This window comes from Hippoglossus stenolepis, chromosome 7 (genome assembly GCF_022539355.2).
Source record: "Hippoglossus stenolepis isolate QCI-W04-F060 chromosome 7, HSTE1.2, whole genome shotgun sequence".
NCBI classification, from domain to species: domain Eukaryota; kingdom Metazoa; phylum Chordata; class Actinopteri; order Pleuronectiformes; family Pleuronectidae; genus Hippoglossus; species Hippoglossus stenolepis.
Genome location: NC_061489.1, coordinates 11,445,629 through 11,585,507, shown reverse-complemented (window position 1 = coordinate 11,585,507; position 139,879 = coordinate 11,445,629). Strand labels below are relative to the sequence as shown.

The following is a 139,879-nucleotide window of genomic DNA, read 5'->3' as shown; positions in this document are numbered from 1 at the left end:
TACTTATAAGTCACAAAGTTGGAAAAACACTGTGGAGGTTAAATACAAGTACTCTAAACAACCCACAATTTAAGATCCAAATGAGAAAGGAAATAAAAACGTATCTTGAAGAAAATGATAACAGGGAGGTTGATTCAGCTATATAGTATGGGATGCCTTAAAAGCAGTCATCAGGGGGAGAATTCTATCTTACTGTGCCCATGAAAAGAAAGAAAAACAATTAAGACTAATAAACCTTAATAAAGAATTAAAAGATCTTGAGACACAGCATAAGAGAGAACAAAAAACGAATGTGCTGATAAAAAATAAAGAAAGTAAGAAACGAAATAAATATATTACACTCACAGGAAATTGAAAAGAAAATGATATTTACAAAACAGAAATATTATGAGTCAGGCCCAAAATCAGCAAAACTTCTGGCGAGAAAACTGCAAAAACAGCAAGCGGACAGAACTATATACAAAATAAGGGACCCGGTTTCTATATCTATAAACTAGAAACAAGATGAAATACAAAGAGCGTTTAAAAAGTACTATAAATCTCTGTATACGCAACCACATCTAGAGAGCGAGCAACAAATTGGCAAATTCCTCAATTCACTCAATCTGCCTGTTCTATCAGAAGAACAAAATCAGATATTGACAGCAGCGGTAACTGAGAAAGAATTGAATAGTGCTATCTCTAAGCTTAAAGCGAATAAATCACCCGGTCCGGATGGCCTTCCTTCAGAGTGGTATAAGACATTTCGGTTTGAGTTAGTGCCAAGCCTTCTTAGGGCCTGCAACACAACCTTAACAGACGCCAAAATGCCTCCATCTTGGAGCGAGGCAGTGATCTCCGTTATCCACAAAGAAGGAAAGGACAAACTGGAATGTGGATCTTATAGACCAATCTCGGTGCTGAACGTTGACTACAAATTATACACAACCATACTTGCTAAAAGACTGGAAAACATCCTTCCTCAACTTGTACATAATGACCAAACTGGATTTATCTCACAAAGACAAACCCACGATAACATCAGGCGATCGTTGCACATATTAAATCATATCCAACAGAACAATCTTGAAGCCTACCTAATCAGTTTGGATGCTGAGAAGGCCTTTGACTCAGTTAGCTGGCCTTTCTTATATAAAGTCCTTGAAAGATTTGGCATGCATAACAGTTTTATCAAGGGCATTCGTACGCTATATGCTAAACCATCGGCCTGGATAAAAATAAACGGGTATCTCTCAGATACCATTATATTGGAGCGCGGATCAAGACAGGGGTGCCCAATTTCCCCATTACTTTTCGCACTTTATATAGAACCTCTCGCACAGTGGATAAGACAGACGGAAAGTATTAAAGGCATCTGCATAAATGGAGAACACCACAAGGTAGCATTGTACGCCGATGATATCCTGATCTATTTAAGTACCCCCTCATTAATTCTGAAACTCTTTTTCAGAATTAATGAACCTGCTAGAAACATTTGGTAGATATGCAGGATATAAACTAAATCTGCAAAAAACACAAATTTTGACATTTAACTCTACGCCTCCAAAAAATATTAGAGACAAATTTCATTTTAACTGGGACCAGAGTTCATTGAAATATTTAGGAATACACTTACCGAAAAATATCTCAACACTGGCAGTGATAAATTATGCCCCCCTCCTAGCAAAAATTAAAGATGACATACACAGATGGAACTCTATTTCTTTCCTCAGTCTTAGCCATAGAATTGACTCTGTAAAAATGAACATTCTCCCACGATATCTCTTCCTATTTCAAGCACTTCCAGGGTTAAATTAAAAACTCTACAACTCCCAAAGGAGCAAGGAGGAATGGGTCTACCTAATTTTAAGGATTATTTCTACGCTTCCCAGACTAAACCCTTAATTAACATATGTACCCCACACATTGAACTCTCCATCATGGAGGATCCCCCAATTCATGCAGTATTGGCACATAAAAATTTGGGAAAACTCATAGACAATGTGCAAAATCCATGGATCAAATTCCAATTAAGAATCTGGAATACAATTAAAGGAGAATATAAGCTAGATCATAAACTACAAATACTTCAGTGGTGTGCTTATGATCCTGGGTTCAAGCCAAATGAAATTGACTATAGATTTAAATTTTAGATTCGAAAAGGTATAACGACATTCTATTCCCTTACAGAAAAGGGGCAATTAAAGGACTTTGAACACCTGAGGAAAAAATATTGTCTTGAAAAATCTGATTTTTATAGGTACCTCCAGATACGCAGTTATTTTGAGCATAACATTAGAAACAGAACAGACCTTGCTGACCCAATATTGAGAATATTTCTTGGTGCCCACCAAAATGATTCAAATAAAGGAGTTATTTCTAGATTCTACAAAGGCCTCATGACAAAAAAATCCCACACTGCTGAATATGTTAGAGAAAAATGGGAAAGAGAAGGTGGCCTCTCAATATCAAATGAGGACTGGTTGGATGTATGTAAATTCCAGTGGGAATGCACCAACTCTAACGTGTGGCGGGAATTTGGGTGGAAGTGTGTTATTCGTTTCTTTATTACACCGAAGCAGAAAGCACGTTTTGCTGGAGGGGAGCCCACATGTTGGAGACAATGTGGGTCTCGGGAAGCAAATCACTGGCATATATTCTGGGATTGTCCAGTGATAAAACCTTTCTGGGCAGAGTTTCATAAAGCATTAAAAAGCATTCTTAATACTGACCTGCCCCTGCAATTTACAACATTATTTTTAGGAAATGTTGATTCCCAAACAAGGCGCCCAGATAAATATATGATTGGCATACTAATAACCGCTTGTAAAAAAGCGCTCACAAGGCGCTGGCTGCTTCCTGGGCCCCCCACGATACAGGAGTGGATAGATATAGTAAATGACATTTATGTTATGGAAAGGATTACTTTTTCCCTTCGTCTTCGGAAAACTGTGTTCATTCAATTATGGAACAAATGGGTGAGATATGTAAAACCCTTAAGGCCAGATTTTGTGGAGGTATTGAATGAATGACCCTGTAATGTTGCCTTAATTTAGCAAGCCTCATCGACCTCTATCCCATTCTCTCTCAAGTCACCCCCTAGCACTGTTATTCTTTCCAGAGCTGAACCCAGTGATTATCTCCTCTGAGTTCCAGCCCAGACTCACACAATAAAGCTCAGCCTCTGTGGATGTAATTCAATGTGTCCAGATGAGTTATTCCATCACTTTATTCAGTTTGTTCCCTGTGGAGTGATGCTTCGTGTTTCCCACCAGCTAAAGCACAGTACTCTACTGCCCTCTCCCTTCACTCTGACTCAAACACTGAGTCTATGATGTTCATCTGAGGGGGTGCATCTGCCAGGCACGCCACCTGCTGGACAAAGGAAATGCAAGAGAGACACTTGACATTTTGCAATGCCATTTTAATTTGACTCTCTATCTTACTAATAAAAAGACGACCTTACTTTACTTTTCTTTACTTTACTTTACTTTTCCTTACTGGGTGGATTGCAAGTCAGGGGATTCATTTCAGAACACTAAGAATAAAGTCATCCAGGAGCATTGCAGTAGTGTTTATTTAATCCCCGACTCAAGTTAAAGTGTTCAGCGTCCACTGGCCTGTTTTCATCACACTGACACTATGTGCCCAACCTGCTAATGTGTGATAAATGACAAAGAGCCAGGAGCGAAGAATGCCCTTGCACCAACTTAGTGGTGCTGTGGGGGCGAGCTTGTGAAATATCAGCCGAAAGGGAAACGAGGGGGGGGGGGATTTCTGACGTTTGCTGACTGAATCAGTCTGACTGCTCGCAGGCCTGTCACCTCATCACCAAACACCAGCCTTGTTAAAGCTCCATGCAGACTGCACCAGTCCTGCACCACACTCTGCAGAACGCTTCAGTGTGGGTGCTGCTCTGTGGGAAACTGGAGGCTCACAGCAGCACAGAGGGAAACAAACAGAAATCAGCTGCTGACATTGGTTTGTGAGGCAGAGATGGTTCATTGTGGCTGTGGGCATCTGTCACTTCTCCTCTCGGCCTCCATACCGTGCGGTCTGTGGGCACGAGCTGACTGTCTGCTGCCATCATGTGAGAGCGGAGACCCTCTGCAGAAGTGGGTGAGGCTGTCTCACAGGCTGTCATCTCAGCAGACTTGTGTTGTTATGGTGACTGGATTGATTCTATTCACTTTAATGTCTTCTCTCAGGCTGAGAGTTAAAATAAGGACAAATCAATTGAAGAGCGAAATATTCTTCTCTTTCTAGTCCATATCAAATATTTGCCACATTATGGACAGTGGCCTTCGAGAGAGGATGAGTGGAGTCGTCGATTTTCGCTTGTCAGTGCAGTTCAATCTCCCTCTGAGATAAAAGCTGCAACAAGTCCAATGTTTCCAATAAGCTCTGAACCGTATTTGACTGAAGAAACCTACAAGGTGACATTGATCCAAGTGTCTAAATAAATAAATGTGCATGTTGTTCACACATGGATCTCCCATGGTTTGGCGAATACAGCAGATGGTGAGGGAAGTCTTGTCCCCTTGTGTGATACAAGTTGTTTATGACACACACAAACCTCATTTGAAAATTTATATTGAGGGATTTCTTGTTTTCAACCTAGATTTCATCATTGGACCTTTGTGAATATGAAAATGCTGATTGTAGTATATTTAAATGTGATGAGCCCATGACATTTGACTTCATACAACTAGAAAGGCACAGTCTGCTGAGGTCCAACTACAATTTAAAAGTAATTGTCTGTTTCAGATCATTGTTGTTTTTATCTACAGTAACAAACATGAGAGTAACTTTGACCAGTTGAAAAAATCTCAAAATAATTTGCATTTTGCTTTAATGAAACACCAACAGGAGGAAGCTTTTGAAAATATGTTAAACAAAAATATTACAATTATTTTTTCACATTTATTTAAGTGATATTCTCATCCCAATCACACTGACTTCTTTGACATCTAGACCCTCAAACATCTTCAATACAAAACATTCATTTAAATAGTCTGATCTTGCAATAAATTCCCAATTCAAAGTTCCAAAAATATCATTTCACTACAGTACAAACATTAAAAGAGAAAACAACAAACACTTTTATGAGGACAGATGAATCAGATTATTTTAAGGACAAGACATCATGAAGAGTTTGTTCCAAAATACAGCATGAAATTTAAGCTCAATGGGATTACGTTGAAGTTAAGAGTCGTCTTTAAATGGATGCAGATCAGAACTGAAATTCGAGGACAGACTGATTTATTCAGTAGCACAAATTCTCACAGAATGGATGTTCTGGAGTTTTGTGGAATCAAATCCCTCATACATACACATTACAAGTACATAATGAGTGTATGTGTACGTGTGTGTGTGTGTGTGTACATGTAAGATCAGAAGCCCAAGATGTTCTCCAACATGACCAACTCTTTACAGCACGTATCCAAATGGCAGCTTATAAGAAAACCTCTTTTAAAAATATGGGCTGTCCTCTGTCAACAAAAGTAACGTTTCATTGAACAAAAAGCAGAACTAACGAGGCTGCTGGGAAGAAAATAAACACATAACCAACAGCCTCCACTTCCTTGCGCCTGGGAATACACAGTAGATTGGTGCTTTAACCTCAGGTTAAAGCCTGAGCTCAAACCTGAGCCCCGACTGTCAGGCTGGTGGATGTTGTCATGTTTGGTGCTGGAGCCCAGAGTGCAGGAGGGGAGAGGGAGGACGGGGGGCTGTGAATTTCCACGTCTATCCGTCTCCTCCGGTCTTACTAGCTCATGAGGACATGCCTTTAATCGTGTTTGCCCTTCCCTTTAGGTGTGCCTTCATTCCAGGCCACATAAACAAACAAAGCCAACACCACATGCACAGCGAGCACAGCAACAATGGCTGCGTAGAAGTAGCTGTCAGAGCTTGACATCTTAAATGAACCTGGGAAAGGAGGGAAAGAGGAGGCAACAGTGACTGTCAACAGCTGCATTCTCGTATGCAAAGTCATCTGTCCAAATCAGTTTTCATGGGGCATGCTTTACAGTGACATATTTAAAACTTTTGTTTTGAAAATGTAGTCCTCATCACATAAGAGGCAACTGTGTCATAAAAGCTGCTGTTGAAAAGGGGCTGCAATTAATTTTCTCATCAATGATTAATCTGCTGATTATTTTCTCAATTAGGTGATTAGTTGTTTTAAAAATATATTGCAAAAATAATTCATGATAAAAATGAAAATAAATAAATACTACTTTCCCATATCTCACATCAACTGAAATGTCTGATTTTGTCCGGCCAACAGTCCAATACCCAAGTGAGGATATTCAATTTACCATCATATATAAGAAAGAAAAGCAAAACTAATAATTTATAAAGCTGGATGTTGGAAACTTTCCTTTTTGAGATTGTGGCCATAACGGAATGAACGTGATTAGCAACAATACTCGATAAATAAAGTGCTAGCTGAGTGTGTGTTGGTCGATAAATATTTGGAACATTTTTAGGGATATTTTAAACCTATACCACAGTCAACTAAATGGGGGAATCACTTGAGATAATTTACAATGATGTCAGATTTTCCATACAAACATTAACAAGCAAATATAAGCTTATATGTTCTAACTGGATTTAAAACTGTAACAAATAAACAGTTGACAGAAAAGTAATCCATCAGCTATTCTGATCATTGATATATGAAGTTATTTCTTAATCAACTGTTCGGACAAATTAAAGGTCCAGTGTGGAAGATTTAGGTGAAAGGGATCTATTGACAGAAATTTATTATGAAATAATTCCAGTGATGTTGTCACGAGTGTGTTTCATCTAAATTATACAAACTGTTGTTTTGTTTACCCTAGAATGGGCCCTTTATATTGAAATACTTTATATTTACATCAGGGGGGGGTCCTCTCTATGGAGGCCGCCATGTTTCTTGTAGTAGGCCAGACTGGACAAACTAAATACCCTTTGAGTCTTTATGAAAACTGAAGGTTACCACAGGTTCTCTTTCATGTTTGGAAGGTGAGGATGAGGTGAGGGGTGTTCAGCTGCAACATGCAACTTCACCACTTTATTGTCACTAAATTCTCGATTTTTTTTTAACCAGGACTCTGGGAAAATAGCTTTATCTCGACTGCTTTTTAGAAATTTACAGGCCACATAGTTAAGCCATTCATTTGCAGTTTCATCTTTAGTTGCAGCCCTAATGGAATTTTCTGCAATATTTAGTTCAACATTGGGCTAAAGTAATGATCTGGTATCGGTCGGGATCTGGTGATGATGCTAAACTTTGATGTGGGACACAGACAAGTGTGAAGGGAAGGTGAGGAGGGCAGTTTGTGGCAGCATCACCAGTGAGAATAAAGAAACACCAGGGGACAGAAACCCTCCGGAGCTCACCCTCGAAGATGAACGCCTTTGTTGCGAAGTACAGTCCGATGGGTAACGTGACCATGAGGATGGTGAAGAACAGCAGCGTCTTGAGGGCTGACACCAGGGAGCTCTCATTCCTGCGGAGGGGAACAAGTTCAGGAGTCAGTCAGGGTGCAAACAGCGGGAGCTCGGTTCTACTGATGTGGGGATGTGTCCCCGGGCGAGGGCTGATGTTGTGTTTCAGTTTGACGCCACATTAAACAATGTCTGCGGTAGACTTTGGTTCAATGTCAGTGTGAGGCAGCACGGGGGGGAGGGGATGGGCTTACACACACAGAGGGATAACAGAGCAGGCTAGGCTAATGCTAGCTGCGTGTTTACAGGAACGGAGCGTTTTCTTACTGTCTTGAATATGGCGGCGGTCCGGATGCGGCGTCGGGAGATGCTCTGACAGAAGCGTCCATGTCTGTGCTGATAGGAGGCTGGGTCAAGATGTGAGTGAATTAAACAAGGGGAGTCTGTGTTTGCGTTTAGCCCTGTTCGTGTTGTCACTGCTGAAATCCCTACTTCCGCGTGCAGTCACGGGGCCGTCACGTGACGCGCTGTAGTCTCGCGAGATATGACGCGGTCGTCCCAGGCTGTGCTGCAGAAATAAAACTTTATTATTATTTCAGTATTAAGTATTAAACCCACGATCAAGCGTTAAATCCTATGTGTCGTTTGTTTGTGAAGTTTATTGTCTTTTATTATCAGTGTTGAACAAAACAACAACGGAAAAAAATACTAGTAATATTTATATAAAGTTAGAAAAAGGGGCATGCTGCTGCTAATCATCTAATGCTAATCATCTAATAATCTAGGTAGTTATATATATATATATATATATTAATCAGTCAAAAACAGGAATTTACTTTAAAACTGAATAATTTAACTGTAGTATTTTTACTTTAATGCTTTTACTACATGCATAATACTTCCTTTACTTAAGAACGCTGCTGCAAGGTTGCTGACTAGCTCCTGGAAGCCTGTGCGTATCTCCCCTGTATTCACCTCCCTCCACTGGCTCCCTGTCAGTTTTAGAGTTCATTTTAAAATTGTACTTTTTGTTTGTAAAGCTCTAAATGGATTGGCTCCCTCCTACCTGTCTGAACTTTGAACTCCCTACAACCCACCAAGGTCCCCCAGGTCCACTTAAGGTCCCTCGGGCTCAGCGGAAACACCTTCTCAGTCGTGGGCCCCAGTTTCTGAAACAAATTGCCTCACTACTTCAGAACTGCTCCCTCCATTAAGCAGCTCAAGACCCACCTCTTCTCTTTGGCATTTGACTGTTAATGGGTCCTAACGGGTATTAGCTTCTACATTAGTTATTTTAAATTGTTTTCATGATCCTCACTTTGTAGATCTCTGCCTGTATGTGTGTGTGTGTGTGTGTGTTTGTAAAGCACTTTGGTTTGCTTTTGTTGTTTTAAATGTGCTATATAAATAAATTGACTTGACTTAAGTAGAATTTATCATGCAGTACGTTTAGTGTATCTCTATATTCATTCTTTTACTTAATAAAGAATCCGAGTACTTTTTCCACCGCTGTCTTGAAATTCGGATGCATAACAACTGTTGGAGCATCATTATCTAGCATTAGCTTTTCTACATTGTTGGTATTCATTTTCCTCCCTCTCCTCTCTGTTTTCATCATTCTTTTAATTATGGAATAATCTGGGGCCAATAATTATTGAAGTGTTCCTCTGCCTGATCCAATGCAGCATTTGCCCTCAGTCAGTCTGTATGACTTGGGCTAAGTGATGAACAATTTAGCATCAAATGGGGCCTATTATCCCCCACTGGCAGACTGACAGTGGGGGATAATAGGCACCATTTAATGTGAAGTGAGGGTACAGTATGTTAATTATTGTAATTAAAGGACTGTTTGCTGATAATGTTGTTAAAGTAACAAGGGGTGCATCCATTTCACTTCATAACTGTGTGAAATGACCCCGAAGTATTTCAGTGGCCATAATAAGAGCTGTTTGAATTCCCTAAATGATAAAGAAAGGAGCTTCAATGTGTCCTTACTCCCTCAACAGAGGAAACACCAGACCATCCTTTTTGAAGAAGAGGAAATGCCATCCCACATTAAAGCAATGCAACCTCGTAGTTGTACCTGGGAAGAACCACGTTAATATACAAAAATCTTATTTTTTCTCCACTTATATAAGGTTTTCTCCACTTATATTCCTCACATTTATATTATATCAGCATCAGTCATGTTTGATTTATTTCTATTCTATTGGATTTTCTCTACACCATGGTTCTCCTTTCCTAACTCCTTACAGCTTCTGCTTCACATCTTTCTTTGACCTCATGACATGTTACATTGGGGTTAAGGAATAATGGTTAAGAAGTAGATTATTTTGACTTTCCTGAACGCACCCCATGTTTAATTAAGTTCTGTTAGTGTGCCCCTGGCATCCTTTGCCCAGAGGCAATCACCTATGTTGCATACGCCTAGAGCCAGTTCATTTGTGTAGTTCAAATGTAGCCTAATACTTGCTTTTCCTTCTGGCTTCAACAATCATAAACATTGTGTTAATTTTTTAAGAGTGCCTTGCTGATCAACGCCTATTATAAACTTTTGTTTGTCACAGAGGTTCTTCTGCAATTATCCTAAAACGAATGAAAAAAACAATGCAGCATTCTAATGGGTAATGCTGTCTCTCAGAGAATTTGGAAGTCAAGATTATCTCAGTGGAAATTCTGTCCAACTTCCCAAATTCAAAGTTCCAAAAATATAATTTCACTACAGTACAAACATTAAAAGAGGAAGGAAACAACAAAAACTTTTATGAGGACAAATTAATCCGATTATTTTAAGGACAAGACATCATGAAGACTTTGTTCCAAGATACAGCATGAAATTTAAGCTCATTATGGGATTACGTTGAAGTTAAGAGTCGTCTTTGAATGGATGCAGATCAGAACTGAAATTCCAGGACAGACTGTTTGTTCAGTTGCACAAATTTTCACAGAATGGATGTTTTGGAGTTTTTGGGAATCAAATCCCTCATACATACACATTACAAGTACATAAAGTGTGTGTGTACGTGTGTGTGTGTACATGCATCATCAAAAGATGTTGTCCAACATGACAAACTCTTTGCAGCACTTATCCAAATGGCAGCTTATAACACAATCAATTCATGACACAATCATGAAAAATGGTGTTAATTTTGGAAGATTGCCTTGCTGAAAAAAGCCTATTTTATACTTTTGTCCCAAACGTAACAAACATGGCTAACAGCACACAACCTGGTAGACCAAGAAGCACAAGTCTGGCGATTGAGTGAAAATCATTTGCATTGTGAAGAAAACCGTTCTGAAAATATGTTCTCGAGGAAGTATGAGTACATATTTCCTGGTTAAAAGAAGACTTCATCACTCTAACCTCAGGGGATTTACCACCAGATAAACCCTAGTAAAAGCAGAAGCAAACATAGTGCTTCTTCTTTTATGACTGAGTCATTTATGTCTGAAATTTATTGACGATTTGACTGCTCACAGTGTTTCTCAGTGTGCTCAGATTCAGATGACATCAGGAGCAGGACAACGATCATAAACATACGACCAAAGCAACCAAAGAGAACTTCAGGCTAAAGAGGAAAAAGATTTTCCACAACACATTACATCTATTTTGTCCTGGGAAACATAACATCTCTCACGCTCTATATTGATGTAAACCTTCTCAAATTAAAGCTGACACAGAGCACTTTAATGGAGCGCCCATTATTTTATTTCACATGAAATGCACTGAAGCTCAGAGCCCGGAGAACAAATAATGCGTAACAGTCCAAATACTTAAAGTCTGAACTGTATGTCTCCTCTTATCAAAACTAAATGTCCACTCATATGCTGACAACACTGTTTTCTTCCATTCCCATTATCAAGCTGTAAATACAGAAGACAATGTGTACATCCATTATTCAAGGGTCATTTGTCACAGTCTTAAATAAACTGCATCGTTGGTGGAGTACAAATATGACATGACATAACCGTGGTGTCCTCAGCAGCCGTACATGCACAATGCAAATGTAGAGTACGTGCTTTTGTTCCCTTGCATTGCTGAATAATGCAAGACTCTACTTCTTGTTTAATTGCAGATGTAACAGAGAGCCACTTCGACCATTTCGTGCCGAGCATATGCGTTTAGTGTCAGTGCACTGGCTGCGTTTCTGGATGAAGTCTCCCTGAAGTGTCAAGGAGTGGCACTTTCTGCTCCAGTTGGCTGCGTTCTCACCGGTCCCACGCTCAGCAGGTTCCCCCCCCCGAAACACACTTCATTTGAGAAGACGCTCGGAGGGACCAGACAGGGCCGCTAAGAAACAGTCCAGTGATGTGTGTTCAAAGTAATCACTGTGCTTGCTGCGGCATTTCAAAATCACAAGCAGTTAAGCAGCAGACGGCCAGAAACATGTCACCGATTGTGTCGACGCAGAGGATTGTCACGGAGAATCACACAACTCTCACATCTGTGGGCTGGACGAAGCAGCGAGAGCAATTTGAAAAATCATGTTCCGGTGTCTTTGTTTTGTTGAGGCTTGTGCTTTGTAAACAGGAAGCAGGGAGAAGTGTTTTCTACACAGTGTTCATTAAATGTCCCACTTCAACCTTCACTTCCAGTAACCTACAGATCAGACGGGCCTATGTGACGACTTGAATTAGTCAAATTCATATTTTTATTCTCATACATCATTGGTATAGATGATACTGGGGGCTAATTAATGTGTTTGTCTTTATTCATTTAGCTATAAATAATATTTCAGTTACATGGTTTAACAGTATCAACATTTTAAACTGTATTTTAATTTAAAGAAATCTTACCTTATAATTAAACCCTTTTTTTCAAACAGTACAGTAAAATATCTAAAGTCAATCATTGAAGCTAATTACAAAATCAACAATGACCTCTTTCAATAAACAGGTCATCAGTAATTAATTTGGATCAAAATTACATCCTCACAATTCACTGGAGTCGTATTTTCCCTGGAAACAGACGCAAAAGCTAAAAAATTAATTAGTTGGGTTATTGCCGGGAGCTTCGGGAATAGACCACAAGCCACAGAAGACCCAGCTGGTGTGGTTCACCCTGTTATTGTGGGATTATGAATTTCATTAAAACAACGAGATCAAAAATAGAAGTCCAACATAAGCTGTTTCCTCGATGGAATATCAGTGTGTATATCTGGTCAAGGGGCCTTCTACTGCAAGTTCAAAACTAGCTTGTCCTTCCTCACGGATCTCGACCTCTGACCTTCTGAGAGTATTTCCCATGGCTCTCTCCGTCTGGACTCCCCTGGCTATGGCTTTCGCATTCCATGTGTCACATGTGCTCTGTTTCAAATACGAGGCACCCCACACGCCACACCTGTTGTTTTGACCAGGCGGCACAGTGTCCTTCAGAAAATATTTTTAGAGCTGAACGGGGGACCATTAAGTTTCCATTTGAGACGAGAGAAAGAATAAAAACACTTTAAAATAGTTGGGGCGCTATTCCTGGTGTTGTTATTCCACGCATTCACAACTGTTGCAAGTGGTGAGAGGATGGCTATCATCATTAACTCATGTCAGCAAGTTTGTGGGCTGCTGGATAGTTTCCTGTTGGCATCATGCACAGGTGGAAAGTAATCAAGTATTCTAATTGAGTACAATTTGAGGTAATGGAGTGTTTCCATTTTATGCATCACATTTCTAAATGTTATCATATTATAGCGGCAAATACTGTGCTATTTAGAGGCATTTACCAACTAGAGTCACTTTTCAATTGTTTTACATGTATTTAAAATACACAATAAGCTTATAAAATACATTGTATTGTGAATAGAAAAAGTGTATGCATTTGACGTGTATTTCAACTTTTTAGCTATATTTACGTCCCTTGTACTAACATGGAGGAGGCAGGGTTTACGATTTATATTCCAGCCAGGGGCGATCAAGATGCTTGTGGTCTTAAGCAAATAAGCAGTTGCTATGAGTTGTTAACCACCAAATACTTTTAGAATGTTCATATGAAAATAAATGTTCTAGGCCAAAATAAAAAGCAAAGACTAGTGGAAAAAATTAATGCAAATTTGTGCACCAGAGCTTTGCTTCCATATTAATTATCTCACGACTCTTAGCATTTATCTTGTGACCCTGGTCCGGGGGGGTGGGGGGGGCCTGACGCCGATTTTAAGAGCCACGGGACTGCTGAGCTAAAGTAACAAGCTCCACCTCGACCAGCTTCAAAAGCTTTGTTCCATCAGTTTTATAAATCTGATAATAAAATATAAATGAGCGCTAGAGGCAATTTGTCTGCAGAACATATACTTTTACTTTTTATATTTGGGTATTTTTATAGCTGATAATACTGATAATATTGTGAATGCAGCACGATGGAGTTTTATGTTTTGGGTACTGAAACTTACTGTCAAAGAAAGATCTGCTTACTTCCTCAAAAACTAATAGCCTGGCTCAGTCTTGTCAACCAACATTTTTTCAAATAGAAATAATGAAACATTTACAGATGTATCCTCTCTGATGGGTTTGATTTAATCTAAAAATAAGAGCACATAATCACCACCGTCCCCATTTCCTGCTCTCATCGGCTTCCTTGGACCCACAACACCCAAACCCTCCTGATAGTATTGTGACCCAGAGCCCGTTGGGACATGTAGGAACTCATCATATGCATGAGAACACAGGGAGTGCTAAACCCAATGCACAAATCCATTAGGGGACTTGCTATTGTGGCAGCAGGCCCACAGTGAGACCCCACTGCTGTAAAATGCAATGATGTGCGAGAGCTGTAGAAATTCCTCTGTGCAAAGAGCAGACTTACATCTGGCTTCATCCAGCGGGCAAAGGGAACCATCATGTCATGCCACCGTTACGCCATATAATGCCTCATTGCTCGTACGTTTTGTGTTAATCACATTTGCGACACGGTTCCGCTGTAGTGGAAATAATCTTTATCTCCCACAAATGAGAATTTGTTTCTTCGAGGCCTCTCCCGCTCGCATACCACGGAGGAGTTGATGAGTGAGAACGCGGCGGTGGAGGGAGTAGAGTGTCATGTCCTCGGACAGATTTCAGCTTACGCCTTGCTCCCCTTGTCCTTGGTCCAGCAATAAATACTCTGCGCAGAGCGCTGCATTTCTCTTAGGTATATTTCCAAAAGATAGGACGAGTTTATATCTGATTACTGACAATAAACTATATCATTTATCATATTAAATGCGTATGTAACGATACATAGGGATTCATGATGTGGCCTGGATGCAGAAAGGCACAAAGCAGTAGAACAAAACAAAAGGAAAAGGACGCTTCATCTCAGAAAGAGAGAGAGCGTCATTCACGTCTTGACAGAACCACATACGTGAGTGAAATTGGCAAAATGAAGTCATGAGTTATGATGGATCTTATAGCAAAGGGCAGCATGGATGGATTGCGCTGTCCTTGAACATAACCGTAAGAAAAATGTCTCCATGAGCTGTTGCCCTTCATATTAAATCACAGGCAAAGACAGTGTGGGTGGATAGACCAGTCATTTCAGCTATTCATCCTGGACTCTGGATTGTACCGATGATTTATCCTCTGAGCAACATGAGCCGTGCCAGAGTCATTTGGTCTTTTTTTAAATCAATACATTTAGTGTTAAAAATACAGATTATTATTTTTACAGAGATATATAGATGCAGAAACGTACAGTGTCAGGAGTTATCCAGCAGGGGTAGGATTGCTATTTCGTTATATTGGTTTATATTGCACAATCCAAGTGTTTGTATTTCTATTTATTGTATGTAGTTCCCTATCTTTATATTTTATATTGATGCTTGCACAAAAAACACCACAGCAAATCCCTTTTACAAGCTTCTTGGCAGCAATACCCCCATTCGGATTCCGATTTGAATTATTTGGTGTAAACAGCTGGATTGAAGAGATTTCCTCTACGATTATGACAAATTTGAAAGTGTAAAAATGAAAAGTATGGATTTTCAAATGGTTGTGAGCTGGATTAATTCTTCGTAGTTCGAAGAGTTGTTGTTTTTTGTAAAAACCTTAAATGATATGCTAATAAACCAACATCAGAGACTCTGACACTGCTAGTGTTTTTCTTTTTTCTTTAAGCGACCTGAACCGACTGTCGCTTTATATCTAACAGACAGATATGGCAGCGATATCGATCTTCTCATATGTTCAGCAACAAAGAACATTCTCCAAAATGTCAAGTCATTCTTCACAAGCTTTGGGAGAGCGCATGCAGGATAAATAAATACAGAGAGCAAGAGAGAGAAGAGTGCAAGGTTGGGAAGGAGAAGAAGAAGGCTGACCCTGCCATTAGTCTGTGACTCTTTGGTGTGGTAGAGCCGACACTGTCATCTTCCCTCGAGCCCCTTTAGCCACTCATCTGTGGCTGACCTTGCTGCGCATGGGGGCTGTTTCTTTCTTCCACATCAGAGACACTGACTTGTAAGACTTCGAGCAGAATGGAGCGTTTTTTGTGGTTATTTTGCAGCAGCTCTGAAACCTGATGGCACCTGACCCTGCGAGAGAGCCTCCATGTGATGATCCCGGCCCGGATAGTCTCTGATTCCCGCGTCTGCAATCTGCCACAGAGGTTTTAGCCGCCGCCAGGCAGCCTGTACGGGCTGAGCTGCAGCAGTATACAAAAATAAAGCTAAAATATTTATAAATCAGGCATTGGGAAATGTGAAATGTCTTTGATATTCCAGCGACAGTGCATCTTATCAAGAATGTGTCACACCGACATCTTGGAGCCTCCCTGTGAGGTGAAGCGCTCACAGTTTGTTTGCCGGGTGGAAGTTATGCTGCGAGGCTGTCAGAGCTCATCTCGGCTTGGGTGACATGTGCTCGGGCACACTCGCACTATCACGAAATTACATCTCTGACTCCTGATGCATATCGTGTGCCCAGGGCATTTAATAAACAAGAAACCTCATTTTATTTATCATCTGATCTTCCGCCTTTTTTCTCAATTCTCAAATTTCTAAATCACCCAGGTTCTGCGGATGCCCCTAGGGGCCGCCTGGGGCCCTTGAAGTCTGCAGCCGGATAAACTGATACATAGCTGCACAGTTAAGAGACAGTTTTGTTTTCCCGGAAGAATTGTCTGAAACTGTATGAGACAATTGGGTTTTACAGACAACAATGCAAGCCTTTTCCTATTAGCACACAAAGCCAGGTCTGAAATTGTAGCTTCTGCACTGGTTTCGAGTTTCTCACCTTCGACAATCTTCCCAGTGTGTTTTTGTGAAAGCAATGTTGCTCAGAAGACAAGCCCGGGGGTGTAAGGACATACTGATGAATTAATACAGCCTATACGCCCAGTGAGTACGAGCCTCAGATACTCATAAGTGCTGAAAATCAAACGTGAGATTCAGATTTCACCAGAGCTCAGACTGTGGCTGGAAGCGTATTTGAAGTATTAAATATAACGTTAAATCCAAATTGAAGCGGGAATCGAGTATAAGAGCTTCAGTTGGTCGGGTGTCGTTGAAGGGAAACAACAATTCTTTGGATTTTCTCGATACTAATGTTGCATTAAAAAGCGCAAAAAGACACAGTGGCGATTGATTATACATTTTTTTATTTCATCTTTACGGCACGTCGTTGATGTGGGCCTGCTCATAACTGTGCAAATACGCAGAGCATGTGACATACACATGCCGGGATGGCAAGTCTCTCATCCAAAAATAGGCGATAGGGTATGTTCTGACTCTGTGAGAGATTTTAAGAGAAAATCGTCTCCCAGCTGAGTCCCCTCCATGGTCCTAATGACTTTTTCATTAAATACTGAAAAGTCTTTGGACGTTCTTTTTCTGCACGTTAACCGGTTAGTCTTTGAATTGAAAGCAGGGGGCGCTGTTATTACACAGCACAATGATAACACTGACCGTTTTCCTCTCAACATGAGGGAACTGTGGTGTTTGACATTGCTGAAAGGAAAACAGTGGAAGCAGTGTCCTCTTCAAACATGCTCATCTCTTTACATGATACACATCTTGTGAAAAGGCACTTTGTGAATCATGACACACACCCACAACGAGGCTCTGGATAATAACCGCTGTTTATACATTTAGCTCCGCTACATTATTGTTGGTCGGCGCCGGCGAGGGCTTGCTCCTCAGTCCCTCTGTGGCACACTTGGACGTCTCCATGAGGAGCAGACGCGGGACGCAAAGAGAAAGCAGGATCCTCTTGTACTCTTTGCGGAAGTTTTGGTTTAGAAGTCCGTATATGATGGCGTTGAGGCAGCTGTTGAAGTACGCCATAAAGTAGCTCATGACAAAGAGCCACTCAGGAATGTGGGGCGCCACCTTCACAGGGTTTATGGCCACAGCCAGGCCTATGAGATTCAGCGGAGCCCAGCACACGGCAAACAACACAAACACTATAAACATAGTCAGGAAGTTCCTCACGTCGCTCGGTTTCAGTTTAGTCCTTAGCTCCGGTTTGACCCGATGTTTCACTTGAATCACCAGCACCCATATCCTCATGTAGCAGTAAGACACCACCAGCAGCGGGATCAGGAAGTGAATGATCACCACGGAGATGGTGTAGTACGAGCTGACCGTCTGGGCGAAGGTGCAGGAGTAGATGCGCGGGTCGTACTGCAGCGAGCCCACGAAGAAGTTGGGCACCGTGGCGAGGGCGGTGAGCAGCCAGGTGAGGCCCAGGTAGCAGCAGGTGTTCCTCAGACTGTACAGCCGGTCGTAGTGGAGGCTGTGGCAGATGTAGCAGTAGCGGTTGATGGCGATGGCCGTGATGTTGAAGATGGAGCCGATGACGCTGAGGCCCATGACGAAGCCGCTGGCCTGGCAGTGCAGGTCGCCCATGGTCCAGTCATTGTGGAAGATGGCCGTCAGCACCAGGGGGTAAGGGTACAGCGCCACCACCAGGTCGGCCACGGACAGACTCACCACGAAGATGTTGCCTGGAGAAACAGAAGAGGTTTAGATGACAGATAAAAAGTGAACCGCGCTGGTGTATAATTAAAGCGAACAGCTCTCCTCTTTCACTTGCTGCTCCGGGTTAAATTCCTTAAAATAAACTGGGTCACTGGAGGCATGACTGCGACTTCCATCAGAGAAGAGCAGCTTCGTTGGGCCCTCTGCCCCTTCGCTGGGCTCATTCTGATGAGTCTTTTACCATGTACTCTCCACTGCACTAATCTGGATCGAGGCAAATGTTTTGAATGTTTTATTGTCACACGGCCCTCTGTGTCGCAAACCCTTTCCTTCTCACTGGACGTGTTTTTTAATAACAACAACTAGAGCTGTGGCCCTGTAGACGGCAGCGACAGCCTGATGGTCTGGTCGATCCACGCCGCAGCTATTGGATAGATCACTATGAAATGTGGCACAGATATCCATGGTGCCCAGAGGATGAGTCCCACTGTCGTTGGGGATCATAACTTTTGCTTTAGTGCCGCCACAAGGGTCATATATGGGGTTTTGAGTGAAATATTTTGACAAGTGCTGGATTGATTCCTGTGATGTATTCTGTGCCCGACAGCAGCCTCACAGACCAGCAGCATGGCTGTACAATGAAAATGTGCTTCACTACATACACCCAGTGGTGGGATGTGACAAAGTACTTTTACTCAGTTACTCTGTTTGAGTACATTTTTACGTAAGTAGATTTATTTTCAGATAATTTTCACTCTTACTCCACTACATATATCAAGCAAACATCAGTTGTTTCTATTCCACATTTTGACGAAGCATTTCTTTACATGTTCACATTATCTTAATGCTGTACATGTTTTAAAGTAATCAATAAACAGGCAGGTAACATTAGACCCCGCCTCCTGCAGCAGCACCACTTGTTAAGAAACACCTGAAATGGATTCAGAGACTCAGCCATAATGATGTCGTCAATAGTTACAGCAAGTAATTCAACTTATATTACTACTACTACTATTATTTAAAATCAAGTACTTACTTTCTTTGAAGAAGAAAAGTTGATGCTTTAACTTTTACTTGAGAACATTTTTGTCTGTTTATTTGTACTTCAGCGTCCCTGAAGGAAATAACAAAATAACTATTAGAAATTTTTTATCTCTGACATGAGGAGGAAAATTGAGTTTCCCATGACAACATGCAGAGTTTAAGTGCATGAAAAAACCAGGACATGGGTAATTTTAGTGTCCTATTACATCCAAACAACTTCCTGTCCTCCTGGGGTCGAAGCTGATGGTGGTGTGACACTGGTTCTCCTCACAAAACATGAATCATTGAAAATGACGTCTGATATTGTTACAGTGCAGCTGTTCTGGGCGGGTGAGGAGAAGAATAAACCACTAAATCAAATTCTAATGTTTTCTCAGATAAGGAGGTAGATAAGTAGAGCATACGCTGGAGTCATAATGCAATCTAATTGGTGTTTCGCAAAAAAGAGCTCCAAGTTTTCAGGGAGACGTTGTGCAATAAGGGGGTCTAGTGTGTGTGTGTGTGTGTGTGTGTGTGTGTGTGTGTGTGTGTGTGTGTGTGTGTGTGTGTGTGTGTGTGTTTGTTTGTTCTACATATAAAGGTTTGTAGTGAAGGAGATTTGGTCCAGTTTGCAGCCTTTCAAGCTTTTTAACAATAAAGCATGTTAAATATATGACTGACTCAACCAGCGTATAGCCTGGTTCTCTCGCACCGTTACATCACCGCTCACTCTATAAATATAAACACACCTCTTTGTAACTAATCTGTAAAGGGTTATATGTGGTGCGGCCTCATTTTACCGACACCCTGGGTCAGACGTTGGGGTGTTTCCAGGGTGAGTGTAACATAAACTACCTTCTGAAGTTGAGATGCGAGGGCGTGAGGCTCTCGCTCACTCAGACAACAGCTGAAACAACAGCAGGGATTGGCAGATATGATGGGAGTGGATCTAAAACACATGCTGGACATCAATCCTCATTATAAACGCTGCTCAAACCCCCACAGCGACAACACCGCTACAATACAGTATGTTGTTTAGCAACCGCTCTAATTTTACTCATCTACTCAACCAACTTAGCTTTGTCACTGTGCTGTAGAATATAACAAGGGGCATAAATCATATTACTAGAATAGCACTCAGAGCATTTACCCTATGCCAAGTTCCAACAGTTCCCTTCAACTCAATCAAGGTGCACCAAATTTCACATACTCATAGTTATTTATATGATTATCCAGATCCATGAATTATCCTCGAGGAAATTGGTGAAAACATTTAAAAAGACGCTCTCAAAAACTAAAAAAAATAAATACATTCCTGCCCCCTGATCTGGATCCCCACCAAAATTGTATGTCTTCTTCCCTGAGCCATATCGCATCCTCCCACTAAGTGTCTTGGTAATCCGTCCAGTAGCTTTTACATAACTGGCATTACCTCCTGCTAACATTTAATATAGAAATATTTTATTCCTACCTCACTAACAATTTGTATCTTTATTTTAAAAGATGTTTTCTCATTTTCTCTCTGACACAGGTATTCACTCAGTTTCCAAGTCACTAAAACAGCTCGAGCCATTTCTCAAGCCTGATGAGATAAAAAAAAATAGAAAAAACTCCAGTCCGTCCTCCAGCCAGCTCAGTGGGCAAATCTGTCAGATTGTATTTGTGATGCTCACTGTCCTCACTGTGTGCATTTGTCATTGTGCAGAGGTTTGATTCCTCGCTGACATCATGTGGCTCGGTGTTATCATGTATGCCGGCCGGACGGAGCATGCTCGGGCCTTACAGCTCTCTCTGGCTGAACCGTCACTCCCCCTTATCGTCAAGAGGATGAGGTAAGTGCTAAAACACCGCTGAGAGGATTGCTGCAAAGTGGCCCAGATGACAGCCTTTGTTTTGTTGGCGTTCATTATTAAAAACATCGGACAAACCATTACCTCTCGCTGTTCAATTAACCAAGTTGGCCGAGCCCGGAGCTCATCACGCCCGAACTCGCAGCACTCACAACGATTAATGTTTTAGAGTAAAACTGTCGACCAACAGCGATACTCTCACGCCCGGGTACCAGAATAGAGCCGTGGCCGCTGACATCTCCTGGAGCTATTATTATCGAGTGTGAGTTGAATAGAGTTTAACCTGGATGCAGATTGGTTACAGGCCACCGGGGACAACTGACATCCAGCCCTTTAACTCCTGTGTCACCATCATCTGATCTTACAGTATTCTCTCGCAAAGCTGTCAGCCGAGTGAAACGTTGCATCAAATCAAGGGATTCTTGCTTTGAGGTGTCCTCCTGAGAGTCGAGCACCCACCTCCCACCCTCTGTCTGTCACATGCAGCATTTTTGGGGCGGATGAAACAAAAATCAAAACCTTTACAGCAGAGAAATATTCATCTCTGATATTTGTCACCAGAGTCATCAACACCCAACACACACCACGGCTGTGGCATATTCAAAAAAATATGTTCAACAGGAGCTGCCTCTCATCCTCCCTTCCATGATAATATAAACCTGCACGTGAACATATTTATAGCATGTTCCCTCGTTCCGGCTGAATGAATAGTTTTTGAAGAGTAAAAAGAACATTGTTGGAAAATGAAAAAAAGGGGATTCGTGGTGGAGCAAGAATAGGCTCCATAATGAAGATGCGAGTGCAGGAGATAAACAATGAGCAGAGGAGAAAAGAAAAGCCTGCCGGCTCAGTAAATGTCCAATATGACAACTGGCATCGCTGTGTGCACAAGTGAATCTCAGGGGCTTACATTGCTCTGTCAAACCCACCATCTCTGTCCCACCACTCGTACTGGAAACGAGACGCTCCACTGCAAGCAGCTATATTTATGCACCTTTGAAGGAAAGATGAATTCTTTAAAAAAAATTTTAAATGAAAACATGTAGGAGGGCTGGCGTTGCTTGAATCCAGATGAATGTCGGCAGCGCGAGGCTTATTACTACAATTGCATATATCCCAAATTAGATTACGTTCGACTCAGTCAGTCATGTTATCATAAATAAGCAAGAATAACCTTTCGGCAAGGGCATAACCGCTGATGAATTAGAAGTGACTACTTCATGAACCCACTTTCTGGAGGCCAGAGTGTTTTTTTTCCCTTTTTTCTAAGAAGTTTAACATTAAACTGACTCAAGCTGCCTTTTGGTGAGACAGCCTCCTATCTGCGAGCCCGGCCAAAAATCATGGTCGTCATCGTCAAAGAGCGTCTACCGATCAGACCCCACCGAATGTCTGAGAATGTGCGACCCGCTGGGCCCGACGGACATCGGCCCATCAATCAATCAGACCACAAGCGACGTCTGCTGCGAGTTTTCCCTTCAGAGGAGCTGAACTGAGACGTAAGAGAGCGAAACAGCCTCCGACAGCAGAGCGAGAGATTGGATGTAACATAAACATGAGATAACATTATCCAGGTGTGGTGTGGTCAGATAATCCTAATCTGATAATATCCTTTACCTCCACACTTCAACCACACGAGAGGGCTGAATGTCAATCCACTTTACTGCCGTCTGGGAAGAAAGAAGACATGTTTAATGTAGTGTGCTAAGTGATATTCCCCGTGGATCTGTGCTGTCAATTTAAATTGGTTTCTGGTTTGACTCACAACTCCACTGACTCAATTATCCCCCCCCACCCGCCCTTCTCCTCCTCCTCGTCTGGACACTGCCGTTTCCAGGTTTTATTCATGCCTGTGGAGAGAGACGGGAGGCAATGTATGACTTCACAAAACTCACATCCATCCTCAACCTTACACACCCCCACCCGACAACCCACAGGTCCTACCACTGGAGGTGCAGTCTATACACACACACAAACACACAACATGTGTCTCGATTACACCAGGGCGTCCTTCAGACGCTGCATTTGAAGATCGGTTGCGTCACAGCAGTGCGACTGGTCTGTCCTGGAGAGCACCACCGCCATTGCTCTGTCCCACACAGGCTTGCTCTATGTGGCTGAGACAGATAAAAGATGGTGACGTCCAGTATTTCAGGTTAGAGTTAGAATAAATTAGACCAAATCTGTTTTCCTGGCCACCAAAACAGACTGAACAACTGGTCGATCTGTGTGGGCAATCGACATTGTTTCGAAATGCACCCGACAAATGCGTCCTTCTATTACCGAGAAACAAAGGCTCCAATGGGTGGATCCTTCTCGGCTCAACCTATCCCAGGGTTCATTGCACTTGCACGATGCTTGAGTATCACACTTCAACTCAACCGAACAGCTAATGGCACACATTTAAAAAACAAAACAAAGGGCATTAAAACGTTCTCATAATGTACCACTCCGGCTCTGCTGCTAGGCAACAGCAATAAGGACTCCGATCACAGAAAGCCTTTGTAGACCAGACCGTTTCATTTCAGTTCGGCCATCGTAGTCAAGGAGGCCCACGAAGGACGCGGTCTTTGTGAGCCGCGTAGACCACGTTCTCCGAAGGAAGCAGCCCCTTAATTGAGACACAGCTAAACACACATGCACGCATGCGCACATTTGGGGTCATTATTTCCTCCATCTGTTTCCCTTCATCCTTTTCTTTCTCTTTCTCTGCGCCCACCATCCCCTCTCATGAGCACATTTTGTTTGTGTATTTTTAGTCTAATCCCAGTGGGAAACTCTAGTGTTAACACCCCATTGGCGGCCCAACGGTGCCACGCTCTTCCTCTTTTTGAAGGTTCACTGGGTAGATCCTGTTATGTCTGCAAACTGGAGAGAAACCTGGAACATATGGCTCCCAAACAACCCCCTTTATTTATATATAAAGAAAGTGGAGCACGGACATATTGTAACTAGATGCCAGCATCTCCAAAATGTGTGCACATGCATGTTCCATTTTGGAGGTTGAGGCAGCGTGCGAGGCGAGTGTGTTGAAGTGAAGCGGAGCAGAAAGGTCTTGCTGCTGCTGCGTGTGTGTGTGTGTGTGTGTGTGTGTGTGTGTGTGTGTGTGTGTGTGTGTGTGTGTGTGTGTGTGTGTGTGTGTGTGTGTGTGTGTGTGTGTGTGTGTGTGAGGAAGCAGTCAGAAGAGTGTGTAACAGAGAGGGAGATGGGATTCTTCTTTTTCGTCTGTGTGACACACCAGATCCTCTCCAAAAACAATCTGTTTCTAACTGTCAGTCATATCATGGCTTCTTGTGGGGCCAGAGGTTGTTGGACCTGTCAGCCCTTAACAAAACAATCCATCTATCAGGCAAAGTACATTCTACTGCTGACAGATGTTCTACAGCTGCTCAGTGTTCATCAGCTTCATCCATGATTTCCTTACGGAAACTCTGTACAATTAAACATTCATACAAAGTGAACCACATGTATAAATAGCTTGTTAAGAACAGAGAGGAGATTGTTGATAGGCTAACGGCACCAACAAATTGGGTTACTTAAGGACAACACTTAATAATTAAACAAAAAACTGATAGCATGAGGATTTAAGGAGTTACAAGTTTGTGCTGATCGACAGGACACAACTGCAACAACACTGCTCATCCAGTCCCTCTCGTGTGACTGGATGAGTCGCTCAGTCCAATTAGAGCAGGAGACCAGTGACACGAGTTCTGCAATCAGTGCAGCGTCTGTGGTCTGCCAGCATGAGGAAGACTTTTGAACAGGCCATTTACCCCTCGCCTCTTGTTCGAGACCAGCGGACTATGTCATTTTTTTGCAAACCAGATAATCAAATTATTCTTCTGGTTCCAAAACTTCTGGCCAAACTGCTTCTGGCTGCTGCACACGGGCCCACATTAGAGGGGTTATGTAATGTATTTCAAATTGTGATTAAAAGCTCATTATTCCAAACACTTGCTGACCTAATCCCGCCGCCTAATTCTGCATGTTCTCATTAGCATCATGGTGTGATCACTGAGTTCAGTCTCTTTGCGTGAGCGTGGGGGTTTCCTGACTTTCATTGTAACCCCGGGGCCGTTTGATCATCGGAGTGTATACATTCAACATGAAACGTATAGTTTCTGCAGGCCGACCTCGTCCTGTTTCCAGCCAACAGGACAACGCATCTCTGTTCTTTTGGGAGAGAGAGCATCATGAGGTCGGGTCATAAAATCTAAGTAAAATTGCTCTCGTTCTGATGATATTTTTATGTTTCTTGTGACTGGAGAATAAAATATGCATAATGGTTTCTACCTTTTAAGTCATAAACCCTGCAGGGCCCCCGGTTTATGTTTTAGTGCCCCAAATGTTCTTCTTTGTTTTCCACAACAAACAGGCTTTGGCTATCAAAAGATACTATCAGGGTTTTATGGAAAGAAACAGACACCAACACAAGTCATTTGCGAGATACGACTGAAGCAGGCTGAAGATTGTTAGAAGATTGGATTGTGGAGCCGAAACCATTTTTTTTTTTTACATTTCACACTTTATAAATTATTATTGGACCCTCTATAACAAAGTACAACACCCTCTCCAAAAATCAAAAAATTTGTGAAACTTTGGACTGAAGTGTGTTTGGCTGGAGCATCAAAGCAAAGTGCAGGGGTTCATTTTATCACATATGATTTCAACTTTTCATTTGGAAGAGGAAACTGAGATTTTATGCTTTTATGGAAAGTTACATGAACTCACTTTTTGGTAATAAAAAAAAAAAAATCCAAATATAGTTTTTCTAACTCGGATGTAATGTGTTGATTATAGTTGTTGAATATAATAGGAAAACTAAATCCGTGATTGACTCCGGATGTTTTCCTCTGCATATCGTGGTGCACATCTTTTTAATTTTTTGACGCAGCTAGTGAAAGGAAAGGCTAGAAATTAAGACATGATAAAAAATGTTCAGTCAATATCGATAATTCTCATGATAAGTGACACATGTTAAACTCTTGATAAACAAGAAAACATTTCACAAATCTGAGGTAGAGCATTATGTGTTATGTTATACAAATATATATTAAAGCTCTCCTGGATAAGTCTGAGCTTCTTCTAGCCCAAACTAAAACTACAGTGCAGAAAGAAAACTGGTAATCAAGTGATCGTATACAGAAAGATCTTCTTCAGGAACCTTCAAACACAACGACAAAGTCTGAGGTTGGGTTTGACATAAATTAAAAAAATAAAAACCTGCACCAAAGGACATTGAAGCAACTACTTCACAAAGCTCCTCTCACCTTGGCAGCTCATGTCACATCACAGGTCCTGATATGAGGGCGAGTGATTTATCTGAGATGAGCAAACCAAGGGTAAAAGTGGACGGAGGAGGGTGGGACAGGGGCAGTTATTATTTATGAAGAGATGGGAAGGCAGACGAGGAAGGCTGTGGAGACTCCACCACACTCACTGGGACTGGGGGTCTCACTTTAGATGGCAGCCTGATTGCCAAACAGAGGTCACACGTTATATTATATAATTTTAGTTATGAATGAAGAGGGCAAAGCAGGACATCCCACAAAGACTACTGTGGGTCATTGGAACTAATGGTTCCATTGTTTCGAGGGACGGAGTCACTTTTAATAGGATTATTTTGGAATAAAAAAACAATCATTCAGATCCAATAACAACAGTTACTTTGCTCCTTCTTCCCTATTATATCACCCAGGCCTGTCTTGACCATTAAAGCCGTTTCCCACCCATCCTTCATTCTATGCATATCTTTGGTTCCATTACACATCCATCACTTCTTCATCTTCTCCTCCATCTCTCTCTCACCTGCATTCCTCAGCTTCTTGTTCCTGTACACGGACAGGATGACGAGGACGTTGCCCAGGATGTCCACCACGATGGTGAAGATCAGCACGCTGGCCAGCGCAGTGGACATTCCACCGGAGGAAGCGACAAGTCCGCGGTCGCTCTCATTCCGGGACAAACAGTCCGACGCGTTCGCATCCTTCACCTCCAAATCCATCTCCCCTCAGGGCGCAGCGGCCATCATGCTGGGAGCACCCCGCTGCCCAGCTCGGATGGAAAGTAAAAGATATATATTCACAGAAGCAAAAAGAAAAAGAAGAGAAGAAGGGAGGAAGTGTTGGAACTTCTTCAGGGACGAGAGCGCACTCCTCCGCCTGTGGAGGACGCGAACCGGCGCTAGCCTGATAATTTGATCAGTAGGACATTTTACGCACGCAGGGAAATTGAAGGAGCAAATTGTTGAGGTAACGGAAGAGGCCAGGAGCTCGTGTTTACCCGCCGCCCTCCGTGTGGTCCTCATGAGTGACCATGGCTTCCTGCGCGCTGCTCCATGTCAGCGAGGATGGCTCGTCCAGAAGGCATGTGAGCGCTCTCCTGTGCGTAATGGGAATGAGAGGGTGCAAAGCGAATACACTGAGTAACCGAGAGCCCCGTGCTGGATTATGTGCACACTAATAAAACTACACTGTTATCACCAATAGCCAGAATGATGATTTGAAGCTGTTTCAGAGCTGTAGATATGTGTGCAGTCTTTGCGCCCTGAGCCGCGTCTCTGCGCAACTCTCATTAAAAAACCACCTGACTGGAAGTGGAGTCGTGGAGAGTCGAGACAGGCGGGATAGTTCAGCCTACCTTGTTTTAATTTGAAGCTTCACAGCAGCAGCCATTCATAACTTGCTTCAGTTTCTCACTGAGCTCAACTGACGAGCCTCCCGTGCGCATAGAAATGGCGCCTTCATGTGTCCAGCTGAGACTCTTACAAAGAGTGAAACACACACACACAAGAACAAATGGTTCATATTTTACCACTGATATAAATTGTGTATTAGTGTTGTTACATAAAAGTCCTCAATGGGCCAAGTGGAACGTCTTAAAGCATAAACAACTGTCTTTTAAATTCTGATGAAGAAGAAACACATTCGAGGATTTCCACTATATAATGTTCTAATTTCTATAAGGACATTTTTTTCAATTGAGCCAGCTGCTGTAGTCTCACCCTGAAGACATCTTCTTGACATTATGGATACAACTAAGTATTATGTCTACTATTGATTAATCTGTATATTTTTTCAGATTAACAGATTAACATTATGATCTGTAATCACGCCCCTCACATCTTTCCATATCCCAGACAGCTTCAAATGTCTTGTTTTAACCGAGCAACAATCCCAAAACCCAAAGTTATGACATCTCCAATTGTGTGCTTCCATTGAGTTGCTCTGGTCACATACTGTATATTATATATTCTACAGTGTCATGGTTAGGGTCAGCATAGCTCTGTGTTTTCACATGTGAAATTTACATATAGCGTTTCAATTATAATCCAAAGAGATGTTCTATAGCTGTCATTTTGTTTATTTGCCATGGCTGCATGTACAGTACGTGTCTGCTGACCACTGTTCAACAACTGATCTCATCAAACCCATCACAAAGAAATGGAATTGAGGCTTTACACTTTACAATTGAACAATAAACCCTCAACTAAAAAATAAGATAAATCGAAAACACAAATAGAACCAAATGTTTAGAACTTGAAGAGAAAAAAACTCTATTCACATAAACGTACATCCTTTCGGCATTGTTAATTCTGTAAACGCAGCTACCGATGTCTGTAAAAGGCTCATATTGGCAGATTCTTCTTCAGTAGAGTGTGGTTATATTTAAACACACACACACACACACACACACACACACACACACACACACACACACACACACACACACACACACACACACACACACACACACACACACACACACACACACACACACAATACTGAAAAGAGCTGCAGAGCAACCTCACCAAAACAAACAAATGCACAGCTTCTGTTGTAATCATGGTCTGATTTAAAGTTAATGAAATCATTTAAACACATATTTAAAGTGAGGCCTCATGAGATGGTGCTTTTTAAAGTCCATAATGAAGACTGGGGTGAGAGCCTTACCTCCCTGGATTTAGTATCTCGTGGCAAATGAAGAAACAAACTTCAACAAGTGAGAGTGGAACAGATTTTGGACTCAAATGTTGGAGAGAATCCAGTTGTTTTTGACCAGCTTTTGAAGAACAGTCATGTTTATGTTTCACTGGAAAATGTTTCCATAAACCTCTTCACACCCAAAGGCTGAGCTCTCTGGATGTAGAAGAGAGAGGGTTAAGTTGTCGTCCTGACTGAACAGGGCCAAAAAAGCCCCGAGTATATTTGTACTTATTCATTGTGAAGAGCGTTTTTTGAAGGTTTGAAGTACTGCCTCGTGGTCGTATGCCTAGGCCAAACCATGGTTGCAGGGAATATCATCACAATCTCCCCTTCTGTTCCTGAGTTATGGTATTGATAAACGGCCAGAAAAGTGTTTTTGTAGAACATTATGATGTCACGGTTCAGACAACCTTTGACCTTTGGGTTATATAATGGAATTTCTTCATCATTTTGTCCAACTCATTCATCGGGTGGGGAAAAAACCCACCGACCTTTCCCTTTGAACGCCAAAGTTCAAGTCAGTTCATCGTCGAGTGAACCTTTTGACCAGATCTTTGAAGAAATTCCCTCGGGTATACGTTCAAGAGAAGAGTTGTGTCTGTCCCCCTCCTGACCACATGGCACCTGTGATATTCAGCCAAAGAGGGAGATGATGAGACCCTCCTCTTGTCTGTGCTGCAGTGTCGACGTGGTTTACAGAAAACATCCTGAAATTACTAATGTGGATTCATGTCATATTCACACACAAGCAGTAATTTCAGACTGAGCTGTCAGTCAATGTTATCTGAAAAAGCATGAACCACAATCCTCCCTCTCACATACCTCCTCCTTAACAGTCCCTTTAAATCCAGTGGCGCTGCACCAAATCTCACACATAGGCGTCGGTTGTCTGTGCCTGATTTTTCTCATTAAGAGCCATGAATAATTCCCTCGTAAAACTGTGAAATGTTCAAAAACACCCGTTCTTCCAATGTTTAAGAAAGTCAAAAAAATGATTTCCTGGATCACTGCCAAAATTGTATGGGTTCTTTCAAGTTCAAACCACTTCCTTCAATCACATGTCCTGGAACTGTGTTCTGTTGTACTTGTGTAATGTTGCTTACAAACAAACAAACAAACCAACCTACCAACAAACTGTGTAACATGAAATGGTCCTTTGTAATGATGAATATAAAGGGCATGTGTCCTGGCTCCTCTCATTAAGAAAAAATAAAACACTAATAAACAAATAAACACAACCTGCTCAGCACCAACCAGCACAGACAGAGACAACAAATACACAGTTAATATTTGTGCGTTAATTATTGGACTTACATTCATATAGTAGCCAGAAACCAAACAGTTGGTTCACTTCCCACTTCCTACTTAAATCCTACTTCCTGTCCAGTCACAGGAAGGCGGGACTTAACCTCTCTACCTATCAGACCACACCTGAACACCCTGCAAGGTCTCTCCCTTTGCGGGCAGCAGCGTCTTATGTTATATTTCCTGAAGTTGATTGTACATAATATACGTATATGCATAAAGTTATTGATATTGGTTTTATCTATTGTTGTTTTTGTTCAGTGGTAAAATAATTGGTTTTATTAAGAGTGACCCTGCTGCCTTAATTTATCTTTAAGCCAGTAAATCGTCTGTAACAGTCGACTACCAAAGATAGACAAACTCTCTCATAGACTGTAAATAAATATGGCAGACTCGTCTCCACTTAGTGGGACTAAGTGCAGAAATTAAAGCAACAGCGATTTGAGTATGGAGTCATGGTGGCGAGGTCCCGCAGATACACGCACTCAACCAATCACCAGTCAGACTCAGCTGTCAATCATGACGTTTCACCTCATTCTTTAATGCATTGAATAACTAATTAAAACCAAACTGAAAAAAAGGAATATTGAAAAAAAAAAAATCAGTGTGATAAGAACTAACTAAAATGACAGAAATCATCTTTAAAGTAAAAAAAAATGTCACCTGTATTTTGTCACCCCTCTGCTAACATGCATGAGGTGGGGTTTATGACCTATACTGCAGCCAGCCACCAGGAGGCAATCGCGATGCTTTGGCTTCACTTTTGGTGAGCAGTCTGCGATAAGAGGAAATGAGATAACTCACTGTAGACCAACATGTCCCTCAGGGTGGTGCAGAGAGTTTGTGAAGGAGCCTTTGTTGTGGAGCTGCTACAACAAGACAAAGTAAAAATTGTTCCAAAGTCAGTCTTTTTCAATTTGACAACCGAAACCAGAAATATGAAAATTTCACTCACAGTGTGCATTGATACTCATAGTGCATGTGACATTCAATACCATAGCATATGTACATCAGTAGAAAATCAATATCATAGAGATTATCTCTATTTCTCATTTCTGTTTTACCAATTGTGCTTAACTAGTGCAGTGCCTGTTCTTGACCTGCCTGTTTTTAATGGGCTGTTTGTTTTGGCCTGTGGTGATGCTGGTTGCAGTTTGGTTGATTGTACGCAGAACCGGAGAAATTGCTGTCGTGAACACGCTGTTGTCATGATCACGCTGATCACGCTGTCGTCGTGATCCCGCTGTCCTCGTGCACATGCTGTCGTCATGAACACGCTGTTGTCGTGAACACGCTGTTGTGGTGAACATGCTGTTGTCGTAATCACGCTGTCGTCGTGAACGCACTGTCGTGAACATGCTGTTGTCGTGAACATGCTGTTGTCGTGCACATGCTGTTGTCGTGAACATGCTGTTGTCATGAACGCACTGTTGCCGTGAACACACTGTTGTCGTGCACTTGCTGTTGTCGTGCACTTGCCGTTGTCGTGATCGTAATCTTCACTTGCTTTGATGAATCCCAGCTGCTGCCACAGAGCACTGGTCACCCGTTTATTCAAAGTATGTTAATATTGAACGTATCGTGTATCCAAATTGCATCAAATTTGAAAATGCATTTCCTTGGGCCCTGAACAATACACGTGCAAAATGTGAATCCGATAAAATGAAGACAGACAGACGGATGGATGGACAGAGATTTCTGGAAGTGACTTGTTCCAGACACACAGAGCAGAGAGCAAATTGTACCTCTATAGCATAATTCTAACCAGAACTCTTCCTATGTTATTTAAACTGTCACACAGGGTTATTGATACACTTATTCCAGGGACAGAGGCACTGACGAAAAACTATTCAGCCTCATAAAAGCCTGAGACTCTCCCAACAAACATGTGGAAGGAAGCTTGGCTGCGTTTGGCTTCATCCTTGATCTACGATGCTGATGACTTGTCTTGTTCCAGAGCCCGTCTGTCATTTCATGTTTAACATTTGACATTTGAAATTTTTGATGTAGCAGAACTTAGTAGATAATTAAACAGGCTTTATTATCTAATGTCTTTATTTTCCAACAAGTATGTGATGTGTGTGTGTGTGTGTGTGTGTGTGTGTGTGTGTGTGTGTGTGTGTGTGTGTGTGTGTGTGTGTGTGTGTGTGTGTGTGTGTGTGTATTTATATATAACCACACTACTAAATAAGATCTGCCAATGTGAGCCTTCGGTGAGAAATCGGTATCTGCAGAATAAACAATGCAGAAAAGATGTACATTTATGTGAAAAGAGGTTTGTGTGTGTGTGTGTGTGTGTGTGTGTGTGTGTGTGTGTGTGTGTGTGTGTGTGTGTGTGTGTGTGTGTGTCTGTGTGTGTGTGAGACGGCTGTACCTATTTAACCAGCACCATCAAGCATGAAGACGCCTGCAGCAAAGTCTAGTCAAAGCACATGACACATTTAAAAGAAATCTAACCACACTTTCTTTTGTGGTCTGACATGTCTCAGCAGCTCATGTCAGCGTGTGTTATAATAAACTTCAATCTCTTTTATTCTACCGAAAGAGGGGAAGGAAATCTCTGTCCTCTGTCCTGATGGAACAGGAAATTCAATATCCTCCGACAGAGGCTCCACTTTACCCAGCCTGATGCCTCTTTATTGCAGCATCATGAGTTTGTCTCTGCAGGGAGAAAATAAAAGCCGCCTGGTTCTCGGGTTAAATGAAATGTGATTGTGATGGAGAAACCTTGTGTTTTCATTCGCTGGATGTCCGTATGAGTTTTCCTCAAGGCTGCAGTTTATTGTATCGTAAAAAAAAAAAAACTAAATTGAAGCTCCTTAAAGATATAAGTAGTGTTTGGCTCGTTTCACTATATGAGGATATTTTCTAATGTGAAGTTGACTTTTTCCATAAAATGCGTGATTTCTGCTTTTCCGTTTAAAAAAAAAAAAATGGAGTTAAATTCCACATATCTACAATAACAAGGCACTTCAAATGACACTGTGGACACAACACACTGTTTGATGACCTCCACTAGAGAGTTTATGTTTTGTCTCATTGACTGTTATTTGGCAGGATTATGTAATAACTATTCGACAGATTTACGCAAACCTTGGTGGAAGGTTGTGGTATACTGTAGGTCAGGAGAGAACAGATCCATATCAAGGGGCGGATACAGGAATTCATATAATAATAATATAATAATAATAATAATATACTAATTCGTGGATCTTGAATAAAAAAATCACGCACATTTATGGGAATGCTATTTATGAGTGTGTGGAAACTTGGTGCAGATCCAAGTACAAATCCTGAATCTAAATATGGTTCCATGAGGGGACTGTTGGGCCTGGACGGAGGTTGCTTCATTATTTCAAGGTAAATGTCTCCTGCTACTCCTGCGGAATGAGTCTCTCAATAACTGTGAAATTTCATTTTGCACAAACACTGTGTCTGTGTGATATGTTGTTACAAATTCAACTTGTGACAAACCCCTACCCTACAGCTGAGGCGTCTACACTGAGTATCTCGGGCAGACACTGGCTGTTTGTTATGGCTTTCTGCCTTATCAGTGTCTTTAGCGTTATCCTAGGAGCAGACAGGGAGCTGTTATTTACTACCTGAGTGGAGACGCTGGCGAAATGAAAGAAAACAGACCGAAGAGAAATGGATCTTAATATTAGCTATAAAATATCTTTGAGTGACATGCCGTAATAAGGGCTGCTGCCGGTTGCAACGCCAACCAAGCACAGAGAGGGTACCAGTGTTTATGAATATATTTTAAGTATAAAGCTGCATCATAACAAAAAGAGGAAAATGGGCAGGACCCTCAATTATGCTGTATCAATGATATTATTCACAGTTTTCTATGATGTTCAACATTTTATATAAATTAAATTAAGATAGCCGTGTGTAGTGATGTTATGGCATCAAATAAATTATTAAAAACTCTAAAAACAGCTTTGACATTTGCTTTGACTAGTTTATGACGTGTACTGCAGCCAGCCACCAGGTGGCGACTGTGACCCTTTGGATTCACTTTCAAGTGGCAGTCATGTCTTCTATCTTATTACGTTATTCTTAGTAGTAGTAGTAGTAGTTGTAGTAATGGAAGTATTATTAGTATTATTAGCAGTGTTGTTATTATTATTATTATTGTTGGTATTAGAGCTAAATAAAAGCTTGTATTCACTTTTTCAAACATGAACCTTCAGCGCTGAGGGCTGTATCAGTCTTATAATTATTATTGAAAGTATTGACACCTTTTTAAAATCACACATATTCCACATTTATTAATCTCTCAAGGTGCAAAAACCAGATTCTTCATTTTATTCTTTCCAAACACACATCTCTTAAAGCCACTCACATTCAGCTGCATCCTTCCACTTACTATTCACCCTTTCTTGCATAAAGTCTTTATCTGTGCGCCTCTCTCACCACACGCTCTCAGCACTGTACATTGAAATATGGCTACGGTTGTTAGCATTATTACTCGGACACACAATGTGACAAAATCTAAGGCACTAGAGTTTGTAGACTACGGTCCGCATACTCTGCTGAAGCACACATATATCTAGGGCGATGTGGGGTTAGGAGAAAAATGTTCACAGCTCAGCAAATACATGGAAAATACGAAATAGGAGCACATGGTTCATCTTTTAATCTTAGAAGCTCCAAAATATAGAAGCTCGTGTGCAGTCTATGTGTCACGATGAGCTTTATCACAGTTCTGCGTTATGAAGATCCGGGTCTACCTCCAGATATGATTTACCCATACAGACTATATGGATATATAGGCACAGTTAGGTCCTGGTTCAGTTCTGTGTCCAAAAAAGCCTGAGAAGGAGAAACAGGTGGCGTCCAGCGACAGACGTCAAAGCACCTCTGTCTGAACATCTGGCCCATCACGGCCGGTAAGTCTTGATTACATCTTTGATGGGCCTCCTGCATATCGGGCAGCACGCGTTGATCTGTCTCTTCAGCTTCAGCCCGCAGTCGTTGCACAGACACATGTGTCCGCAGGTGTAGATGACGGTGTCCACATCCTGGTCGAAGCAGATGGTGCACTCTCCGTTTTTCCCAGCAGAGGGCAGGTCTGAGCCAGTGAAACTGGGGGAGACGGGAGGGCTGAGAGGGGAACTCGGAGCGGTCACTGGAGGAGGAGAGGGAAAAAGAAATGCGGGTCTTAAAACACGGGAGCTGCAGATATACAGTATGTGCACAGATAAGTCCTGTTCATGCAGTTGGTATGAGAAGAACGTGACAGGTTCAGATATAATGTTGTTTTTACATACGTTATTCCTTATTCTCTATCTTAATGTGTTGTGGAGCGTGATTTATGTCTGTTTAAGCTTTTTAAATATGTCATTTTTATGGACTTAACAAAAGAAGTATGTACTGGGGCTACAACTAGCAACTGCAATCACTTATTGATTTTTCTCAGTTATAGTTGTTATTGATCCATGTCACATCATAAAAAAGTTGAAAACGTCAATCACAAGTTTCTAGAGCCCAATGTGTCATCACATTTTTTTTGAAATGATCACATTTAAGAAGGTTGAACAAGATATTACTTGTTTTGTTTCTTTAAGAAGCAAATAAAATGACTAATTCATAATCAAATAACATTTTTATTTTCTGTTAAATGACTCATTGCTGCTGTTCGAGTTCAATTGACTATACTGTTACAAGGAAAAGCAGTGAATTTCCACATTTAAGAAGCTTATACAAGAGAATCTTTGTTTTGCTTCTCCAAGAAACAAAAGGCTGTTTATCAATAGCTGCACATAAATTTCCTGTCAATTTACAACTCAATTCATTGACTCATCATCACAGCTCTAGAATAAATCAAATCAAAATCCGACATGATTAAAGATATCTGCTGTTGCTCCTTCCAAATTTAGACAAAAACTATTTTCCCATGAACAGAATGACACAGTTCTTCCCAATTAGAGCCTCCCTGCTGTGGCCCTGTGTGTGTGTTTCCATAAAAATTGAAGCAGTGAGCATGCTGTCAACATTCAGGAACGTACCCAGAGAGGATTCAGAGGCAGAGGAGGATCTGTTGACGCTGAACGCCAGGTCTGAGTCACTGTCATCTGGACTGCTGCTCTGAGAAGTGCTGGGGGACGTGGAGGGAGGACTGGACTGCAGAGTTCCTGTGGCACAAACATGAATACACATCAACGAACCCCACACGTAAAAGTGGCTTCCACACAATGTGATTAGCTGGAGTCATTTTAACACAATGTGTCCTTGACTAGCTGGAATGTAACGCTGCAGAGTTCAAGCTATTACGCTGATTAGATCTGCATATTTATGATTTTTTTTTCCCGCCGGCTTTGTTTGAGGATGATGATGTTGTTGGATCAGAGAGCAGTGAGAATAGGATGTGAGCTGCTGGGAGTTTATGTGGGAGTAGTGGGAGTAGCACTGATAGGTCACAGCTCAAAGCTGAACAGAAACATGCAGACCAAAACTACTCAGCTGCATTCCTTTAGTCTGGGAAAAAATACATTTCAGGAGCTGCTGAGACTCCAGAGAAGAATGAATGTGTGTCCTTTATTAGCATGTATGATGTTAGCTTTGAAGCATTTAGCACTTGATTTACAATTTTAGAACTCTTTTTACTCTTCTTTTTCTTTGTCAAAACCTGGTGTCTGCATTACCCAAATTAAGCCTTTGCTTCCTGTGGGGAAGCAAACTCAAGTGTAGTTCATCTTTGGTGAACTTTAACCCCCAACATTCGCTTGTATTCATGACTGTGCCCTTCTGCTACTAACAGCTAATGTAGCCTTCAGCTACTAACTGAAAAACCGGTCCGATCTAATCATAATAATTACACAAAATCTGTTTTAGCTTTTGACATCACTGGGATGTGTACATCATTTTTCCAACACGCTCATCTTACCAAGTATCCTGAGTCGGTTGACAGCGCCGTGCAGAGTGAAAAAGACCCACAGGACCTGAGAGGAGTCCACACACATCAGCCTGCCCCGTCCCACTCCGTTCACGCCGTGGTGCACCTCTCCGCTGGGCAGCAGGCTGAAGCTGAGCACGTCTCCAGAGCAAGGCGTGGGAAAGTCCCGGTGCACCACCCAATACTCTTTACGGTCCAGCAGAACCTCGGGGTCCGCCGGCAGGTCCCCGGCGTGCAGACTGGCTGGGTCACAGGACGTTAAACCAAACAACAGCGCCCCGAAGTAGGGCAGGCCCAGGTGGCCTACCTCCACGTACAAAGTCTCACCCACGTGCAGCGGCCGGTCGCTGAACACCAGAGTCCGACTGCTGTCCAGAAAGTGGATGCAGGCTGCCGAGCGGTCGGCAGAGAGTATCACGTCCGAGCCGCGGACGGGGTGAAAGTGCAAGTCATTGTCCAGCGGGGACGAGAGGCCCCTGATCACCCGCGGGACGCTGAATCCAATGGAGGCAGATGAGGACGGCGTGGAGGAGGAGGAGGTGGATGAGCAGCAGGGGATGAGCTGAGCGTAGTTATTGAGCTGGAGGTTGGCCATCTTGGCAGCAGCGGTCTGGTTGTTCTCCAGCTGATTGTTGCTGTAATTGGCCGAGTCGTGGTTACTCTGGGGCAGATAGGCGCTCAGGCGGGCCGCGCTCAGGCAGCTGGAGCCAACGCTCTCAGCAAACGTGCTTTCTGTGGCGGAGAAGATTGACAAAGTACGTGACTTGGACAACACATCATATGATCTGTCACAAGCGAGATTCTTTTCTCAAGTAATTGATTATTCGTCTGTAAACATGTCTGACGTGACCAGAGATATTCAGTTCATTCTCACAGAAGACAAAGAGAAAAAGCCTTTTGTATGTTGATCAAATCGTGATGTTGTGGAGGTTTAGAGAACAAAAAAACTGAGTCGGCTGTCACCAATTTATTTACCGCCTTATTTCTTCTCCCTTCTGCCCTGACATGATTCTCCAAACTCATACACAGACACATTCATGAAGCAGGTTATAGGGCTCTCTCTGTGATATAAACAAATCAGGGGCTAGTATCCCCCCCACCACCGTCGCCACCGAAATCTCTGGGATCTGCCGTCATGACCAAACATGGTCATATCTCCTGACCGACTGAACATAAACACACCCCGTGAGTACGAGAGGCAACCGCGGGGACAGAGGGAGGTGGAAGAGAAGGGAGGCGCAGAGGGAGAGTGGGACAAAGCGCGGGAAAGAGACAGTGAGAGTTTTACAAAGAGAAGCACGGAGGGTGAACTTGCTGGATGACATCTGCTGTGTGAAAACTGTAATGTCAGGCAATAGGAGAAGGGGCAGGGCTGGTTTTCTCGGTTTTCTAGAGTCACAGAGTACTTTTACCTTCTCCTTCTATATTGACCTGTGCTGCCTTAGAGCTTTGAGGTACAGCTGCTCTCTCATCCCTCAGCAAGCTGCTTAAATTTGCTGTCAATGTGTTAACACTAGAAAAATAACTTTCATTGCCATCCATCCATCATCAATATCGCATTTCCTTTTGAAGCTCGAGGGGAAGAACGAGACAATCTGAGCGGACAGTGGGCGAGAGACGGGGTCCGTGCTGGACAGGTCGGCAGGGTATCGCAGGGCCGTCATTCAAAGACTAACAACACCTGAAGTCAAATTAGAGTCTCAAATCACCCTCACCCCAATAGGCATGTGTTTGGACTGTGGGAAGTAACCGTACCCGGAGAAAACCCATGCAGACACAGGGAGAACATGCTAATCTCTATTAATAGATTATGAAAGTAAAATGTGTAGGTAAGGGACAAGATGTAGCCAGAAGCCTTCTGTTTCCTTTTCTAGTGTGACCGCACACGTGGGAGCAGGGTCTGGTTCCCCACAGTAAAAGGGTATGTGGAGGGCAAAAAAGATGGAACACACAAACTGGGATTCGAACCAGGAACCTTCTTGCTGTGAGGCGACAGTGCTCGTGATCAAAATACAGATCACACTGAATCCATAATTATATCGCGGAATATTTGTGATTATTATAGATGTATGTGTAAAGAGGCTTTTTTTTAAAGAAGTCAGTTGTGAAACTTCTTCCTCTCACTTCCCTTTTCTATATGAATCATCTACTGTGAGTACATCTTCTCAGCTGCAGTCATGACAAAAGTTATTTTTATAGTTTCCATAGAGCGAGTAAACATGATCTTACCGAGCAGCGTGACCTCCTGGGTGAGACCGTAGATATCTATGATGGCCCAGAGTGGACAGCCAATGCTGAGCCCGCAGTGGAAGAGGATGGGCTCTCCGTCATTGATGCTGTAGAAAACTCTTCCGTGGCGATCGGCCCAGAATGCCAGCACATTGTCCTTCAAGGCCAGTCTCTCTGGCAGAGCTTTGGCCCAGTAGCCGGGCCTGGTCACCAGGTCCGGGCAGGCGTACTTGGGGATGTCAGTGGCGAGCAGTTCTCTGGGGTCCAGACTGGTGAATCCGAAGCGCAGCGCTCCGCTCCAGCCCGTGTGCACACCGCTCAGACGAAGACGCACCTGAATGGAGATCGATGATATGAATATGCTTCTATTCTACTATTAAAGCACCTTAAAAACAGATAGACAGTTAAAACAAACCTTCTCATAGAGGTGCACAGGTCGATGGCTGAACGTGATGCCGTTACAGAAGCTGTTTTTGCGAGTGGCTCGGCGGAGCTGCCCGTCCAGCCGGATGTTCTTGCCTTTGGCGTGGGGGTGAAACCGGGGCGACTCCACATTGATGCTGACCGGGGGAGCAGACGTCCTCCTCTCCACACCAGTGTTAGGAAGGGTGTAGTACTGCCTGCTGGCCACCGGGCGGGGTTGCAGAGTCGCATCTGTGGGTGCAAACAGAGAGAGATAGAGAGAGAGAAAGAGAAAGAGAAACTCATCAATGCTTCGATCAAGTAAATAAGAGGCCAACGTGAAGAGCAGCATATGTCAGAGGTTGAGGGAGCGTTCAAATACATCACTTAAATAAAAGTACCAGTGCTGCAATGAAAAATAATTATCCAAAACAAGTTAAACTCATCCATGTGTAATCCTACTTATTGAAAAAGTATCCACAATAAAAATGAGTTAAAATATTAAAGTAAAAGTACTGGTTGGTGATTGTACCGTACGTTAAATCATTATTAGATAATACCAAAGCACGAGGGTGTACGCAGCATGTTTCTGTTGCAGCAGCTGGAGGTGGAGCTACTTGAAAACACTTATCCACACTTTTAATAACGAGAGACCAGATAAATCGGAGGGATTGTCAGATGATTAATGGACAAAAATAGAAAAAAAAACATGTTTTCAGTTTTCACACTCTAATCTTCTTCATCTCTGATTTTGGACAAGATATTGGATCATTTGAACCTTTCACCGAAATGAAAACATGTGAGAGGTTTGGAGGCAAAAATACTGCATTCAGACTGCTGTTTGTAAGTATGAATGTTGTGTAATCTTTTACAATGTGCTGCATTTTGAAAGCTTGTTACATTATCCATTGTGTCAAAGACTTTATTTAGTTGGTTCACAACACTGTGTGAGTCATCAGACAAGGTCAAAATAGTAATGCTATTAGTGATATCAAAAAAAGAGGCAAACACATCCACACACACACACACACACAATGACTCGCTTGCAAGTGGCCCATGGCAGTTGGTTTAGAGGGCAGAGGCCAGTTATGTAAAAGAGACCACAGTCTCACACACTTCCTTTCCCACACTGACACTATGAAGCTTCTCTGTTCCTCCCGAAAAGCACATTAAATAGTCCCTTTTAGGATGTAACCCACATGAACTGTATGAAAAAGCAACTGTCCCAAATCAGTCCTCTTACCACAACCTTACGGGAAGTTAAATCACGGAAACGAAGCGAGGTTAGTCCAGACGTACACATATGACTGGGAAATACCAAAAAAGAGATGTTTGTCTTATGTAAAATAGGATTTGAGCAAAGCTTATATTAGTAGTATCACAGGAGAGAGAAAACATAACACAAACAAAAAATCCACAGGATGTCGAAAACAGACGCGATAGGCCTTCGTCTTATTTATGGGCTACACACACCCTTGGCCTACAGCATAAACAAACCCTGAATGGCCCTTTTCATCCGTCCACAGTTATCTTCAGAAGTGGAGAATGAATCACACAGTGCCCTCGTCAGCCAAGAGATGCCCAAATAATAAAAGGGCCTAATCTTTCGATCTTCACAGGAGATAATGCTCTACTTGGGCAAAAGAATTTGTTGATGAGCATCGCAATACGAATTAGCAAGGATCAGAAATCAAACGAGATAAAGCAACTTAAATCAGACTTGTTGGGGTTGAATATTAAATGAAGCTAAAGCTGCAGCTGGGTGTTTATGGTATAAGACGGGAGGCCTTGTTTCTCCTCTCCTCAGGGGCTGATTACATTTCTGTTTAAAAATCACTGTGAGCTGCCGTAAATACAATAACTCATTGAAATTGACCACAGTACATTTCCTAAATGAGACATTATCACTGATTATATTCTAAACTATGAAGCAGCAGCAGGAACATCTGCAACATCTCAAAAGATGAGTGGGCGCCCGCTTCTCCTTTCTGCTGAGGGGAAGTCCACGGGCTTTAAGCTCACCTACCACTGTGACAGTGATGTAGTGTGAGGCCGCAGTCAAAGGACCAACAGTGATGACTGATGGAGACACTTGCCATTATTAGCTGAAAGGCGTAGCACAAAAGTTCATGAAGCGAGGGGCAGCTCACAGCTTAGCCAATGTTTGCCCAAGTTTGGGCCGACAGTTTATCACTGTTACGTCCGAGTTTCCGGTTGGCTGAAAAATAAAAAGGATTCCTTAGAAAAAACGGCAGTTCTTCGTTGGAATAAAAACTCAAAGCTGTTTCGAAAGTATTTTCAAGAATCCTCAAAGATTTTTCTGTCCGTCGCCAAAGAGCAGCGTTTTATGAATGGGCGGTCACTTCATTGGCCTTGTGCACGTGGTAGGCCCGACAGTCGCACATTCAAATGTAGCTCAACACTATTTCATGTTGTGATCTACAGGTGGCAGTAATTTTACAAGTAAACGCAGCGCTGCAAAGCCGGGGAAGAAGAAGAAGAAGAAGAAGAAGAAGAAGAAGAAGAAGAAGAAGAAGAAGAAGAAGAAGAAGAAGAAGAAGAAGAAGACCACAGCTGGGAAGTAAATATGAATGTAAACACGCAGCTTTCAAAATGTTAAAAAAAATCTGTTGTGCAAATGTTTTCTGAATATTTTTGTCAGACTGTAACGACGCACTCGAAGCGTTTTGGTGAACACTGAAGTCTTTGTATTGGAAAAAACTCTACATCTTTAAATCTTTCTATACTTATGTAACTTTCTGTTCTATTTTCAAATAAAATATGCTTTCATTTTCTTCTAGTGTTGCATAAAAAAAAAATACCAGATGGTATTGGTATGATGAAGTCTAATGCTTAGGTCTGTGAGTAGAATATACAAGAGCTACAAATGGGGCTAAGTCAAGAACGGGAGTAATGTCAGTGATACCCGATGGTCCCTGGGTAGTCAGGACCACCAGAATCATGAGAAAGACACGGCGACTGGTCCTGTCAGCTGATCGGATATGTGGTTACGAGCAAAGTTCAGCGGCAGCTCGGGGGCTGCCCCTGTCAAAAAGCAAATATGCACATTTACACTGCATTTCTGCTGGAGCCCATGTGTTTCAATCACTTTGGGAAATAAACAGTTGAGTGTGGGAATTGTGTCTCCCTGTCGGGCGGCTAATGAAGGGAAAAGCACAAATACATGCAATCATAAGACTGCACAAGACACAGCGCTGTGCCAAGGAGCAGCTTCTCGAGATGTAAAACTGATTTTGTGCATTCCTCGCATGGATCTTTAGCCACAAGATGATCAGGCTTGTTCTTCCCTCGTATCTCTAGGCTGCATGTGTTCACCGCATCATGCTGTAAGTCATCCATTGCAGAGGACATTGGTGGGTCTTGAGGAAATTTCAGGGTCTGTTTAGTCACATCTTTGTTTGTGAGTTGCGAACATGAGTCTCCTGGTAAGAATGTCTCAGTGACATCACTTGAAACCCGGTGTAATGACTTCTTCATGGCACATAGTCGTCCAGCTTTAACCCATAAAAACACACTTTACTGTGCCCATCTCTTCTAGAGAACCATAAAACACAGATACTCATTTAAGCTCATGTTAATCGAAACCATACAGGGCAAGTAATGGGAGCCGGGCTGCTTCTGCTCCTCTGTGACTAGCTGTTCTCGGTCCAAACCCTGTGTCAGCTGGCTCCGGTGGCAGTAACCACATCATTTAGCCGCCGATTGGGTCTGTTGGGGGCGTGGGAGTGTGACAGACATGAAATCAGAGTGATGAGAGGGAGCTGATCGTCAAGTAACGGACTTTAGGTGGAATGGGAAAGTGTTTTCAGAGAGCTCTTATACAGCTTTATGCAAAAACTGGGGGCGACAAGCGAGTCACATGCAGGAGTGACTCTCACTTTAAGTTGTGATTTACGTAAAACACCTTTGATGCTGCGAATAACTACAGAATATCATCATGCAATATGGGTCTTATTTTTTTGTGTTAGTTCTGTTTTAATAAAGATTTTAGTATTTTATATTTATATTATTCTATTTTCTCATACACCCTCATGTTTCTTTTGTTTTGTGACATGTGTGGTTTTCCCATTGGGATCAATAAAGTCCTCTATCCATCTATGAAATGAAAAATGTCACATGTGACACAAAACAGACATAACATTTATTTCTGTGTCAAATAAAAGCCAGGTTTATATGGGGGTGCACATCATGAGAAAACAGGAAAACAAGGAGGCAGCAAAGTGCAGCACATAAGTGACACAGAAAAACACAGAACAGAAATGGAGGAGATGATATGAAGTCGTTTGGAAAATGGACATTAGTCGGAGATGTATTGGACTTTAAAAGTGTAAAGGATAATATTCGGATTAATGGGATCTGAGGATTGATCCAGTAAATTATTAGAAACATTAATTGATGATGCTTTCAGCTGATCATCAATATATATTTTTTTCAATTTACTATAAAGTTGCATGACTGATTTATGTTTTACAAGGGACAGGTAAGAAGTGAGATTTGCAGGGAGCGCTTTCTATGCCCGGACTCGCTCCCTGAGAATCACGCTCGGCTCCCGCGTGATGGGAAAGCGCGTCTGTGCGCAGAGCAAAGTATATGGAGGAAGACGCGTTACCCAGCCAAGCTCCCCCGCACTCACCTCCATGCATGCGTGTGCGTGCGTGCGTGCATCCACAGCAATAACAGGTCTCACCTATCAGGGGTTTAGGTGTCGCGTTCCCCATTGTGTCCAGAAATCCCTCGCACCGGCTGACAAGTTAATTCGGATTGCGGGTGTCCCTCTGTCCATCCGTGTAGACTCGGGTCTGGTGTGTGTGTGTTTGCCTGGATCCGGTTCGGTGTGAGGACCTGCGGGTTGTGCCGTATCTCCGCGCCGAAGCATTGGACGCGCTCCTCTCCGTCCGTCTCCTTAATGTCAAAGCCCCCGAGCCGCTGCGACAGGCGGACACCGACTAGCGCGCAGGCAGCAGCCCCCTCCTTTCTCTTCAGTATCACAGGCTCCCCTCTGCACGACTTTAAAGACACAGTGAGCAGAGATCCCCCCTCCACCAGCACCAGCACCACCACCTACCTCCTTCAAAAGCATCACACTGCCTCTGAATAATTCTTTTAATAATTCACTCAGAAGCCTGTGATCAGTTTGCAGCCGGGGACAAAAACATCCAGCTCGCGCTCATAAAGGAAGTCTGTCAGTGCCATTTGCATATAGAAGGGGGGGTCGAGCAAGAGACCTTGGTGCAAAACTTTGATAACACCATGATGATTTCAGCATCCTCGTCCGACAGATCTTTTCCTCTTTGATTGATTTAAAAACTGACCTGATACCCCCGAGATAAGAGACTTCCCAAGATTATTGATCCCCCCTCATGGGGTCAGAGGTTTTCAAGGACGGATCCATACTGGAATACAGAGCCATCCCATACAGGGAGGTGATCGTCTTGAATTGAATCACGTATTCACACATTTGATAAAAGTCCAAGCACCGTGTGAGGAAATCCCCTCTTTTTTTTCACCCCACCCTGTCCTCTGCCCTCCCATAGCCTTGACCGCTGGGCTTCTCTCAAGCTGTTTCCTGTCTTCTGGACCACAGCGCTCTCTGAGGAGCCATGGCCTGCAAGGCTTGGAGGACTCAGACCATTAGAGAAGGGAGTGCCTGCACAGCGGATCTCCCATAGTGGGAATTAGACAGGGCCCGGAGCAGCGTTGCCAGATGGGAAATGTTGAAGTATTGTACCAGAAGCTTAAAATTATCGTATTTTGGGGGGCAAATTATAGTACGTGACCAGAGTAGGGATGGGAAGCTTGATACAGATCTTCCAAAGCTGTGTCGAAATTCCGAAGCGCAGTTGTTTTGAAACCCTGCTGCGAAATGTGGTTCAAAACAGTCATGTCTCATGTATAGTAGGTTTCATGTGATTAAGCATACGCTGTCGTCGTGCTCGCGAGTCATGTCACGCTCATCATCACGAGCATGATTGGCTGGAAAGACGTCACGTGAGAATAGATGCGTAAATACATACGTGATCCATAATTGACTATCCAGATTGCAACTAACAATACTAAGTGTCACAAAATGATCAAATTGTCGTACATCATGGACATTTTGATCATTATTGATCGTACAGAGGGCAAAAGTATCGTACAAATACGATAATTATTGTACATCTTGCATCACTGGCCTGGAGTGTTATACATCATCAGCTGCGGGTCCAACATCCTGCTCAAAGCCTGCGTGCAGAGACCGGGAAAAGCCTGACAATGTGGATGTGTGTGAGTTATTCTTCCTTGCTGCTTGGATTGTGACTAACTTGAAAACCTATGACAGAGTTGGAGGATCGTTTCCCCGGCTCATGCATGCAGCTTTACTACGCTGCGAGGATCTATATCACACACAGGAAAAGTGCTCCTGGGCTTCCGCAGCCGCCAACAAGATCATATACGATCTGCTTAGTTCCAATGCAGTATCAGGGCAAATCAGTCTCGTGAGAATCGGCGATTGGGTGAAGGCGGGCTGGGACTAAATATAACCCAGAGACAAAAGCATTTGTTTCTACCTCCTCAATGCTGTTTGTTTTTGCAGGATATGGTGACTACGTATGTGAGCACCGGCTGAATGGTGTTTGGGGTGAGGAGAAGGCAGAAGTGAAATTCCCCCCACGCCCTCACCGTTGCCACAGAAAGAAAGAGCTGCCATGGCAAAGGGGATTAACACAGGAAGTGAATATGAGGCTGCGATGGAGTCTGCAATCAAGCCTTCCCTGTAAACACCGCAGCCGAGCTGCAGTAACAAGTGTTGCTTCCCCTGATGCTTGCGTTACTGCCTGAGCACAGACTATGGTGTGCTGATGACAGAATAATGATCACTCGGCTGATTTTATTCCGAAGGCGCGGAACTGTAGTTTCAGGATTATTTCCACCAAGACACGGTCTGCAGAAATATTCAGCAACACAGAGAGATGTCCAAGGAATAGTTTTTAGATTTGCTTCCAGTGTTGGATGAGATCATCAATGGAGCTGGAGTCAGCAGCCGGTTGCATCGAGTTCAGGTTTACAACGAATGTGTGCTAAGGTAATTAGTACCTTATATTTCCTTTGCTTGATCCGTACAACATCTGAAATTTGAAAACAAGAAGTTGAAGTTTTCCTTTGGGTTCCAACAAGACTCCAGAGAATCACAGCCCTCGGCCAAGAAATAATCCAGCACAGCACCGCTAACAAAACCACAACAAATCATTCGTACACTCTTTTTCATATGGATGGAACAAACAAGCTGGCTTTACTGTAAGCTAAGCTAACCAGCTGCTGACTGTAGATTCAAATATTTACAACACAGTCATGAGAGTGTTATCGGTTTTCTTATCTAGCCTTGGGCAAAAAAAGTGAATAAACCCTAAATGTCAAACTGTTTATTTAAGATTACAGCCATATGCGGTCGACTCTATGTAACATACTATAGCACTTAAAGATGAACTGCAGAGCGTCTTTGTGATTTTGCTTTTATATGCTTCTTTAACCGTTTTCAGACATGAACTCTGGAAAATGTCCAGAAAATTGGGTTGAGACATTTTGACGCGTTTGAGTTCGGGAATGTTCAGGTGAAGGGTGGCACATCGACACCGGCACTTTCCAAGTTGACATCTTTGTCCGCGTCTTCTATGTGTAAAACTTGCTGTATTACTATGTCCGATGTCGGGAGCCTCTGACTGGGACATTTGCGTTCTTATATACTGCCCCGGATAATTTCAGGAAAAATGCCAGGACTTCAGTGCATGTTTGAAAGCAACATCTGAGATGCAGTGAGGCCTGCGGACAGGGGAATGGTACATTAGTTTAGACAGCGTGTCAGCGGCCGTCATCATACTCAGCCAAAAACCTAAAGTACAACTCGGCATCGCCCTCAGCCCTGACCTCTGGACGCTGTTAACACAGATACCCAGCGTGAGTGTGATGGCTCTGACAGCAAGTCCCCTCTTGGAGCTGGTGTGGAGTACGACTGAGGGGAGTTGCTCTGACCACTCATTTACAAACAGAATGAGGACACAACTTGGCAAAACTTCAGTGTACATTCTTCACTACTACTGCAGTATGGCCACACAGCCTGGCAAGTGCTTGAGATTTGTGTTGTGATTAGTCAGTGGGATGTGTGAATAACGATCGGTCCAGGGTTGCGGTTTGCATACACAAAAACTAGGTGAGGAGCATAGAGTGCAACGCTGTACAAAAGCTGCATCTATTTTCATTTAATTGGATGCAAACAGGAATGCGAACATGAACCATAATGTATACGGTCCCCCTTCTGCAAGCATCTGTGATGCAGCGATCTCACAGGGCCTGCACAGCAAACCCAAGTTATTTCCAGAGAAAGAGGGGCAGACTTTGCCTCGTTTGCTCCAGGAAAGTTGGCCCGCACCAGTGTGACTGCTGCCACGCAGAGCAGCGCAGTGACTGCTCCTTGGACAGCAAAGTGTTACATTTGCAGTATTTTAATTCCCTTTAAAGACTCAAAGGCAGAGGAGAAATGCTCAGCAGATGGCCGTTTGTGTGCGGTGGTCTCAGTATCAGGGGAGGGCTCCTGTCCAAACCCCACTGATCTAATGGATGAAGTGAGTCATACCCACCTTCGATGTGAACACAACCATCTCCATCAAACGCACATGGGCCAGCACAATGAGCCACATTCATACAACAATGTTTCCCTGGTCACCTCTTTGTGTTCAAGTGCTGTTTTCTACTACAGTGCGTTCACATCTGTTTTCAATGTGCGCCCCTGTCTTTTCATTAGGTCGACTCTTAACCGGCCGTCGGAGTCAAGCACCTGCTTTTCAAAAAACGCAGTAAGAGTTCGACCATTGCCAAAGCCAATGTATCGGTAAAAAAAAGTCCCTCACACATGTGATGAAAAACAAGTGAATCAAAAAGTTTCTTTTTTTTTTGTTGTTTTTGTTTAAATCAAAGCAACAGCACATTTGCCTTTAATTGGAGCCATTTCAGAGGGAGTTCTTGCCATGTGCTCGGTGCCCTCACAGATTGTTCTAATTTCCAAAATCCTTAGATCATGAGGCTGAATGCTGCGGCACTCTTGAGCAGACAAAATGCATGCATGCTTGGTTTCACTTCTGCAATTTCAGATTTCAGTAAATTAAAAACACAGCTACGGAGTGAATCACTGGCAAACGGTGCAAATTGGGGAAACGAAGCGCTGCCGCTGGTACGAACACAACACAGCACTGCAGCAAAGAGACAATCAGTGTTTTCTAACTTTTTATTCATGTTCTCTACTCAATTAATTGGAGTTTTTCAGGCCCTTGGGATATTTTCCGACACCAGTTTAACGGGTTAGGGTTAGCATTGTTGATACTTAAAATAAATTACTTATTCCTCATTTTGCATCAACAACACAATGAGCAGAACGCTGCTCATTTTAGACAAATAATCCTCCTGCAAACAGTTTCTCAGAGCCTATCACCACTTTTCAATCGGTTTAAAATTCACGTATAGCCTCAAGCAGCCACTAGACAAGTTCAAGTCATTTCACCTTAGCGTGAACTTCCAATAACGTCACTGAATCCAGTCTTGTATTATTTCTCAGTGAATCTTCAACATCTTAGTCGCAATTCTAAAATCAAGGTTGACTTTGACTTTATCCCATGGTGTTCGGGGTTTGCTCAGTTCTTATGGAAATAGTTAGTTTCCATCTGCTGGAGGCCTGAAGCTGACTGTTCCAGAAAAAAGTGAGTAAGTGGCAACATCTCCACTACTACTTTTTCATTTAAAAACACATCAACTCTGTTACGGATTCACCTGGCGTCCTCACTACTCCGGAGTTTTAGAGCTGGTGAAATGGAGAAGTTTGGAAACGCTGTTGACCGCGATTTAGTTTGAAGAAACCCGCTGCATTTTAGTCTGGACGTTTAACTCTAGATGTTTGGAAACGATGATGTAGACAATCACGACCGCTTGCTGATTGGGTCTTTAACCTTCACTGTTTCGTCAGACTCCTAACGCATGGCCGTCTTTCCAAAGAAAACATCCGATTTTTAGCCTCGGCTACCAGTGTAGAAGGCAACATGAATAATCAACTACAAGCGCTACATGGCCCTTCCTGTTTACACAGGCACACAGATTCCCAGTGTATATGAGTGGTCACGTATATGCGTTTTCAGGCGTATTAGTATGTACAGGGACTTAAACTGAGATGGAGCCAAAACACTCACTTCACTGGACAAGGATTCTGTTTCAGGACTAAAACGTAGTAATATGGATGTAACCTAAGTTTTTTGTTTGGCAGAGAATGAGCTTTCGTGCATGTAGAGCAAGTTGTGGTGAGCCACTATATGACACATGCTAATTTGTTTTGAGCCACCACGGTTTACGACATGAGACAAAACCTCCCAGCTGGACGTTGCAGCTTTATGGCACAGAGTAAATATGTTTTAACATGTTAAACAATTTAATTTTAAGCAATTTGTCAATAGAGAAATGTTGCATATTTTCAGTTTGCCGGACTAGAACATGAAACAGTGGCCCGGCTCCACTCAAATGTTGTTTTAGGCCTCCCTGTCAGTGGGAGAGTGCTAAAAATGGCCTTTCAATGCATTAAACCAGATGCACGGACAGTGTTCTTCCTCCATCTGTTCTATTGTCTTTGTGTTCTCTGTGATGAGGAGCGGATGCCCCACCGAAGGAGATGCAGGAAATACTCCCAGCCCAGAACAACACAGCCACGCTCTTCAAGCCTTCTGCTACGTGGCTAAGTTGGGACACAAGTGCATCTCAAGACTGAGGCTAAACAAAGGTTTTCTCTAATGCACGACCTGTAATGAAGCAAAACCGTTCTTTGGTTTTATGAGATGCAGCAATGACTTCATATCTGCAATTCAAATGGAAAAACACGCAAGAATTCAGCTCTTTAATGTCTTTTCATTTCATACTTTTAAACAGTAGGTGCGTTTGATGTGGTGGAAAAATGCATGGAGTCATGCAGTTGTCTGAGGACTAATCACAGCTTTGGTGTCCAGTATTTGGACGAAGAGGCACAGGAAAGTCTCGACCGGTGTCCGTGTCAAGGTCTTGGTCATCTTTTAACGTGACTCCACAAAATCGGCAGTGGCCTCCCTCAACGCCGTCTGTCAGGCACACTCCAGAAATAGACATTCTGGTCGAGCAATAACATTTACAAGGTAAAGTGTGTGTTTTCAATCCTTCTTCAATAGCTGATGAAAAATAAAAGCTATGTCGGTGCGTGTATAATGGCATAAATGTGTGGGACAATGTTATGACGACAGGGTGGATGTTGTTGACCCGCAGCGTTTCACCGCTGCACTGCCGTTGTGCCGGATTCATATTAACCCTGTCAGGCGTATGGTGGTGGTGTTGGTGTTGGTGGTGGGGGGCAGTGAATTCTTGCGGTATACATTAAACAACAAACCTATAGTTAAGAAGATCCCAATTAAGCCCGTTAACATCATTAGAATTTATGACACAGTTCAAAAGGAACTCGCTTCCCAAGCAATTTAGGGCTTGTCAGTATATGCCTCCGAGCTTCCAAATTCTAACCTCTAAATGGCTTCACTCTCAAAAATTCAGGAAGAAAAGAATCCAAAATCTCATTAGAGCAACGCGAGCGGTTTTGAGGAACTGCTGAGCAGCCCAGTTTGGGGCTTTTCAGCAAGAGCCATTTCACCAATTAATCAATTTCTTCATGTTGTTGCCCTTTCATGTTTTCATAATGTAAAATGATTTCTCTCCACAGCTACGGCAGCAGTTTATCAAAGTTAATGTCCCAGACAAGTAGAACTGTAGTTTTCACTCTTGTTCTGTTAAGTGTGTCACAGTGCGAGGGGGGGGGGAAGTGTTTTTTCTTCTAAATGCACACAGAGGCAATTAAGAGGCAATAAACACTCAACCAACATAGGCAATTATTTTTTCTCAAGTATTTCCTCAGTAAACTTCATGGTATAACTACAAGAAACAACAACAACAGCTGAAAACACGAAGCATTTGACTCTCATATTAAAGCTAGGATTGGAACTCCTAGAAAGCAGACTACACTGAAAATATGCAACAATACATCCCACCCCTCTCGTAAAAGCTACACCCCCCGAAACACATGAACGTGCACTGTCTGACAACTAATAGAAGACCACTTGTCCCTGGCTCGCTTGCTAACTTCTTCGTCTCTGCTTGTTTGTCTCTTCGGCTGACGACTCCAGCCCCAATCAATTCAGACTGAATGAAATGACTGGTTGTTTAATACAGTCATGCAGCGGGCCACAGACACAGCATTTTCTTTTCAGAAGACTTTATTTATTGATGGTTATCGGGACGTGCAGATGAAGTGTGTTTCAGAAACAACTTACCAACCCTTCCTTTAACAGATCTGAAAATTTCTGACATGATGCTCGAAGTAACAAAATGTTCACCCGACAGCAGCACCCCTGGTGATGTAGACGGCGAAGGGCTCAACGACCCACTGAGGCCCTGCGGGTTATGACACAAAATGCCTTAGCTATTATTACCCTGGGCAGTCCCTCGGTACACTAAAAGACCTCTAAGCCCCCCTTTCAACAACAGGCCGGGACAAAATCTCAGTTTGAGAAAAGTTTCCAGTGTTTGCACGACGTGCGAGAAGTTCAAGAGGAGAACAGCCAGCAGCTGTCATATTATATACTGACCATTAGTGTGTGATGGTTAGTGTGTCCCTCAGTCCCAGAGGAAAGGGCATATAGGAATAGCAGAGAGGTCCAGGTACAGCATTACATAATAACATATTTCTTTCCAACCAGACTCTCTTTCGACTCAATCCTCTGCGCTGGATTTCCCATAGAAGGCAGAAAAATCTGACCGGAGTATCAAAGGTCATGGAAGCACTCAGTCGCTCTTGCCAGTGTGGAATTTATTGGCGTCTGAGAATGAACTGTAATCCAAACAATGTAACTCCCTTCGGTTTCATGTTATGGCCGATGATAAATCGTTATTATTTACATGATATCATCACGGGTTCTGTATTGTAACCATGGCTCGCCTCCAAAAACAGATCCTCATATCAAAAGCAAATGAAATCGAGCAAAATAAAAGGAGGCAAATTTTCCTTCACCACTGGACTTTGCATGAAGGACACATAATTGACACTCTGGGGGACTTAAGTGGAACCTCCTCTTCCAGAGCTGTGGGTGGACGAGTTACTCATGCCAACTGTCATAAAGGACATTTAAGCCCCTCGCAGCAGTGCACCAGCAGGTCCGGTAGTAACGAGATGTTCTTTTTTGTGTCAAGGGCAATTTCAAGGCCTGCAGCTCTTTTTGCTTCAACCTAAATAACCGTGGTCGCTCCGTGTAGCATACCAACAATCACGTCCTCTGTGGTAAGCAGGATCGCCACTGATATACTGTCACAACAGAGATGCTCCAATACCGCTACCAGTATAGGAAATGCCTCTGATAACAGCGAATAGCTGGGTTGGGCGAGTGCAAAAATTCTATGTCTGTTTCATCTACATAACTTTCTTTTCCAGGAAATCACTTCCAGAGATAGCTAAAAATGTCAGTAGTTCGGTAATATTTCAAGCTGGAAAGTCCCACAAGTAAAATGGTGACGTGTCGTGTACCATATGCAAGACCTTGGTGTCGAGAGGTGATGTGAATCCCTAGATTTATTTATTTGTGTTATTTTTCAGTCATGACTGATAATGAGGTTATATATTCATTCTCTTTATGCATTTGTTTTTCAAAGTGTGTAACCTGAGCCAAGGCCATACAACAATGATAGCAATCATCACTTACATACAGGGTTAGTAGCATACAGCTGTTATTTTTTTAAATGCACTGGTATCAGACCGATACATAAAGTCCAGGTATCGGTATCGGGAAAGGAAAAATGGTATCGGACCATTTCTAACTGTCCATAACATGTTCAGTGGCTGCTAGCCTTTGTTCCTAGGCCAAAATCTATCATACTTAAAGAGGCGTCAGCTCTGTCTTCAGTGAATAAACATTGTACCTGTCATCTTAGCTCTACAGCCATGCCAGCATTGTTTCGTTTCCTCTCCAGTTTTCATGTCCTCGGCTGCTGCCCTTTTGCCTTTACGCATCTTTTCTTCCACCGATTATTTCAGAGACAAAGTGGTAACGCGAAGTTAAAGAGACACTCGCCATTTCTGTGCCAAGGGTCTCGAGGTGAGGCACGCTCCCTGCCTCGCTGCTGACTTGGGTGGGCGTAGGTAATTAGAGAGCGGGTATTGTTAGTCCAGGTCTCCAGGGAAACAGCTGCCATCCATCCCCGAAGCAACTTGAAGCTGAGGTGCGTACCGACTCCTCTGCTGTTATGGACAGATGCCCTTCACTGAGCACATCCAGGATTCCTTCTTCTTCTGTGTATGACTCCAGGATCCCTGATCACTGTCGCAAATGTGGACAGTGTGTCTGTCATACCTCAGTCATTCGCAAATTAAACAAAACCATATGCACTTCTCTTTCTAAAGGATCCAGGTCGAATAAAGAGGCTTCATGTTATTGCATCCACCACTGTCACTGCTGTTCACTCAGGGAATTGAGGAAGCAGAAGCAGAGAATTAGCAGTGTTCCCATCTTATCTCCACATCCCCAGACAATGAATCAGGAAAATAAACAATGCACAAGGAAAAACAGCTTCTTCTTCATGACCGGCTTGCAGCAATAGAGACAGATCAGGGGCAGAGAGCCAGGCGCCCTCTGTTTTGCTATGATTCAGATCAGCTTGTTTTGGCCGACCCAGTTATAAAGTCCAACACCAAAATAAACCGTGTATTTCCTAACGCCGAGGATAGGGACTGAAAATTAAAAAAATTGAGAATTACTCCATCTGTGTTTTTCTTTTAATAGCAATGTGAGATGGTCCGTTGACATTACTGCTCAAGTAAACTGTTTGAATAAGAAATATTCAGAGAAACAGCCTGAGTCTTGGTAATTAATCACGTTTGTGCAGAATGTGTTGGTGCTTCACATTATTCTAAGCTCATACATGAGGAGCAGTTACCAGCAAGCAACGTTTAAATGTAACTGTTCGTTCCAGCGCCATCGAAATCGAGCCAACTTGGATTGGACACGACCCGCTATCTGGAGGCTCACTTCATAGACGGAGCGCATACCAGACATCAAACACAAACTGTCATGGAAGGACATGAGCCCATGGGAACTCTGTAAGCTGATCTCATGCCCCGGACACTTTGGGACATTACAATGTACAGTATGCAGCCAATGTGTCGAAACAGGTAAACAACCAAACACAGCAACAGGTACAGTCCTGGAATCCGTGGGTGTTCCCCTTCACCAGAAAGACAAAGCACCATAAACACCCTGCCACACTTCTACACTGCTGAGTGCTTCCGCCCATCTGTGCCCCTTTTCCCGTTCTCCACGTCCCTCTGCTGCCATCGGGTCAACCCCCATCCAATCCCTTTTGTCTTAACGCCCGTCTCCTTCGAACACGAGTCTGTAGGCTTGTGTTTATCTTACTCATTATTTTTTTCCCCCTCTTCTTAGAGCTAATCTTCCCTCCTTCCCATTCCTCTTCCCCTCCCTCTCTCTCTTTCGTTCTCTTGTCATGACATTAGACTGTGACACGTGTGGGAAACTTCTGCTGGGGCCCCCCGCTTCGGACAGGACACTGATATACCGACAGTGCTGTGTGACGGGGCTATTTCTGGAACTTGTAAATATGAGAACTTCCTTTCTTAAAGTGTATCTAATATGTCAGAGGACTGTTAGCAACAAGAAGCCCCCCCCAAAAAAGAGCCCATCCATTATCACCTCCAGTACAGCTTCTTCTTCTGTCTGAATCAGTGGGATATTATGAAACTGAGCACCAGACCCTGACAAAAACACATTTTAAGATTGTAGGACAGTGAATCTGGCTCTCACATACAGGCCGCCTTTGTCTGCGATTGTACTTCTGTCACTTTAATACCCTTATCAGGTGCTTCCACACATTATGCCCAGGTTTTATGGGCAACGTCCGGCTTGCAGTTCCAGGAACAGCCAAACTCTCTCTCCCTTGTTTGGAAGCGAGGTGACAAGACATGGAGTGAAAGGACCAGGAAACATTATTGAACTGTAACTTCAGAGCAGGAAGCTGAGATTGTGATAAGGGAGATCTGCGGTCAGCTCGCACACACAGTACAGTTAATGGAAGAGGGAGAGTGATTTTCTCTGCGCTGCATCATCAGTCATACTGAAAACAGGGCTGGTTTATTGTGACTAAAGGATATGAAATAGGGGTGACGCAATTAAATAATTAATTGATGTAACTTCGATAATTGATTCATCTTTCAAATTGATTATTAAGCAAAACATCAAAACATCTGCTGATTCCCTCTTGTGTGAGTGTGTGCTGCCTTTCTGTTTTTTCATCATTTTAAAAACGGAAAAAGTATTTGGAGAGATCACCATAATACCACTACTATTACCACGAGCACAACTTCTACAACTGCTTGTTGGTTTGTCTTTTAGCAGTGTTGTGCAAAAACTACAATCGTACACATGCTTGTTTAGTTCATGGACTGTTTATAAAGATGGACGCCATGACGGCTCCCCAAAAGTGAAGCCAAGCTAATGAGGCCAGAAAATGTTGGTGTGGTTGGAGATTAAGGGGCAGATATAGGATTTTATTTCCAGTTCTGTTTACTATGTTTTAACTATTGTAGGTTATCAGAGGAGCTTCTTTAGTCTTTTCTATTTATATAAAAAGAACTAGACCACAGACTGTATATAAAGATGGATAGTGCATATCCACTTCTTCCCACTACCCAGAAATAAACCCAAAATATCATGGATGCAAACGCTTCCATCTTGTGCATTTGGAGCCAGAGTCTCCACATTGTAGCGATCGAGGGATAAGAATAAGAAGTCCTTTATTAGTCCCGCAATTTTTATTTTAATGACTTTTTAGTTAGGTCCGTGTCCCATCCAATAATATGGAGGAGAGAGGACTTATAACCTATACTCCAGCCAGACACCAGGTGGCAATGGTTTGGCTTCACTTTTGGGGAGCCGTCATGTCGTCCATCTTTATATACAGAACTAAACAATCCTCTGTAGGATTGTTGAGCCTTGGCAGACGTATGAGCTCTAGAGGTTCTACTGATAAATCATCAATAAGACTATTGTTCAATATCCTCGGCCTCAATAAGGAGAAAAGGCTGAACACAACTGTCATGACCTGTTCATAAAATCTGAATCAGCCTTAAAAATGTAGATCAACTGCTCCGACACTTACAGACTCCCCGTCAGTAGATATAATTAATAGGTGATAATATATCCAGTGAACATTACTGATAAAATAATTATGTGTCTCCTTTTCTTTCTCTTTCACACTGTCACAGACACACAAAGACACACACTCGCACGCACACACTCGCACGCAGTCAAGCAGTGCTGAATAATTAAGATGGTGCTGAATGTTTAACTGCCTCCCCTTATGCCACCCAAGAGCTCCATCATCGCGTGTAAGAGAAGTGGCCAAGGTCGTATAGTCTCTCTCTCTCTCTCTCTCTCTCTCTCTCTCTCTCTCTCTCTCTCTCTCTCTCTCTCTCAAACACACACATACACAGGACACATTGTTATTTTACTTTCCAAACAGAAGTACGTTGCAGATAGTCAATGCAACATGGCACCCACTAAGATGTGAAAACAACAGATGGGTGACGATGGACCTTGTGTAACGAGATCAAGCTCGACCTGAAACTCTATCCTCTTTCTCTATGACTCCTCCAATCACCCCGACTCTCATCCTGCTCCAAAGCACTCGGTGTGTCTGATGGTATCAGGTCTTCTGCTGACATCATGGTTGAGCGAGCGAGTGCCAGACAGCGCCGATATAGAGCCCCAACATATATATATATATATTGAGCAGCGGGCCTCTTCAAAGACAGGCCCTGCAGCAGCTTCAAAAATAGGAGCAGACCTTGGACGACCATTACACAACCACACCTGTTGCTTCAGGCAACAAGACGTAAGCGACCACTTCCACTGAGCCGCAGAGGAAAACATACGCTGTTGCTTCACAGAGTTTACATTTGGACAATGGCTGTTTGGATAGAAACAGTGTTACTGGTGTATGACCTAATACAGCGAGGGAGAACAAATGATGGAAGAGCTTAGCTTGGCTACAATGATCCAGTGAACTCATCCCTTCACTTGCCAAAGAGGATCAGCCAGAGCTGAGCTCTCTATTGGCCCTACCCCACTGTGGATGTCAGGGTTACATAGTGGCGCCACCTAGTGCTGCTTGTGAAAATGTATAAAAAGAAGGAGTTCCGGTGGGTCAATCATCATATGTTTAAAAGATTTAGTGGGGGAAAAAAACATTATTATTATTTGAAATTAAATTGTGCAACACCCTGGATCTTTATTATATCCAGGGACAGAAAATGAATAATAGCCACAACATATCAGATTTATAATGTTGTTTGGTTTGGAGTGGAATATATAATATTTATTTATATGGTGTTATCACACTAGAAATATGGCAACATTAAACCAAAATAGGTTTATATTATCTGAAAACTTGAAAACACTTTTTAACCACATTCCACCAATTTCTATATTGATTTCTGAATCGGTGGTTTGTGTTTTTGTCAGAAAAGGAAAATGAACCAGGACAATCATGTTAAAGATAGACAGTAGGGGGTCAGTCCATTTGGTTTTTTTACATTGGTTCTTATCCACTGTTGCTTCCATTTCTTCTATTCTCACAACACATTCTGTCTTTTTCTTTTTTTCCCATCACCCCACAGGAGCCTGGGAAAGCTATGACATCACCACGAGGCCTCTGTGAACCTCTCCCAGCCATGGGCCCAGTGCAGCAGTGAATGAGCGACAGGCATTTCCTGTCTTGTCTAAGACAACAAATAAAAGAGTTTGATTAATGTAGGATGTGATGTGACTCCTCTTTGAGTCAGGAACAGATATTTGAGCAGAACAAAAGTCTCAACAACTGAAGTTATTAGTTATCCTTCATTTTTATACACGTGTGATGACCCCATGTTCATTCTGTTTACTTAGCTCACTGTACTGTATCTCATATTACTGGTAATTTGCTATCATTGCACTTTTTATTTTAATATTTGCATTTAGTTTGTGCGATACTGCAGCAGTAAAGAAATGTAATGTGCATAAGGAATTTTATATAAGTGAATTTGAACTTTTACCTTATTTAAAAGAAGACGTCAAAAGTGACAAGTCATCATTGTCTTACCTTTTCCCACAAACAGATGGAGGTTGGAACTCACTGCTAGAGCCACAATAACGACGTAAACATGCATAAAAGTTATTAGTTTAACCAAGATGAACTCAAATGTCAGTAAAAGTATTATAATAATGTAATGTAATAACACTGTTTATGGGCTAAAGTAACGGCAATACCATAACAATGCACTTATAGTGAGGTCAGAGCAACCAATTATTAATACTGATCATATTTATCTAATATATTCAGGTTTTGCTGTGATGTGTCAAACAGCCCTCATGGGTATATCAGCCTTGTAGCTGCCTATGACTCTTATTGATTTTAAATTGTGTTTTACCAGCTTTAAGTTCAACACCAGTCAAGTGAAAACATGCAGAAAGCAGAAGGTGTGAAACACTCGGAGGAAGGACTCACCCTCAGGTTTCTTCTCTTCGCTGGCCACAGGTAAACTGGACGAACCTACGGGCAGGAACTGGTTTGTCGACTGGTTGTTTCCCATGTTTTCTTTCCCATAAACGTCTCAGGTTAAGATGAACGGGGTGAATGAGGTTGAGTTGGATCTCCTGCGGTGGTGAAGCTGGTTTCAGTCGCAGGGTGCGAGCGTTTTATTTGAGCAACGAAGATCGAAATCCCGCCTGAAATTTGAAGACGTGTAAACATGAGCACGTGGCTGCTGTTATCTTTTCACTCTGTCCAATAACATCAAGCCTGGAGGACGCTGACACGTGCACTGTGCGTGTTTGTGTGCGTGTGCTTGAGTGAGACCGTTAACCACTTGTGTTTACAGGTCTTTCCAAAAAAGAAAGGTGGTGGGCGCGTTCACGTTAACGTCCGTGTCCTTGAGGGGTGAGCGCGACCTGGCAGCTGAGTGTTGGGTGAGGAAAGAACCATTTGTACTTAACACATAAAGACAGCAGAATAAAACTAAACTATAAACATTAACTGAGTTAATGTTGTTATGATACGCTCATATCCATCATTTTTCAAGGAAGCAGTTGCTAATAATAATATTTTATTCATTAAGCACCACTGACACAGTTACAATTGAAAGCTATTGATGATCACACCCCATTAGAGTACAGGAATACAGATTAAAAGAGAGTAAAAAAAAAGATATTATAAATGATTGAAATAAACTTTAAGAAAAATCTCCCCCACAGTCCCCTTATGAAACCAAATTTAAATTTGAATCTGCATCACATAACCAACACTCAAATCAGTCCCCTAAATATGCCTGATGATTTTCATCAAGATCCACATGTTCAAAAAAGCATTATATCACACTGTTAAAGAAAGGGTTAACGCGTCCTGATCTGAGCCAAAGCTGACTGAGTTCTTTCTTTGACCGTGTTCCATCCTTCCACCAAGTTTCATGGAAATCCATTTTGTGGTTTTTGCATAAGCCCGTTGACAAAGAAAAGAAAAACAAACAGGCAGTGGTGCATAAGCACATCAAAGTGTTGCCACACCATCCAACTGTCAAAGACACTTGAAAGCAACAGAGCAATAGTTAATGTTATATCCTGTGTTTTCACTAAAGGTCAAAATGTCCGCTGTGAAAAAGATCGGTAATTGCCTCCACCAAGGAGGTTATGTTTTTATCTGCATTAGTTAGTTTGTTTGTTAGTTTGTTCGCAGGATTCACAAAACTACTCAATGCATTTCCTTGACATTTTGTAAAGGGGTGGCATGACTCTAGGAAGAACCCATCAAATGTTTGTGCGAGTCTGGGTCAGTGGTCGGATCCAGGTTTTTTTTCTATCTAGCGAATTTATATGTGGTTTCATAGGGGGACTGTCGGGCCTTGGTAGAGGTATGCTCTCTAGAGGGTCATGCTAGTTTAAAACTAAAATGTAAAAGAAAAAAAAAGTTCATATTAAAGAAAATAAATATTACAGGATCCGACCCCTGATCCAGATCCATCCCAAAATGCAATGGCTTCTTCCTTGAGTCATGTCCCACCCCTCCACAAAATTTGAAATCAGTTCAGTGGTTATTGCGTAACCCTGCTAACAAACAAACAAAGAAACACAGCAGAATGGTAATATTCCCCCAAAAAATTGTCAAAATGAAAACCTGTGTTTTCCTTTTATCTTGTCACAGCAGGAGAAGCTCGTGTGTAAATACTTAAAGCCATGATGGCTGTGTTCCAGGTTCCCATGAGCCATGAGTGTGAAGCCACAGACCTACAGCTGATATGTCTGCGTGGAATGCTCTGCAGCCATTATCATTGTTATTAATAACACCGGAGCTTTTTCTGCTCTGACGTGTGAAATGTGAACAATGGTCAGCACAACTGTCCATCTAAATATAGTAGAATGGTCTAATGTTACCAGCATCTGAAGCTGAATCAAACTTTAACTGGCCTGTGAAGTATTTTTATAATTTTAAACTGAATACATCAGGGGTTCAAAAAAGAAGTTGATCATTAACGTTTTTTCTCACGTCAGTGAATATAGGTTGCTGAAGTGGTCACATTTCCCTCTGAAGTGCTGGTTGAAGCAGTGTTACTCATTAACAGTGCTGCTCAAAAGTCAACACTTTGAATAAGAATCAGTTGTGTTTGACCCACAGCAGCCTGTTTCTCCAGCTCAGCAGTTTTCCTCTGTCGGACTCAGGGTCATTAATTGAACCTAAAGTTGCAACAGCTGATGAGAAAACACACTAAATGCATATCCTGTGTTTGACAGCTGTTGATTTATCTACATCTGCACTGATCATTGCTCAACCTCTTCACCCTCCAACAAAGAGTCGGGCCTCCGAGGCCTCTGATCACATGGTGAGTGAGGTCAATATGGGAAGTTGATTGTGTCATAAAGCCTCTGCACTGCAACATCCTGTTCAACTCGAAATGTCAAAGGGAACTGTTTTTGTGCAGGCTGTACTTTCTGTTCCCGTTACTGAATATATTCATTTCAGTGGAGATACACAATGTCATCCATAAGATGGCGCTAACATCCCATGAACATAGAGGGAGACATTGCTCAGTGTGAGGATCTCATCCATTCACTTGAGCCTGATGACACAGGATAATCCCTGGGACTCAAGTCTACACTTACCCAGTAGATATACACTTACATTTCACAAATCCTACTCTTTATTTCCCACAGATTTGTTTATTGAGATGTTCCGGGCACAGAGAGGTCTCCACATTTTCCCGCTTAAGTTACAATGCCCAGTTACAAATTCTACTTATTTTAAATCTTTTCTTTTGTTAATGTTGCACACGTCACTACAGGAAGCTGAGACCAGTTGTGACACTTATCACAGAACAATCAGGTTGATACATTGTTTGACTGATACACTTTAATCTGAGTAAAAATCAAAAACTGAACCTAAAATGTTTGACATTTTCACTCCAGAACACCAGGTGTCACATGCCTGCAGCTAAAGTGAAGTCTGATTACAAAACATCCAGCTAACAAGTACAATCTGAACCTTAAAAACTAAACATCAGTCATCTATGTACATGTGTTTTCTGTGGAACTTGCAGGAAACATGCAGTACTGACATTACACACAATATATGCCACACAATGTCCGTACATGGGACAGCTGCTGTTTGGTTCTGGCTCTGGAGCTTGTTTGTCACCATCACACGAGGAAGACGAGGATCATCTTCACCTTTGCTAAGTCAACAAATCTTTTTTCTTACTACACAACAAAAACATTGAATTATTAAGCTGCGTCAGTTCCCTTTACAGTGTTAGTCAAGCTATTTTCATGAAGAACTGCTGTAATGTTATGAGTACCTCCAGTGAGACCATATGAGTAGTTGTCATTTCTCAGTCATGTGGGCTCTGATGCAGCTTGTTAGTCAGTCTTTGTATCCACACCAACTGAACTGGGTCATGGTTTAGATGTCCCATGTTTGTTTTTGCCCAGAGCCTTCAAATGATTCAAGTGTGATATATGCTTCTAATATTACTGCATCACTTTAGCTTCTTCGTGATTCTTCGACTTGTTTGTCATTGTCAACAATCTCTAGCAGAAAGTAATAGAAATCATACAGCAAATCAGAGGCTTCACGGTGCATTAAACACTAAGCAAACACAACTGACAAGACAAGGAAGTTTTTATCTGGAACGTGCACACAATTGCACATCATGGGAGGGGGAGGTCATTGGTCACAGCCCAGACTTTCACAACTCAGTATGTGAAACAGTCAAGATTAGCATTGCATTGAGTTCACCATAGTGTCAATAGTGAACTGTGGAATGGTCTCCCACTCAATTTCCTTCAGTCCAGTTCTGCAGACACTGCTGGTTGTTGCTAACATTGCTTAAGACATCTGGTAGTGGCTTTATATTGTGTCGAGCCCGAGGCCCGCTCAGTAGTGATAGTGCTCTGTCATCAGCATATTGATAAACTACACCTCAGGTGGATGGATCACCTCAGCACAGACTCAAAAAACCCCAGATGTATCTAATAATCTTACAGCTGATATCTTGTATCTTATAAATCTGCTAATAATTACAGAAACATATATATATATATATATAGCTATCTGTAGAACTGTTCATCTTATCGGATTCAGATTTACCATGTTTATTGTTCTGAAACCAGGGAAGTACAGTGTCAAAGTTGGTGCGATTTGGACACGTGATAGATTTATTTTAATTTTAACTTTGAATACACAGACAACCAGCACTGTGCGGTGGCGGCAAGGACCCATTAACATAAGTGACGTTTTCCATGACGGCAACGATTACTGATTCTCCAAATTCGGGTTAATTTGTACTGAGTCGAGCTTCACTGAGCTTTGGATTAACAGGTGAACGGCTCTCTGTGCAGTAGCTGTGGTGCAGTTTCAGGGTTCTGTGGACCAGCAGCTGGTCTTTAGTTGCTGCTTTTCTTGCTGCTGCTCAATTAGTTCAGGTCACTGTTACAGTTTCAGAAAGAAAAGCTGCAACCAGCATCACCACAGGTTAATTAAAAGCCCATTCCAAACAGACATGTTGAAAACCGCACTAGTTTAAAGTTGTGGTCAAAATTTGAGAGAAATACGTTTTTTGTGTCCTTAGAAAAAAAGTTACGTAACTCACAAACTCCCTTTCATCTCTCAAAAATAAACAAAAGTGTTTTCTTTTTGTTCAGTACAGTTTTTGCTTTGTGCTGACCACGGTCTTTTCAGGTCACAGTTCCCTGATACAACCCAGACACTGTTATATAAACATTTTAAAGATATTGAACATTTGAGCAGTCCAGCACATCTGCTGCAGCTGTGGGATTTCAATCTGCTCACATATATGTTCTTCGGTTGTGACCTCATCTTGCCACAGTGCAGTCAGTGTAGAAGACAGGATGCCAGACATTCCTTGAATACTCCACACAGGATCTGATTTCTGCTTGTGAACACAACCCTGCACCTCCGGTGAGTGGAAAAATACAGGCTGCGTTCAGAGTCAGCGGAGTGAATCAGGCTCACTGGGGATTCATACGTGTCTTATTTATGGGCTTTTATGCAAATATCTGGTGCTTTTTATGATCACGAGCAACTAAAAGTTTTTTAGTTGTAATTATTGACCACGTGGAACAGCCATGTATACATCATATATACCATATAGCATCTGTAGAGAGTCTCTGGCTGGTATTTGTGGTCAGTGATCCGCACACACCTTTAGATCCAAAACCATTTATCTCCCACCATCATCTGACATTCCAGACAGGGTTGTTAAAGGAAGAGGAGCCCTGCTGGCAAGGATAAGCAGCTTCACTGGGGCCATACGTAATGTCCGGACATTCCTTTAGTTATACAAGTCTTTGGCTATCATGTCACAGATCTAACCTCATCTCGGCTGCTGTCACGAAACAGCAGCTCGTCTGGATTCTCCTGCAGGGTTTCTGCTATAGAGCTTTGTTCTGGAATGTCCTGATCGTACAGATCGTTTGGTAGAGGAGTGGTTTCTTTATCAGCAGTGGTAGAAAAAAACCATAGAGCTTATCACGCAAATCACCGTCTCTGTCTTTTTCTTTATTTCTGTTTGTCGTGACATCTGCAACATAGCTGGGGTTTTCTATCCATTAAAAGTCAGTAAAGTAATTTTTGGCTTTGACATCTTGGCCTCTTCAACAACAAAGATCTGTGATAAAACGATGTGCAAATGAAAAATGATGATTAGATATCTTTGCGAGGACCATTTTGAGCCTAGAAATTATGGTTTGAGGTATGGTTTGAATTTGGGAACGTTTGGTCATTTTGGTCAGCCCTCACTTTCTGACCCCCTTTCAATGGGCTGTTTAGGTTTAGGTTAGGATTAGGCATTTAGTTGGGAGGCCTAAGGTTTGGGTTAGGGGACAGAGATAGAAGTAGAAGAATGTGTGTGTTTGTGTGTGTGTGTGTGTGTGTGTGTGTGTGTGTGTGTGTGTGTGTGTGTGTGTGTGTGTGTGTGTGCGTGTGTGCTATTGTATAGCTATCTTTGTGAGGACCGGTTTGAGTCTACAACCTACAGAGAGAGGACATTTTGGGAAAGTGAGGACCTTTTGGCCGGTCCTCACTTTGTGACCCCCCCTTTAATGGACTGTTTGTGGGTTAAGACTTGGTTTTAGGGTTAGAGTTAGAATTAGGCTTAGGTTAGGGTTAGGGTTAGGCATTTAGTTTGAATGGTTAGGTTTAGGGGCTAGGGAATGCATTATGCCAATGAATGTCCTCACTAAGAAAACTGTACAAACGTGTGTGTGTGTGTGTGTGTGTGTGTGTGTGTGTGTGTGTGTGTGTGTGTGTGTGTGTGTCTGGGTTACATTCTGCGTTTATGTAAGGCTTGGAACAAGCCACTACAATGGCTCTGCCACTGGATGTTACAAAGGCCTCCCCATCACAGTCATAATCCTCTTACAGATTTACTGCAGGTGAGAATTCTGCCATGACATCAATGTGTTGACTAAATCTTCTCACCCAGTACACTGTGAGTGTGAGAGACCATGTGTGTGTGTGTGAGACTTAATCCAGTTTCAAGGTACGATGAAGTGTGAGAGGTGTAATTACTTCACATTCCCACTTCACACAGGAGGTCAGGTTAAACTCTGTGTGTGTGTGTGTGTCTGTTCCTCTTTGAACTGTTCCGCAATGACAATGGGGATTTGATGCTCTGTATTATTTTCGTCAGAGGGAAGTGAAAGGACTTTTTAAATGATAATAAACAACTCCATTCCACGGACGACTGACTGACCAGATGTTCATTGTGAATTCAATACAAACTGCTAAACACATTTTAACTGAATTATTGGATGAGACATGGGCCAGGAAAGAACTCATGTTTTTCCTTAATTTTCTCTTACATTGTGAGATTTGAAATTTGTTGACATTTTGACCAATTTCCCAGAGAAAAATTGAATGGATCTTGATGAGAAAAAGACACATTTATGGGACAGATATTTCTGAGTGTGAGAAATTTGGTGCAGCTTGATTGACTGTTGGGCCTTGGCGGAGGTATGCGCTCCACTGAATGCCATCCTAGTGATCCAATGTTTCTGCCATACGTTTTGGTTTGATGAAACAACTTTGAAAAAATAGAGGCTATTGTTTTCCTTGACAAACATGTGATTTGTGATCAGGGAGAACAATCTGTAGAGCAAACTGAAAACCTTCTTGCCAGAGTTGTTCTACAAGATAAGACGGAATAACAGAAACCCTCTTTGGTGTGTCGTGTGGTGGAACTGCTGTGAATGTTAACCTGTAATATTCAACCATAAATCATGGTTTCCACTGAGTCTTAAAAAGTCTGCAAAAGTCTAAAATTCTTTAATCTGAAACATTGATTTAATGCTTCATTTGTTGTTCTTTCAAATTAGTTTTTTTTAAGAGAAATGTGTGTTTGGTGGCATGCATAGTTTGTACAATCTCTGCAGTTATTTGTCAACAATACAGATATTAGCACGCTGTTATAAAATTACAAAGAAAGAATACCTAGGTCTACAAACACCGTGGTCAGAATTGATCTCAGTACACTCTGCTCAGCTGTCGGAGAGACTACAGACCCCTCCTGTCTCTGCCTGTAGTTTGAGAGATCAGATTGAGGGTTGTTCTATAAGTTATTTCACCTGATATTCAATTATGGGGAAGTATAAACAATTCAGGGACATAGATATTCCATCATATATGTCTTACTTGACACAGGTACCACAGCTGTGGCTCAGAAGGTAGAGTTAGAACCACAGAGGGTTGTCGGTTCAATCCCAGTCTCCCCTATTCCTCATGCCGTGGTGTCCTTGTGCAAGATACTGAAGCCCAAATTGCCCCTGATGGCAGTGAGAGATTTGAGTGTACATCAACACTATACCTACTATATAAATACACATCTTTATCGAGGTCTTAAATGTAATTTGTTGAAGCATCTGGAAACCCTGATGAATGAAATGAATCCGTTTCTGCCTCTGCAGCAAAACCACCATCTCAGCTGGGAAGTGGAATAGAGCATTGTACTAGAGCCGGAGACGGGGGTGTAGTGGACGTGTATTTGCAAACCTTTGCAAGAGTAATTTGTGATTCCATTAAAAGTCAAATCTAATTGAGTCTGTATTGAATTTGAAGGCTCAATTAGGAAAATTACATTATCTTAGTGGATTATTCTGCATGTGTGACAGAATTTAACAGAAAAATGACACTGTCATCCTTCAAATTAATGAGTATTTTACACATAACTGGTGTGAAAGGGATAAGAAACCCAAACAACACAGATGGTGTCAAAGGAGGGGCGGGCCTGTGTCTCTTCCTGCCACGGCAGCAGAGTCTGACACGTTATATAACCATTGTTTCTTTAGGATTGTGTTAATTAAAATGACTTTGAAGTTGAGTCAGAGCTCAGCTGCTAAATGGAACAGCCAATTGACAACATGGTGAAACGGGCAAATGACGTAGTGGTTAATACTGTCTCACACAATGAAAATGTGAGGTTATAATAAGAAAGAGCCAAAAAAAACTGTCTGACTAAACTTTGCTCTTTACATTAATAAAAACAGCTTGTGTCCAGCCTCATTCTGAGGACACCTTGACATTGTGTCCCACACACATACACACTTAAAGTCAATGAGAGGTCCCAGACCTGGCCATCGAGGGCCTTTTTCCCCTACGGAGCAGCCTCATGAGATTATAAAAGACTAACGACTTTCACACACACACAAACAGACCCAAACACACACACGCACACACACACTCCTGCCAGCCTCCCTCCTGACAACAGGAAATCTAAAGACACAAAGGCGGGTGGGCTGGTGGGGGTGGGGGTCTCACATATGTCACCAAAACCACAGACTCTCAGAGGAAGCTAGTGAGGTAATGAATGAGCCTTTCATGACGGAGGCATCGTCACCATGATGTTTTCTTTCACAGACAAACATTTGCATTTTTGGCAGATAAGAAGCAGATGTCAATGAAACATATAATCTGTCATTTGTCAGAATATAGGTAATTTTAGTGGAAATGTTCCCGAAGTGTCAGGGTTTCTCTCCCTAAATCTTCATTTCTACTAGTAAAGGCCAGAGGGAATCATCATGGTCATAATCTCTAGGGGAAGTTTTTTTTTTCTCACACCCGATCTAAGGTCACAGCCAATGTTTAGGCTAATTTGCAACCCAAACATATTCCTTTCCCTTTCACGGCCGCCTCCGTCCCCACCGCCCCACTGGTGTGTGGGGCAGGGTGACACGGGGCCGGTGCTTGAGTGAGCCCTGAAAGCTCTTTAGTTGTCACACTTTTCCCAAACGCCTTGCAGCTGCTCCTATTGTGGCCGCGGAGGGAGGGGATCCTTGGCTGATTCTTTAGGCCTCCTGCTGTTGCCCCAGGCTCAGATGGGTTCATGGAGAGGGAGCGTGGTCCGAACAATGGCCGCTGCTATGACATCATGCTTCTTATGTGGCCAAAAATCCTTGAGCAGATATGATGGGATTCCATCGCATGGTAGAAAAAAAGTGACAGAAGGGCATGTCCGAAAACTCTTTGTACTCTTCTGTCACTTTTTTTCTATATGTTATATATTTTATTTTGATGTTTAGAAAGACTAAACAGAGAATAAAAAACATCAAAATATATATATATCTATCTATCTATTATATATATATCTATATCTATATATATATATATATATATATATATATATATATATATATATATATATATATATATATATATATATATATAGATATATATACACACACATACACACACGCTTATTTTTCAGCTCTCTGAAATTATTAGTTCATCAGCAACTATTCTGATAAAAAAAAGAAATCTGGAATTTAAGAAAACATGCTTTGACATTTTCATTAATTCAAACATATTTGACTTTTTTCTTTACCTTCTATAATGTTAAATTAAAACGTTATAACACAAATTAGATATTTGTGTAGTTTAGACTTACTTGGATTAAACAAGCAACCTGAATATGTCAACTTGGACTATTTTTTCTTTTCAGGCAACCAACTAATTTATCAATAAAAACATTTACAGACAGTTATTGGTGAAAATTATAAATAATACCAGATTGAAAGAATGAGCAGATCTCCAACTGAGTACAAAAATCAAATCAGATTTATTCAACAGTATAAAAACAACAATTAAAACAAACATATGCAAAAATAGATATGATAAAGAAATATATTAATTTAGTTCAATAAATATGTCAGAATAAATTCGCTGAAGACTACGTGGCCCCCCCATGTTAGTAGTTTTTTGGGGCCCCGTCTGCCTCAGCGGCGCAGTACACAGTACAGAAACATGAGGTATTTAATGGTTGGTTTCCCCAACACGTCGGGATAATCAAAAAAACGTTTCATGATGCCTCGAAAGTCAGGTATTGGCATTTGGATTGGCAACCCCGCACAACTCTCAAAGAGTGATCATGAAGGTTTCTGCCACATCTACACTGAAGAGTGGGGGGATACATTCATTGTTCGTCAGATGAAGGCGCAACTTCCGCTTCGCACGACAGGGTTTCTTTACCCAGTACAGAAAGCAAACTGAACAACTGAGAGGATATTCCTGAGAAAAATGTTAGCCCTCTCCACATTGTTTATTTATTTTTTTAAATGATTGTGATTATCAAAAGCAGTTGCCTTCATTAAAAAAGCCGTCCTTTGAATAAAGAACATTCAAATACTCATTGTTTCCTCGTAGGGAATAACAGTCACAAATTTTTCAGCCATATCCCAAGTCACCCTGGGTTTTACAATCACATTAAAGAGTTTTAACATCAATACTGCTTGTTGGTAGTTATCCAATCTCCCCTTGAAATGATGAGGCTGACCCACAGTGATGTGGCCAGCAGATCAGAGTGAAATGTGCTGACCTCACACAAAAGCTCACATTCCACCTGGTGATACCGGCATCACCACAAAATGAATTATAATCAGGACTGTGTGTTGTGCGGTCCTCTGTGCAAAGTCACTCGTGAGGTGCAGTTCAAGTCCAAACAGAGTCTGTGTCGCCCACACCGGCCTCAGCAGCTGGGAGAGGTGGTGATGGGACTGTGGAGGAATGAGAGCTGCCCAGCGGAGGCGTGTACAGGGATGGAGACGGGGAAGTTGAAGACCGTGGCGCTCTTGCCAATAGCCGGACTTCCCGCCTCTGAGGAGCACGTGGACGAGGCCAGGACCTGCGACTCAAACTGGAGGAGCTGCCCCATGAAGCTGAAGTTTGGGGAGATGATGCTGCGACGCTGCTTGACAAACTCAAAGGCCTCGTCCAGCTTCACGCGATTGGTCCGCATGAGGTAGGCGAGGCAAATGGTGGCAGAGCGGGAGATGCCAGCTTGACAGTGCACAAACACGCGGCCTCCTTTATTTCTCACCGAGTCTGGGGGGTAAAGAGAAGAGAAAGAAAGATTAGTTCAAAGTACACATCTGTGAGGTGTTGAAATCTAGAGCTGAGGTTAAAATGCTACCTGTCACAGGAAACCACAAACTCAAAAAAGGTACTAGCAACACTTTTAGTTCCCATTTAAATTTAAGAGCACTCATTATAAAAACAGGAACACAGTTAATAGGGGTGCAGGGTGTGAGCTTGGGGGGGTTATTCCCAAAGGGGGGTCAGTCTGAATGGACAAAAGAGGGGAACAGACCCCTGCTGGGGGTATTGATCTGGGAGGAAGGCCGACAGTGAGTGAGGAGAAAACTCCTTTTGTTCTGACAGAACAAAGAGCGGCGTGGAGTGAGCCATTCAAGCCCAGCCATCCTGCCCACTACGGAGCTGGTTTGGGGGCCGCAGCCTTACGATTCATTAAAGGGGGGGCATCCTTTTATCTATGCCTCAGAGGTGGCGATGATGTAACTGCCATTGTGGTGGAGTGGGGAGCCTGTGCCGAGCCAGCTGGTCGGTTTTGGAGGGAACTTTTTAAAATTTAAATCCGGGAGTCAAGGATTGAAGTGAAGTAAGAGGGGGTGGGGTGTTTGTGTTGCCGGCCACCAATGGGATCAGGAGGTAACAGCTGTGACAGGCGCTCACATTTGGCAGTTAATGCCGGAAGGCGTAAAAAGCAGCGGACGTACTCACCGATAAACTCGATTGCCTCATTGAACCAGGAGCTGATGTCGGCTTTGTGGTTGTCCTCCACGGGGATGCTCTTGTACAGGAAGGAATCCTCAAAATGGTTGGGGCAGTTGGCGGAGACATTAATCAGAGCGGTGATCCCCAACATGTCCAGCATGTCTTTTCTGGAGGCATGGTAAGCACTGCCCAGGTACAGGAAGGGCAGAATCTCAACAGGGCCGCCCTAGAGGAAAGAAATAAACAATACAACCAGGTCAATATTGGCTCCATGACAGAACATCAGGTAGAGAAAAAAAAAAAAGGTAATGACTCTTATGTTAAAAACAAAACACACACCTGGTCGTATAGAGGGGTATTGCATGGACTACAGCTTGGATCTGCACTCCCAGGGTGGCTGGAGCTCAGGGGCAGACTGAGACCTTGAGGAGGGGAGGGTTTGGTGCACATCTCTGGATACTCTGTGGAAAAGTTGTCAAAGCCACCTACAAAAAAAAAAGAAGATAAAAAAGAAGAAGGCAAGGTCAGATCTCAGATCACAGACACATCCACATTTAAACACGGCTCTCAAAAATGGTGACAACTGCTCATGGGGCTATTTCGGAGCAGCGCTTACTCCCAACACCAGCTGGTGTGGTGACAGCTGTAATCCGCATTTGTTGCCCCGTCGTTAAGACACAGTAACACGATTGTGTGGTGAACCTTCACACGCTGGTTCTTACCTTTAAGGATGAAAACACCCGCTCCGGAGGGGTCGCGGCACAGGGCGCCGACAGCGAGCATCAGCGTCCCGTCTTTCTTCGCCTGGCTTAAGTCCGAACTGCGGTCGTCGAGCAGCACCACGGACTGGTAGTCCCCGGAGAGCAGCCGGCTCCTGGTGTCCTCGTTGGGGACGATGTGCTCGAGTCCGAGACCCCCCCGGGCTCTCCGGCGCACTATGGTGCTGAAGCGCACGTTGGTGGAGCCCGATATGTGCGACGAGTTGAAGGAGAGGAAGGAGCGGCAGTCCAGCAGCAGGCAGCCCGGGACGTCGCTCTCCAGCAAGGCACACAGGGACGCACAGTCGATGGTGGGCACCTCCATTATGACCATAGTAGGACGGATGGATAGAAGAAGTAAATCCAGATACATAAAGCGTGTGAGGGAGCAAATCACCAAACTCTCCTCCGAAGTGACTCTGTGGTACTTGAGGCGGCGGCTCCCTTGGCCCGGTTGGTAGTTTAGAGAAAAGAAGAAGAAAAACAATAAGAGACAAAACGTGTAACTCTCTTCTTCTTCTTCTTCTTCTTCTGCTTCTTCTTGTTCTTGTTCTTGTTGTTTGTATCCGGTCGCTGTGCCTCTTCCGTCAAACTTCAGCACAACAACTTGTCGGTGACGCGCTTCTGTCAGAGAGCGTCCTGACAGCCGCTTATATACGGCTCGTGCTTGTGAATGAGAGGCTGCTGACGTCACGGCCCGCCTCCCCTGGCCCCGTGCCAGACCCGCCGACGTCAGAGCGCCCGCCCCGAAATGTACCGAGGAGCCCGCGCGCACACGTAGGACATTGCTGCACAGGCGTAAGCGCACGTACGCGGGCACGCGGTTAAACTGTGTAAGAGAAGAGTTTTTTTCTTTCTTTCTTTCTTTCTTTCTTTCTTTCTTTCTTTCTTTCTGTTTTTCTTACTTTCTGTTTTTCTTACTTTCTGTCTTTCTTACTTTCTGTCTTTCTTACTTTCTGTTTTTCAGTTTTTCTTTCTTTTTTACACCTGTTCACACCAATGACTGTAAATAATAATGTATATGATGTACAAAGATATCATACGTTTGTTTACACCCACTTCTTTTGACTTTTTTCACGAGTTTCTGGTCAAACACATTTTTTCTTTCTTTCTTTCTTTCTTAGAACAGATATAGTCGGCTACACATATTTTTGGTTTATTTTATTTTTAACACTGGAAAGACAGAAATGATCCATTACTTAATGGGTAGGGCCCAAATTACTGAAACATACAATTAGTCATACCCTGATGATCTCATAACTTCACTCTGCCCAAACCTTTTTTTCTACATTCATTTCAATCACATGAGTGGACATGTTACAAATACCTGTAACTAGATATTTCTCCTTGTAAAAGTTAGTAAAATTTGTATTTTAGCTTCATAACAATCCTGTTTTAATTGTTGGGATTACTTCAACTAGTTATTCATTTACTGGATATTAACATTACTATTATTTTGTTGTGTCGTTTTCAAAAAGTCTTATTGTTTTCATAATGATCATACTTTTGTCACACTTAAAAATACATGACCTAAAATTGTATATCAAGTGTTTGTATAAAGTATCTGTAATTCAGCAAATAAGGAATTTGCCAAATTTTCCATGATGTTAGTGTTTAATTGGATTTCAATTTTGCCTCTTCACCTGAGAGTTGACAAATAACAAGATAATAAGTAAATATCTGCCACAGGTGCCATAAAAGTTTATTCTTTGTTTTTATTGGGCAGAGGTACATAGTGTTCAATGCCCCGAGAGCAAAGGCTGACCATAAAAGTTAATCACTGTATAGAAATCTGAACTCCAGTAAATTTCCACATGCTGAGAAACAAAAACATTGGTCTACCAGGAAGACAACAGCAGATGGATATCTCCTGACCTGTAAATTGTTTCATTTGTGACCTCATTGAAACAGATGGATGCGTTGGTTTTCCCAAAAGTCACTACTAAAAAAAACAAAAATGATGATCACAATGACCCTGGGAAACCCTTTTGGTTTGTCGCTGTGGTTTTCTGACTCAGTGCGGACGACATTGCCGTCATAATAAGGAACCGGGAAGATGATTATTGACACACGACAGGCACCTGTTGACAGGACAGGAGGGTGTGTGTCTTGAAACTACACAGCAGAAACATGCTGAGGTTGTTTTGTTGCGAAAGAAATGTTTACTAAGCAGACTTAAAAAACAGGTAGTGTTGCAACAATGACCTCCATTCTAAATCCCATTTGAGTTTCATTACTAACATTGTATTATTCCAGTGTCTTAAACATGCTATTCTCTGGGAACAAACGACAGTTTAAAACTTTATAACATTATAGTTTAGTCATAAATACAAATACAATTAAATCTGGGGTCTTTTGTCCCCAGAGATGAGGATGACATACACTACAGGCCGTGACATCATTCTCACTTGACTGTAACTGGAACAAGCGAGGACCTTCAGCCTCGGTGGATCCTCATCCACATTGTTTTGTGTTTTACTTCAAGCAAAAAAGGGGAAGATGGATGTGTTATGTGAGAAAGGAAGAGGGGGAGGGGAGGGCAAGCTGAAACGAAAGAAACTTCCACCAATCACAACAGAGTGCAAAAACTCTCCAGCCGGTTTAACCTCACACTCCTGTGTGATGAGTCAACTGTGAGGCACATGCAACAAAGCAGGAATGTTACACACACTACACAGGGAAGGCGGGTCAAACGGGCTCTGAAAACAGTCTGTACCCAAACATTTTGTACTCGCTGTAAACGCGTCTCCCCCTGAGTCATGCTATGAAGTTATGAAATTATGTGGGAATGAAATCCGACATCTGATGAAGGTGGTGAGCATAGAACAATAACGCCCGAGGAAACAACTGTTCACTGTCATGATGAAGCAGAAAATGTTCACGTACCCTCATAGATTAGAAAAAAACTGAAAAAGAAGAGAAACTATAAATATGAATCTGTACATTTCAGTAACACAGAAACTCTTGTTCTCTAGGTGACAATATTTATCAGTGCAAATCTCCCAGAATAAGAATAGCCCACAAACGTGTGAGTGTTTTTGTGCCGTGAGTGACAGAATATTGAAATTTAGTTCTGAAAATAGAGTTCAAATTTTTCCTCCCTTTTTATTTCCCATAATTATGGCCCTCAATCAATTGTGGTTCTCGTCCAGAAAGGGAAGTGCAACAGGGGATGACAGAGGCATTTCCTGTGGTCTGGCCTCGCTGTCACTCGCTGCCCCCCCCCCTTGCCTATTTACTGTCATTGTCACCACTGGCAACAGCTGAGCCGTCAGTGGGAAAACACAGGGACTATCCTCTCGTCCAGTGTCTCAACACCAGACACGTTGGCAACCAACTGTTTCACTTCATATGTATGTATATGTAGTACGGGGAAACCAAAAAAAGCCCTCACGTTTGTGTAAGAAAAAACGAAAGATTGTTGCATGTAAATGATCTTGATGAACTATTTGCGTGCAATTTCGACAATGTGCGAAGACCTTTTGTGTCAGCAAAACTGTGCAGTTGTGTGACATTTCACAGCAGGAACTTTAAGAACAAAATGTCTTCAAGGTAAATTTCTCTAAAAGGCAACATGGTTTATGTCCTGCTGTTTGACGCTGTCACATATACTCACTAACGAAAGTTTGAAGAAGGGCCTAAGTAACATTGGTGTATGATGATATGTAAATACAAAATAAAAACTAAAAGTCGAATCTAAATAAAGAAGTTTCCTATATTATTTATTGGAAATTCTCATGTGTAATACAGAGTAGGCTGTGTGTAGTATTGTCACCCATTCATTCATTCATAATTAGATCACATGTGGGCTCACAATGAGTATGTAAGAAAAGACAAAGACAATATTCATAATTCTTTAATTAGCATGTTTTTAAAGTTTTACAGTAGTTATAGTATAATGTGTACTATAGGCTGCTCTTTGATGTTATTTGTTGTGCATTTAACATCTGGGGGAAAGTTGACCCAGGGTTAGCTGACTGTTCCCATTTTTTGGTTGATACATAAATAAACAAATGAAAAAAGTATTGACATAGACTATACTGCTCCTGTACCACCTGTAAATTATGAATTGTTTTCGGGATTGCATGTGAAAGTAAGCAAATTAAATTTGACTGGTAATGCTTCACACGAATATGATTTACTCAACACTCCAATGTATTTGTAAGGTGGTAGAGCTTTTCTTTCAACCACACTTCGACCTGTGGGCACCCATTAGTAAGACAGCTGTATAAACACATAATGGCAGTTGAAATATTATAAAATATGTATTTATGGGATAAATAAAATAGATACAAATGAGGTTTTCAAAAATTTATAAAAATTTGTCCTGTTTATAACTAAAATTAAGTGTGTTATAAACCATTAAATGTTTATACTTATAAATTCTAGATAGGGAGAATGTGTTACCATGACGTTAATGGGGTTTTCTTGAACATGGTACAATAAAACACACTATGGCTACAGATAGCCATAAAGATATAGTTTGTAGTCTATAATAGACTGAAAATATATTGGAATATAATAATTTTATATTATAAGAGACTTTGCTTAGAAAATTGTGGTATAAATAAAGTTACAGGGAAGAAAAAACGACTAAAAAAACAAGTATAGCTTGTATTCAATTATTATTTGCTTCAGTATTTTTTTTAATAGTTTGAATTACGTTATTTCTGAGAACTGATCGTTTTTTTCCCCCGACTTATAAAAAAAAGTCGTAGAAACGACGGACGGTTCTAGCCGGAAGTAGAATCAGCGAGCAGGAAGTAGCTCTCAGCCAATGGGCTTGTGCAAAGCGTCCTAAGCTGACGTCAACCCGGTACCGATGAACGAGCGGCAGCGTTGAGGAGGAGATCCGTGCTGTTTGTAGCCTTGTCCGCCGACCCCCCCCTCAGAGCACCCTGCTTACACCATGCCTTTCGATGTTAGGAGGTGAGTACGGGGCTTCCCCTTCATTGGGCTCGGCTGTGGAGGGACGGTGGCGGGGGTCGGTCAGTCGGTGAGCTGGGCTTTAGCGGATGAATTAACGGCCGGTGAGGAGCGAGTCACATCCGGAGCAGAGCTACCTCACCTCGGGCATGAATGGGCCACATTGTCGCTGGGGGGGTTGGGGGGGGGGCTGCAGGGTAATGGTCCAGCCGCTGGACTGATCCTCAGGTTTGCTCCCAGTTTAGTTCCTGCTCCCGTCTGCGCATGTGCAGAACACGTCCTAATGTTTCCTTATTAGAAGTCACCTCAGGGCACGTTCAGTCGTGACGTCCTGCTTCCGTCTGATTTACTAATCAATAATGATCAATACACACACACACACACGTGTCAAAGCATTCAGACCCAGTACCCTCCAATAAACAGTGGGAGGAATCCGTGCGGGACCAGACACCACAGATCCGTTCAGGTGATCTGCTGGTGTCATGTGCACATGGCTGACAGTCACACCTCCTGTGTGAGGCAGTTGACAGTGTCAACAGAGCACACCCCAGTCAAAATACAGGACAGGATGTTTGCTCTGTGGTCACAGTGACAGATACTGACTGCTGCTATGCCACCGTCTGAATAGTCAAGGACACTCAATCCTCAAATTACACTGCAATCCAATTAACTTCAAATTATAAAGTAATGCCTTATAATTAGTTTTTTATTACTGGGAGTAATTATCTTTCATTGTTTTAGTTCACTGTTTAGTCTGTCTGTTCAGTCTACGAGAATAAAAACTGCCCCAAAAAAGCCAAGTCCAAAATCCAAAGATATTCAGTGTTCAAAGAAAAGCAGCCAATTCTCCCTCGTGTTTAATTCATATTTTATTGTTTATTACTTTTATGTCTTTGACTTGTTATTGTTGCCGATCTTCATCATCAGTGTATTCCTAGGACCTGTGCATCTGCAAACTAAATTTGTGGTTATTATAAAGTTGACGATTCTTTTTGGTGGTTTGACTAATTGATTAATAGACAAATTATTTCCGCCCTATAAAGTAGATTTCTCCTTAAATAAGTTAAGAAGAAGGCAAGAACTGAAACTCCGGTTGGAAATGTGAGTTCTCGTCAGGAAAAATACAGGATTTAGGCCCTTAGTAATTATTAGTTTTTGGTGATTCGCATGATATTCGGTTTAAAATGAATATTTTCTTATTTGTGATCACACATCTGGTTGATGAATTGATTTGTTGACCAGCAAAAAAATACAATATTGATAATAGATTCATCTTAACGTTAGGAACTGACTAATCGGTGCTGAGCGTTTACTTCTTTTAGTTTCCAAAATGAGAATATTTGCTGCTTGTCTCTGTTTTATATCATTGTATATTCTATCATAGATTTATTGATTTAACCATGGTAACTGATAATGAAAACGATAGTCGGCCGTCGATCTCTCAAACTCAAACATTCGCTCTCGATCTTTCCTACAGACCACAGCCGTGTTGCAATAAGCAACTGAATTTAGGAAATGATCTCGTTTCTCTCTAGTGTGATGATGACCTGCGCTTTTCTCACAGTGAATGTGTTCTGAGGTTATCAAAGAGGTCATGTTCTGTTCAGATGCTTCCCTGACCCGATGACCTGATCATACAACACTGATATTACAACACTTGGAACTCGATTGACCAACTAGCCTGTTGTTTCGCCCAGAAACTCACTGGAGAGACCAGGGTGTTAGTCAGCACAATGAGAGTGTGTGACCATATAGGTGAACATAGATTACCCCACACACTCGGGTTGCATGTATTCCCATAATGCTGTAGGGCTGAATACATTGTGTAATTTTAGGATGTCGTGTGTTGAAAGAACAAAAACCCTTAACTATCTTCTGTCTGAAGATAGTCTTTTGTGTTTAGGGTTACTTTAAAGAACTGTATCTAATACAATGTTTTCTATTTTTTTGTTCTTATCTGAATTGTAAGAAAATTTTTAATACCTACTCAACATGTTGTCTGGAAGCAAAGTTTTACATTATTTGCCTCAACTCAATCTCCAATGCTGAAGTGATTATAGAAATCGAATCTTTCTTCTTTTATTATTAAAAATAAAAAATGTACACTATTTTGTTGCAGCCAAAGTGAAACTGTGTTTCTAGCAAAAAATGATTTGTCAGTTTATTGATTAGTCCTTCAACAGAAAAGACTTGTCATCAGCTATTTTGATAAACTTGGTTTGTTTGGTAGAAACTATTTTCTTTTAAAGCTCAGAACTCTATAATCCTTGTTGGGAACTTTCCTGGATTATTTAACAGTTTCATGTAGTGCGGCAGTGACACACATGTTATTGTGTAGTTGAAAATATGGGCTGGACTGAGAGTCAGACCCGTGGTGTTAGATTGTGCTTTTCCTGGACTATTTCCTAAAAAGGTCACAATACTTGGATATGTTAAAACATACTACACAGATAACGATCAGCTTCCAATCATAAGCATAATCTCACTCATAATGCCTGAGCAGCTGCTCTTCTGAATGAATGAGTGAATAACCTAAAGGGTTTTATCCCTAAGTTAAATCGCCCTTCAGATTACATCATCTATTTGGTTTGGCTACACCTGATGATGCTGTGTTTATGAGATGCTGTTAACTTTGAGCCTCAGTAAGGATGCTGTCAGAGCTTTGTCAATAGATGTCACACGATTGAATCCTGACAGTGATCGGTGACTGTTTGTTTGATACCTGACATACGCTGCCGGCAGATGACTTGAACAGAAACCTACAGAGCAGCACACGTGTTACCTTGTGGTGACGGGAGATGATCACATGTGAGAGGACGAAATCTAAACTGTCCGCTAACGTAGAGCAGCACGTTGAACAGATGAAACACTGACTCACTCTGACTCATTTGTGAGATAAGGTTCATTTAGTAAGGACGCCTTCTTTGAAAAGCGGCCGCTGTGCTTTCATTTAATGGTGTCAGATGAGAGATACTGGTACACGGCGTCCTCACCAGTCACAAAACATCTGCGACCTTTCACAGTAGACTGAGCAGTGGGAAGTGACGGAGGGAGATGTGTTGACTGTAATTCAGGAAATTACAAACGTCAGCGTTAGACCGAGAGGTGAACTCTCAAGACTCAACATCAATATTCATGAATACAAAGTGTTCTGAGCGGAGGAAATTAAAGTGAAGCTGAGTTCTTATCGAGCATAAAAATAAGTACCTAAGAGTGTGAGAGGTGTTCATGGACTTTTCAAGTTTACTGGTGTGATCTTCTGAGAAAGTGTGTGTGATTAAATGTAATGTATTTTACAAAATATGAATAGAAAAATCTGTACTGTTTTAATTATGTGGTACAGTACCTAAAATAACTCAGTTAATGTTGTTCTTATTTCACAAAACACATATATATGTTTCTAATATTTTCTTAAAATTTTCTTTCTATAAATTACTTTCTAATATTTCATTTACTTTATTTGTAAATCCTGACATGGAAACTGTGATGAGTCATTTTCGGTGTATGAAGTGTGTGTATCTCTGCTCGTGCACCAGTTCTCAAGGTTTAAACAACAGCAGCAGCAGCGTCGGTGAGACTTCCTCCCCAGTACAACACAGATCTAGTTTCTCAGACGTACCCTGAATATCTACTGTACATCCATCTGAGACTATTTACAGTTCACAAGGATCATCAGATTCCATCTCAGGTCTCGTGACCACATGACTAAGATTTAGTTTTCTCACCCATATGCATGTATATGTTTATGTACTCGTATGGAAAGAGATGACACTCACTGAAAGTGTTTACAACTGGTGGAAAAGCCCTGAAACTGTTTTGAAGAGACATGTTGTCCTTTCTGTAGTCTATCATGTAGTTGACGCTGTGTAAATACGTCACCTCATTGGCTCAACGACATTTCAACAAACAAACCTTTTGTTTCCTTCCTGACCACCCTGACCACATAATGCAGTTTGGAGCATAAACAAAGAGGGTGTACAAAGTTTCGCAAACAACACAGGTCGTGAACCCACGGTCGCCTGGCGAGGATGCAAACTAGCGTTTCAAGGTTTTCACGTAACAGCAGTGCTACATCACTGTGCTCCACCTGTTTGGTTGTCTCAGGAGATCAGTACCGTGGCTGGGTGGAGGGGATGTGAGGAAGGAGACTCGGCCTCTGCACATGAAAGCCCAACATTGAGGAAGTGTGTTACTGTAGAATCTATTCTGATCCCGATACAGGCAACCCCTCCCTGCCCTACATACCCTGCCAGGCCAGCTATTAGCACACAGTGATCTAATACTAATGGGACATGGGTGCAGGAAGTTATAGATGGATGTGAATCTGAGAGAGAGGCAGAGGAGATGAGAGGAAGCTGGCTGAGGTGTTTCGGATCCAAGGATTGCTTGTGTAGTAGATAAAAACAAAAATCAAAACAAGAAGAAGCAGCAGGGTCGAATCTGGACAAGAATTCCCCCACCCCCTGTTTGCATCAGCTGCGATCATTTCTCGAACAGCTCTTGTAAAGAGATGTGTTTTGGAAGGAGAAGTGGAAATGAAGGAGAGAGAGAGGGACTGTGTGAGGGGAAATGAGAAGAGAAGGTGGGTGGCGTTTGTGCAGCCAGCGGTGGAGTTTGGGGTTGAAAACCTTTCACTGCCCAAAAAGGACATGCGCAAGAACTTGTGAACCTAAATAGTTTTGGTGTTGAGTAGTTTTCCCCCCTACTCGGCTCCCCAAATAGGCAACAACAGCATTTCACAAGAGGATAGTTGTCAGGTGGTTACGATCCTCCTCCGCTTCTGATTCACTGATTTGCGCACAATCCCATCTTTTTCTTCACCATCTAAGTTGATGTGAAAATATTCAGTCGAAGATTTAAATGAGGATAAATCTACAGTCGGCTGTCAGACTGAATCCACCTCTGCTCCATTGTCCTGCAAGTTCCACTTCGTGCCAAAGAAAGTTTGAAGTACAGTTGTGTTTATTTTCCTGTGTGTGTGTGTCTTTTCATCTGTGTATGTCTGTGTGTGTTTATGTTGGCTTTTTGTTTTCCTGTGTATATGTTGAGTGTGAGAGACCTTGTTTGGGGGGGGGGAATTACAGAACACACATTCAAAGGAAGAGGTGTAACCGTGTGTGTACATTTTGGGCAGTCCTCACTTTCTGAACTATTTCTAAAGGGCTGTTTCAGGGTTAAGATTTTGTTTTAGGGTCAAGTTTAGGTTAGGGTTTTGGTAAGGGTTAGGATTAGACACATAGTTTTGATGGTTAAGGTTAGGGTAAGGTTCTAGGGAATGCATTATGCCTATGAATGTCCTCACTAAGATAGATGTACAAACGTGTGTGTTGCAGCTGGCTGTCTGGACCTGTTATGTGTAATGGCGGTGGTCCACAGCTAACATTCCACCAGTCTTCTGTAATATTGCAAAGCCTGACGGGTACAGAGTGTGCTCCTTTTCTCAGCACGTAGTGTTTACATTTGCTATTTTTCTTCTCACTCCTCCTCTCCTTCTTTTTTCATTGTTTCTCTTTCTCCCCCTCTCTCCTCAGATTCGATATCTACAGGAAGGTGCCCAAAGATCTCACCCAGCCCACATACACAGGAGCTTTCAGTGAGTAGTTCTTCACACTGTTCAGGCCAAAAATACGAGGCTCTGTGTTTGGTTCTCTTTTGATGTGTTGATGAATCTGAATGTTTAAAAAGTCTGAGTCGTCCAATTGCCCACATATGTACTTGAAATCTGTATGATGCGTCTTCAAAGAAAGTTCAATTAAATGTACAACAATGTGCAAAATTGTTAGTGTACATTTATTTTAATACAGTCCTACTTCTGTCACTAACTTAAACCATGCTTATTTTCTCTTCTTGCTAAAGAAAGTCGACGGTCCCAGTGGACGATTAGCTTAGCTTTACATAAAGACCGAAAAAAGAGAAACAACTAAACCTGAGTCGGTCCAAAGCGAAAGAACTCCACAAAATGCAAAATAGTAATTTTTGTGTCATTAAAATTGTTATTTTTTATTTTGTACAGATTAAACAAACTAAATGTGATGTATTGGTGAGTGTTTGTTGTGCTGGTGATCATAGTTAACACGCTTCTGGCTCTATAGTTTCATGCTAGAGCACAATTAGTCATTTTTACAATTGATTCATTCATTTTTTTTTCTCATCTAACTGTGTGCAAGAAACAAATAAACATGTATAAAATATGTCTAACAATATTAAAATTCAGCTTTTAGGGGCAATGCTAACACCTTTTTGTTTTAAAGTATTTTTTATTTATACCAAAACAGCCCAAAAAGTATTTCAATAATATTTTTATTAAAATAAAATAAAAAATATAATCTTTTCAAAATCATCCTCAAAGCTAAGTTTGTGTTTTAATCAACTGATAGTTATGTGTCATGTCACAATTTACTTTATCCTAAACCCAGTGGCTCCTCCTTGTGACCCAGCAATGAACTGGTACGGTTGTTTCATACATATTTTTAATATGTTGTGTTCATTAGAATGTAGATAGATTAGAGGTACCAGCCCCTACTTAAGTGTTGTGGATGTTTCAAGGAGCAGTTTGTGAAAGGGAGGAGACACCGGCTGTACTTCAAGTACCTGCCTGTCCTGGTGCAGTGCTCCATCCTCACAGAGTCAGTCAGTACTGATCAGTACCTGTTACGAGTATGGTAGGAATGTTAATGACTGCGCTCTTTCATAGCCACAGGCACCTGAGAAGTCATCAGTGGAAATCTGAATGGTTTTTCCTGTCAGGTCATGTGTTTCCTGCTTGTCACCAACAAGTCATTGTGTAATCAGGGATGGTATTGATTATTCACTGTTTAATAGGATACAAAACACCCGATGACACACTTTGTGCTCCTCTGTAATTCTTCAGCTTGGGTTACTCATTGGTCGGCTGATGACAGCTTGGAACACAATGTCAGAACCAAGCTGATGACAGACTGCACAAACAATAGTGAGCAGTGTTTTACAGACTCCTAACACCTTTTGTGGATGAGAGGGAAGAGAATGAATTTGCTAAAGATATACACACGGTGTCCACCCATGAGGAAGTGGATGGAAGTTTCTTCCTGCATCCAGTCCACTCCCTTCCTGTCTCCATCCTCTGTCTAGGGGTGAGCGCATTCGGTGGATTTGGATGTCGGGCGACTGTTATTTCTTCGTCCCCGGCAGCTCCACTAACATTTTGATTTGCGTGGTTCAGGGGCAACCAGAAGCAGACTCCCCCTTTTCACAAAAGGCCAAATATTTGACCTGGTCTGCTTTTGTTATTGTGCTTTATGGTCACATTCCTTTGGGTTTAGTTTAAAAGTATTTACTTTGAACAATACCTCTGGTCTTTTGCTCCCTGTGGTTTTCCGGAGCCCCTCTCGCTGTGGACATGACACAAGCAACGTGTTGTTTGATGACGATAACAAATGATTTGTAATATTTTTCTTATTTGTAAAAAAAAAAAATTGTGCTGTGAGGGGGAAAATAAGTTTCGGGCAGAACTAAAATTACGAGAACATCTGATTACGGCAATGTGCTAGTTTTGTATGTCACAGACTGATTAATGCTGTTACGCTATATCCTTTTCATTGTGTCACAGCCTTGAGAAAACAAGCTTATGTTGAAATGAACCTTTGAGCCGGTTTCATCTCACGTGTGGGATGGCTTAAATTGAACTTGAATAAAAACAACACTCATTTACTTATTAGCAGCCCTTCACACTCATATTTAGTAATCCCCTTCCATTATTTCACCCTGTGAAGCCCATGGAGCTGTTGATGAACTTGAAGTGGTGACCTGTGTGTGTGTCATAGTGACACTCCCTATTGTTTGTTGGTTAAACATTACTTTCTGCAAAGCCTCTGCAAACCGCAGGTTTGGCTGTGACGCCCTGGCAACCACAAGGTCACGTGACTGTGTGATCCTAGGAGACAGTCGTCATGTAAACATGCCTCTCGTGCTGAGTGAGGGCTTTCTGACTGACACTCTCGCCATACCAGATAAACCACAGTTGCTCAGACACAGATCATCTCCTTCCATATTTATATCCGTAAACACGTAACTGTTTTTTTATGAGGCATATGCTTGATTACTTTGACACAGGAAATGAAACCGACAACATGGCTACTTCTTTTTTCAAACTCAGACTTCATCTTGGCTCAGACTGAATAAAAATACCTAATATTTAAAGTTAATATTCCTCATGTGGTTCCTTTCAATTTTTTTGTAAACACCTCACTATGGAGCTTCTCTGATGGAGCCATTTTTGGTTTGGGTGATTGTGTGAACATTTTTCTGAGGAAACTCAGACAGAGCTGTTTGTAGGACGTTCGTGGCATGAGCTCACCTCTCTTGAAGTGGATATGGTGTCATGGCTGCCTGTTGTGCTGGTATTTAATGTGTAATTAGTGTAGGAGGATCCTTTAAAACCTGAGTAATGGCAGCTTTAACACCACCAGTAAAACAGCTATTAAGGAAAAAATGTTGGTTGCTGTGATTTCATTAATGTCAGTATCTTAGCTCAGCCATTCCTAAAGGCTGGAGGAGCTTCTTGCATCAGTCCTTGAAATTTGAGATGAATGCGAAAGACGTCCCATCCGTAAGCTCAGCTGTGACTTTGAGTTTAAACAAGATGTCAATCTAACTCTCTGCCTCTTTGTCCACAGTTTCCATTCTCTGCTGCGTCTTCATACTTTTCCTGTTCCTGTCTGAGCTGACGGGATACATAGCCACTGAAATGTAGGTATTGCACAATCACACCCCTCCCAGCAACCATGTATCTCACAATATCCTGTAGCAGTCTTACAGTCAAATAGAGAGTCCCCCCCCCCTGTTGCCACAAAGACACAGGACCTACTGTAGACAGGACAGGAACTTCATCACAAATGTTATTGCCCACATTATGGTGTACTCTGTTGTAACCAATGAATGGGGTCAATTTTCTTACAGGAAATTGGCTTTGTGTATGCGTCAACCTCCCGGCGATGTGTAATAAGGGATGAGTTTGGGAGAGTGTGACAGAAAGGAAATTACCCTGACAGAGATACACTAATGTTCTCTCCTCTCAGTAGAACAGAAAATTAATCCTTGACTGTTTAGTGTCAACATGTTCTCTGTGCAGGAGATTGACTCATTCTTATTATAATTGACTTTTTTGTTACCCCACTTCACAGTAGGAGTTCGGTTCCAGCTCATCTAACCTTTCTCTCCTTTCTCTCCATCCCAGTGTAAATGAACTGTATGTGGATGATCCTGATAAAGACAGTGGTGGGAAGATAGATGTGAGTTTAAACATCAGTTTGCCAAACTTACACTGTGATTGTGAGTATATATACATATACAACTCTCTACGTTACACTTCCCTTTTGTTTGTTTATCTTTCTCTCACTGTTCATGTCCTTTTTTCCTGTTTCTTTCCCCTTATCAGACACTTGCACTCCCTCATCATTAAACACAGCATATTAAATGATGATCTCAAGACTCAATGCTACTTAGCCCCAGTTCAGACCTGGTATCAACATCTGTCCTCAGAGATTCGATCACAAGTTGATAGTGTTATGTTTGTCCATTCACACAGTTAAAATGTGTCCTGAATGTGTCTCTTGTGACCACTTTCCTTCGTGTTTGCGAAGATCAAATTATGTTGTTTTTACCCCAGTCTGAGGTTTTAGATGTGTCAGTAATCAATGGTTTTTTTGTGGCCCATGAAGTATTTGCCTTCACACGGCAAAAAGAATGTGGCCATACGCGTCCCAGACCACGTCCAAATGTGGTGCGAGGCCAGTTTTTAGACCTGGTATTAACATCCGTCCTGAGAGATCTGACCGCAAGTGGACAACATTTATATCATCTCTTCATACCTGGCATTTAAATGTGTCTCCTCCTGTGACCACTGGTGATCTGATCTCACTTCCCTGCTCTGTATGCAAATATTTACATACGTCATTTGTGTTCACGAAGACCAAATTATGTTCTTTTCCCCCAGTCTGAGTTTACAGATGTGTCTGTTGACAGTCTGTGTGAGAGAGAGAGAGAGAGAGAGAGAGAGAGAGAGAGAGAGAGAGAGAGAGAGAGAGAGAGAGAGAGAGAGAGAGAGAGAGAGAGAGAGAGAGAGAGAGAGAGAGAGAGAGAATGCGCACAGCTATGAAGAAAGAGTTAACCAATTTAAGAAAAGCGTCAGTCATTTTGTGGTGATCAGTGTTGATATTGTGGCTACAAACAAACTAACGTATGAACACTAAGGAGAGTCAGAAACCTCAGCTTCGTGGGCGGTCCTTCACATGTTGTCCAGGGCGCTTTGTGATTGGATCTCAGGCATTGAGGACACATTTGGCTGTGTTCACACCTGACTGGGGCGGCTGTGTCGGGGGTAGAGCGGTCGTCCTCTAACAAGAAGGTCGGCGGTATCGATCCTAGTCTTGCAAAATATAGATGCACTGTATGAATGTGTGTGTGAATGGCAATGAACTGTACAGTAAAGCGCTTTGAGTGGTCATCAAGACTAGAAAAGCTCGATATAAATACAGACCATTTAATTTAACTTGCATGTGATCGGATCCCTCAGGACGTATTTTAATACCAGGTCTGCACCGGGTTACACAACACAACACCAAACCTCTGCTGCTTCACAGCTGCGATCTGAGTTTGTCATAAAGTTGCCTCTGTTGGCTCTGGTTCTGTCCCTCGATGTCAGAGCAGTGGGCAGGCCGCTTCAAAATGAGCCAGGACGGAGAGCGGCCACGTGTTATTTTGCTCATCATGACACCCTGCAGAAACTATGCCCAATGACAAACCAAACACGCACACACTCCACATCCATGCGTTCACACCGGTGAGGCTCGGGCAGCGTCCGCTCATTCAGTTCGAACGATATCCAAAAATGGCAAAGCCAATAAATGCTTGTGTGAAAAATGAAGTCCAGATTTGAGCGCGTGAGGCTGCGGCATGCAGACACACAGCTGTTGGCCATGTGTTTAGACAAGCTGGCTCATGGCATGCCTAAACAAAAGGCCGTCCCCCCGCTGTTTCCAATTGAAGCCCTTGATGATTGTGTGTATGGTGGTTTTGTTTATTTGCAGAATTTAAACTTCTTTTTTTGCAGAAATGCGGGGCCTTCTTAAAAACCGGCCCAAACACGTTAGTCCGACCAAAGTGCAGCTGCATGTAATGAGCTCCTCAACCCGTCGCCCTGCGAGTTAATATTGTACATCGGTTCCTTTTCCAGGCCTCCACACACTTTGTCGTCAATTACAAATTTACTTGAGAGAGAGAGAGAGAGAAATCATTATCATCATGGAAAAGCTGGTGTTATTTATGTGCTCTGCTCTGCTGCGCTGTTCCAAAGTTAAACACCATCTTCCTCCACTGACCTTTACAGGGTTGCCAGGTCTTGATTTGTGACTTCATGGAAAAGCAGAACCGCGTGTAATACGCTTATAATAATTCCCCCCCCACCCCACCCACTCACTTTACACAAACTCCCTTCCAGTTCTAAAGTCTTAAAAAGGAGAAACAAGCAGCTCTCACACTCACTCTGTTCCAACTTCACTTACATTCATTCGCCCCCACTGTATTTTGAGATCTAGATTGATGGCATGGGGGGTGAGGTGGGTCAAATTTGTCTTGAATGTCAAAGGTCAGACAGACGCCATGTGGAGGTTTTAGCACAGATCCAGCAGACCCCCCCCCCCCACTCCACTCTCGCCAACACACAGCTCAGGCTAGCCTCTGAAAACCAGCCGCTGTCAGTGTGCCAGTGCACAGCGGCGTGCAAGGGGGGTGGGGGTGGGGGGCTCGGTGGAGTCTAGATGGAAAAACACAGACAGCGAGGGGGGGTCTGTTTGGACTCTGTGTGTTTACTCTCTGCGCCACACTCTGCAGTCATATTGAGGATTTCTCTCTTAATCTTTCTCTTTCTCTGTTGATAAAAATGTGACTGTTTGCTTATTGAATGTAAACAAAAAGGCAAATGATATTCTCATCATCACTAAATCATAAATTTATTTAATTAACAGATGAATAGTTTAAACTATTAAGAGTCACGAGATGGTGACTTCTTTGATCTGACAAACATTCTGTCATCGTGTTTGTTTTGACGTTAATGCTTAATTTTGTGACTGTGAGCACTTATGATTTAGTCTTATGATTTCATTTTTCTTTTTTTTATTGCAATGTACTCCAAGATGGAAACTGAGGAAAGTGACAAATGTTCGGTTTCGACCTGAAACAATAAACTAAATTGTTTATTAAGAAAATAATTAAACATTCTCTAGTTTCTGCTTCTCTAATGTGGACTATTTGCTTCTTTTCTGTTTTATATCGTTGTAAAGTCATTTTGAACTGGTGATTGGATAAAACAGTGTTTTCTGACATATTCAGAATAAAATAATCTCTAAAGTTATTTGAGAATATTAACAATAGATTCATCAATAATAAATAAGTTGTTAGTTGCAGTTCTAATTTGGAATTTTTGCAACATGAGATTTGCAAAAATGAGGGATTTATCTATTTTCTGAAACATTATTAACATATTTAGTTTTATTAGTTCACTAATGGACTAATTTCAGTAAAATAAAGTTTGAATCCGGCAGAGGAAACTGTTTGATATTTTATTTCATTTTCATTTTCATTTTCATTCTTATTCATTATATCATTTTCTTCCTTGTCTCTCTCATTTCTTGAAGTGGTGGGTCTGGACATCCAGGATGAGATGGGCCGCCATGAGGTCGGTCACATAGACAACTCGATGAAGCTCCCTCTCAACCAGGGGGACGGTTGTCGCTTTGAGGGAGAGTTCACCATCAACAAAGTAAGTCTTCACCACATAAGTGCAGAAGAAGAAGTACAACGGCCGCCACGTTGTACCAGAGGCTTAAAATTATCAGATTTTGAGGAAAGTTATCAGATGCAAATCATATCCGAGAGAAAAAAAATACTTTAATATAGACACAAATAAATTGATCTTACATTTGTGAGAGAGTTTAAGCTCGACCTCTGCATCGCTGTCTCCATCGCCTACATCATCCACCAAACATGATTGATGTTGAGTGAGAGAAGAGACGCATGGTCCATATTCACGTTGATCAATACAACAAGAATGCATAAACACAGAAGTAGGATCTATATTTTACCACACTGATTATTATAACTCCTAATACTGTCACTAAGATATTAAATTATCGTATACTATGGGAATTTTGGCATTATTGAATGTACAGAGGGAAAGATTATCGTACAAAAACTAAATTCATCTGGCAACGCTGCGGCCACACACGAAATGGCAACAGTCTAACTTTTGTGCAGTAATTACAATATAATTAATCAAATAGGGGACCTAAGCACTAGGACTACATGATGTGTATTTGTCTTGGACTTGAGTTAAACATAGGGGCTGATTCCCCCCCCCTCCGGTCTGAGACAAATGAGGCCGACCTGCTTCCTCCTCTTGCTAAATTGAGTTATGTTAAATGGAAGAGCTCAGAGACTCAGTTACATCTGACGGCACACTCAAGTGTGTCCCACCAACACTTTGTGCGTCAGTCTTTCCAGTGCATTTAAAATGATTAACCCAGCAGATGTACACTCAACACTCTTGCCCATGGAATAATATGTGAAACGTGTTAAAGTGGGTGGATTTGTCTTCCGGAGGCACGGACCATTTAGTTTCCAACCAGGTGTGTGCGTGCATGTGGGTCCTCCTGCTTGGTCATTAGTTAACTAAATGTATTGTAGGTTCCCCGTGCTGTTAACCACACGTCCGTCTGTCCCCAGGTACCAGGAAACTTCCACGTTTCGACGCACAGCGCCACAGCGCAGCCCCAAAGCCCCGACATGACCCACTCCATCCACAAGCTGGCATTTGGGGAAAAGCTTCAGGTCGGGTCACAGAACCAAACCCCACCTAGAGCGTTTGATAAGATCTGCAGTAACGAGACTAAACGCACGTCTCCTCCCTCTCTGTTGTCACACAGGTACAAAAAGTGCAAGGAGCCTTCAACGCGCTGGGAGGGGCTGACAAGCTCTCGTCTAATCGTATGTACACGCGCCGCACACCGTACTCATCAGAACCTCTGTGTGACATTTATGTAAGGCTGCTGGAGTGCTGCAAAGAAATGAGACACCTAGTGGACGGCAATTGTAACCAAACCGAGTGGGAGCCTGATTCACACAGCTGACACTGCATCTCAGATAGACAGACTCCAGCCAGTTGCGTCATGATCACATCTACATCCATTTTTGGACACTGAAGCAGCATTTTTGTTATTGAAATAACTCTGTTTCCCCTGCAGCTCTGGCCTCACATGACTACATACTGAAGATTGTTCCAACAGTGTACGAAGACCTCACGGGCAGACAGAGGTTCTCCTACCAGTACACCGTAGCCAACAAGGTGCTGCCTCCCTGATCTTTCCATCCTTCCCATTAGATCATATCCTTATGTCATGATGTTTTTTTTCTTATCATGGAACCGCAGTGACCATCCCAACATATGGCTCAAGCCGCTTTTGCCGCGTTAACTAATGCGCTCACCTGGAAGTGAAAGCTCACCCCTAGTGACTGGATAGGTTTCCTAGTTGTCAACAAACCATAAACACACTTCCTAGAACTGTGTTGACTGACAGCTGAGTTTGGGGTTTGAAGTAACAACAGCGCAGGTCAGCTGTGAAGCAGGGCGGACGAGGGCCTGAGCTAAATATTCCAAAATCTCATCGCCAGCGTCAATAAAGGTCCAGCTGAGACGCATCGGGGCCTGGACCTCAACAGCAGTTTTCTTTTCCATGCTGAATTTATTTTCATTTGTACTATCATTTGGTATTGTTTATCAGAATTTGGATTCGTAACAACCGGGACTGCCCCGTCATCACATCACGGAACTGTTACTCACAGCACACTGTAGCCTCCTCCTTCTTACTTCATCTGGGTCTGAGATGTTTCAGTTGAACACTCATTTGTGCGTAATCGTTCAGGATCTTTGTGTGACTTTTCTCAAAACCAGTACTCTAATGACTCATAAGCACCACTGCCACCCATAGAGATAAAAATGAAGATATTGATTGCTCTAAATCGATTTTTTTTAAACCTAGTGGGAGTAACTGCTGCACTGTTTAATAAATCCAGGCTTTAAAACATTTAAAGATTTATAACCAGTCTCTTTTCCCATCCCTCACAGGAATATGTAGCTTATAGCCACACAGGCAGGATCATCCCCGCCATCTGGTTCAGATACGACCTCAGTCCAATCACAGTCAAGTACACAGAGAGGAGGCAGCCCTTCTACCGCTTCGTCACAACAGTGAGTGGATTCACCTTCTTGCCAGAAACTAAAATCTGTGGCCAAAACCACTAAAATTTTAAAACTTTTGAAGTCTTAAAAACTAAAGGTGAGGATTTGGGGTTGAAAACACTGAAGCTTTTCTATATTATTCTGTATTTTACCCTGGCTTCTCTTTGCTGGTTGGTCCAGACTGAAATATCACTTCATTGTGTTGATCACCATGAAAGTTGGTAGATGATCATGGTGCCCGTGATGAACGCTGTTTTTCCTCTCCACCATCAAGTTAAACAAATAATACTTTGGCTTTTGACCAGATACCTTGAAAACAAACATGGCAAACATACCTGCTAACCATCATTCTTAGAATTTGCTTGTTGGTTTATGTACAGCCTCACTGAGCTGCTAGCAGTTCAGCTGTAGACTTGTATTGTTCCATTATGTGGAACAGACGTTTATAACTATCACCTTTATGCAGTTCCCCTTTAACGTGTTTTGCTCCTTTCCTTTCAGTGTCTCACTTTTGGTTTGTGCTCTCATCAGCTGATAGAAGCAACTTTAACAATCAACTATTTTCTGAAAACATCAAACAACTTTGTCTTACTACAATTAAATGTGAACTTTTTCACTTCTCACATTTGCGTACATTTTTTTAATGTTTGTTTTTCTTTCCTGGTCCCCTGAAAGATCTTTTTTAGGATCACAGATTGGAACAAATAAGAGTTGGATCAGAATATCGCTACCTGCAAAGTAAAATAGGGTGAAATTGGTATAAAAACAGCTAGCTGCAGGAAATTTGAAGTCTTAATCACCTTTTAAAACTTATTCAATTCTATATTTTCTCTTTGTTTTTTGAATTCCTCTTATATGACTCACCTCCCTACCTGACCCTGTGTGTTTTGGAATTTTTTGGCAAAACCACCACATCAGGAAAGTATCTTGCTGACTGATAATGCGGTTGACACACATGTTATTTGTGTTATTTTAGTGTCGTTTAATTATATCATGACTTAAGATATCATGGGTCGGAGATGACTGTGCTTTGTAATGTGATTATGAGTCATGGTTAAAGATTGTGAGTCAAGCTGTGACAGAGCTCTGCTGAATTCCAGCACATTCTGAGTTGTGAGTGTAAAGTATTGTTATGATTAAAACCAGCTGATATTGAGCCGTTTGTAACCAGAAAGGAAAACGTGGAGCTTTTAAACCTCGACACTGACGGACTGATTTGTTTTTCTGCAGATCTGTGCCATTGTTGGAGGGACGTTCACAGTGGCGGGCATCATCGACTCCTGTATATTCACCGCTTCGGAGGCCTGGAAGAAGATCCAGATCGGGAAAATGTCATGAGGATCGCTCCCCACTTCCCCCGACACGTCTTATTTATAAGTGCAAAGTTGCTAGCCTGTTAGCTAAATCCAGTCCTGCCTGAACCAACTTCCTCGGGGGGGAGATGATATCAATGTGACCAATGAAGGGGCTCCGGCACTCGATGTAACTACCAGGCTACACGCCACCGCTGCATCTCAGTTACTGCAGCTCCTTTCCATCTGCTCCACTGACGTGTGGACGCCGACTATCACATGTCCGCTTCCTGTGTTTCCAGAGCCAGGAGAGGAGAGGAGAGCTTTTGTTACTGTGGAGATGAAGTCTTAAGTATCTCGTGTCAGGGTTCAAGCAGAATGGGTGTTTTTGACGGCTGATATATTTTTAGAATGAAGGTGCTGGGATTTGTACTGACGGTCAATGTTTCAAATATGATCAAGAAGCGTGTGACAACAATCTGCGCAACATGGCTTCAATCATGTTCAATTCAATGATTTATAGATTAAAAAAGGGGGTGAAATCAAAATCTACTAGTTACTATTTTCTACTTTCGGCCCGAACTATTGTTCAACTTGAATCTCACTTTAACTGTGCTGCATTAATTCTCCCAGTACTGCAGAAAGGGACTGATTATTTGAAGGAAGTGTTGTTTTTTTGTAAAACTGTACCTGTACCACAAAACTACATGACATGAGATTGATTTCATCCATCCGGTCCTTTTATTTCTTGTAATTAAAACTGTGCCTTTAGGTTTACTGCTCCATCTTAGAGGATTATGATCCCCTCTTATTAGCCTGTTTCAGTGACTGCCACTAAAACCAGTGTTTTTCTTTCCTTCATGTTAAAGCTACTGTATCTGTAGTTTCTTGAGATCATAGATTTCTTCTTATTCCATTTATACCTGATATTTCATCAATGCTGTTCAAGGTCCTAGTTTTGAATTTGTCCATTTCATTTCATTTTTTGGAAAAAATTTGAGTAAATATAAATTGTTTTGCTGAGATAAATGTAATTTTTTTACAAGGTAAATGAACCTGTTACTGAGTTATTCAATGAAATGTGGAGGTTTGGTTCTGTAAGGAGAGTATACAAGGCCAGATGTTTGTTTTTTTCCTCTTGAGTCATTATATTTTTGTTATTTTTCTACTACTGTCAGCACAGCTTTTCTGATCAAGGACGGTGATAAGCCCTCAGAACTGGTCTTTCTACTACAAAGGTCATCCATTTCTTGTTCTGTCTCAAATGACTGTAACGCTATGTGTCCCTCAAGTAAAGGTACCATAGAAGACAATGACTGTTGTGCACTTTATTCCTTTAAACTTTCTCTTTTACTCAAAGAAGGATCTGTTTTAACAATCTGAAAGGGATTCAAACTTTTGTCCTTTCCCTTCGTATTTTCATGACCGTTTACAAACTGTCTCCAGGTTCCCTGAAAACAACAATCATTCACAGAAACTGAAAATGGAAAGTTGACCATCACACGAACGCAGCTATATTGGCTGTAATTGTGTTTGCATGAAGTGGACTTTGCTCTCGTGATGCTGCTCATTTCCACAACCTGCGGCTTGTCAGTTGTGATGTGAGCGCGTAAAAGGTTGTTAAGCTGCCACAGCTGTCGTCATGCTTGCGTCCAGCTCTGATAAACGCTGCTTAGTGTGAGTCACCCCTTCATTCGGCCTACATCCCTCTGTTTACCTCCGTCACTTATTCCTTCCTCAAGGTGTCTGTGTGAATCAGAGCGTCTCCACCTCCACTAAACGACACAGACGCCACAAATATCTGCGTCTGTCGTGGATCGGTCCGTTATGTGGATCGTCACAGAGCGTGTGGCTGTAGCTCCATGTCGACCAGTTATTTATTACTGCACGACACCTGCACATTTACTCTTAAAAGCTGCATTTCAGTGGAATATTTCTTGTGGAATATTTCTTGAATCATAGAGAGAAGAGTGAGAAGAAGATAAACTTTTATTTCTTCCCATACGAGTCATAATTTGTACAAATATAGGCAGAATACTCTGAATATAAAAGATAAAAATATAAATGTGTGAATAGAAAATACTCGGTGTGTTTTTGTTGTAATGCTGCCACCCAGTGGCTGGTTAGAGAAACTTCAGGCACACAGCTCTGTTTGTTGAGGCCACAGAGAATGGACTTTGAGATGAGTAGAGGTCAGCTCTGGTCAAAATAACCTGATGATCATTGATAAATGACTAGTTACATGTCATCACTGGGATGTTAGTAAATCCTACACACCTCCCACGACCTGAGCCCACTTTTTTTTTTTAACCCCTTCAGTTCTTTTCGGGCTGCATCTTTGAAAAGGTTACACATTGGAGGAGGCCAGACACGGGGCGTCTGGCGAGGAGAAGAAGTCACGGAAGCCCTCTTCGGACAGGTGTCCGTACTCGTTGTTGTAGAAGGTCTGTCCTGACAGCTGGCTGAAGAACTTGGGACGGTGCCTGGCGCCGCTGCTTCGGCCCAGGGAGCCATGGGAGGCCGTCAGAGGCTCCGTGCTGCTGCTGCTGCCCATACGACTGGGGACAGAACAAAGTAAAAAGCTCATTGGAATGTGATATTTGTCATCTGGGACAAAAAAGGCATGATCACATCCCCCCTGTGCTTGACTCCTAAAACTGGCTATCAGTTTAAATTTGATTTAAAATTTTTAAATGGCCTTGCTCCCAAATACCTTTCAGATTTATTGACCTGGTAGGTTTCCTCTCCACTGCTAAGATCCACAGATGGAGCCCTAGTGGTTACTCCCAGGACTTGAGACAAAGAGTGACTAAGCCTTTTCCTTCAGAGACCTCATATTATGGAACTTGTTTCTCATTGAACTTTGACAGACTAATTCTCAAGTGCCTTTTAAATCTTTTAGAAGGATGCAGTATGTCAGGAAAACATTCAATTTTGGTGTGGATCCAGATTAGGGGGCGGATCCAGGAATATTTTTTCACTTTCTTTAACAGTGCGAGACATGATGACAAAGAGAATAATTCCTGGATCTTGATGAAACATCGGGTACATTTAGAGGACTGATGTCTTTGAGTGTGTGAAACCAGCTTGATTGAATTTAAAGGGACTGTTGGGCCTTAGTGTTATTCTAGCTCTCATTGATCTTCCTATAAAGCATCTAGCATTGTTTTTCTTCATAAATAAAGTTAATTCTTCTTCACATTATTATCATTAATATTGTTAAAAATATGTAAGTGAATAATTCAGTTATAGGATAGTATAGAATTTTCCAGTTTAAGAAGCCGGTTTGTTTAAGCTTTTACGTAGAACGTTTCTTTTTGACTCATACTGTAAGTGGCGAGTTCTATTACTTGTAATTCTTAAAACGGATCCTGTGGGTTTTAATGACTCAGACTTATTCATGCAGAAATCAAGACTCCCCTCATGCTCACATCATTTGCAAGTCTGCTGTAGTTTCACTGTGACTGACTCAACCCTACATTTTTCCGAGAAGTAGAGAATGGTTATTTTCTCCAAATTGACTTGGAAGCATGTGGAGCATCTATGAAAAATAGTCTAATATACCAGACAGAGCCGACACAGTGGGTGATAAGTGTGTAACAGTCTCACACTGTCACTAGACGAGAGGCTGCATATCTCCTGAGTGTTCCACAGTAAAATGGATCATTGCAAGAATAACCTTTTGGAGGCGGCGATTCTCTCAAATTCCTCGGAGGCCAGAACCATCCCGCTGTCCGTCTGGTTATCCTGGGAGGAGACAAACAGTTTGACATCATGTGAACGGAACAACCTTTAGTCGACCCCACCGCTAATTCGGGCAATTATCTGAGGGGAAGTCCAGCGCGTTCAGAAAATGTCACCAGCCGGTTTCACATTTTCCACAAGTGATGAGAAGATTACCTGAGGAGCTTTATGTGGGTGCATCTCCAGGGGCGACTCTTCAAACGTCTTCACTCTGGGCTGGCAGTTTGTAGAGGGTCCCACAAACACACAGCCGGCAAAGGGCACGCAGTTATAATACCTGGTCAGGAAGATTATCAGATCAATACACGACAGAGCATCCTGCTGGCGTCCGAATGCCAAGAGACAGATGAGAAGAAAACCTGGACTCTTTCAAAACTTCAGAAAAATATGATGCAGTCAAGTAGAAAGCAGTATGTTTTTCTGTAGATTAGTTTTTTAGTATAAATAAATAAAGATGATTTTAGCTGTGGGACTTTCTTCATCAAACTTACTCCTGTGTGAGGGACTTTCTCTTCCTCACAAATGAATTATCTGTAAAGTCATTTTCTGAAACTATTCAGTACACAGGATACACAGCAACATTTAAAAATATTACAAAAACCCATCAAGATTACAGATCACATTTTCCACCCCAAATTTAGACCTGACAGTGAACTTCATTCTAAACAACCATTTATTTTCCATGTGCTGAATATCTTTTACTTTTCGATTCATAACTTACTTGAAACCTACAGAATAAAGCCTGTAAGAAACTGAGCCTATAAGTTGCTCTGTGAGGGAACGTCAGAGGAAACAGAGAGCGAGAGGTTGGATTTGGTGCAAAGAGGGATTTCTTCGAAAAAACAGAGCTGTGATGGTTTTACGGAGCAAAGAGTTTTTATCACCACACCACAAGGTAGATTTAGAAGCTGGTCTCATAGAGAGAGACAGAGGGAGATTATTTTCCGGGAAACAACTGTGCAACTGTCATCGCATTCATATCGCTGACACAGGCGCATGGAATCACCTTTTTTCTACAAAGTCTAACCACAGACTGTGTATAAAGATGGTCGACATGTCTCCACTTCCTCCCACGATCTAGAAATGAAGCTAAAATATCCCAGATAAAAAACACCGCCATTTGGAGCCAGAGTCTGGGCCTTAGCGGGAACCCCGCAAATACACGCGCTCGACCAATCGTGAGTCAGTCTCGGCTGTCAATCATGACATTTCACCCAGTTTTTATAGCATCAGATAACTAATTAAAAACAAACTTACTGGAGAAACCAGCACTTGAGCAAACATCAGTGTGATAAGCACCTAAAATGACACAAACCATCTTTATTCGACATGTTCTTTGACTTTTTTAGTTGGCCCACGTCCTATCCGTTAACATGGAGGAGGCGGGATATATGACCAATATTGCGGCCAGCCACGCTTTGGCTTCACTTTTGCAGAGCCGTCATGTCGTCCCTCTTTATACACGGTCTCTGAGTCTAACCTACTTTAAAGCACTGAGAAGGAGACTGAATAATAACAGCAAGAGGCTTATTAATACAAATTCTGTTGGGGTCCTGGGCCTTTAAGGAAAAGATAGGAGAATATATTAGTACCTGGTGGGTAGAGTGTTGCAGGCCATTCTCAGCTCCTCTTCAGACGGAGGCCGTGACGACGCCTGTGAGAATCCATCATCCTCTGAGCTCTGTGAGTGATTCAGGGGGATGTAGTCCTTCTCATCCTGAAGAGAAGGCCGAGAAGATTTAGATAAACCTCTTTACAGAGCTTTAAAAAAAGAAATGATTTTGTTCTGATGAATGTGTGCGCAGCAGTGAACTTGCAGGTAGACTGTTGTCCTGCAGCAGGTCTCCCAGGATCTGCATCAGAGCAGGGAAGGTCGGCCTCTCTTTGGGTTCACCATGCCAGCAGGCCAGCATGATGCCATATCTACCAGCAGAGGGCAGCACCATCACAACATGGACAACACAGGAAGCCCTCAACTTCCCTGATCAGTAAAATACCGGAATGTTTGATCAAACTTTATGAGCTCAAGTGAATTAAATGGACTCAGGGCAACAAATCTTTGTTTGACAGGAAAAGAAATGAGACAACGAAAAAATTAAAATGTGTGCCTACATTTCAGGGGAGGCGGTCTCTGGTGATCGCATCCTGACGCCATCTTTTAATCGTTTGCAGAAATCCTCGTCAATCTGTACCCCCGGGTACGGAGACGCACCTGCAGGTGGACAAAAAAGAAGATGAGGCCTTGGGCAAGGTGTCAGACTGTCAGGGATGGTAAAAGCAAGTTGATGTTCTTGGATAAAAGGCGATGATGATTCACTCTGCTTCTAAAAGTCAACAAAGAATAAGTCCCAAATTGCTTTTGGCAGGAAGAGAGAGACATTTAAACAGCGACTCCAGAGGAGCCTGCACCGAAAGTCTGCTCCTTTAAATGACTTTCTTAAAAGATGAATGTCCGGGCTTTGATTTTGTCATTACCCAGTGAAAAGATTTCCCAGAGGAGAACTCCAAAGGACCACACGTCACTCTGGCTGGTGTACACCTTGTCGAAGATGCTCTCCGGAGCCATCCACTTTAAAGGCAGCCGAGCCTGAGCATTAAAACAGCAGACGGGGTGTTAGGAGACGGTTACGTAAGCAGGAATGACACCTGCCTTTAAATGTTGTGACTATGTGGGTGGTTTAAAAGAACAACAACAACAAAAGTAGGAGTTTGATGTTTCCCCGCAGTAAACGGAGATGGATGATAAACCTGTGTGGATGCCGTACATTGCCTTTCCTGACGTAGTCGGGGTCTTTGTATATGTCTCTGGCCAGGCCAAAGTCACAGATCTTCACGATGTTGTTCTCAGACAGGAGAATGTTCCGGGCGGCCAGGTCTCTGTGGATACACTGTGGAAACACACACAACCACACATACCTCATAACCCTGCAGACAGGTTTGTGTGTGTCTGAGCGTTTGCAGGATTGCATGGATGCATTGTTTCCTAAAGAGTGATTTACAGATATGATTTGGAGCAAGTAATTAACAAATTAGAAGTTTTCATAATTACTTGCCTTAAAATCTGTGTGTGTGTGTGTGTGTGTGTGTCTGTGTGTCCTGTGTCCCTGTGCCAGTTGGTGACTGGGACTGGACTGTCTCAGCTCTGTGGAGTCGCTGCAGGAGACCTGACATCATTCACAAATCTGTCACGTAAACGCGCCTTACGGGGGCCAGACAGTCAGCTTACAGCGTCCCGTCAGCTTCCTTTATTTAGCTGCTTTAGCTTTGACTATTTGAATTTCCATTATTCATCACACACAGACAGACTGCGGCTGAATATGGATATAAATAATCACCTCATGAATTTAATAAATAAATAAAGCTAATTTCAGAATATGCACTAAATGTAATTACCCTCATCAAAGGACCTGATGAGACGTGAAGCAAGTTCATATTTTACTTTGTTTCAAAGTTGTATCCATCTATCTATCTATCTATCAATCTATCTATCTATCTATCTATCTATCTATCTATCTATCTATCTATCTATCTATCTATCTATCTATCTATCTATCTATCCCTATCTAATTCTATCTCTATCGATCAATCTATCTATATATATATCTATCTGTATATAAATCTAACCGTTTTAATTAACATTAAATTAATTTCAATTAATAACAACATTGAGAAGTTATAACGCAATGTTACTTGAGTTTATTGCTTTGTGAGGACCATTTTGTGCATAGTGAGGACAAGATTTATGTGTGTGTGTGTGTGTGTGTGTTTGTGTGTAGGTTGGGTTTTGGAAGCTGATTTAGAGAAGCAGAGTCAGGTGCTTATTCTCTGTACTTTGATCACAATGACCGACCTCTTTCACATTGTCTTTGGATGCACTGTTATTCTAGAATTATAGATATGGCCGTTGAATTGAATTGAATTGAATCTATAATTATGACGTTTGAATACAACCTAATTTAATCTAGTAATGAGTTTAACGTGGTGCCGACAACTGAGAGTTGTTCCACAGTTTTGCCGTTGTGAGTAGCTTCTTTCCGCGGAGCATTGCATTGTGGGTCTATAATGGCAATTAACAACACATCAGCAATTTACCAAATTTTCCTGCAACATAAAATGCCAAATAATGACCCTTGATGTTAATTACAACAGCTTTTCAGAATGCCCCCTTTTATTTTGAATTTTGAAAGTGTTATGTGGGTGTGAGCGAATGTTAATGTGAGCGAATATCCGCAGATTATCTTTTCTGTTTATACATCGATTCTAATCTTTCTTTATATCTCTCATTCATTTGTTTCTATGTAGTTGAGCATATGAGTTTAGATTAAAGAGAAAAAAAATGCTAATTCCTTGAAAATCTTGAGGAATCAACCCTCTTTTTCATCACACACAAAGAAACTGTGAAATCCTGGAGTGATTTTCAAAACCTGCTTCGATGTCGTATAGAAAGAGTAAAGTGTTGCACAGCTTCTTGTTATAAATGGTCACGTGACTAACTAAGAGAGCGCTGAGAAGCTGCATGACGTAGGTCACAACCTCCTGCCTCTGCTGCCGACCCCCGCTGCAATTCACCACAGCTCATTCACACTCTGCCTGTATAACGCTGACAATTAACCTTTCTGGAGGCCAAGAAGTCCATCCCACGAGCCACCTGGAAACTGTAGCAAATGAGATCTTCTATCGTCAGAGGAGTCTTCCACAAGTCCTCCACTGGAGAGAGGAGCAGAGAGGCAGACATGAAGCCACATTTATGACCTAATCATACGTGATATAGTTGACTGCTGTGTCACTTACTTTTCTCCCCAGCAGGAATCTGACCCGACGTGTTGGATGACGGAGGCTGTGGACTTGTGGGAGTAGTGGGGGAGGGCGGAGAAGGCGGCTGATGAGCTCTTTGGTCCATTTGACCCGCCTCGATCATCCGTCTCACCTGGCTTTGGGTTTTTGGAGAGCGATCCTGAAAGTAGGAACAAGAGAATGGAGCTGCAAATTCACACGTGCACTGAAGTCCAAATCTTTTCCTGAAATTATTGGGAGGGGCTGCATGTGAGAACTCAAATGTCTGAGTCAGTTGCTCTCGACATTTTATGGAACTTTTCCTGCCAGCCCCTGAGTAAAATGTCCAGAAAATGAGTCCATGTGAGAATACAGACAACCAGATTTGAGAGCCGATGCCGGTGTTGAGCTGCTGTAAACACAAAATACGTTTGTACGGATTGTTTACATCAAGTTGTGCCTCTTGTATCCTCTACCCAGGTGCCCCCTCGTCCCCTGTCTGATGTTCCAGACATTCCACGTTGCGTTCTTCATATGAAAAAAGACAAACTCCATACAAAGCCCAGATCTTATTCTCTGGACATTTTCCTAAGTTCATGTCTGAAAATGGGTCACGGCTTAAAAAGAGTTATTAAGAGTGTTGCTCAATAAAAGAAAGACTAAAGCGGAAAAAAGATTATTTCTGAAGGTTAAGCTGCAGACACATGATCACAGCAGAACAAATATAAAAGAAGTTGCGTCAGTGTTTTCGTACCCTGTATGGGAGGAAGAACTCTCTCTTGGCTCGCAGGAAGTTGGACAGGTTCCCATACTTGCAGTATTCCACTACCACCATCAGTGGACCTGGTGAGACAGACAGTTTGAATAGCTACAGATTTCCTATCTAATCATAACAGTAGGTACAAGACTGTTTGTAAAGATGGACAAAATTATGGCTCCTCAAAAGTGAAGCCAAAGTGTATTGTTCGCCCCCTGGTGGCTGGTTGCAGTATAGGTCATAAATCGCGCCATTTCCATGTTAGTAGATGGGACGTGGACCAAACTAAAAGGTCTCTTATCACACTGATGTATGTCCAAGTGCAATTTTTTTCAGTAAATTTGGTTTTAATCAGTTATTTGATGCTATAAGAACGGATTGAAACATCATGGTTAACAGTTAAGACTGACTCCTGATTGGTCAAGCCCGTGTATCCGGCTCGATCCTCGGGTTGCTACTGCACACACGGGATCCGGGATATTTAGACATCATTGGAGGAAGCGGAGACGTGTCGTTCATCTTTACATACAATTTGTGACAGTAACAATATGTGTATATAATAATTCTACAATTCATTTCCCACATTTCTCATTATTATTTTCTAACTTGATAAAACACATTAACATGATTTCTGCCTCTTGTCGAGGAGCTCCTTTATTCTCTCACTCCATATTCAAAGTCATGGGGCAGGGCTGCGTCCTTTAAGCACTTCCTGTCTGAGATTATCTGCCTGGCTGCTTTAGTTTAAGGTAAACAGCATAAACATTTTCAGATGTACACCCTTCACAAATGTGCCGTATGGGTCAGATGGATGTGTGGACCAAGAGGGGACAAAGAGGCAGCTGTTGTACTTTCACATGTGGTTTGCTGTTAAAAAGAGAAGTTGTGTGAAAGCTGCAGGGGGGCAGACGAAAAGATGTAAACACTTCATTAAAAAGGAATTCGCTGTGAAGTAACAACGGAGCCAGCAGCACCGCTCAGAGGAGGTCAGACTGCAGGTGAACGTCTCTTCAAAAAAAAAACAACGGTGCAACATTCCCTGAAGTTTTATTTGAATCACAACAACATGTTTTTCAAAGCAGAATAACTGCAGGGACAAAGGAGAAAGATAGAAGCAGTAACGGTGACAAGAAGAACATAAACCGTACTGTAGTTATTTTTCAAGGTGTACACGTGGTACACTGACTGTGTTTAAGGGAAGTCCAATATTCTGACCTTATTCTCAATAGGACATTATTCCGATTCTGATGTTTACATGAGTTGCTAATAGAATATTTCGTTCATATTCCAGAGCGTAGTCTGACTCTGACTCATGTCAACATTTCATCCCTCTATTTGTTTACGCTCAAACCCAGAGCATATGTCGTCAAGCAGTCGGTTACTGTTTGTAAGTTGCTGGCTGCAGGAGATGTCATAAACCCTGCCTCCCCTATGTTAGTGGATGGGACATGAGCCAATCTAAAAAGTCAGAGTACAGATTTTTCTCAAAGTGGTTCCTGTTATTTTAGGTAGTTCTTATCACTGTGATGTTTATTTAATTGTTCAAGGTTTCCAGTAGGTTTGGTTTTAATTCGTTATTTGATGCTGTACACAACAAGGTGAAAAGTCATGATTGACAGCTGAGCTTGACTTGTGATTGGTCGACCGGGACCTTGCTGCCATGGCTCCATCCCCCGATCGCTACAGACTCTGGCTCACTCTGGATACATTTTAGCTTCTTTTCTGGATAGTGCAAGGAAGTGGAGACGCGTCCTTCATCTTTAAATACTGTGATTTAGGCATAATGCAACTAAGTCTTAATCTGAATATTGCTTATTATTGGGTCAAGGTAATCTGTTTATATTCAGAAAGATTCTTAATCGGATTAATAACAGAATATTGGTGTCCATGTAAACGTGTCTACTGACATTCTGCAGCCACTGACCAGAGCAATAGACGACACTAATAACTGCGACCACACTGTGAAAACTTGGAACACAGATAAACTGTGATCTGCGTGAGTGCGTTTACTCACCGCTAGGTTTGGTGCAGGCTCCCAACAGGTTCACTACATTCAGATGATTTCCAATGTGAATCAATATCTTCAACTCTGACATCAAGGCCTTGTGCTCGCTTGCTGTGGATCCATCTGAAACACGTGCACACACAGTCAAATATTATGCATTAAATATATCTCATTGTTTACTTTTTACATGTGTTTTTATGATGACACATCGAGTCGTACGCTCCACATACTGCACTGAGCTGTTTACTCTGATCAAGATCATCTTCACGTCGGTGCAGCAGCGGCTTCTCCTGCGGTTTCTCATAATACACAGTTTGAACAGCACAAAGACAAATCTCACCCTTCAGCATCTTGACAGCCACTGTGTCCAAACTGTTGCTCTTGCTGATGCCGTGGATTGATGCTTCAATTACTTTCCCGAAAGCTCCGTGGCCTAAAACTTTTCCTATGTCAGGAAAAAGAACATCAAAAATATATATTCAATGCAGGCTTGCTTTTTTTGGGTCTCACTGGGAAACACAAATGGCTGCAACGGTTGCAAAATGTAAATGCATCTGGAATCCATATACACAAGGGACAGGAATTATAACCTGAATTGCAGCAAAACGTGTTCCCATAAGTCGGAGTTGTGGAACAGATGCTTTTCCTCAGGGCATTTAAAAGAAAGCTGTGCTGGGAATGAGCACATATTTAACATTAGCACTTTACTTGGCAGCACTTTGCCATGCTGGATGCGATCCAGCCTCATGCCATTAAGGATTCTGGAAATGGAAAAGTAATTTGGTTTCATCAATCTATTCGCTCTCCTCCACGCCCTGATATTTCTTCACACACACGCCTCCTCCCTCCCTCTCTTTATCCAACCATCCTTCAATCCATCCCCTCAATTTCTCCCACTCGCCCCCGTCGCTCACCCAGTCGCAGTCGGTCTCTGGAGATCTCCCACTGCGAGGAATCGTATGGCAGGTATTCACACTGCTCGTCCAGAGGCACCTCCCCCGGGTCCATGATGATGGACAGATAGCCCGTCTTTATGTCTGCAGGGTTGACCTGCATTACACAGAGAGAGGGAATAGAGTGAGAGTGATGGTGATGACAGGTGATGACTGTTGGGCTGAACTGGGAGTGAGCCGGAAATAATTTATAAGTAGGTGGATGCATGGCACAAAAATAAAATCATGAATGTGAGCAAGGAAAGAAGAAAAGGTCAGATGGGCAAAGGAAATGTAGAAGTAGACACTAAAAGAAAGAGATGCTGTGAGCCAGAGGAGAATCTCTAAATTAATTTGATGATGATGATGCCACCCAGTGAATTTTTTGACAAGTGGGGAAAAATAAAAAGTCATTTGAGCCTCATTATGGGCTCCGTGTTGTTGTTGGAGCTGATCGCTGTGACAGCGACTAATTGGGCTCATTCCCAGAAGATATCAGGAGCCCTCTCTTCACAGTAAATCACACACCCTCTTCTCTCCGACATCAAACAGGTTGTGTTCAAACGCTGACAGACGGGTTGTGGGCCAGAGGTTAAAGTGTCGCCATCATAGTCTGACAGTTTTTCTCACAAACATAAAAAGACAAGCACAGAAAGCACAAGTGGCCTTTTTCTGACCCGTTTCACGTTGCAGAAAATGACGATGAGCAAGGCCCAGAAGAAAACAGCGATGACTCCGGTTCCGATGAGGATCACGATCTCCACGTTGGCCTTGTCACTGGAACCTTGACACAGAAAAAATAACTTAAGTCATTTATAAAAGCAAAATAATAATAATAACAGAAACCATTGTGTGGAATCTTTCTGTAGGAGCTATCAGGATTTGTCAGTTTTGGGCTAATTTTGGATTTGATTTTTAAATACCTGGGGTCCTGTATCAGAAACCATGCTCTCTCTTTTATCATATCACTCATTACCGACTGTAGGGGGTGCTGTATCACAAACTATTGCTGCAGTCTTTTTCTCGCAGATGAAATCTTTAGGTTACATCAATATGATAAAAAGACCTTTATTGGGCTTTCTTTGTGAAACCACATCCAGCGAACCTCTTTAATTATCTACTCTGCATGAGAGATATGGCAGCAGTGGATGACTTTGATTTCGGGGTGGAGGGACGTCCACGGCAGGAGCACAGAAGCACAAAGGTTACAGCTCCAGTGAAACGTCTGGTGAGAGGTGAATTCCAGACCTGTGCTCTGTGTGTGTGTGTGTGTGTGTGTGTGTGTGTGTGTGTGTGTGTGAGAGAAGTCGTGCGACTGGGGTTTTAAGCCTGAGTGCACTTGAAAAACATGTGAGCGGTGGAGGCATGTGAGCAGATTCAGGTGTTTCTGTCTCTGTATATTTACGTGTCTGAGTGTCCTTCTGTCTGTGTGAAGACCAGTTAGGGAGGACATTATGGAAATGTAGAGTCCCTACTTTCAAACACAAAGGGTTAAGATGCTGAGGTCAGGCGTTTAGTTGTGATGAGTGGGTGTTAGGGTATAGGGGCAAGTGTCAACAAAGATAGAAGTGCAAGCAGTGCATGTGTGTGTGTGTGTGTGTGTGTGTGTGTGTGTGTGTGTGTGTGTGTGTGTGTTTGGTTGTCTCACCGATGACCTTGATGGCGGCTGATGAGTGGACACATCCACGCTGGTTGCAGGCTGTGCAGGTGTAAAGCCCGGCGTCCTCCTCTCGCACCCGCTGGATACTCAGAGTGCGGTTTGCATCCTGCAGCTGGATCCCTGCGAGGAGGCACGGGATGATTAGTAGCACACACACACACATGGACACACAACACACACACACACACAACACACAGCAAACTTCAATGCGCTGTGACTGGCTGCCACCCCTTTTACCTTTCACATCATAAATTCAGCAAGATTTTCAGCGCCGTTTCTAAAATTCTTGTCACAGCTCTGGACGTCACGACAGTTCTCATTTATAATCCCCCCCGTCCCACTCGTCATTCCACACGTCCTAAAGCAACAGCTGTCACTCACACCCATACTGACCACCTCTCCTCCCCCACTCACCCCCTCCTCAGCTCCTTCAGATGTTAAGAGGAGTCGCACACAGAGAAAGCTAATGAGCCGTATCCATCGGCCTGCAGGGTTTTTATGTGTGTGTGTGTGTGTGTGAACATCTGCAGCAAACACAGCCGCACATGTATTCATGTCACTGGTTCTGCATGACATGTTGTATCAACAGTAAGAATGTGTGGGTGAGTTAGTGGGTGGTTGTGTATCTATGTTTGTGTGTGTGTGTGTGTGCTTCTCATTCTATCTTTGTGGGGACCATTTTGATTGAAGACCTTTACAGAGTGAGGACATTTTCAAAAAGCAGTTTGAGGGTTAAGTCTTAGTTAGAATTAGATTACGGCTCGGGTTAGGATAACGGCTGGGGAGTATTAAGTTATCCTAATGACTCCTCCTGCCTTGTCGTCTGACTGGGCAGTTGAAATGCACTGGCCATCGTACGTCAGTCAATAGCTTTCCATCCCCATATCACATACACACCAAATCATATCTCTGACTCTCAGGCTCAGGTCGCTCAGGTTGGATCTGGGGAGTGAGTTGTTCAAGTTTGTGATTTCAGTCCAATCTCCGACGTGTATTTGTGTATTTGAACTGCAGCCGTGATTATTATGCCAATGGGTGTCCTGACTAAGGTAGGAGTACAAGAGTGTGTGTGTGTGTGTGTGTGTGTGTGTGTGTGTGTGTGTGTGTGTGTGTGTGTGTGTGTGTGTGTGTGTGTGTATTGATTGCCATTTATTATCATGGAATTATAACAAAAAAGAAATATGGCAACGTCTGCCAAAACTTGTCGGTATCTTAATTTGAAGCCTTTATTGTTTTATCTGTTCTTTAATCTGATATGAACCCATATTTTTCTGGGAACTGACCTGAACACAATAACCCGATGGGTGGATACGAGTTCTGCTAAATCAAGAACCCGAGGGCCAAACTTTAAGATCAGCATGTGTGCGTGTGTGTGTGTGTGTGTGTGTGTGTGTGCGGCTGCTGGGTTGGCAGGTGGGCGGCTACACTGTTGTGTAAACGCATGTGTCACCTGTGTAGGTGTATTCACGAACCTGACATTTGGTGGAGAGGCTGGTTGTCCTTGAACCAGGAGAGGCGGGGCAGGGGTCTGCCCTCTGCGTCGCACTCCATCCGCAGGGACTCGGTCACATTCACCGTCTGGTTGGTGAGGCTGCGCTTGTACCGAGGGGCCTCCAGGGCTACAGTGAGAGGAAGGGGCCAAAAAGACAGAGATGGAGCAGGGGGAAGGAAGAGGGACATCAACTCACTGACTCGTATGTATGTGATATTTACAGATGGACCTCGCAGGACTGATGAAAGAGCAAGAGTCAAAAAATCCATTTAAAATCTACATCTACGCTTCAGGCACTGATGTGAGCTTTTAAAACACAACATGAATGAAAAATGGATTGTGTTGTGCGTTTCGACCCTACAGCCTCTCAGCCCTGTTTTCTGCTATTCCATATTGAGGCTGCGCAAACACTAGGTGGTCTCTCTCTCCATTATGTGTGGACATGGGTTTGGGGCTGCGTGGGCACTTCTCTTGTGACTGAGTGTATTTTAGAGCCGACAACATTTCAGCCTCAGCTCCTCTGTGAGACTTTTGAGCTTTTCTCTATAATTAGCTGCTGTCAGAGTGACTGTTCTCCATGTGTGTGTCTGTGTCTGGGGCGTTCGTCTCTTTTATCTCTAACCTTTGACAGAGATGTATCTGAAGAGGCACTGTTTCTCCCCGCTGCGCCGGCTCTGAGCCTCGCACACATAATGACCCTCATCTGGCAGCTGCACGGAGGGGATGGTGAAGTCCAGGACCCAGCTGTTGGAGGGCTCCTGGAAGGAGAGCTGGCCGTCAAGTGTGTCGGCGTAGAGATACACGCTCCTGCAGTCCAGCTCCTGGGGCTTGCCCTGCTCGTCCTGCAGGGCCTGGGGGTCGAGGCGGTACCACTGCAGCTGCTCGTAGGTGTAATTGTCAGCGCTGCAGCACAGGGACACTTTCTCCTGCTCCAGGGGGTTCTCTGAGGGCTGGACGTCCATGCTGAAGCCCTCGGGGATGGCTTTGAACATAGAGAGAAGGGCAGGTGAAACAGTTAGGTAAACTTACAACTAAGAGCATGTGCACTGGACATTCATGGCTGGTATTTCTTAAACTGTTGCTTCAACACCTCCCCCTAAATCAGCGGGTGCTAGCCATGCAGGTAGTAAGGGTTTCCTATTCTCACCTTGAGATTTATCCCTGCAATCTAATGGAATAAAAAGCAGGGAAATATTTGTTTGTGGTGCTCAGAGCAGTGGAAAATGACATTTAAAAAAGCCAACAGCTACAATGGCACACATTAGATTTAAATTGGTGGGTTAGACCCTGGACAGGTCACCAGTGTATCACAGGGCCGACATACAGAGACAACCATTCACACCTACGGTCTATTTAGAGTCTCCAATCAACCTAAACTCAATCTGGTACCCAGAGAAAACCAATACATGCACAGGGAGAACATGCAAACAACACCCGAACCAGGAATCCCCTTAACACACGCCTGATTTTATTCATCAAGATCCATGAATCTTTCTTTGCTGAAAAATGCCCCATTTTACAATGTTAAAGCAACTGAAAAAACATTCCTGCATCTCCACCTCTGATCAGGATTGAACCGAAAAACAAATGGACGGGGGTGAAAACATAACATCCTTGGCAGAGGAAACAATAATTACATTGCAGAGTCCCTGATACTCTGGGTAACCTGCACACCAACCTCACTGTGAGCCACTATTTCTTTAGCAGGGGCAGAGATGCCAACTACCGCAGCCCCAACAACATTAATCACAGTGATTTTCATGTTTTTTCTGATACTGAAGTATATTAACCTTCAAAGTTCAAAACTCTGCTGTTGGAGAGATTTAATTTTTTTCATGAATATAGACTAAATAAAAAAACCTTCTAGTTCTAGTTTTACCTGGAGCAGTGGTAGAGGTTTTTTTTAGCTCGGGCTGCAGCATCTGGGCTTATTCAATAATCAATACATGTCCTATTGGGGAAACTACAAGTAATGTTGGGTCTGAATATGTTTGAATCTAATTTTCTAATGCTGTGAGCACCACGAATTCACCTCCATTGTATTGTGGGTGTAGGCAGATATTTCAGACCCTAGACGTATAAATGCATTAGAGGGGGCTTTGAGGGAGCCCCGGCACACTCACTGGTCACATAGAAGTAGATCAGCCGCTCGTCCTTGCCGACTCTGTTCTCGGCAGAGCACTTGTACATGACGGAGACGCTGGCGTTGCGGATCTGAAGCCTGCTCACTATCTGCGGGGTGACAGAGGGTGGATGAGATTTTAATTCATCTGGAAGGAACACGCATGTTTAAAAAAGGAAGAACGGTCGGCTGTCGTGTAATTCTTTGTAAGCTGACACGGAAAATATATTTTGTGCTGACGAGAAGCGAACTCATTCAGGTGTGACTGAAAAAACATCAGGGCTTGTGTGTGTGTGTATGTGTGTATATGTGTGTATATGTGTGTGTGTGTATGTCCTCATGTGGTAATTTGGCAGGCATGTGTATTGCACGTGTGTCTGGGTGTGTTTAGAACCAGTCCCCACAGGAAGTCTGCAGAGGAAGACTGTTCTAAATATTTCTACTGTGGAAATGGCTCTTGATTGACAAATTTTGTTATGGAGCTCAGAATTTGGGACGCTTACATAAAAACATCACAGTTCACGGATGAGTCCACTTACATAAAATATATTTTTATCCAGATTGTGCCCTGATCACATTCTGTCATTCTTTTACAGAAATGCACATCCTACGATCATACATTCATATTCTGATATTATTAATGTTTGAATATGCAAATAAAAAGTAACAGAGACAATCAAATGGCCGCGATGAACCTTTTCTCGCCCATCCACCACTTCCACGGACGTTTCAATAGCCTCGATTTCATTCATTGCGTTTTCCGAGTTAATGTCCTGCCAGTTCTGACAGTCGGCGATCCCGTCACTCCGGCCCTTCCTGTCTCGTCGGACCCTGGAGAGATAGAGAAACGGAGACACACTCGTGACATGTCCCCTCATCGACATGCACAGCAGAGAGCGGGCAGAGGGGGAGAATTCAGAAGCACATCACACCAGACATCCTGGGGTTTTATGAGAAAACAATTTTTCCGCCACTCTCTGAATTGCATTTCACAACCCTGCATCAGCTCACGACCCAAAGCCAAGGCAATTATGCTGTGTCCTGGCAACTAATGGAAAAAACTACAGTATCAACTGTTATTATGAAGATCCTCAGTGGGAGCATCACAGCAGAGCTAATGAAACATGAAATGAAATGTTGTTTCACATTTTTCTCCTAAAGGCATAGCTCAGGTCTATTGGGAGGCCAGGGTCAGTTTCATTTACTCGCTTCATAGTTTACAAGCCGTAGGTATTATCCATAAATAACTCAAATTCATTAACCATATAAATGAAAATTGAATGTCAGAAAAATTGAATGTCAGAAACTATGTTTGATAAAAATGTATTTAACATTTGACCTAGTTTATTTGATTTAGTTTAGCTTAAGTCCCATCCACTAACACGGAGGAACTGGGGTTCATGACTTAAACTGCAGCCAGCCACCAGGGGGCAATCAACTGGTTTCATTTTTGGGGAGCTGTAATGCTATCCATCTTTGGACCAGATGATGCTTTAGCCAATATCATCTGTAGTCATATCTGTCTCTGAGCTTCCAAGTGTGACCCTAGAGTCTGTAAATGTGATGTTTTAAAACTTTTCTCAACAAAGAGTTCCGTATATTAATCAGTGTAAAAGCAAAATGAGTGGGAGGAAGTGAAGACGGTTCGTCCATCTTGATATGCAGCCTATGTGTGGTGCATTAAACAGGCTGCTGTTCACCCCAGACGGATTTGTTTGAAAGTCCTTCACTACATGTTTGACCATCAAATAAAAAAAGACTTTGATTCTCATGCACTAGAAAAGGTCAACACAGCCGAGCATCAGTCAGCGCCCACGAAATGTCATATGAGATGTACCGAGCACAGACAGATCACGAACTGGAAAGGAGCCGAAGTTGAGTCCAGCCTGACGCTGCTGTGTGTTTCAGTGTGTACCGTCTATGAGGACAGGGCAGGCGCCGTGGTGATGTTTGCCCATATGGAAAGGTCAAGGAAACAACAATAACTTAAGAAATTTAGCCTTTGAAGGAAGATGGAGGAGGCAGGTGAATATTCGAAGGATATTCACAGTGCTGGTAGACAATGGCCACAACACTAGACCTTAAAGAAAATAACTGAAATCTATTTTATATTGCTCGTCGAGATAATCCATTATATCATCTTGTGGGATTCAGCAGTGATGGAAAAAGGGGAGTGAAAAAGCCAGGGGGCTTTTGTGGGTGTGTGTATGTGTGTGAGAGAGAGAGAGCACCTTATTTGTATGTATGTCAGAGAGTGGCAGATCAAACCGGCACATTATTACTTTATGTGCAGCAGGTTCGACATCGATTTACTTCTCCACCTTTCTCTTCATCTTTGCTTTTTTTCATCCACCTCCACTTCTCTTTCTCCACCAGCTCTATCTTCCACATCCCTTCCCTTTCGTCTCCACTGAGCCACTAATTTCATGCTGACGACTTCTTGTTATTTGGTTCTCACATAACGCTTCACACACTGCATCCCACTCGATCAAACCTTACCTGCTCCCATGTTGGTTATAAAAAGTTTCCTAATAGAAAGAAATCTGTCCTGAGTTTTGAGTGTGAGAGAAGTTGTTCTTACAGTCGGCTTCGGGTGCTGTTGAGAACACATGGGCCCCAGGCCCTCCACTGCCAGCTGATGTTGGGAGCTGGGAGACCATAGGCGGTGCATGTCAGAGTCTGGCTGCTGCCACTCGGGTACGGACTGGACGGCTCTGCCACCTCTTTCTCATGGATCTGTGGGGGCACTAGGGAAGAGGAGATGCATTTAATTCCTCCATGTGATATTTAGGGTCATTGACCTGTCCCAGTGTACAGTATGTTGACACAGACCAGAACAGGACAACAACCTCCACAAGTTATCAGTCCCGTTACTTCCACTCATAGGTCTGAGGCTACATCCATACAAATAAGTTTCAAAATGAAAAATCCAGATGAGTGAAGTAGCTCTTTATCAGAAGTAAACTAACACACCTGAAAATGCAAATCACATGACCATTTGCAGTTGGTTGCTTATTTGCAGAAAACACTACAAACGAGAAACAGCAATGGTAGAAAGCAAGTGCGAGGATTTATTTTCTTAGAACAATGATAAGGCAAATCTCTTATGCCCAATACATCAGCTAGTGGTTGAGTCATGACTGATCTGACCCAGTCAGGGAGCAAATGCAAGTGACTGCATCATCAAACTAAAACGGGCAGGCACCGTTTCCACTACATTACATTTCATTTAGCTGACGCTTTTATCCAAAGCGACTAACAATAGGTGCTTTCAACCATGAGGGTACAAACCCAGAACAGCAAGAATCAAGTAAGTACAATTTGTATCAAAAAAGCCAAACTACAAGTGCTTCAGTTAAGTACAACTAAACTTCATTTTATTTTATTTTATATAATATAAACACCAGAGCTGATGGTGGTTTTTTAAACATCATCTTCTTAACCAAGGTGCAGTCAGAAGAGATGTGTCTTTAGCCTGCGGCAGAAGATGTGTCGACTTTCTGCTGCCCTGATGTCAATGGGGAGCTCGTTCCACCATTTAGGAGCCAGGACAGCAAAAGTTTAAAATGCTGCAAAACGTTTAAAATGCTGCATAATACTGTGTGGACACCAGGTGTGAATGTAACAACAATGATGCATTTTGAAAATACAACATATTAGTGTGGATGTAGCCTGAATGTCTACAATGTCTAATGTCTATAATGACTACTGCACAAGAGAACAACAGATTAAACCAACATGCTTGTGCATATTTTGACCAAATACCTGAAATGTATGCAAAACAGTTTTTTACATTGACTACTAAGTGGGAACAACAGTAAAATCAACAGGGCCCATTACAGTTGAATCTGTCACCATCAATCTTTTCTCTATCTTTTGTTTACTGAAGCTTTTTTCCTGACAAAAAAAGATTCCAAACCTCACAACAGAACATCAGGATGATACCTTTATGTTTAAAGTCAAGCACTTACCACAACACCTTCATTACTGTGTTTGTAACAACTCCAAAATATGTGCCTTGCCCTGAACTGTTTTGTGACAGGAAAGTTATCTGTTGCACAATTACTGCACACAGAACAAATGGCGTGAGTCAGACTGACACACTAGTTACCGTTGACGACAAGCGTGATGTTGAGCCTCCTCTCCAGCGCAGCAGCGGGATTTTTCAGCACCACCATATAGATCCCGGAATCCTCCTGACAAACTTCTTTAATCTCCAAAGCATGGTTCAGGTGAATCCTCATCCTCTTCATCTTAAACTCTGGGCGATGGTTCATCAGCTTTCCATCTTTATACCTGGACACACACACACACACACACTCCTGCTGAGGTGCTTTGCCCTGAATTAAAATGGAAACCTCAGCTATGGGAGGCCTAATTATGCTTTTTGAATTGGCCCATAACATTTAATGGATTCACCAGACGGACTTATCTTACCATTGTGTTTCAGGCGTTGGGTAGGCAGACACGTTGACTTGTAATTTGAATGACTTCTGGCCGGCGGTAACTTCCACCACGGGGCCACTCCTGTAGTCGAGGTCAATAAATGGCCTTTCTGGAGGAAGATACATTCACATGTTTTATGAAGTCGGTATTGCTTCAAGTCTGAATATCAAAGCTTAACACTCCACTGAAAACCTATTATGTATAAACTTTCTACATTTGCAAAGGGTGGTGACTCAGGGTAAGGCACTAAAACAAGTATTTGTCCAAAACGTGAATAGAAATATCCAGAAAGATTATTTTTCTTCATACAAATGAAAAGTTAAAGCAAAGCCCACTGCTCAATTCACTGCTCTGAAGGTAGTAGTAGTAGTTGTTACATAGACTAATGGTAACAAAGACTGTTACTCTGTGTTATTGTTAAACCGAATTTAAGTATTCACCAGTAATTGTTCAGCAAGTAACACAGGTCTTCTTTAATACGTTTTTCACCATGCTAGCTCTGTAGGGTGGCAGTGTTGGCCTGGGGAATAGACTGTATATAAAGATGGACGTCATGACTGGGTCCCGAAAGTGAAGATAAAGCATTTCAATCACCCCCTGGTGGCTGGCTGCAGTTTCGGCCTGACCTCCTCCATGTTAGAGGATTGGACATGGACCAAAGAAAAAAAGTCTTCAAATACATTTTGCGAAGAGGGCTTCTGTCATTTTAGGTAGTCCTTATCACGCATATGTTCATTTTTCTGGTAAACGATTTGATTTGAGACTGACTGCTCGAGTGACGGTATCGGCAGGACCTCACTACTGTTGCTCCATAACCCGGGTCACTACTGCACAGACTGGCTCCAGATGCACAAGATGGCTGTGTTCGTATACATGGGATATTTGAGCTTCATTTCGGGATAGTGGGAGGAAGTGAGACGCATCTCTGGTCAATGTCACCACATTACATTGAAATTGAAGATATCCAGGAAGCTCAAACGACTCATGAAGACTAAAGTAATATTTTTGTTTGCTCTTTGTGTTTAGTTCTATAATGAACAAAAGTATACATGAAAAACATCATAAGCATTATACCTACTTAATGTTAGCATGTTAGCATATTGTAACCTTTAAGCATTTAGGTCAAAGCCCTGCTGTACCGTCTCACTGGCTAATATCTATTTACTGATACCCATGGCTAATATGACATTTGGGCCTACAGGCTGATGTGAAATAAAGGGCCAGGTGGTAAATGTGCACGCTTCAGAGCCAGTTCTTACCGTGAACAATGACCTGAGTTTGTTGGTTTTGAGATCCGCCCATGCTGGTGGCGTTGCAGATGTACGGGCCGGTGTCTGTGACATTCACGCTGTGGATGGTCAGGATGCTGACAACCTCTGTGGCCTGAGACAGAGCTTCACGATAGGGCTTCGGGTCCACCCAACTGTTTTTCTGGTGAGAAGAAAGAGACTCTGAAACGTAGGTTTTCGTTAACTTCAGACAAACGACCTTGGCTGCTACGTACCTGTTTGCCGGGGTACGACCACTCAATGTTCACCCCTGTGTCGAACTCCACCATTGCTGTGCAGTTCAGGGTGAGGGCCTCCCCCACTATCAGCTTCACTGGGTCCTCAGGAAACAGCTTGACATCATAAATCTCAGTTCCTGTCCGGGGGTGAGAAAAAGAAAAAAGGGTGAGGGAGAAACAGAGGGGCAGAGGGAGGAGGACAGTGAGAGAGGTCATGGCGACATCGTCAGCAGTTTTTCCTTCCTCGCTCGACCAGAGGAAATGACTTTCCTTTGGACCACAGGAGCCATCCCACCATAAAAAAAAGTCGTCTGTCACAAGCTCAGACTGTTTCCATTCATGTGGCATGCTGTATATTAGTGAGCGAAATTAAAGTGGAATACAGCAAAGCCTCAAGTTAAGAGAGAAAAGCTAAGAGCTAACAAAGCAGAGCCAAGGTGTCTGATATTCAGGCCACCTATCTTTGCAGTCACTGGACACACGCTGGTGGAGTCCGTGCAGCCGACTGTGTTGTTCAAATGCTCCAATCATTTTTCTGAGTGAAGCCTCGCTCTCAGTTTCTCCTCTGTCTGATGTAGCTGTTAATTTTGGTCAGCAACGGAGGGTATGTGTGTCCTTTGGCCGTCTGAAGTGAGACGTGACTGATCTCACACAGAGCTCACTCCCAGCGAGACGTAAAAACCTCATCTCATCATCTTAATTTCCTACAATTTAATTATGTCTCGACGTCTCTTCCTTTCCTTCCTCTTGATTTTTCTTTTCTTTTCTTCTTTCGTCATCACATGAAAAGTTTAAGGAATTGATAAGATGAAGTAAAATTCTTCAAATTGACAACGTTAAGGTGTAATTGGCTTAGGGACTGCCATGCAGAGTTATGTAGACGCTGTAGACAAGTAAGCCTCTTTCAATAAGGGCACCACCTTAAATCTACAGTTCTGGGTCACATGTGTTTTTGTAGCTGCTTAAGTTAAACTTACAATATGTGCAGTACATGAACTCCAGAGGATGTCCACAGACTTGGGTCGGGACTTTCTTTAGAGTTTCCCTTAAACATATGAACAACACAGAAGGAGATTCTCCGCTCCGATGCATTCACAACAACACAGAAATCCCTGCAGTGTTCAGGAGAGATTTGTGTTCTTTAGTCGGTTAAATCTTTGGGTCTGTTGTGTGTTGGAAAGTTCATTCAACACACCCCTCAGTCACAGTGAATCCTGTGGGGGATCTCCTGCTGTGTTCTCACATCGGCTCCTCCGGACATTCTGTGGACTTTATATACTAGGAGACTGGCCGGATAAACTCCGGAAAATGAGTTTGTCACACGTCATTTGATCCTCAGGAGTCGGGCAAAGTAACGGGTAAAGCAGATATGAGCTTGCTAAAAGGCGACAAAAATCTCTGGGTTTTGTTAGAAACAATTTGGATGATGTAAGTAAACATGTCAACAAAATATATAACGAGTCTAGTCGTTTTTGACATTTTAATGAAGAATTGTTACAAATTATATCTTTAAGGTTTTTATAAGTCTCCATATTTGACTGAAATACCACAGGAGTCTGAACCTTGTAAAAATAGTGTTTTTGTACCTGCACGGTGGATCAGGTAGTTGGTCGATTGAAAACTTTTGCCACCCAGAGTAGCGACACACAAGACTCCAATGAGCAACTGCGTACTGTCTATGATGTGTTTGGGAATGGACAAGCCCCGCTTGTTGTCCCACGTCGTCCCGCTCGTCTCTAGAGGCATGGGATACTGAAATGATACACGTACAGACATTTAAATAAAAGAAATTGCATGGGTTCAAATCGTGAATTAAATCTCAACTTGACAGATTCAGCTGGAGAAAAACAAAGAGGAATCTGTGGTGCTGGACAAACCGCGTGGAGAGTGACGTTCAGATCCGGCACCGTGACCAGACACGGCACTGTGACGTGCGTGTGGAAGCGGGTGATCAAAATGGTCTCCAGGTCACTTGCTAGGCCATCGACGTTGCTGCTCCGCCTGAGGAAGGGGTTCTCTGGGTCTGGATGCAGATACAGAGACAGGGAGATGTTAACCCTGACGGCAGCCGGGACAATGGCGGCTATCACAGAGTTAACTTCATGAACGGACAGACAGATCTCTCACAGCTCGATAATGACACGCACGACATGGACTTTATCATGATTACCATGTAATGCCGCCGCTCACTCTGTCCTCACACAGTAAATAGCATTAGGAGCCGCTATTACGTGTCAGCTGAGAAACAGACAGCCGAGGGGTTTAATCCTCCGAGATGTCTGCTGCTGGGAAATATCTCTCCTGTGTTTCATCCTTTAAGACCTTGATGTCTCTCATTTTATCGTCGGAGACTCACAGCTACTGTCACGCAGGGCTTTTTGATAAACATCACAGACACTGTCAGCGATTTACATTGCATCTGTTATCATTACAAAACCTCAATATTCCCACAGCATGAGCGCACTCTGTTAAAATGCTTATCTCCCAGGCTTTCCTGTCACTGGCAGCAACTTTTGTACGACTACAACCTGCTCACTTCTTCTTCTACTTTTCCTGCTTTTGTTCCGATAAGCCCTCTCTTATTCTCACACTTTCTTTCTGCATCATTTCAAGCTGCTGTATTGGGGGCGTACAAAGGGTCTTATCGAGAGGATTATATTTCTGCCCGGCGGCGACCTCAATATGAGCAGGTAATAGAAATAATACACAACTCCTCACAGTGTACGTTTTTCACAATAAATCGCTGGAAGTATTTGACTGCAATTGCTCTCAGAAGAGGAGAGAACCAACCCGGGGCAAGACGAGTCTGCAGAGTATGAGGTATATGAGTGTGTGTGTGTGTGTGTGTGTGTGTGTGTGTAGGTGAAAATGTGTAAGAGGAAGTGTTTATATATTTTGCATCTGCCTGTGTGCGTGCATGCCAGCCAATATAAACTTGCAGCACATTAGTGCATTGCTCTACATTCACATGTGTGTTTGAGTGTTTAGAGCACACACGGGGTAAAGGGTCAAGGTCTGCCCGTCTAACTGAATCCACATGCGGCCCTTCTCATCTCCCCACACACTGGGCCTAATTTACGGCCGCAATCTCATCTGCTTCTGATCAGCCCCCTGGTTAGATCTGTGGAAACTGTTTTGGCACCTTGTCAGCAGGGATAAACAGCCGTTTCACATGAGTGGATCGGTCAGCTGGAAACATGACAACCATCAGTCTCTCTATCCACACCTCCATCTACTTGTCTTCGACAGCACAATCAAACAAATTAAGGAAAAGCGAATATGCTGCCCGTGAAACCACGGGGTGTCGTACTATTGTGCAGGTCTAATCAGATTTGACGATATCGCAAATCACATGAAAAGCCCGATGAGAAGGTGGGTTAAAAGAGAGAGCGATGCTGCTACGTTTCAAAATTTATATATGAATATTATATCCTTTCTCTAATTAGAGAAAGTGAATGAACTGCTCATTCCTACCTTTATCAGAGGCTTTACATCTCTAATTTCCGAAACATTGCTCCGGCCAGCTTCCAGGGTGCTGCTGCGGCAAAGTCAACAACTTGCACTTCTAATAACGAACGGGTGGCTTTGATATTGAAGTCATATTCAAACAGGAGATGTGTCTCGGTAGGAGCGCTATGGTTTTCTTGTGAGGCTCCCAAGGAAAAGACTAAATGGTCCACATAGCCAAGCCAAAGAGCTGCAGACCAGCACAAGCAGCTGATTAAACACCTTCTCATTAAACACAGAACAAGTTCGGACATGGGAATGACACAGCTGGATAAAATGATCCGTCCATCGTCCATACTGCTTATCCTTCGAGGGTCAAGAGGGAGGCTGGAGCCAATCCCAGCTGCCAATGGGAGAGAAGCGAGGGACACCCAGGCCAGGTCCAACAAACAGAGACACACAACTATTCACGCCCACGTTGACACCTAATGTAGAGTCTCTAATTAACACCAGAAGCAGAACCACTTCCCGGAGAAAACCCATAGGGACAACGTGGGAGAACATTGCAAACTCCACACAGGAAGAGCTGGGAATCAAACTGTAGAACTTCTTGCAGTGCTAGCAACAGAAAAAGATGTATTTTTCTGAGCTGAAAACATTTTATGCACTGGACCCTGACACTATGTCAAATCTAAAAACATGAGAAATATTGAAACATTCCTAAAGGACACAAATTCAAATGATTCATTCAGCAGCAAGGTGAGTGAGTCATGAGTTCGGCTCACCCCTGATGAAGACGTACACGCTGACGGCGGTGGTGCCGTCAATGATGGCCTTGACATCCTTGTAGTAGCAGCGGTAGTACCCCGTGTCTTTGCCCCATGCGCCGCTCAGGACCAGCCTCTTGCAGTACGGCTGTCCAGGCTGCCCCGGGCACTCGCTGACTAACGCGACCCTCTGCCCGGGGGCCCTGGGGGTCGACAGCAGGGCCTGCCGGTCGGTTAGCTCCTGTCCCACCAGGGTCTGATCAGGCCAGGCCCAGGCCAGAGTGCTCTGTCCCCTGAGGAGATTTTTGAACATATTTTACATTAGAATCAGGGTCAGGATCATAACTCATCATCCACAGGTTTATTTATTTATTTATTTATTTATCATCTTCATTTAATTAAAAGATCCTAGGCATCATGTGTTTCATGTCACTACCAGCTGAGAATAAAGTTTGTGTGTGTGTGTGTCTGTGCTTGTTTTGTGCTGTGCCACATAAATGCAATTATGGGTGGACATGTTAACCTGGAGGCACTATGAGCGAGATTGAGTAATTGCAGCCTGAAAACCGATAGCTGTGCTTTCACCACCTGCCTCCGCCAACAACAAATGTCCACATTTTGCAGACAGTGCCAAAATGTGATGACTGGAAATATCTGCAATAATCACTGAGGACAATGGAAGAATTCTGTGGGTTATTTTCTATCCCTCGTGATTAGCGTCCCTCTATCTAGAATTTGGAAAATTGTTCACTGGGAAGACTTAATTGACTAAAATGGAACGGACTTCCTTTCCCTGAAGATCCTCGGGCTTGGTGAAAATTTGAGGTTTAAATGCAAACAATTATTTAAGACAAGCGTTGGGAGAAGTCCAAAGGTATCGACAGCTTTCCAAAGACAGCTTTTTTTTTTTGTGGCACAGAAACAAAATGGTTAGTGGAATGACATCTTGGCAGTGGATAGCGGAGCAGAGATTTCATAAGGATAAAGGATGGTTATTATGAGTGAATTCATATCTCACAGAGACTTGGTTATTATCAGCGTTGGCTTTGTTTTAGAAAGAAACGTCCCAGTGCGTCTTATAGAATATGGTCTTTTTTGTATTTTGGTGTGTGGGTGTTTTTAGGGTGTTGAATATTGTACATATTTTAAATCCCTCCGAGTAAACCTGTTATTATGCCATTAATATAATTCATGCGACTATTTTCCATCAGAGCACAAAGACAAAATGCAGTTTTGACAGACTACACAGAGATTCTCGAATAGTATCGAGGAATCACTGGTGCAGGAAGTAGTCAGATCCTTTACTGAAGTAAAATAACAGTAACATCCTCTTTAAAATACTTACGAGTAAAAGAGTTGCATTAAACATGTAACTTAAACGTACCGTATGTAACATTCAGAAAACCCTTGATATTAATGACACCAGTGACCGTTAAGTGAACCTCTTGTGCTCGGCAGCCATGAGAGAACAAGTTGGACATCGGCCAAAACAATGTTGTGATGGTCACACTAGTCCTCGGTTTGTTTGTTTGACTGGAAAAAAAACCTTTGACTGTTACAGTTGCTTGAGGCTTACTTTTTCAGATTGGGCTGCAACTAGTGGTTATTTTCATTATCAATAAGTCTGATTATTACGTTTAATCTGTTCACTAAATGTCAGAAAATATCATCATTTGCGAAATGTGCTTGTTTTTTTTCTTGTTATTTAAGGCGAGTAAGTGAAACCATAAAAAAAAGTCAAATAACACCTTAGTCTATATAGCAATGCATCACATTGCATTAGCTTTGGTCATGCAAATAACCAGTGACTATATCTGTCAATTACTTTTAAAATGATAATATTTCTCTCTGAATTGCAATGGAGCATGAGTATACAGTGAAATGAAATGTGAAAGTGTAATATGTAAGTATCTCATATTTGTGCTTGATCAAATGTAATAAATCCCACACAGCCACTGCAATGTTCTGCATATACTATAAATCTGCTTTTATAGCATTCTTAATTCACACACACACACAAACAAACATACATTACCTGCATGTAATAGTCAGCGTTTCGTAGACTGGAATCACTAAGTCGCCTCTGGAGCTGTCAAGGATGGGTGGAGTCATAGAAAAGCCAATCACCAGACCTGAGGGAGCGGACACACCAAATGCATTAGATTCATATTACACGGGTCGCTCAGGACCTAGCGGTTTTGACAGAGCTGCTGGTTAGGCTGTCAAATCTCTGCAACACATCGGAAATCTGAAATCCGACACGACAGCGGCTCAGATAGCACGTTGTTCATTACATTTACAAGCTGGAAGGCAAACAGCGGGTAAAATGCCTGGTCCCTGGCGACGAGAACACCCAGACAGAGAAGTCATGGCCCACTCATGAGGCGACGCTGCTCCGAGCTCCCGGCCTCCTCCTCTGGAACTGCTACAAAGAACATTTACCCTTGATTCATAACTAATGCATTCACTTCACTGACTTCTGCTTGGTTAACACGGCCGGTCTAGAATGTCATTACCGTCCCAGAGTCCCCTTAGGGTGCCATTAGAGCCCAGTCAGACAACACACCTACAGTCTATCATATATAAAGGTGACCTGCACCCCACCTGGATATCATTAGAGATGAAAACACACCGGGCACAGACTGGGGTGTGCAGCGGCTTGCTTTCTGAGAGCAAACCATTACCATTTTTCACCATCACAGACTCAGTGTAGTGTTTGTCCTGAAAGTGACGGTGACATGTGTGGAGTATTTAATGCACTGTACGTTTCCAGCAGGATTATTATCATTATTATACAGAACAGCAACATTACCATCTGGAAGCCTACATTCAATATTTTACACACTTCCAATGAATATTCTCTCCTGTGCAGAAAGAGAAAAACAGTGCTTGGGGTCAGTTGGCATGTGCAACAGAGAATATTGTTTTTTACATCATTGACTCACACATCTTCAGGCATGTGTAATACAGGCGAGACAGCAGCAAGAGCCAGTTCACTATGACCTGGTGCCAATCAAAACCCAGTGTTCTGGACAGCTGCAAGTCTTGTATACAAAGCTCATTCCTCCGACACATCCTGCTGCCCAGGGAGCACAATAGAGCAACGCTCTTCTCATGTAAATATTTTCATAATCATGTTTACAGTAAAGGCTGGTCCCAATGGAAGGAGACTCATCGGCCTGGGGTTTCCTCCAATACTGCAAATAGACAGAAACTCAAGGTTCAAGAACGTTGTCTTGAATAAATTGAAGGGACAATATGCAGAGTCTGATTATCCCAAACCTTTACCCTGCAAGTCAGATCAAAAAGCTTCGATTTGTCCTTCAACCTGTTTTGTGTAAGTTCTAAATGATCTACAATGATATTAAACAGGGCCGACCATTCTTGGTGGTATGACAGTACTCAGGCCACTTGTCTGCTGCATGGCATTCTTCTACATTGCTCCTGGTTTTGAATGAAATCCTATGTGTTTACTTTTGATTTATATAAAACGTTTTCAATAAAACTGTACTATTAATGACGACCTGCCTCTCGACCATTGTCAGCTGGGATTGGCTCCAGCTTCCCCCCTGTGACCCTTGCAGGACAAGCGGTAGAGATAATGGATGGGTGGACAGATGAATGGATGGATGGTGAAAGCTTAATTTATCAAAATTAAACAAGGAGAAACTGCCTCACACCACCAACTCTAAACTCATATATACTTTATATCTTATTTCTTTTATCCATATGAAACTGAAGCATTGTGTTATGTGCTGGATGAATCATATTTCGTAGATAGGATCATTGTTGAGTTTCTGGAGTCACTGCAACATGATTCCACACTTTAATGTTTATGTAGAGAGTTTAGATATGAGGATAAGTGGATAAGAGCATTTTCCCAATTTAAAACCTTTCAACAGGATGTTGTGATATCCCAATCACAATGCAAATTCAACCAATCCATGTGAATTCTGTACGACCTTTTTCCTGTGACCGAACGTTGTCCAACCCGCCGCAACATTTCCTCAAATTTGGTCAATCATCGTGGTTTCCCACATGTTTCACAAATCGAAACACAAGTATGTCCTAAAACTAACGTACTTGTTTTTGGTTAAAAAGATTAACACGTGTGACATGTCTCACATCTAACAACAAACATGACAGAAAAAGAGTTGCTGCAAAACAGTGCACGTCCTGAAGCCTTGTTAATCTCTGCTGGGAATCACAGTTGAGGAAACAAAAGCATCAAGCACCATCTGTTTCTATCTGTGTGCGGAGATTAAAAGAGATGTAACGACTATTATTTAAAACCACATACAACCTACAAAATAAGACTTGAGTGAAAGTGCAACAGCTAATATTGCCGTACTGATACAAAACAAACATATTGAGGAGTTTGGGCGGTGGGAAGTGGCGGCAGTCGATGAATCTTTCCCAGCTTGGCTCACAGCAGGTTATTCCTTCCCTAAACCTTCACAATTCTATAACTCATAACCCCCGAGGAGAAGCAAAGTTCCCCCGACATATTGTCTCGGCTCAGATGTGAACCTGCCTCCAGCTTCAGTCCCATCACCACCCCGCTGCAACACAACACACCTGAAATGCTGTGAAGACAAACACAGCCTGTCCACCCACCCCAAGAGAGGTCTTTTGTGTCCGGACAGCTCACATGTTCACTGCTTTCTTTCACACAGACGGAGAGCATGGGAGTTCATCTCCTTGCATCCTGTTGAATCTTTAAGGAGAAGTAGAAGCTGCTTTCACTGAACTACAGACATTTTCTTGACATTTTCCGGAGGAGCTGTATGTGAGAATGCAAATGTCCAAGTCAGTTGGTCAAATTCCAGAACCTTGCCTGCCAGCAATAGGAAGTAAAGTAAAATATCTGGGGGAAATTGAGCCCATGTGAGAATAACAGATGCAAAACTCAAAATAAACAAAAACATACAAATATCTCCGAATGAAAAAGGGGTGTCATACAGGTTAAAGATTTGGAAAGACAACGGAACTCGAGAGCTTTTGGTCATAAGGGCCAACACCAGTGTCGATATGCAACACTCTACCCAGACGCCACCACTCGTCGGAACTTTCCGGGGATTTTCCTGTTGTTGTGAACTTGTCTAACCTGCACAATTTCCCGCTGCATTCTTCTTCTTTGTAAATGGCAAACTTCGGAAAATGTCCTGACCCAATATTTTGGGATTATGCCACCTTCCAAAGATCAGAAAAACCTTGTTTCTGATGGTTTTGTAATGAAGCGAAAAATTATGTATTTTAAAGGCCATGTCAAATAACCTGTTTGGTAATTGAGAATTTTATAATTTGGCATCCTCTAGTAATAGCATAACAACACCTCCACAGATCCTGTATAACTTTCTATATTTTTCTACAAACAAATAATAAGAACTATTTAAAAAGACACTGTAATTTAAACATATAATCCAAGGACACATCTTTGAGAGCTAACAGGGGGAATCATGGGAAAATGTACCAGACTGAGAGTGATGAGCTCGGTGCTAAATCCTGACTGCAGCTAAGTCTCAATGATGGATGCTTCCCTCACAATCTGTTGAGGAATTGCACCCTGACAGACAGAAAGCAAATTGTAAACGTTTTTTTTTTTTTATTATTCACGACTGACTGGCAAACCCTGAGGGAACAGACTTCGACATGTTTGTATTTGGGAGGGGAAACCCTGCAAGAGAAGCATTTCAACCTTGAAGGGAAGACAATAGTTTGGCTTTTTGAAATGCAATCAATCCAACGCACAATAGGATCGACTGATGTGTCTATCACAGTGCAGCACGGGTGTCAAACACGAGAGGGCAAAGAAGTCCCTACACCAGCACAAAGTCACGCTGAGGAAAACATTTCATAGATCATTCAAACTGATACAGTTCGTGACTAATGCGCCGGTGTACTCCGAGCTCAGCACTCCTGACACGGTCTATTTGCAGGGTGAGTTTGAGGCTAATGTGCGGCACATTACTTGTCAAGACTTTGGGGTCTCTTATACATCATTTGTCATCCTAAGTAGCGTGCTCGTAACTGCTGAGGGAGGTGCCACGAAGTCATAACTTAATGTGCGCGGGGCTACACATGGCTGCGGGCCAAAACAGCTGCCCATGTATCTGCTGTTTGGACACTAGATTGATGAGAGTTGGGAAGAGGGCACCTCTACGCCTCGCATGCTGTCGGAGGCTCTCAGCCTTGATGCTGCGAGTTCTCTCCCCATGTTTCACACTGATGAAAATGCCTGGTGCCAAATGTCAATATCTTCCATATGGATGTGCTACATGATTTGTGCACCGTGCGAGACACCAGATATGAAGGCATGACAGCCTGTCAGCCACATATATGGTTCGAGAAGGTATAATCCCATTAGTAACTGTTTGCATTCTGTCAAATATAATTAGAAGGACACACCGCTGCGATGTGAAGCGAAGGCCAAAGAAAACCAAACACATCAATTCATGCAAGTTTGTGGCTGATAACGTATCTTGTCATGATAATAAACACATTTTTCTGCCTTGACCTTTCCTGCCTCGCTTCATGACAGATCGCTGTGACCGTTATCACTCCGATAGCTCATTTGTCTTATTACTCATTTGATAGTGAAGTAAGTCAAATCGTTGACAGTCTCCATATATTGTTGGAAGCGCAGTTCCTGCACAGCAGTCTGAGCCGGAGGCCAGTCAGCACCAACAGCGAGTAGGTGGACAGTGAGAAAGCAGAGCTGCTGTTTGAGAAGACTGCCCTCTGCACACAGCGCGGCAACAACAAGTTCCAGTTCCGTTTTTTCTTTCGTTTACTTTATTGATGGTCAGGTTTTAGCTCCTTTACACCAGTTTATATCCTTATTGCTGGTAAATTTCCAATGGAGGCTCATCCGTAACAAATTTTTCCATTTGTACATAGAGCCACTGCTTTAGATTCATATGCGAGAACTGGAAAATCAATCCAATCAATAGTAAACTCTTGAGACGCCCATGAGTGATTTAATTCATCACGGCGAACAGCTTGTCTGGATTCATTTCTGTCAGTGGCAGTGTTACCATTGCTTGGTAATAAGTGGAGATTGACATGAAAAGTGCACACTGCATTAACTCCTCATTAACAATGTAACTGTGACAAAACTAAATAAATGTTGATTGGATGTTAATATATTCTACATTTGCAGACTCTGCTCATTAGTGACTGGTTATTGATTTTCAAATTTAGCAGGGATCACTGGAGGTCACTTGATAGAAACTTAAATTATACAGCTCTTTTCAGAACTCTGGAAAATGTCTGGAAAACTGGGTCCAGACTTTTTCCAGAGCTTGTCTTTCACAAATGAAGAACGCAGCTGGAGATTGTCCGGGTCATTCAGATGAGGGGTGGCACTTGGGTAGCACACGCAGGAGGGCAGGACATGGCATAGAAATTCAGCTGCGGAAATCCCGTGTTTTTCTTTACAGCATATCGACATCCAGAGATATTTGTTTTCTTCCAGTCTCGCGTCCGTGGCATGTTCTAAAACACCATCCACATGCCCTCTCGATCGCTGCGTACTCTCACATGGGCTCAGTCAGAAACTTTCCTAGGGGACTGGCAGGAAAAGTTCCGGAAAATGTCGGGAGCAACTGATTGTGACATTTGCGGTCTCACCCACAGGCCCAATGTCTAAAAGCAACATATTTCACCTTATTTGTTGAAGATTTGATAACAGGCTAAATCACTGCCATGGACCATTATTGAAATATTTTATTTTCTGTAGCCATAGCAACATCTGACAGATCAACATCTATCGGCTCAGAATGACTGCTTGGCCTAAAAACTCAAATGGTTCGGCTCATAGACAACCATCTTACATATGTGAACACGGGGCAGCGAGCCAAAAACATATTTGAGCTGGGTTCCCTTCTTTTTCCCGTGCATTCCAGCTGGTGGTGCAGAGATAAGCAGCAGCGTTTGGATGATTAGCCTCTAACAACGAAAAAACAGACACCCCATTTTAACCCACAAGATAAAACAAATTTATTAATAGTTGATCTACTCCTGCTTTTATCGTACGATTACACAGGCCTGTTTTCATGTGTAAAATCCAACAGAGACATAAATGCCTCATTAACAGCCTCTGACTATGAAGTATTATTAATCTTGTTGCCAATTTTCTATGTTTCCAGCACTTGAAATGACTTTATAAACTTTGCGATCTGGCTCATTACATTCATAATATCTGACACTCTGATCATTGGGGATTTTGCAAACGTAATTAAACTCTGACTGGGACAATTACTGAAGATTCAACTCTTCATCGGAAGCTATTTGGTTCGGTTTTGACTGAGAGAAACAGCTCACTGAATGTGTCCTTGTAAAAAAAAAAACGTGATTGCTCTTGAGAAATGTTTTTCCTCCTTTGTTGTGAAAACCCATTCTCACTGTCTGTGCGCGCGTGTGTGTATGTACAGTGCAACAGGTCAAGCTGGATGTGCCGAGCAAACGTGACGGTTCAAGAGGCCTAAAACAACATTTCAGCCTGATATTTGTTTTAAACCGGCATAAAAAAAGAGGAAATGATAAATGCATTAGGTAAACTGTAATTCAGATAAGTAGGAGGCAGTGAAACAGTTTGGTTTATGTTGTTAGCAGACATGCTAACCATGTGATCATATAGAAATGACTACATCCGACACAGCTGGGCCTTTCTGTCTTTTCACTGCTGCATGCCTCTGTCATGATGGAAGTGCCAGATGTACGTATATATATGTGAGCCAAGTGTCAGAAGTCTGAGTTTTTCAAGGACAATCTTGTCTTTTCACTCAGCGTGAGTGTGTCAGGCTGCGCTTTGATGTGTCAGCTCCACATACCTGACGGACACAGAGGAAAGATGTGCCACTGCCTACCTGTCAGTGATAAATGTGTTAACAGCATCCCAGAGGAACATCTTCAGTTTTACGTAGGTTTGAACGGCCAGAATACTAAGAGGTGCAGAGGACTGCTGCTGCTGAAGCTCAGAGTTCTGTAACAGTTTAGTGCTGTGAGATATGCTGGAAATGTGATATTGATAACAGTGAAAAATGTAATCCCCTAGCTCCTGCAAAACATATGCAGATGCACAGTAAAGCTGACATAAATCTAGAAAATCATAAGGACGCTTACGATGTAACTGTCACGTTCAACTGTTCAACTCCAGCCAGAGACCTATTCTGCACATCATCAGTGTCTCATTCTCTGTTGTACCCTATCAACAAAAAAGCAAACCTACAATAAAGTCATGAAAAGGAAAGGAAAACTGCAAAGCTGTATTGTGGCCCGCTGGCAGTAGAAATACATAAATCAAAAAGATGTGCATCTCAAATCACTTGTTTTCAAGTCTGCTGCCCCTACTGATGGCTCAATGTGTGTGTGAACAGGCACTGTATAGTTTGAAAACAGCAATCTAGTGTAGCCATTTGTCTTTCTTATGCTGTAAAGGGGATATAATGGAAAAGTAGCTCTACAGAGTTACAGAGCCAATGATAGTTTCTATTTCAATGCATTATGTGCTGGAGTTCTTCGGGGTTTATGGCCAAATGAAAAGTAGAATTGCTCAAGTACGTGAGGACTTAGGACAGCAGTCGTATACGCAGAGGATATTTTACCCATTTAAAATCCTCTGCACATGTTTGCGTTCATCTTATGCTGAGTTCTCTTCAGGGCTCATATTGGTGGCTATGTCGCAGTTAGGGAGAACTGAAGCTGGACTTCCGAGCCCGTGGAGGACACCTGGAGACTAAAGATAAACATATACACACACACACACACACATTGGGGAGAGGCCTAGCTTCCATACGGCAGCCTAAGCCAATTAAAAATGCAAAGCTTCCCTGACAAGTCGACAGTTACATGGCAGGAAAGAGTGGAGAGCATCAAAGGTACAGATGAAGACGAGCGCTTCTCTCTCCACGGGTATGACACGGGGCTACATTGACGCCCGTGTGAAAGGCAGCGCAATGTTTTTCATTGGGAGCAAATTTCCTGTTTTCTTTATCACGTTCACGCTTCTCCCACTTCCCTTTTTCATGGACAGTGAAGGAGATGTTGCCGTTAGTGTTTCCTCGCTCCCTCTGTAGTTTTGTCTCTGATCAGTCATGTGACAGGAACAGGAAAAGAGGAACCTTGTGTAAACAAGTCAAGCTTTTTCCAGAAGCCTCAGTTTGGCAGAAAGGATGCGACATGGGAGTCGTTTTAAAAATTACAAAAGGTTTTCACAGATTGATGAATTGTAATTAGGCACTGCGTGGTTATATACTGGATACATGAGTGAAATGCCTGGCAGGCCATTCGAATGTCCTTATATACAGCTGTGACTTCCCTTCTGGTGACACTCAAATGTTTAAACAGTCCTGAATGAGACAACAAATGTAATAACTGGAGGTGAACTACATTTATTACAGAGTCAAGGAGCGTTGTGTGGGCGACAATAGAGCTACGCAGTTATTTCAGTGACACAGTATGTGGCAAAGGGCCAAGGCTGAGACATCTGAAATAGAAACACCCCCCGTGTGTCCGGCGAGGGACTGGAGGCCAGGCAGGCCACGGAGCAGACCTGCTCTCTGGATGTGGAGTCGGTCGGGCCCCAGGCTATAACATACTCCCTCTCTCTCTATCTGAGAGAAATTAAGTCCACTTCCTCTGTCATCTGGACACAAGGCCAGGCCAAAGTCAGGCGACGGACTGACTGGCAACCTGGCTTTGATTTCATTGTTACCACTGTGGAGGATGACATCCCTGTCCTCTGCGCTGGTGGAGGAGTTAGGCCTTTCCAACATCCTGCCAGAGGAGGGGTGCGAAATTAAGGACGTGACAACAAGCCATCTGGGCCAACTTCCTGTGTCCCTGACTAAATCTTCCTGTACCTGCCTCACAGGCACACCGGACAGCTCAAACTCTTCCTCTCTGCTGAACCGTTTTTTTTTGTTTTTTTGCATGTCATCATTTTTATCATTGAGAAATGGTTTCCCATGCTGAGAAAGATAGAACGCATATTCTGGTAAATGCTTTGTCCTTGCTCCTGGCCCTGGCTTCTGGCGATGACATTTCTGTTGCTTAAAAAACAATAATATTTTTGAGTGCAAGCAAGTGCCACAGATTAATAAAATCCAGGCCTGCTGTGGTGACCTGCATGCACCTAAAACTCATGCTGTGACTGTTCAGAGGCCAAGCTTTAAGGAGCCCTGTTACTGCACTTGTTACCTAATTCCTGGACCTTTGGGTAATAAACAAGTCTCTGTTGCGATGTCAGATGTCCCGGCGAGCTAAATCAATGCAGCAGCTGAAAACAAGGTCAAAGTATGGAGTGCCGGGTCAACAAGTATGATGCTGAATACCTAAAGGAGGGAAGCTGGCAATTTCCTCAGGCTTGGCCAATGGTCTCTTTCCCATGAACCTCAAGCGACCTCCAACGGCAAGGAAAGAGGTGTGAGCGACCAGACACATGCTACGCAGACTTCCAACACACAGCTCCCTGACACTGAGCAGCGTGTTTGAACATGTAGCGACGGTGGCTCTTGTTAATCTGATAAGGGCTCTAAATGATGCTTGTTTCTAAGCAACACAACGTATTTGGTGTGTTGCAATATCCTCGTAACAGCCAACCTGTCCCAGTATCCAGATTCTGCCTTCAGAACATGTGTGATCAACTATTAAAGGCAATAGATGGCACAATGCAATTTCCCTCCAGTGTTCGACAACACTACTTACAATTAATGTCTTTTCAATGGCTGTTACAGCCACAGAATCTCGTGTTAATAGTCTTGCATTAGTACGTCAAAAGACAACACCAACGCAAGTCATCTGTGGCTGTGAATGCAAACCCCTAATGATTCTGGATTCTCTAAATTGGTGATATATCCATCACCTAAACATACGACTGAGTATCAAGAATAATGACATAATGTTATAAGAATAAAGTCACAACATTACTAAAGTTACAATTTTACAAGATTAAAGCTGAAATATAACAAGAACAAAGTCATAATTCTACAAGACAAAAGTTATGACATTAATAAAGTCACGATTCCACAATAATGAAGTTGTACTTTTATGATACAAAGCATCGTAAATATCAAAGGATCAGCCTGTGGCCTGAGTTAAAATGAATGCTATTGTTATTGTATTGTTAAGTTATTCGTCAGTAATAACAAAATACTTAATCATTTGCCACATCAGCACCCTAACCCTACGGACTTGGAGAAAATATTTGTTAGTGGTTGGAACTTAAGCCTATTCTTTGTTGTGTGTGTGTGTTTGCTATTCAAAACGGTTTCGTGGAGTTTGGATCCAGAGGGAGTGAAGGTCCAGCGAGCACATGGTTTCCTTGGTGTTTTGTCAAAATAATTTTTCTTTTTCTCAAAACATTTGGACTTCTTCGGTATTAAATATTATTCATCTGACGTCTTTTTCTTGAGATATTATTTTTTCTCTAATTAAATTACAACTTCATTCTTATAATATTATGACTTTCCTCTCAATTACAACCTAATTCTCGTAATATTACAAAATGATTCTCAAAATCTCATACCTATTCAATTTGGCTCTAATACTCTGTTATACAAACAAATTCTAAATGGTAGCAGCTTGCCAAATTTATGCTGAACTGAAAAATGTGCAAAGTCCATTGTCAGTCACAACCAAAAGCAATATAGAATCTATTTCAACTTCCTGCTAAAAGCACCCATGTGTTTAATTGTTCTCACTCGTACGACATCATGTGTGGGCTAATATAGTCAGAGTCATAGTTCAAGCACTCTGTGGGCAAAGCATTATTAAAATTAATTCCTCTGCGCTCTCTGCTTACTGCAATGTGAACCTCATAACCTGACAGAAAGGAGTGAGAAAGAGGGGAAAAAATAATAAAATCAATAGGTCAGACCTCGTCTGCATGGTAATTTTTCCCAGTGTGAAAGAGTGGCTGAAGAATGCAAAGAGAAGGTCGGAGCTAAAAGGGAGCCTGCTGCGTCCAACCTTTCATTTCACTTCTCAGGATGTTGAAAATTACCATGAAGGGATGATTCTGAAAAACACCTTCTCTGTGTAACTCATTCCTTAACGTACTTCGCTGTCAGAAATGATGGTGGTGGAGGCTGTGTCCGATCATTTCCATAGCTTCCCGAGACTAACAATCACTAATTCCACAGAATGATCGGTCCGCTGTGAGGAGGTAAGCAAGGAGTCCTGGTTTGAGCTCCGTTTTTTCATTCTTTGCACAAATATTTCAACGCTATGAATACCTCCCACGGGAAACGGTCATGAAATAGGTCCTAATCCCGAGATCCATGTGATATCTCATCTCTGCCTTCTCTTAAATGACTATAATAAATACACTTCAGCCGTCTAATGACTGATCACCATGTTCAAACCTTTTTCTATTCTGGCAAAACCCAGCCCCAAGAGTCCGCAGCCATACCAGCAGATTTCTGACAGCTCACTTAGTCCGATTTCCTTTGTGCATCTTAAGAAGTTTGTGGGCAAACTTGCACAACAACATCAACCAAATGAAACAAGCAGTAGTACAGTAATGCAAAACAGTCAAGTGAATAGCTGCAATGAATAATCCACACTAAGATCTGGACATACAGAGGAGGCAGAGCAGAATGTTGCACTGCAATGTGCATGCAGCAGGCATTCAGTCAGTGTTCCATTTAACGCAGGGTCAGACAGTCAACTTTGAAATGTACTGCAGCACTCTGAGGCATGTGAGGGAAGACATTCACAGCTAATGACCCAAACTGTGGCTGGTTGAGTTTCCCCTCAGGGCGCGTCTGCTCACTGTACATTGAAAAGGTGCAAGGTTTTTGGCCGCACCAACACGATCATCTACCGTACAGCAGCTATTGGTCAGATAAAGCCTGCTACTAAAATTCTCTAGTTACCTGTATCACGCTACACTGGATTCAGCTGCCTCTCCAGATTGTTGATGTAATGAAAGAACCACTGTGTTGAGGAACAGTTTTGTAGTAGGGTTAAGATTGTTCACTCCACTCACCCACACTCAACCAACGACACCAGTGATCACATGAGAAAGTTGTCTATCTTGGCTTTGTACAATATCTTTGTAGCCCCAGGCAACTTTTATTACAGACAAGTTTAAAAAAATACAGATTTTTTTGAATGGCAATACATCCAGCAGTTATTGAGATTTTCGGTTTTGACCCACATCACGGACCAACCAACTGACTGTGCCATCCAGCCTGCCATCAGAAATCCAGCAACAGCATTACCACAGATGGTTTTCATCAACTTACTAACACCAGCTTAGACATATTTGGCTTCTGCTGCAGATTGCTGGTGTTGAAAGAGCTTATCTCTCAGCTCTAGACATATTTGGGGTGTTGGGTCTTTAGCATGATGAGAAAGTGAGTGACCAGACATCTGAATGCCCAAAGGGCCTTACTGCTCCATGCCAGTGATGAGTGAGGCACCGGACTCCCTATTTATTTGGACTTTACTGCAGAGAGCTTCCCACACGGAGCAGCGGCAGCAGCATTCCTCTCTCATCCGAGCTGCTCTCCAGCTGATAGAACAAGATACTCAAGGACAGACACCGAGGGTCTGCTCCTCAGAGTCCTGAGGTTGAATCCTGAGATCAGTGCTGAGAATAGGGGGCTATTGTTGGCTAAAACAACTCAACCACTATAAGTGGACGACAAGAATAATACCCAAAGTCAAGAGTCCGATTTCTGGGATGATCTGATCAAGCAGAGGTATGCGTACAGAAAACACTCTGCTAAAAGCAATATCAACAATATGTACCCGAGACCCAGGGTAAGCCAAAGATCATTTGGCTCTGGAGCTCAGCTTTAAACCAAAAAAAAAGGAACGATTTGCTGCTTTCATATGTGGCCTCTTTGACTGGGAACGTTAACAGCTAATTATCATGCAACAAAAACAAGAGGAGGTGAATCAATCAGTGATTCACAACTCATTTAAACAGTATCCTCAACCAGAGGAGCTGCGCCAACGTGTCTCTTTAAAATGAGGCAGAAGGTCTGTAGCTGTGTAATAAATGTTTTCAAACCAGCCTAATTCGAACCAGAGGCAGAGCGTGACAGGAGGATGGTAGAAAATGGCTCGGGGTGAAATCTCAAAACTCCAAAAAAATGCAGCTGCTGTGTTTACCCCCCTCTGCCAAGGACAGTGACTTCTGGGCTGGCAGGTCTACAATCCGCTCTCCTTCAATCCTGCCCACTGATCATAACGATGGGAAACCAGGGCTCTCAGCAGGCTCACATTGAAATGTGGAACTCCTCAAGCTGAAGACATATCAGGGATTTTAAGATATTATTTGAGGGATAACGTATTTAATGTTCTCGCACAAGACTTTCAAAAGTCAGATAACAAATAAATTGTTCGGAGTGATGCAGTACACTTCCTTCTGTTTTTTTAATTGAATTTCACACATCACATGTCACTTATATGTGACATGTGATTCATTTATTTCTTATTATTTAAAATTTCTGTTTTTATTTCCTATTATTTAATATTTCTGTTTTGATCAAGATTTAATTGATAAATAAAAAGCTAACAAATAACTTATTCAACAAGAGACTTCCAAAGTCAGACGGCAAACAAAAGGTAAACAGTTTATAGCTTTTCTACATTTTAGTTGGGTCAGTTCTGGATTTTACACACACGCACACACACACACGCGCACACACACGCACACACGCACACACGCACACGCGCACACACACACATGCACACGCACACACACACACAGGTTGGACATGACCTCTTTCTCTCCCCTATGTGGCACTCAGTCTCAGGAGTACACACTGTGAGGGTGTAATTGAAAAACGTGACTATCTGATTTAAAAGTGTTGTTTTTTCTCTGCCTCCAGGACATTGTGCCTCTACTTAAACGTTTTAGCATCAGCTGAGGAAGGTGGCGGAGCTGTGTTGGTGAATTAACAGGGTTGAAAACAAGTCTTTCCACAGATAAAACCACACGGAACTGTCAGACTGAGTTACACATAACAAACTGTGGACGAAAGAAAAAGTCTAGTTTGTGTGTTTTCACTTTGCTTTGGGTTTTGCAAAGGTCTGGATATAGTCCCTAAAGAATACATAGCCAGGTGAAAAGAGAAGACGGACCAGAAAAACCATAAAACTATTTGTCACACGTTATAAAATCTATATCAATGCAGAAGCTTGATAAGGTTTACTGTGACTGAGCCGAGGTCAGCGATTCGCCTGAAATGGATGTGATTGTCTTTAGTCCTCATCCCTTCTCCGGAGAAACAGAGCCACTGTTTATCTGTTCCTCCGAATGTACAGTGACCCACCCAGCCCACAGCTCAGTGATATTTATGAGAGCAACGAGCCCCAATGCCTCCACCCTGAAGTTATGATTTGAGCAGCCATATGGTGTCTGCCCCTCTCAGGCATATTCCCTGGTCTTTAATAAAACAGCTGTTCAACCCAAATCAGTGATGCACAACTCAAACAATCACATTCTCAATATAATCTTCATGCAAAACACAGTGAGGAGGTAAAACAAATAACTGATCTACCTCACGTTTGAAAAGTGTTAGTCATTCTCATAAAGATGAGTTTAAAACCACAACCTTCAGTCAGGAGCAAGAATCTGTCTTTAAACTGAAAAGAAATAATTATGTGACATTTATCGTAATCATTATGTGATATGAACATTTTTTTATTATCTCTGTATAATTTTTGGCCGTATCGCCAAGCACTACATTCAGTCAGTGCAGGAAAACAGCAAACAATTCTCAACCAGATTTCCAAGTAATATTGTCGATTAGACGACTCTCTTTCAAGTAAATAATACAAAATAGTGCAATTAAAAGAAAGTGCTTAAAATCTAAAAGTTTGTTATAGTAGTTGCAGCTAGTTCCATGAGTTCTGAAGACCTAAAAGCCCACGATGTGGTGGCAGATCACACAGAAAATCACCCAGAATTCCTTGCAACAAGTTGGTCTGTACTGGACACAAGTGATAATCTCGAAGAAAATTGTACTTTCTCGATTCTTGTTGTTCTGGGTTTGTATCCTCATGGTTGAATCCACTTTTTGCAAGTCGCTTTGGATAAAAGCGTCAGCTAAATGAAATGTACTGTACTGAATATTCTCCCACCTTTCACTTGCTTTACAGAAATACATTTACATTAAAGGCCCCACTCTGAGACGTGAAGGAATCTTCCCCCTCTCTGTCCCTATATCCTCCACATGTCCAGTACATGAGTCAGCTCCGCTCCCACTCTGCCTCTTAAAATCTTGACCTACATAGGCTCACATAAACTGTCATGTAAAACACTGTAGAACTGAACAAAATCCGCTGTTTATTCCTGCTTAAGTTGAGCATCATCAATTATCAGCTGCTTCTTTATCAAACACAGTATCAGCATGCCTCCCCCTAGTGCCTAACTGCAAGTGGAGTCTCATTAATTCAGTGGATTTAGAAAAAAAAAGAAGATGTTTCTTATGCAAACATGAGGGATTTAGAGGACTTCTCGATGTCCATTATAAAATAACCTAGACGTTATAATTAATAAAACATCTCGAAAACAAGTCATTAAAATCTGAAAAGTCTCAAATTCAGGATCCACCCAGCTTCGGTTTAAACCCTCAGTTTAACATGAATCAAAACTTTGAGCTCTGTAAAAGTAAATAAAGGATCAATTATTTACTTGAAGTCAGAGTAAAACGGTCAGCTCGACCACCACGTAGGAAAGTAGTGCGCTGGAAACTTTGAGGGTGAGAAGCCTCCTCACCTGAGACAAACGCTAATCCAATCCAAGTCCGACAGAGAAGCGTAGAGTCTGTCTTCATCTCCAGATCTCCGGTCCAGAAGAGCAGCAGTCTTCAGTCCTCAGGCTCCTGGTGTTAGAGTCAAAAGCAATGAAGAGAAAAGGAAGAAAGAAATCGAGGCTGTTATAAGTTTGAACTCCGCTGGAGCGAGAGTGGAGAGCTGGTTTGAATGAATGTGCGCGGATGGAGAACCAACTCAGGTGGATGTCAGTGTGTGTGTGTGTGTGTGTGTGTGTGTGTGTGTGTGTGTGTGTGTGTGTGTGTGTGTGTGTGTGTGTGTCAGAGAGGAGGAGGAGGGAGCCGAAACTGAGGAAAAGAGTAAAAAAACAACTTTTTCTCCCTCCTGCTTGGTTGGAGGATGCATCGGGCTCTGAATGGGATTTACAATGATTTCCCTTTCCTGCGCTCGTGACGGGAGCGCATGCACACGCGTCCGTCCAGTTCATATAAAACACGCTGAGTTGGAGGTGTGTGCGTGGTACGTGCGTGCACGTGT

The 139,879-nt window shown here is 42.5% G+C and overlaps 6 protein-coding genes across 7 annotated transcripts; 1 reads left to right on the top strand and 5 right to left on the bottom strand.

Annotated features, from left to right (window-relative positions):
• Nucleotides 1-4,814: 4,814 nt before the first annotated feature.
• On the bottom strand, nucleotides 4,815-7,943 carry vma21 (vacuolar ATPase assembly factor VMA21). The gene is made up of 3 exons (XM_035160833.2): nucleotides 7,744-7,943; nucleotides 7,369-7,478; nucleotides 4,815-5,910 (listed from the first exon to the last, which is right to left on the bottom strand). The coding sequence occupies exons 1-3, from the start codon at nucleotides 7,803-7,805 to the stop codon at nucleotides 5,771-5,773; spliced, it is 312 nt and encodes a 103-aa protein (XP_035016724.1). The 5' UTR covers nucleotides 7,806-7,943; the 3' UTR covers nucleotides 4,815-5,770.
• Nucleotides 7,944-13,732: 5,789 nt separating this feature from the next.
• On the bottom strand, nucleotides 13,733-27,898 carry LOC118111958 (melatonin receptor type 1C). The gene is made up of 2 exons (XM_035160831.2): nucleotides 26,981-27,898; nucleotides 13,733-18,325 (listed from the first exon to the last, which is right to left on the bottom strand). Exons 1-2 carry the CDS (start codon nucleotides 27,174-27,176, stop codon nucleotides 17,460-17,462), a joined length of 1,062 nt encoding a protein of 353 aa, XP_035016722.1. The 5' UTR covers nucleotides 27,177-27,898; the 3' UTR covers nucleotides 13,733-17,459.
• Nucleotides 27,899-34,707: 6,809 nt separating this feature from the next.
• neurl1b (neuralized E3 ubiquitin protein ligase 1B) lies at nucleotides 34,708-45,452 on the bottom strand. Its single transcript, XM_035162048.2, has 6 exons — nucleotides 44,703-45,452; nucleotides 40,008-40,246; nucleotides 39,593-39,926; nucleotides 37,355-38,095; nucleotides 36,477-36,602; nucleotides 34,708-35,596 (listed from the first exon to the last, which is right to left on the bottom strand). The coding sequence occupies exons 1-6, from the start codon at nucleotides 44,731-44,733 to the stop codon at nucleotides 35,349-35,351; spliced, it is 1,719 nt and encodes a 572-aa protein (XP_035017939.2). The 5' UTR covers nucleotides 44,734-45,452; the 3' UTR covers nucleotides 34,708-35,348.
• Nucleotides 45,453-69,736: 24,284 nt separating this feature from the next.
• On the bottom strand, nucleotides 69,737-73,102 carry dusp1 (dual specificity phosphatase 1). The gene is made up of 4 exons (XM_035161545.2): nucleotides 72,430-73,102; nucleotides 72,047-72,192; nucleotides 71,714-71,933; nucleotides 69,737-71,017 (listed from the first exon to the last, which is right to left on the bottom strand). The coding sequence occupies exons 1-4, from the start codon at nucleotides 72,836-72,838 to the stop codon at nucleotides 70,662-70,664; spliced, it is 1,131 nt and encodes a 376-aa protein (XP_035017436.1). The 5' UTR covers nucleotides 72,839-73,102; the 3' UTR covers nucleotides 69,737-70,661.
• A 4,133-nt stretch (nucleotides 73,103-77,235) lies between these two features.
• On the top strand, nucleotides 77,236-95,267 carry ergic1 (endoplasmic reticulum-golgi intermediate compartment 1). Of its 2 annotated transcripts, none has more exons than XM_035160846.1 (10): nucleotides 77,236-77,394; nucleotides 82,923-82,984; nucleotides 86,046-86,118; nucleotides 86,606-86,700; nucleotides 90,063-90,187; nucleotides 91,150-91,254; nucleotides 91,350-91,410; nucleotides 91,668-91,768; nucleotides 92,549-92,671; nucleotides 93,893-95,267. In XM_035160846.1, the coding sequence occupies exons 1-10, from the start codon at nucleotides 77,375-77,377 to the stop codon at nucleotides 93,998-94,000; spliced, it is 873 nt and encodes a 290-aa protein (XP_035016737.1). In that variant the 5' UTR covers nucleotides 77,236-77,374; the 3' UTR covers nucleotides 94,001-95,267. The 2 variants fall into 2 exon arrangements, with proteins under 2 accessions (XP_035016737.1, XP_035016736.1); XM_035160845.2 differs by lacking the exon at nucleotides 77,236-77,394 and adding an exon at nucleotides 81,650-81,973.
• A 662-nt stretch (nucleotides 95,268-95,929) lies between these two features.
• Nucleotides 95,930-139,623, bottom strand: flt4 (fms related receptor tyrosine kinase 4). Its single transcript, XM_035160844.2, has 30 exons — nucleotides 139,347-139,623; nucleotides 123,642-123,738; nucleotides 121,625-121,899; nucleotides 119,270-119,415; nucleotides 118,979-119,144; nucleotides 117,390-117,529; nucleotides 117,145-117,316; nucleotides 115,877-115,994; nucleotides 115,551-115,735; nucleotides 114,021-114,186; nucleotides 112,135-112,270; nucleotides 111,441-111,549; nucleotides 109,940-110,299; nucleotides 109,298-109,444; nucleotides 107,814-107,945; nucleotides 106,843-106,949; nucleotides 106,148-106,283; nucleotides 105,574-105,678; nucleotides 105,243-105,356; nucleotides 103,226-103,314; nucleotides 102,490-102,652; nucleotides 102,311-102,405; nucleotides 100,464-100,586; nucleotides 100,174-100,285; nucleotides 99,811-99,910; nucleotides 99,516-99,621; nucleotides 99,291-99,415; nucleotides 97,855-97,975; nucleotides 97,634-97,701; nucleotides 95,930-96,512 (listed from the first exon to the last, which is right to left on the bottom strand). Exons 1-30 carry the CDS (start codon nucleotides 139,402-139,404, stop codon nucleotides 96,302-96,304), a joined length of 4,182 nt encoding a protein of 1,393 aa, XP_035016735.2. The 5' UTR covers nucleotides 139,405-139,623; the 3' UTR covers nucleotides 95,930-96,301.
• Nucleotides 139,624-139,879: the final 256 nt, after the last annotated feature.

Coding starts and splice junctions, on each gene's coding strand:
- LOC118111958 (XM_035160831.2), bottom strand. CDS start 27,176: ATGGATTTGGAGGTGAAGGATGCGAACGCGTCGGACTGTTTGTCCCGG. Junction 18,326..26,980: donor CAAGAAGCTGAGGAATGCAG/GTGAGAGAGAGA, acceptor CTGTTTCTCCAG/GCAACATCTTCGTGGTGAGT.
- vma21 (XM_035160833.2), bottom strand. CDS start 7,805: ATGGACGCTTCTGTCAGAGCATCTCCCGACGCCGCATCCGGACCGCCG. Junction 7,479..7,743: donor CCGCCGCCATATTCAAGACA/GTAAGAAAACGC, acceptor TCCCCTCCGCAG/GAATGAGAGCTCCCTGGTGT. Junction 5,911..7,368: donor AAAGGCGTTCATCTTCGAGG/GTGAGCTCCGGA, acceptor CTCCTTTCCCAG/GTTCATTTAAGATGTCAAGC.
- flt4 (XM_035160844.2), bottom strand. CDS start 139,404: ATGAAGACAGACTCTACGCTTCTCTGTCGGACTTGGATTGGATTAGCG. Junction 119,145..119,269: donor TGAACGTCACTCTCCACGCG/GTTTGTCCAGCA, acceptor GTATCATTTCAG/TATCCCATGCCTCTAGAGAC. Junction 115,736..115,876: donor CCAACGCCTGAAACACAATG/GTAAGATAAGTC, acceptor GTGTGTGTCCAG/GTATAAAGATGGAAAGCTGA.
- dusp1 (XM_035161545.2), bottom strand. CDS start 72,838: ATGTATCTGGATTTACTTCTTCTATCCATCCGTCCTACTATGGTCATA. Junction 72,193..72,429: donor GGGTGTTTTCATCCTTAAAG/GTAAGAACCAGC, acceptor TTTTTTTTGTAG/GTGGCTTTGACAACTTTTCC. Junction 71,018..71,713: donor TGAGGCAATCGAGTTTATCG/GTGAGTACGTCC, acceptor TTTACCCCCCAG/ACTCGGTGAGAAATAAAGGA.
- ergic1 (XM_035160845.2), top strand. CDS start 81,927: ATGAAGGAGAGAGAGAGGGACTGTGTGAGGGGAAATGAGAAGAGAAG. Junction 86,701..90,062: donor GCCAAACTTACACTGTGATT/GTGAGTATATAT, acceptor CATTTCTTGAAG/TGGTGGGTCTGGACATCCAG. Junction 91,411..91,667: donor TGACAAGCTCTCGTCTAATC/GTATGTACACGC, acceptor TTTCCCCTGCAG/CTCTGGCCTCACATGACTAC.
- neurl1b (XM_035162048.2), bottom strand. CDS start 44,733: ATGGGGAACGCGACACCTAAACCCCTGATAG. Junction 39,927..40,007: donor CTGTGCACCTCTATGAGAAG/GTTTGTTTTAAC, acceptor ATCTCCATTCAG/GTGCGTCTTCGTCTGAGCGG. Junction 38,096..39,592: donor CCAGGAGGTCACGCTGCTCG/GTAAGATCATGT, acceptor TCTCCGCCACAG/AAAGCACGTTTGCTGAGAGC.